This window comes from Seriola aureovittata, chromosome 14, assembly GCF_021018895.1.
Source record: "Seriola aureovittata isolate HTS-2021-v1 ecotype China chromosome 14, ASM2101889v1, whole genome shotgun sequence".
Lineage (NCBI taxonomy): Eukaryota > Metazoa > Chordata > Actinopteri > Carangiformes > Carangidae > Seriola > Seriola aureovittata.
In genome coordinates this window covers 18,279,887-18,380,826 of record NC_079377.1, presented here as the reverse complement: position 1 = coordinate 18,380,826, position 100,940 = coordinate 18,279,887, and the positions used below count along the sequence as shown (strand labels likewise).

The following is a 100,940-nucleotide window of genomic DNA, read 5'->3' as shown; positions in this document are numbered from 1 at the left end:
AAAAAAACGTCATAGTATAGTAAGGCTTAAAATGTCATAAAAACGTCATAGTATAGTAAGACATAAATTCATAAAAACTTCATGGTATAGTAAAGCATTAAAAGTCATAAAAATGTCATAGTATTATAAGTCATAAAAAAGGTCATAGTATAGTAAGGCATAAAAAGTCAAAAAAATGGCATAGTATAGTAAGGCATAACAAGTCATACTAAAGTAAGGCATAAAAAGTCATAAAAATGTGCATTGTATAGTAAGGTATAAATTCATAAAAACTTCATGGTATAGAAAAACATTAAAAGTCATACTAAAGTAAGGCATAAAAAGTCATAAAAATGTCATAGTATAATAAGGCATAAATGGTCATAGTAAAGTAAGGCATAAAATGTCATGAAAAACGTCATAGTATAGTAATGCATAAAAAGTCATAAAAACGTCATAGTATAGTAAGGCATATAAAGTCATACTAAAGTAAGGCATAAAAAGTCAAAAAAATGGCATTCTATAATAAGGCATAAATTCATAAAAACTTCATGGTATAGTAAGGCATATAAAGTCATACTAATATAAGGCATAAAAAGTCATAAAAAATGTCATAGTATAATAAGGCATAAATGGTCATAATAAAGAAAGGCATAAAAATGTCATAGTATAGTAAGGCATAAAAAGTCATAAAAACGTCATATTCTAATAAGGCATAAAAAGTCATAAAAATGTCATAGTATATTAAGGCATATAAAGTCATACTAAAGTAAGGCATAAAAAGTCAAAAAAACGTCATAGTATAGTAAGGCATAAAAAGTCATAAAAACGTCATAGTATAGTAAGACATAAATTCATAAAAACTTCATGGTATAGTAAAGCATTAAAAGTCATAAAAAATGTCATAGTATTGAATGGTCATAGTAAAGAAAGGAATAAAAAGGCATAAAAACATCATAGTATAGTAAGGCATAAAAAGTCATAATAATGTAAGGCATAAAAAGGCATAAAAAACGTCATAGTATAGTAAGGCATAAAAAGTCATAATAATGTAAGGCATAAAAAGGCATAAAAAACGTCATAGTATAGTAAGGCATAAAAAGTCATAAAAATGTCATAGTATAGTAAGGCATAAAAAGTCAAAAAAATGGCATAGTATAGTAAGGCATAAAAAGTCATACTAAAGTAAGGCATAAAAAGTCATAAAAATGTGCATTGTATAGTAAGGTATAAATTCATAAAAACTTCATGGTATAGTAAGACATAAAAAGTCATAAAAACGTCATAGTATAGTAAGACATAAATTCATAAAAACTTCATGGTATAGTAAAGCATTAAAAGTCATAAAAAATGTCATAGTATTATTAGGCATAAATGGTCATAGTAAAGAAAGGAATAAAAAGGCATAAAAACATCATAGTATAGTAAGGCATAAAAAGTCATAATAATGTAAGGCATAAAAAGGCATAAAAATGTCATAGTATAGTAAGGCATAAAAAGTCAAAAAAACGTCATAGTATAGTAAGGCTTAAAATGTCATAAAAACGTCATAGTATAGTAAGACATAAATTCATAAAAACTTCATGGTATAGTAAAGCATTAAAAGTCATAAAAAATGTCATAGTATTATAAGTCATAAAAAGGTCATAGTATAGTAAGGCATAAAAAGTCAAAAAAATGGCATAGTATAGTAAGGCATAACAAGTCATACTAAAGTAAGGCATAAAAAGTCATAAAAATGTGCATTGTATAGTAAGGTATAAATTCATGAAAACTTCATGGTATAGAAAAACATTAAAAGTCATACTAAAGTAAGGCATAAAAAGTCATAAAAATGTCATAGTATAATAAGGCATAAATGGTCATAGTAAAGAAAGGCATAAAAATGTCATGGTATAGTAAGGCATAAAAAGTCATAAAAACGTCATAGTATAGTAAGGCATATAAAGTCATACTAAAGTAAGGCATAAAAAGTCATAAAAATGTCATAGTATAGTAAGGCATAAAAAGTCATACTAAAGTAAGGCATAAAAAGTCATGAAAATGTCATAGTATAGTAATGCATAAAATGTCATAAAAACGTCATAGTATAGTAAGGCATAAAAAGGCATAAAAACGTCATAGTATAGTAAGGCATAAAATGTCATAAAAACGTCATAGCATAGTAATACATAAAAAGTCATAAAAACATCATAGTATATATCGTAAGGCATAAATAGTCCAAAAAATGGCATAGGCCTAATGCATAAAAAGGCATAAAAATGTCATAGTATAGTAAGGCATAAAATGTAATGAAAATGCATAATAAAGTAATGCGTAAAAAGGCATAAAAATGTCATAGTATAGTAAGGTATAAAAAGTCATACTAAAGTAAGGAATAAAAAGTCATAAAAATGTCATAGTATAGTAATGCATCAGGTGTCATAAAAACGTCATCGTATAGTAAGGCATAAAAAGGCATAATAACTTCATGGTATAGTAAGGCATAAAATGTCATAAAAACGTTATAGTATAGCAATGCATAAAAAGTCAAAAAAATGGCATCGTATAGTAAGGCATAAAAAGTCATAAAAACGTCATAGTATAGTAAGGCATATAAAGTCATACTAAAGTAAGGCATAAAAAGTCATCAAAATGTCATAGTATAGTAATACATAAAAAGTCATAAAAACGTCATAGTATAGTAAGGCATATAAAGTAATACTAAAGTAAGGCATAAAAAGGCATAAAAACCTCATCGTATAGTAAGGCATAAAAAGGCATAAAAACATCATAGTATAGTAAGGCATAAAAAGTCATAATAATGTAAGGCATAAAAATGTCATAGTATAGATGGGCATAAAATGTCATGAAAACATCATAGTATTGTAAGGCATAAAAAGTCATAAAAACGTCATAGTATAGAAAGGCATATAAAGTCATACTAAAGTAAGGCATAAAAAGTAAAAAAAATGGCATAGTCTAGTAAGGCATAAAAAGTCATAAAAACGTCATAGTATAGTGAGACATAAAAAGCCAAAAAACGGCATAGGTCTAATGCATGAAAAGGCATAAAAATGTCATAGTAAAGTAACGCATAAAAAGTCATAAAAACGTCATAGTATAGTAAGGCATAAAAAGTCATGAAAATGTCATAGTATAGTAAGGCATATAAAGTCATACTAAAATAAGGTATAAAAAGCCAAAAAAATGGCATAGTATAGTAAGGCATAAAATGTAATACTAAAGTAAGGCATAAAAAGTCATAGAAATGGCATAGTATAGTAATGCATAAAATGTCATAAAAAACGTCATAGTATAATAAGGCATCAAATGTCATAAAAACCTCATCGTATAGTAAGGCATAAAAAGGCATAAAAATGTCATAGTATAGTAAGGCATAAAAAGTCATAAAAAGTCATAAAAACGTCATAGTATAGTAAGGCATAAAAAGTCATAAAAATGTCATAGTATAGTAAGGCATATAAAGTCATACTAAAGTAAGGCATAAAAAGTCAAAAAAATGGCATAGTATAGTAAGGCATAAAAAGTCATACTAAAGTAAGGCATAAAAAGTCATAGAAATGGCATAGTATAGTAATGCATAAAATGTTATAGAAAACGTCATAGTATAATAAGGCATATAAAGTCATACTAAAGTAAGGCATAAAAAGTCACAAAAATGGCATCGTATAGTAAGGCATAAAAAGTCATTAAAATGTCATAGTATAGTAAGGCATATAAAGTCATACTAAAGTAAGGCATAAAAAGTCATAAAAATGTCATAGTATAGTAATGCATAAAATTTCATAAAAAACGTCATAGTATAGTAAGGCATAAAATGTCATAAAAAACGTCATCGTATAGTCAGGCATAAAAAGGCATAAAAATGTCATAGTATAGTAATGCATAAAATGTCATAAAAACGTCATAGTATAATAAGGCATAAAAAGTCATAAAAACGTCATAGTATAGTAAGGCATAAAAAGGCATAAAAAGTCATAAAAAAGTCATACTAAAGTAATGCATAAAAATGTCATAAAAACGTCATAGTATAGTAAGGCATAAAAAGTCATAAAAATGTCATAGTATAGTAAGTCATAAAAATGTCATAGTATAGTAAGGCATAAAAAGTCATAAAAACGTCATAATATAGTAAGGCATAAAAAGTCATAAAAATGTCATAGTATAGTAAGGCATATAAGGTCATACTAAAGTAAGGCATAAAAAGTAAAAAAAATGGCATTGTATAGTAAGGCATAAAAAGTCATAAAAACGTCATAGTATAGTAAGGCATAAAAAGTCATAAAAATGTCATAGTATAGTAATGCATATAAAGTCATACTTAAGTAAGGCATTAAAAGTCAAAAAAATGGCATAGTATAGTAATGCATAAAAAGGCATAAAAATGTCATAGTATAGTAAGACATAAATTCATAAAAACTTCATGGTATAGTAAAGCATTAAAAGTCATAAAAAATGTCATAGTATAATAAGGCATAAATGGTCATAGTAAAGAAAGGCCTAAAAAGGCATAAAAATGTCACAGTATAGTAAGGCATAAAAAGTCATAAAAAGTCATAGTATAGTAAGGCATAAAAAGTCATAAAAATGTCATAGTATAGTACGGCATATAAAGTCATACTAAAGTAAGGCATAAAAAGTCAAAAAAATGGCATCGTATAGTAAGGCATAAAAAGTCATTAAAATGTCATAGTATAGTAAGGCATATAAAGTCATACTAAAGTAAGGCATAAAAAGTGATAAAAATGTCGTAGTATAGTAATGCATAAAATTTCATAAAAAACGTCATAGTATAGTAAGGCATCAAATGTCATAAAAACGTCATCGTATAGTGAGGCATAAAAAGGCATAAAAATGTCATAGTATAGTAAGGCATAAAATGTCATAAAAACGTCATTGTATAATAAGGCATAAAAAGTCATAAAAACGTCATAGTATAGTAAGGCATAAAAAGGCATAAAAATGTCATAGTATAGTAATGCATAAAATGTCATAAAAACGTCATAGTATAGTAAGGCATAAAAAGTCATAAAAATGTCATAGTATAGTAAGGCATATAAAGTCATACTAAGGTAAGGCATAAAAAGCCAAAAAAATGGCATAGTATAGTAAGGCATAAAATGTCATACTAAAGAAAGGCATAAAAAGTCATAGAAATGGCATAGTATAGTAATGCATAAAATGTCATAAAAAACGTCATAGTATAATAAGGCATCAAATGTCATAAAAACCTCATCGTATAGTAAGGCATAAAAAGGCATAAAAATGTCATAGTATAGTAAGGCATAAAAAGTCATAAAAACATCATGGTATAGTAAGGCATAAAAAGTCATAAAAATGTCATAGTATAGTAAGGCATATAAAGTCATACTAAAGTAAGGCATAAAAAGGCATAAAAATATCATAGTATAGTAAGGCATAAAAAGTCATATTAATGTAAGGCATAAAAAGGCATAAAAATGTCATAGCATAGTAATGCACAAAATGTCATAAAAACGTCATAGTATAGTAAGGCATAAAAAGTCATAAAAACGTCATAATATAGTAAGGCATAAAAAGTCATAAAAATGTCATAGTATAGTAAGGCATATAAGGTCATACTAAAGTAAGGCATAAAAAGTAAAAAAAATGGCATTGTATAGTAAGGCATAAAAAGTCATAAAAACGTCATAGTATAGTAAGGCATAAAAAGTCATAAAAATGTCATAGTATAGTAATGCATATAAAGTCATACTTAAGTAAGGCATTAAAAGTCAAAAAAATGGCATAGTATAGTAATGCATAAAAAGGCATAAAAATGTCATAGTATAGTAAGACATAAATTCATAAAAACTTCATGGTATAGTAAAGCATTAAAAGTCATAAAAATGTCATAGTATAGTAAGGCATAAAAATGTCATAGTATAGTAAGGCATAAAAAGGCATAAAAATGTCATAGTATAGTAAGGCATAAAAAGTCATAAAAACGTCATAGTATAGTAAGGCATAAAAAGTCATAAAAATGTCATAGTATAGTACGGCATATAAAGTCATACTAAAGTAAGGCATAAAAAGTCAAAAAAATGGCATCGTATAGTAAGGCATAAAAAGTCATTAAAATGTCATAGTATAGTAAGGCATATAAAGTCATACTAAAGTAAGGCATAAAAAGTGATAAAAATGTCGTAGTATAGTAATGCATAAAATTTCATAAAAAACGTCATAGTATAGTAAGGCATCAAATGTCATAAAAACGTCATCGTATAGTGAGGCATAAAAAGGCATAAAAATGTCATAGTATAGTAAGGCATAAAATGTCATAAAAACGTCATTGTATAATAAGGCATAAAAAGTCATAAAAACGTCATAGTATAGTAAGGCATAAAAAGGCATAAAAATGTCATAGTATAGTAATGCATAAAATGTCATAAAAACGTCATAGTATAGTAAGGCATAAAAAGTCATAAAAATGTCATAGTATAGTAAGGCATATAAAGTCATACTAAAGTAAGGCATAAAAAGTCAAAAAAATGTCATAGTATAGTAAGGCATAAAAAGTCATAAAAATGTCATAGTATAGTAAGGCATATAAAGTCATACTAAAGTAAGGCATAAAAAGTCATAAAAATGGCATAGTATAGTAATGCATAAAATGTCATATAAAACATCATAGTATAGTAAGGCATCAAATGTCATAAAAACATCATCGTATAGTAAGGCATAAAAAGTCATAAAAACGTCATAATATAGTAAGGCATAAAAAGTCATAAAAATGTCATAGTATAGTAAGGCATATAAAGTCATACTAAGGTAAGGCATAAAAAGCCAAAAAAATGGCATAGTATAGTAAGGCATAAAATGTCATACTAAAGAAAGGCATAAAAAGTCATAGAAATGGCATAGTATAGTAATGCATAAAATGTCATAAAAAACGTCATAGTATAATAAGGCATCAAATGTCATAAAAACCTCATCGTATAGTAAGGCATAAAAAGGCATAAAAATGTCATAGTATAGTAAGGCATAAAAAGTCATAAAAACATCATGGTATAGTAAGGCATAAAAAGTCATAAAAATGTCATAGTATAGTAAGGCATATAAAGTCATACTAAAGTAAGGCATAAAAAGGCATAAAAATATCATAGTATAGTAAGGCATAAAAAGTCATATTAATGTAAGGCATAAAAAGGCATAAAAATGTCATAGCATAGTAATGCACAAAATGTCATAAAAACGTCATAGTATAGTAAGGCATAAAAAGTCATAAAAACGTCATAATATAGTAAGGCATAAAAAGTCATAAAAATGTCATAGTATAGTAAGGCATATAAGGTCATACTAAAGTAAGGCATAAAAAGTAAAAAAAATGGCATTGTATAGTAAGGCATAAAAAGTCATAAAAACGTCATAGTATAGTAAGGCATAAAAAGTCATAAAAATGTCATAGTATAGTAATGCATATAAAGTCATACTTAAGTAAGGCATTAAAAGTCAAAAAAATGGCATAGTATAGTAATGCATAAAAAGGCATAAAAATGTCATAGTATAGTAAGACATAAATTCATAAAAACTTCATGGTATAGTAAAGCATTAAAAGTCATAAAAAATGTCATAGTATAATAAGGCATAAATGGTCATAGTAAAGAAAGGCCTAAAAAGGCATAAAAATGTCACAGTATATTAAGGCATAAAAAGTCATAAAAAGTCATAGTATAGTAAGGCATAAAAAGTCATAAAAATGTCATAGTATAGTACGGCATATAAAGTCATACTAAAGTAAGGCATAAAAAGTCAAAAAAATGGCATCGTATAGTAAGGCATAAAAAGTCATTAAAATGTCATAGTATAGTAAGGCATATAAAGTCATACTAAAGTAAGGCATAAAAAGTGATAAAAATGTCGTAGTATAGTAATGCATAAAATTTCATAAAAAACGTCATAGTATAGTAAGGCATCAAATGTCATAAAAACGTCATCGTATAGTGAGGCATAAAAAGGCATAAAAATGTCATAGTATAGTAAGGCATAAAATGTCATAAAAACGTCATTGTATAATAAGGCATAAAAAGTCATAAAAACGTCATAGTATAGTAAGGCATAAAAAGGCATAAAAATGTCATAGTATAGTAATGCATAAAATGTCATAAAAACGTCATAGTATAGTAAGGCATAAAAAGTCATAAAAATGTCATAGTATAGTAAGGCATATAAAGTCATACTAAAGTAATGCATAAAAAGTCAAAAAAATGTCATAGTATAGTAAGGCATAAAAAGTCATAAAAATGTCATAGTATAGTAAGGCATAAAAAGTCATACTAAAGTAAGGCATAAAAAGTCATAAAAATGGCATAGTATAGTAATGCATAAAATGTCATATAAAACATCATAGTATAGTAAGGCATCAAATGTCATAAAAACCTCATCGTATAGTTAGGCATAAAAAGGCATAAAAACATCATAGTATAGTAAGGCATAAAAAGTCATAATAATGTAAGGCATAAAAATGTCATAGTATAGATGGGCATAAAAGGGCATAAAAACATCATAGTATAGTAAGGCATAAAAAGTCATAATAATGTAAGGCATAAAAATGTCATAGTATAGATGGGCATAAAATGTCATAAAAACATCATAGTATTGTAAGGTATAAAAAGTCATAAAAACGTCATAGTATAGTAAGGCATAAAAAGTCATAAAAATGTCATAGTATAGTAAGGCATATAAAGTCATACTAAAGTAAGGCATAAAAAGTCAAAAAAATGTCATAGTATAGTAAGGCATAAAAAGTCATAAAAATGTCATAGTATAGTAAGGCATAAAAAGTCATAATAATGTAAGGCATAAAAATGTCATAGTATAGATGGGCATAAAAAGGCATAAAAACATCATAGTATAGTAAGGCATAAAAAGTCATAATAATGTAAGGCATAAAAATGTCATAGTATAGATGGGCATAAAATGTCATAAAAACATCATAGTATTGTAAGGTATAAAAAGTCATAAAAACGTCATAGTATAGTAAGGCATAAAAAGTCATAAAAATGTCATAGTATAGTAAGGCATAAAAAGTCATACTAAAATAAGTAATAAAAAGGCATAAAAACGTCATAGTATAGTAAGGCATAAAATGTCATAAAAACGTCCTAGCATAGTAATGCATAAAGAATCATAAAAACGTCATAGTATATATAGTAAGGCATAAATAGTCATAAAAAACGTCATAGTATAATAAGGCATAAATGGTCATAGTAAAGAAAGGCATAAAAATGTCATTCTAAAGTATGACATTAAAAGTCATAAAAAATGTCATAGTATAATAAGGCATAAATGGTCACAGTAAAAGTGTAATCTGGCATAAAAAGTCATACAAAACTCTTATTTTAGTCGGGTATTAAAAATCATAAAAATGTCATCGTATCGTGAAGCATAAAAAGTCATGAAAAGGTCATAGTATATTAAGGCATAAAAAGGCATGAAAAGGTATACAAACAACACAATGACAAATGACACAGTATCAAATCAAATCAAATTTATTTATAAAGGACATTCAAAAACAGTAAACAACTATCCAAAATGTCTTACAACATCTGCAACAACACAAACAACACAGAGAAACAAAGTCAACACACAATAAAAACAGCACAACAAAACAAACAAGCACACTGAAATGAGGGAGACAACCTATCTTGGCTTGAAACGCAGTTGTGTATATAAATGTTTTGAGCTGTGATTTGAAGGAGTCAATGGATGGGGCAGATCCGATGGATGTGGGCAGGCTATTACAGACTGAGAAAGCCCAGTCACCTATGCGTTTCAAATGAGTGCAAGGGATGGTCAAGAGGCCAATGTCGGATGATCTGAAGGGCCTGGCTGTAGTGTAGGGGGTTAAAACATTTGTGATGTATGAAAGAGCTGCTCCATTTAGGACTTTAAAAACAAATCGCTATCCTGTAGCGAATTGGGAGCCAAAGCAGAAAGGCCATGATGGGGGCAATGTAATCCCTTCCTCTGGAACCAGTAAAAAGCCGAGCTGCAGTGTTCTTGAACAGTAAGGCATAAAAAGTCATAAAAATTGTCATATTATAATGAGTCAAAAAAAGTCCTAGTGTAATAGGCATAAAAAATCATAAAAAGTCGTAAAAACGACATAGTAAATTAAGCCAAAAAAAGTCGTACAAAAGTCATAGTTTAGTAAGATATAAAAAGTCATAAAAATGTCATGGTATACTAAGACATAAAAAGTCATAAAAAGTCATAACAACGACACAGTATAGTAAGGCATAAAAAGTCATGCAAAAGTCATAGTTTAGTAAGATGTAAAAATTCATAAAAAGGTCATAGTTTAGGAAGGCATGAAAAGTGATAAAGACATTATAGTATAATAAGGCAAAAAAGTAAAAAAAAAACAACACAGTACAGTAAGGCACCAAAAGTTGTGAAAAGGTCATAGTATATTAAGGCATGAAAAGTCATAAAAATGTCAGTATAGTAAGGCATAAAAAGGCATACATGTAATACAGTAGTGTAATGTCACAGAATAGTAAGGCATAAAAACCTCATGGTATAATAAGGCATTGAAATTCCAAAAAACGTCATAGTATAGTAAGGAATAAAAGTCATTAAAAAATCATAGTATATTAAGGCATGAAAAGGCATAAAAACGACATAGTATAGTAAGCCATTAAAACTCATAGGATAGTAAGGTTTAAAAATGTCATAATGTAGTAATGTATAAAAAAGTCATAGTATAGTAAGACCTAAAAAGTGATAAAAACGTCATGGTATAGTAAGGCCTAAAAAGTTATAGTATTCATGATGACATTTCAATGGGATTTTTTGACAGAAATGAAACCAGCATTTTAGATTCACTCCTGCTAGCAACCTGACTGCTAGACTACAGAACACAGAAGCCAGGATTAGTTTGCTAGTTAACGCTAGCTAACATAGTAAAATAACAGTTGACATTTTCCTGGTGATGTTAGGTACCACCGTGGTATTCTCACATGGACATGAGCGTTCAGATAGCCCCACCCCTTCAGTCAATCAAATGCTACCATGCTAGATCAGTTGTCTTGGAGACCTAGCCTCTTGGAGGGCATATTGGAATGATCTAATATGTCTTCACTCCAAACATAGTGGGAACAAGTTCATTCAAATATTGGTCTGGACAATTCTTTCCTCCCAAAATATTGGTAGGAACATTTCCCTACCGTCCATATGCAAACCTATGCCCTTGATTTCAGCAAGTTTTTCATTACTTTTAGGTAACTGTTTAAATTTCTCTGCTTGCTTTTCCCTCACTCAATCGCAAGTGCTATAGCTGACTCAATTTGATATATTTTTTAAATCAAATCAGTTGAGCTACTCCTCAATCTTATGTACCCCCATTGCAACAGCAGAAATTACCCACAGGGGAACAGCAGTCACCAAAGTTGTATTAATTCTTTCGCACAATGATGCTAAAGTTGCCACATCTTGTGTCACAATCTTGTATTGAATTAACATTGGAATTAACATTATAGATAAGAATAGAAATAAGATTTTTGTCAAAAGTTTTGATTAAAAACTATTGCATGGTTGATAAAGTGCAGTCCCAATGTAATGATGTAACATATGAATTTTCATTTGCACAGTCAAACACATAGTTTAATGTTCTGCAGGACATAACAATAAGAATATAATCTCCACAGCTACTGAAAATTTTCATGAACCCGTCAATGACATAATTAATAATCATCATTACACAGAAACATGAAGCACTCCTTCTTTTTCCCTTAAAGAGTTAGTTGTTGCACTGTCATTGAGTATTATGTGACACATTTCCTGTAAACTGTTGTTTAAGCTGATATTTCCAGTAAACTGTTTGAACAGCAGATAATTATCACTTGTTCCGGTAACAATACTTGTGATAATGTCAACCTGAAGCTGGACAGGACAGTAATTCTTCTAACCTGTTTAGGGGAATACATCCTCACTGAACTGAACTAATTAGAAGAATGTTTCACAGAATACATTTTGACATTTCACAACAGGAGACTAGAGACTAGACTAGACTATTGTAGACTAGAATGGCACTCAGGAGAGCAAAAACATCCGTCAAGGCTCAACAATCCTACATTTTCTTCCATGAGATCCGGATTAATATCTGCACCTAATTGTATGAACTCGTAGATGTCATCACCATAATGCATATGCATACTTGTTCACTGTCAGACTGTCATGCCTCACCAGGACACTTGAATAGAATGGAGCCATCATTAATGTTATTAGTAACACATGCACTTTTTCTGCTATGACCAAAGTCAAACTGTCTGCTGTGAAAACGGGGATATTCATACTGACTGTGGCCTGTGTGTTCAGAAATGAAAAACAGGTGATGTTCCTGAAGCAAACACATCAGTCAAATCCAAATTAAGGATGAATTAAATGATTTTGGTTTCAGGTTAGCTTTGTGTTTTTTGTGTGTTTAAATAAAGTCTTTTTTCCAATTCCAACACAGAAACGCATTAGAAACATGCATGAAAAGAAAAAATGCAGTTTGTGCTCTAGATAATGTTATATTAGTGGAATTAAACTTGACTTTTGAACTAGATAGTAATAGTTCATAAAAATTTATTTAGTTAATGTGTTGATGAGAGGGGTGGGATTGCATTTCTCTCAGCTTTCAAAGGGGGGGATGACTGAAAAACTTTCAAAAAATCACTTTGTTGGGCAATGAATAGTCACATTTTTGACTCACAGCCTGTAATGTATTTACACCATGACACCTGCCAGAAGCTACTATGAATAAAGACTCAGTCATTTCCAAGACTTCTAAAGACTTTTCTGCCAGAAAAAGTTGAAACTGATCCAAGCAGGTCGAGTCTTCATTGTTACTGTTCAGTCAGTGAATGAGTCATCAGGTGTTTGACATTTGACGCCAACCTGGTCCCGAGTCTGAAGTTGTACATAGACAAAGGTAAAATGATCCACGTGTGTTTTGTAATGAAACCTGTCACATGTAAGCTGCACAAAGTATACTTCTGTAAAGAAAAAGAGTGTCAAGTCATGTAACGTTCCCTCAGTGACAAAGATGTCATAAATTGGTCCCATGCATCATGGAATCAAAAAGAGGAAGTCGAAAACATGTTAAAGGCAGCACTGTTGCTTCCAGCATCAGTCCAGTGTGGCTCTGCGTGTGTGCGTTTGACTCTCGTCCACCAACAGCATCAACGCCATGACCCCTCTGCTGCTTGGAGCCGTGCTCCTGGGAAAACTGGCCATCTGTGTCACAGCACAAGGTAAGCTTTGATATATTTGTATTTATGTTTTAAGACAGATGGATTAGTGTTATTATTGTCTGACGGATCACTCTAAATCCTCAAGTTTATTTTCAGATCATGTTTTGAAAATCCCTGTGATGAGTTTAAAACATCGACATTGAGCTGACAGGACATTGAGAGATGTATGGGTGCTAAATCAAAACAATTAATACCAGATCTTACAAATACTAGATTCTGCCTTATCTGAACAGCTTGCGTTATTTACTTAAGCATTGTGTCATGATATATTACATTTAATTTCAGGGTACAATACAATAAAAACAAACCAGTCTTAACATCAATATATAATAAAACTAAATATTGTTTGCCGAGTGTAAAATTGACATTTCTTTGTCTCTTAAATTATTTCAAGACATAAGTACGAATGGCAGTCACCAACAAAACAGTTAATACATTTGCTAAGAACAGAGTAGAAATGTTACTCACTTAAGGCCAAGAAAATGACATGTGGTCAGGAATCAAAATAAAGAGCGTAATATGAGAGTGTATGTGCTCTGAGATTTCAAGGAACAAACTTCCATGGCAGGTTTGAAAAAAGTAGCCGTGTGTTTTCAGGTGCAGTGGTGCACATTCATGAGTTTTTCTAAGGACAAAAAGTTCTGGTTCTGAGTTGACCTTCACTGATCCTAGAGGCAAAATATGATACACCAAAGAAACTTTAGTTGAATTAATGAGGCCAAAACAGTAAAACAGATTTATTTTATATTTATTTCATATTTATTTTTAAATATAATGTCAGAGCCCATATAGAAGCTGAGATTGACCATTACTATGCTGTTGTTATTCTGCTGTATAATGAACACTATTATTACTTTTCTTTCATTTCTTATGAATTTAATTGATGCTTTTATCTCCTCATGAACCACTAAAGTACAAAATCAATAACTTCCTCAGTGCTGGCGATGCTCACTCCACCTGCCCAGGTAAGGTTTGACTCCATGGACTATAAAAACATTCTGCACTGGACTCCACCCACCAACAATACCTCACTGCGGTACTACGTCCAGTGGAAGATGTGAGGCATTACACACACACACATAAACAAAATTGTGACATAAAGATGATGTCCTGATTTAAAACGCCTCCTCTCTGTCTTTGTGTCCGTCCCTCGTCTCCTCAGTTACGGGGAGCCTCAGTGGGTGGATGTGGACGGCTGTCAGGGGATCAAGAAGCAAGAGTGTGACCTAAGTGACGTGACCTCTGATCTCAGAGAGTGGTACTACGCCAGAGTGCACGCTTCCTCTCTTCCCTCCAGTAAATCAGCTTGGGCCCTTTCCCCCAGATTCAGCCCACGTTGGGACAGTGAGTGTTTACACACGTCCTCTTCCTCTTCCTCCTTCCCCCTTTTCCTCCTCCTCCTTGTTTGCATGTTCTAGGGACAATAAACACAAGATATCAGGTTTCAGATAAGAATAGCTAGTTTGTTTTGTTTTTTTTTGCAGTACAGGCACTTGATTACAAAAGAAAAGACAAAAAAAGATTTTAAGAAATCTGTTAAAAAATAATGAAGTCACCAAATTCCCTCCTTTAAATGAAAAACAAACATGACCTCTCCTTCCTGTCTCTTTTTTTTTGTTGTACTTTGTCACTCTTTAATTTTGTGTTTCATCATAGCATAAAAAAAACTAACAAGATCCTTCCATCTGCAGCCCAAATCAGCCCACCTGCACTGAGACTGAATGTCACAGAGCAAAAGGTTGTGGTCCGTGTGAAAGGCCCCCACCCGCTGGTCCGGAAGATGCACAGCAAACTGCACTACAAGATCTTCCTCATACACACCAGTGGAGAAGAGGTACACACACACTATTTTGTTTTTGATTAATTGATTAGCCGTTTACGCTATATGATGTCAGAATGTAACCAATTTAACCCGATGTAAAAAAAAAAAAGTCAAAAAAGTCAGAAAGGAAAAAAAAGCCCCACATGAGTGATTTAGGTTATTAAATATGAGAACAAGAAGTGGAGAGAATAAGTGGTGTTTTTACAAATAATAATATGATTTATGATTTATGTTTAAACCATTAAACAATCATAAAATTAAAATTACTAATGATTAATTTGTGGTGGTTTTTACCATTTGAAGAATCATCATCTCTATTACATACATAGATTTTTTTTCCCCCTGGAGCCTGGAACAAATAAAATGTAACACACACAATGTGCAGACTAGAAACTACATTTGAACTACAACTATTACTATTACGAAACAGAAGAGGAAGAAGAAGAAGAAGAAGACGGGGAGGGACGGAAGAGGAAGAACAGAAGAAGAACAAAAACAACAACACACAATTCTTTCATTTCTCCTATAAGGCTCAATTTGCCACAATATGTTATGTAAAGACGATTTCACATGTTCAAATGTGCAACAGAACATTTTCTGAGGGTGTAACTCACTGTCTCCTCTGCAGGAAGTGTTTAAGATGGACTGCTGCTCTAACAAGCTGACTCTGAAGGAGCTGGGCCACAAGGCAAAGTACTGCCTCCAGGCCCAGACTGTGATCACCTCCCAGGCCAAGAGCAGCGTTCGTAGCTCTCTGAAATGTGTCACTATGCTCTGATCACATGCAGGTGTGAACACACACGCACGCACGCTCACATCTACACCATGAATACTGAAATATGTCTCTTGAAGCTGTGTCTCCTCTGTGATTCTTTCTAGGAATGTCTGATAATTTTGTTTATACCAAACTCTATAAAACAAAGAACCCTGCTGCAGTAAAAAGAAATCCGTGAGAAAAAGTTACAAGGGGGCTGGTTTGTGTGACAGTGTCTGTGCTGGACAGTATCGTCAGTCAGTGAAAGGTAACCTCTCGGCTCTGACAAAAGGTTACCAAATGAGAAGTCACGTATCAGCTGTCGCACAACAATCACCTGATGCAGTCAGACAGAAAGAGGGAGGGAAAATGAAACTCCTGAAGGAGAAATCTTAGCAGGAGAGTTTGTCCACAATGACTATAATTACCTCTGCTCACCCCACCCTCTTCACTATTTTTAGATCTGCACATACACGATGTGTAGAGAAGCAACAACGCAACAGTTATTCCTTTTGTGCAGTTCATTAATCTTGTCCGTTCTTCTCTCCCTCTCCTCTTTACTGCAGACAAACATGATACTCTGAAGGAGTGGACCTGTCATCCATCAGTTTCACTTACCCATCGCTACCTCGACGGCTGCAGCCACAAATATCTGTGCCAATAAAAAAGAGTGATGCACTTTATTATTCATAGCATTAAGGATCAGATGCGTTGTTTGAAGTGTATTGGTTAAACTTTCACTTTGAACCAAACATTTGACTTGTATCATTTCAGCATTCAGGACACTGTAACTCCACTGTTCACTCAGGAGAAGCTTCTTTTTTTTTTTTTTTTTTTCACTCAAGGTCTTCTTACCAGCTTTTTTCCTCACTAGTGAGGGGACCTTGAGTTAAATATCCACCAGTTCAGCTTTCTTCAATGGTATTTTATTTGGTCTTTACATTTCTATTTGTTTCCCATGAATGGAGGAAACATTATACAATTCTGACGAGAGTCTCTGTGTCTTTCCTTTAAGTAGCTCTAAAGAATGCCATAGATAATCTACTCTTCATATTTGGTATAATATCTAACAGAAGTGGGAAGAGAGGGATGTGTGAACATTCTATTGGTTCGTTAACCATAAACAAGTGAACTTGATTTATGCATTCAGATCAACTATCAAGGACTCTTCAGAATGTGACATCATGCACATTTGCTTGCAGATGATTCCTCCGTTCTCCTTGGCCAAGCTCAATAAACATCTTCAGCATAAGACATCTAGGGCTCCAGTGGTCTTTCCTTCTCTGAAAACCTCACCCATCGATGATAACGTTTTCTCCCTAACAGTAATCACCACTTATTGTGCTAAAGCTGGTTTGTATCCAATCGACTCCCAAGGATCAGTGAATGTGAACTTAAGCTTTTAGCTGGGAGCTTTCTTTCAAAAACTGTGCTTAGATATCACAGGAGCTGACACTACTCACTGCGCTTGTTGCATGCATCACACTACAAAATAAAAGCTACAGTCACTGTTCACACTGTTGGTTAATTCTTTCTCATGGGGCTGGAATTTTCTTATTGTCAACAAAAACATGAAAAGGATGAAAGTTAAGAATATGTTTATACACTGTATCAGCACTTTCTTACTCCCCCGTTTGTCAGCCCCCAAGCCCATTGGTTCCTCCTGAAAACTCAGTATATACAGTATATAATATAATATAATATAATAAACACAGTCCTGCAATAATTCCTACTTTCATGAACCTTATCAACTGTTTTGTCATTTTGGAGAATGTATGTTGTGCTGCTGTTGAATGGTATTCCATTATACAAAGAGGTGTGTTTAACCAATCCTCACTGATGAGAATAGGGTGGAAATAACGGGAACACTCGTCATCATAAAGCAATGCCACTGGAAAGCACCACAGGGTGCAGTACAATTTTACATGTGCATTGATGCACCAGTGTTAATCACCTTATCATGTAATAAGATGCTGTAACATGTAGCTCTGAACACTTTGTGTACTTTCACTTATATAGGAATTTAAAAGCAGTAACTTGCAGTTTTAGTTTGTAGTGTTGCCACTTTTACTTAAGCAGGTTACTTCTTAGCTCCTCCAGCATTAAATCTGAGAAAACCGCATCAAATTACTGTATTAAATTTAGCCTGAAAAGAAAAACACAAAGGCAACATTAGTCTCGATTTGGACTTTATTCAAAATGTTGACAAACTTGATACTCTTGATCAATCAGGCATGAAATAGCCAATACTGTAATGATAACAAAAAATGGTTCACTGAAACGGATGTGCTGAAAGCTCAATCTGTGACACAGTCAGTGTGTGACAGAAGTGCTCAGTGGTTTAGAGGAAGTGTTGCGTTAAACAGGAAGTCTTGTTATTTGATCGGAAGGTGATGGGTCTTTCAGCAACAGCTCTGCACTGCGCCTCTGAGGTCGTTTGTGAAGTTTTTATACGGAGTACTTTTCTTTGCGAGGACTCCTCACTAGCAGCTAGTTCATTCATTTAGTGGTTTTGGTCCTGAAGACAAAGAGGCCTTAGTGCTGGTAGAGTTGAATTTGGTCCCATAGCCAGAAGCCTGAATGCACCATATTGATGACTGCTTTCACAGATATTATTGCTGCAGTTTGTCAAAAAGCAGTGGAATGTTTGTTTGGGTATGTCGAGTCATCTTTAACCGTAACAGACAAAACCCTTTGTTTACCACTGGCCAACAAAGTTTTGAGACTGGACGACAAACTGCAAACTTCAGCTTCAAACTGAAATACAATATTTTAAAAGGGGAATGTACAGCACCAGTGCATTGTGGTATTTACAGATACCCTCAATTCTTAAAATAATGGGTAAATCCAGTGATATTTTGACTTGTAAACTGCACCTTTAACAACTCGATGATTAGCAAGGCCTTTACAGTGTTGGACCTGGTTTGAAAGTCAGTGGTCACAAAGTACAGAACATGGGATACTTCATATTCTACATCATCATAAGATGCCACAGTGATACACACATCAGGAATCACAATTATATTTACACCATTTGGGAATTCATATCTTACTGTAAATGAGCCCTTGGTTTGTCCTTCAAAAGTCGGACACATTTTCCACTGATCTCTAAAAAACAGACTGAAGTAAGACAGCGATTAAAAAAACAGAGGGAATATAATCACCAGTTAACTTTCAAGAATGGGTGTTAAGTTAATTTGTTCATATTTTTGGAGAGAGAGCGCCCGGGAGTGACCGTGGAACTAGGTACAGTATATATCCTTCATAGTCAGACCTTCATACCATCAAATTCTTATAGGTCCGGAAAAAACATATCAGGATAATGAGCCTTTGTTAATCCTGAGGAAGCCAAATAATCTGGCTCTGAGTTTACAGTATGATAATGAAATGCAAACTGTGACTTCACTCTCTTTAGCCAAATTCTGAACTCAAATGTCTCCAGACTTTCATGAGAATGATGAGATAAGAAATTTGGCTACATGGGGAAACCATCTGCTTAGTGTTACATCAAAAGTGTGCAAAAAGAAATAAAACAAAACCAAAAAAGATGACTCAGCTAAATGTCAAACCAATTAAACGTTAACAGAGTAATTAGGTGTGTTAAAGGAATAATGGTAATGGGGATAAAGACATAGATGAAGTTGAGCTTGAAAAAAAAAAAGAAGAATAAATAACTTGTTTGCATAAATTAAAAAACTGTGTGCACACAGGACAATAAAACTGAAGAGATGAATCTGACTTAATGTGAAGTACTTGAAGACACAGGGTCATACTGCTTTACAGCACAGGTATTTTGTGCACTTAATGTTTTAAACAGTGTCTTAGAATAAAACTTCTCCTGTGTGGTCACTCCCGGGCTGTGCAGTAATTAATTCATAACTTAAATCTGATATCAAGCTGTGTCATTACAGGTGCAGCCAATCAGATGTCAACAGGGGGATTAGAGTATAAATTCAGTAATTTGGGGCACGTTTTCCTGACATGAAAATTCATGGCTTAAGCGCCCCGTCCCCCTCAGCTGCAGCGTGCCGAGTACATGAAATATTAACCACAGAAACCTTTCTATAAATACTCTGAGAAAAATCCATATTAGCAACACATGACCAAAACAGTCATTTAAAATTTAAATCCATCTTTTAAGTGAAAAGATTCCAAGTCTGCTTTGTGGGACCTCAAGTGTTTTTCTACCTGCACGTCTAAAATCTTCAGGGCATTCTAGGAGGAAACATACTTGCATCCCTGCTACGATCCAGTATGTAACCTGTCCCTCGTACAAACTGTACTGCAGCATCTCTGACTTTTAAAACAGTCATTAAACAGCATAGATGCAATACAAAACAACTGCCAGAATTAGGCTGATAAAAAGAAATATTTACAAACAAGGCATAATGATTTTTTTTGTTCAACATTTTAAGGGTACATGCATGCATGATTCTCAAGTCAAAAAAAAAATCTAAAAGCGTGATCACACAACTTTGAAACTGACATGGAATGTATCTCCTGTTGGTTGCTAAGGTAAGGTCAAGTCTTTTCATATTAAATTACCTATAAAAATATATATATAAATAAAAAGGTGAGGGTATTGTGTTGCGAAAGCTGCAGCAGCGGTCAACGTTTAGCTGCACCGACAGAAGGAGAAAGGAAGAGGGTGACAAAGTGAGAGAGAGGGGGGGAGGGGGAGAGAGAGAGAGAGAGAGAGAGAGAGAGAGAGAGAGGGAGAGAGAGAGAGAGAGATGAGCGGACAAAGGTGGCAGTGGAGCACCGAGGGATCAGAGGAAGAGCTGCTGATCCAGCTCTGGAACGTTCTGCTCACGTTTCAGAACTAGGTGTATGTGTGTTCCATAATGAGACACAGCAGTGTGTAAGGCTGCTCTCAAACTGAGATAAGGGTGCTCATTCTAGAACTCCTGTGACACAGATGTCCTATAGAAGTCTCAGACTTGGTTATGCTCTAGAACACTGACATCACTATGTTCTAGAACTAAGACAAAGCTGGGTTCTATGTTATAGAACTTTTTTAAAAAGGCAGCCTGGTTCTAAACCCTCCAGGAGTTCTAGGCCAAACAAATTCTGTCTGTATTTTCAGGAAAGCTCTAGATTGTATGGCATGAACTATGACCACAGCAGACCACTTCTCAAGGCGCCTAAGAGAGGAACTCATTCTCCAGCTCGAAAACGGAGGGCCGTGCCGGGGAGCTCTGAATGCGGCAGAGCGGCACGGTGCAGTCTCGTTTCTGGCCCTCTGTGTCCATGTCCAGCAGGGAGCAGCCTACCCCTACCTCTGATGACAGCACCATGTTCAGGTTTTTTGCTGTCTTCTCTCCGGAGTAGTGGCCCAGTGAGTAGCTCTTGTTGCGTCCTCGCAGAAGGGCCCAGGCGTGGTGTTTGGCCCGGAATGACACTGGCCGTGGTCTGGAGAAGGCCTCCCCGCCAGAGGTCTTCTCTGACACTCCGTCCTTCTCTTTCTCCTGCTTCTTCTGTGTGGCTGGAGGAGGCAGAGTAGGTGGGCCATTGGCTGGAAACAGACAGAACAGATACATTTTTGCGTGTAACTAACTTTTAAATTGTATACACATGCTTACTTCCTGTCCCCCTGCTGTGTATCACTCACTATTGTGGTTGGTAGTGTATTTCTTCCTGCGTAGTCGCGTCCCTGTGTTATGGTTGCTTTGCTCTGGTGGCTGGCTTTGGGTTTGCACTGGTGTCTGAGTTTTAGCTGCAGTCCTGTTACTCTGGCCTTCTGGGGATGCCGCTGGGCCGGGTCTGGAGGGCTCTGTGTGATGATTGACAACCACAAGCTCAACTTTTCCGGGGCTAGACTCGGACACCTCCGCCTCAGACTGTAAGAGGCACTTGGTGGAGTTGCATTCCATAATGGCTGACATGGAGATGAGATTGACAGGTTGGGTGGAGGTGTGGTTTGACGAGGCCTCGTCTTTGCGGGAGCGACCACTTGGCGGTGAGGTGCTGCGTCGGAACCGAGTCGCACGTTGAAACAGTCCCTCCTTCTTTTTTTTCTCTTTCTCCTCACGCTGGGGCTCGCAATCTTCAGCAGGGGCTGAGTTTTTGAGAGCCTCCCTAATGTCATAGCCGAGCACGACTGAAGCCAGCAGCGAGCCGCAGCCATACAGCACAGAGTCCGTCTTGCGGCGAGCTGACGTCCGCTTCAGGCTGTTGGTGGGGGTGAGCTGTGGGGTGGTGGAAGTGGACGAGGTGGATGTGGTGGTGTAGGGGTCGTCTGGGGTCTCTGGTGGGCCACTCTGACCTGCTGCCCCGACCCCGGTATCTCCCGGCCCACAATGCCCACCGGGGCTCTGAGGCTGCTGCTCGTCCCTCCACAGAGGTAGATCGATGTACACCTGGTTGGGGAACTTGAGCTGCTTTGGTTTGGAGCTGCTGTCAGGACATTCCTGGGTGAATGCCTCATCTTTACCGGCCCCCGCTAAAAACGCAGAAGTGGAAATTACAGACATATGACTGATTCCTTCCCTATACATGAATCACTGGTTATATAAAAGCACCTGCTGTTTGAGAACAAATGACTTCATTATGTTTGTATGAAACACCTGAAAGGTAATTAAAGGACATTAAACCTCATTTAAAAGTAACAAGCACTCAAAAAACTTTAAAAAAACTAAGATTTTAAAACCTATTCAGTCATAAGACTCTTTAAACAAAATGTCAACAAGAACTGCAGAGCAAAGTTCACAATAATTATTCAAATATCACACAAACACAAAAAAATTCTAATTTTAAAATGTATAGCATCACAGTGGATTTTCAGCTCACCTTGTTCGGCAAACAGGGCAGCGAGAGGCACAGACTTCTGGGACTTCACCAGGCTGGTGGACCAGGGATTACTGCCGTCTGACAGAGGACGCACTCTGAAGACGATGCACAGGTACAGAGGACACAGACGAGAGAACATGAAATAGACTGTTTCTCTGGATGGGGGGGCTTGTATAGCTATCTTTGTGAGGACCAATTTCAGTCTGAAACCAGTGTAGTGAGGACATTTCTGCATTGTGATGACATGTTCGCCAGTTTCTCACAACTTCAAAATACTGTTTTAAGATTAAGACTTCGGTTTAAAGTTAAAGTTATGGTTAAGGTTTAGGTTATGTATCTCATTGTGATGGTTAAGGTTTGAGCGGATGTTGTCAAAGTGTGAAGTCAGGTGGGTTTGCTGGTTTCAGCTGCAACATTGTCTTGTGGTTAGTTTTACCACAGGTGTGAAAGAAGAGAGATCGTCTGCTCTCTAGAACTGTTATGGTAGGACGGATGCGGCAACCAACTGTAACAGAAATTAACTAAATGAAATGAATCACAGTGTTTCCTCTACATTCATTTATCAGTGGCGGCCCGCCACTGCTAAATCATAGCCGCCACGCCTTCAAATTTCTTTTCTTTTTTTTTTTTTTTTTTAATTGTCGCAAATGCACCACCGCCACATCTCTCCACCTTCCCAGCACAGCCTGTGTGATGATGAGCGCAACAGCGGGAGGAGGGGAGGAGAGGGGAGGGAGGGAGGGAGTGGGGTGGTTGGGGGATCCTATTGGAGTTAATTACTCGCGAGAGCGCGGCATTGAAAGTGACATCACGTCAGGCACCAGGTCAGAGTCAGAGAAGTGTAGTAAGGAATAAGGCAGCGAATTACCGGAGAAAAGGTAGACTTATTAGCCAACTCAGTGACGCTAACTTGGGTAAACTAATTGATAGCATTAAGCTAATATCTACACGTCATTATGTATTAACTGCTGACTGCATTTTCAGATGAGCTTGTGCAGATACTTCTTCTAAGTATCTGCAACAGAAAGACAACAGATGAAGAAGACTCTAGTCAGGTAGCCTATCATAAGCCTTTTATTGACTCGTAAATGATGATGGTTAGGTAAAAAAATTGTATTTTAATGTTCACACTTGTAATCAGATGTGATGTGAGTGTAAACTATATAACGCTGTTAGCGTTACGTTACTCACACTTTTAATGTAATCTTATTAGACAAGTAACATTAGACAGGGAGGAGTTGTTAAACAAAGTGGAGGAGAGCAGAGCACAGCAGCGGGAGAGCTGGGTGAAGGTGTAAGAGAGAGAGATGAAAAATCCTAGAGGAAACACTGAATCAGCATTGAAATTATTTTCACTTGTCATAAATGATGATGTACTCTTTGTGGTATATTTCCATATTCCAGAGGTGAGTCAAAAATAACACCTAGACATGAGGATGTAGCCGTGTTGTTTGAGAACAGGAACCAAATGGTGGCCAGTTTCCAGACAGGTAGTGTCTGCTTTTTTTCTTTGTCTATCTATTTGTGTGTGTGTGTGTGTGTGTGTATATGTGTGTGTGTGTGTGTGTGTGTGTGTGTGTGTGTGTGTGTGTGTGTGTGTGTGTGTGTGTGTGTACACTCTACCTCTCAGCAGCAGCAGGCCTTTCTTTGCTCTGCACTGAACTGGGGCCCCAGGTTCTTCCTTTCTTCTTGATTCCCTTTTTCACATCATCAAACTCCTCTGGCCTGAAGAGGGTGCTGCGACCCCACGTACGGTTGCTCTCATCTTGAGTAACTGTTCACACAGACCAGAAGTGTTACCACACAGTCAAACAACTGCATTGAGCTGGTAGGGATTCTGCTGTAAACATGTTAGTAAGACTATTATATATATATCTGTAAAATCTCAATTAGTTAAAAAGTCTAAATTACCACATAAGAATGTTCTATCTGAAAAGGTGAGAGATTTTAAGGTCATTCTACACTGGATGGATATGAGCCTTTAAAATCAATAATCAATGATCATAATAACTCAGTTTGATTCAGGAAGATGACTATTTAACCTTTAACCCTTTCATACTAGAAAATATGATTATTAATTTCTGCACATGTAAAATCAAAAAGCCAAAAAGCAGAAGCCAAAACTCAAAAAGTTGTTATAAAAGTTTCTTATACGTGTGGGTTAGTGATTGTGAAGTTGTTATGAAGATGTGAAGGAAAGGCAGGACCAAACATGTCAGGCCAACAGACTGGGGCCAAAATTGCCATAACTAGAAAAATATTTATTAACAACATTAACAATATGTTTTTAAAAGTACCAATTATATAATTCAAGCCAAATAATATGAGATGATCAAAAAAATATAAAAATATGAATGACAGATTGGCCCTAGTCTGTGGCATAAACCTCATTGTCTCATGTCATTTGATTTTTAGGTTAAATAGAGGACCTGTGAAACAGTTTCAACCAGCAGCAAACACCAAAATCATGTTATAAACCACACATCAGGAAAACCCAATCAGCACGTACAATCCCCACTGATGGGAGGCTGTTAGGCATCAAACCCTTTCAATTGTCAAAGTCAGCAAAACACCACATTCAGGGCTCGGTACTGTTAGCCACAGAGTCCACACCCACGCTGCATGTGGGGAGCCAATAGCCTTGCCTGTGCTCCTGAGCCCAGAGTAGGCTGTGAACTCGCTGGTCAGATCAACATCCTGTTGGTAAACATACAAACTGTCCCTCCGCATATGAGATGTCACTGAGGAGGGAAACATACACGTTACCTCTAACCAAAATGAGCGTTACGACACAGGTATTGTGGTGCAGATGCTCCTAGCTTGTACCTGCTGTGAAACAGAACATTTAGTGCAGTTCTTCAAATGGAAGAAAAGCCTACTTGTGTTAAGAGTTGTGTTTCTTCTGCCACGACATAGATGCATATGTCTGTCAGCATTCATGCATATCTGTCCCAAATTTGCCCTTTCAAGACCAACCGCTTGCCAACAAAACCAGCGTCAGTAAGTAGACAGCACCTTAAAACAGTTTTTGGCTTCTGCTGATTCTGTAAATGTTAAGGTAGTTTTTGAATTTCTCCCTCCATCATCTCCGTTAGTGCTAAACATAACAAAAACAGTGATTCTGAGCGCCGGCTGCCTGAATGTCGCGATCTACCACCAATGCTCAAGAGGAATTTGTTCCAGTTATTGCAAGGGCGTTGGTGCGTGACTAACAACATTATCAATCTGTTCAAACAACTGGCTGACTGCTTGTGGCTCTGGGGCTTTTGTTCACACAGCTCTTGTCACTGTGAATGACACTGTTCCCAATGTTCCCTGTTCCCATGACATTCTCTGTGGGTTGATGTGATTTCTTCAGAATATTTTTAAAAATACACAGATTTAATAATCCAGGCCAAGACCAAGAGTTTTGATGCAGGGGATGGAGGAGAAAGACAGACCTCAAACTAAGGAAAACTTTAGTATGGAAAAAAAAAAAGACGAAGAACACCAAACTTACGCTGAATGGCTCGTAGCCGAGGGATGAGTGTGGGACTGCTGGGAGGAGAGGAGCTGGTGCTGTGAAGGCTCCGCCTCTTGTCCATAGAGGGCGACGCCTGCACGGTAATCTTATGCTGGAAGTCTGCAAAATGCAACATGGACATAAAGACAAGTGCAATACAGTCAGAGGGATTATACACCAACATGTATCCTTAAGTTTTTGACACAATTCAAATGTACGACACACACAAGCACACAAGCCCTGCACACATTTGTACATACTTAATGATTTGAGAGTGACAATTTTTCCTGAAATTACTTGACAAATCCCTGTGGAAAAATTCATTTGTCCAGTTTTGGGGTTAATATTGTCAGAAATGTTACAGGAGTGCTGTTAGAAAGTACCTCTATTCACTGTTTCATGCAGAATGGCTTTAATATTTTTTTTACTGCAGTATTAAAGTATTTACTTACAAATTCTTCCCTCTCAGGATTTAAACCGATTCGTGCACTGCAGCTCAGAGTACATACACTGTGTTGTAGCTGTAGTAATTCTGTCAGCTAGTTCGAGCACCATGAAAATGCTATTTGCTATGCTTTTGAAAATGCCCTAAACATCACTTTGTCAGCGAACAGCTCATTTTAAGTGCCTGTAAGTTCTATCTTGAGGTTGGACACAGTTACATCTTAGCTCTTTTCACCGCTCCCACTGGAGGACCACCATTTCAAATATGAACCCAAGTCAAGACACCGTTCAGTCTGCACGCTAACCTGAAGGCAGGCTGATGCGGTTTCCATCCTTCAGTTTAAGACGGGAACGTTTGAATTTGCCCTTCCTCTTCTTCACGTTGGGCTTGTCTTTGTTGAGCTGGAAAATGAGGATGTTGAGCTCTCTCTCCAGCACATTGATCTCCCGCTCTGCCAGCTGCTGCTCCCGACGCTTCAGCAGCTCCTCCTGAGACTTCTGCTGGAGGGCGGCCCGCGTCAGCTCCTCTTCCCTGGAACGTAGCTCCTGGAGAAACCAGAAATTAAGACACGAATATGGTTAAACTGACAGGCAGACTGGAAGACAATTGGAAGTGCACTGGCACCCAGATCTCCAACCAAACTGTTGCCAGCCAAGTTGCATTGTAGGTAATGTAGGCACCAGGTCAAAATGAATAACAGTACATGGAAAAAAAAAAAAAAAGATAGTCCTGGTTCTGTTGCATCAATTTTGATGTTTTTTTTTCAAATGTCCATCATAAAAATAAATCCAAATATTATTTCTTTCACCTTCTCTGGATTATGATTCAACTGTCATTTATTTTTACATTCACGATTCTGTTTCCAATTTGTGCTGGTTGTCAAAGTTGCCCTTTTAATGAACAGTATTCCTCCTGCTGTCTACACACGGACATACACACACATATTAGATGCTGTAACAAGTTGGTTTCAGGAGATTACTGCCTGCTGCTTCAGGCTGTGTTACATAGCTAAACAAGCAGTCTTGTCTCCTCCCATGGCTTACTTTTTCTTCATTCCCTCCATTTTCTCTTTAATTGCTCTCAGCTGAGTATTAATAATCCTTACTGGATGACTTCCATAAAGCAGCTTTACAGTCAAGCCCCTTCAGCCACCCACCTAGACACAGATTACTGTGGGAGGTTAACAGGAAATCTGCTGATGCACTGGCTAATTTTACAAGTAATCTTATGTAATTAGCAACGGGAAAAAACTTTTTTTTCTTCTATTGATTTATGAAAGCTTTACATATTAAGCAAACTTTGAAGTTTTGTTATAGTGTAGCGATGTAAATAATGTCAGTTGAGTTTTTAATTGATTAAAATGACTGTAAATAACATAACACAAAAGGTACAGGTTCAGATGGTTAGGTATAACTGGCAAACTAGAAAAAAGCAAAATACATATCTCTATAATACAAAAAATACAATAATTCATACAAAGGCACAAATTCAATCTCTTAAAACATCACCATCACCGGTACAGATTCCAGTACCCGTGTCATTCAGTTCACCATTCGTTGACCCAGGTCTGTGTGCTGATCCTGCTGTTTCTCCAAACACTAATTAACCCCCCTTTTTAACACAGCAACAGGAGACTTATACAGGAAGCAGATTAAGGTCTTAACAAGGGGAAGTACGCTAAAGCACCTCGGCACTGATGACTCATTTTCTTAAATGCGTGATTAGCTTGTCCACTGAAAGTAACCAATTAAACCTATTAGTCTGTAAAAGCTTTTCCCAAGTGATCCCAGCAGGGTTGGACCTGCTCTTAATAACGGATTAGTCAACATGTAGAGAGAAAAGTACAAGTTAGGTAGGAGGTGTGTTACATTCACTGTACAGCAGGTTTCCAACTTCTAACTTTGCGTGACACCTGCTAGCCCTCTTACTGTACATATGGATTCACGCATGGATGTTATAAGGATGTGTCTGTGAGTCTCATCACTTTGCTCTACCTTCTCTTTGGTCCTGAGCTCATCAAACATCTCCTGAATCTCCACACGCCAGTCATCCTGCATGCTGTGAAAGGAATCCTGGGGCATGGTGGCCATCACCGCCTCCTCGATGGCCGACAGCTGCTCCAGGATGCAGGAGAAGGAAGGACGCACGTGGGGGTCCTGGTCCCAACACTCTGGAAACATACATTGCAATGTATATAGATTGATACATTAACAAACACACTCAACCAGCATATAAATGTATTGTTTCATCTATGCAAGCAATGGTAGTCTACCACTGTAGAAAACTATTAGTGCTTGGCAAGAAGAAACTATTTAGTAATTGATATAATTAAAGCAGTGTTATTAAGGTAAAATTAAGATGTGTAAAATTATAATATCCACATTTAATCAGTATGAACAGCAAATACACAAGCCTGGAGGGAAATTTTGGTAATGAGTTACAAAGAGCCTAAATGTGTATCTTAACAATATCTGTAATGGAAAATCTGCATTACACCCACTGCTATATACTGTACATATCATCTAATGACAAACAACTACTGAGTAGAAATCCTTATGTGAATCCATTTTAAGTTTCATTATGAATTATATGGTTATTTAAGGGCTAATCCTTAATTTTAAAAATTCCTGAAATAACCATTTCAGGTCATGCTTTCCTACATCGTGCAGGTACTGCATGGCTGCCCCTGTTAATTTACCTTCCATGAGCTTGGCGAAGGGTTCAGGGCAGGTGGAGGGGATTGGTAGAGTTAACTTATTGACTGCCACTCCGTAAGCAACAGCCAGGCCATCTATCCCTCGGTAAGGCACCTCCCCTGTTAACAGCTCCCACAGCAAGACGCCATAGCTAGTGGATGAGGAAGAAATATTTAACAAAGGAATAAGGACTATTGTCAGACAAATGAGAAAAGTGGATGTTTTACTCTTAGGTCTGTGCGTGTGTGGGTGTTATCTGTCACACCTCCAGACATCACTGCCTTTGGAGAAGAGAGACGACTTGATGACCTCGGGGGCCATCCAGGAGTAGGTGCCTGCTGCTGACATTTTTGTGGTTTTGTGCCACTCCCTGGCCAGGCCAAAATCTGTGATCTTCAAGGTCTTCCTCCCGATGTCGTCATTCTCAATCTTTTCAAGTAATAAAACTGAAAAGAGAGAGGACAGGGAAGGGATACATTAGAGTGGGATCATGGAGGTGACTGGAAGTGGGATGAAGGCAAAAAAGGACAAGATACATGAGGGAAAGGGCATAACAAGTGATGAGTTATTGAGAGAAAGGGACAAGGGGAAAGACAGGATTGGGATGAGAGTGACAGATGTGAGGGGGTAGAGGAGAAGGAGAAAGACGAATGAAAGAGAAAGGGAGATACAAAGAGTGGGGGACAGAGAAAAAGACAACTGCACAGGTGAGGACATGATAGTCGATATTCAACAGGGCCAACAGCGGTATGCAGGTCATTTATTACTGTAGAAACAGAAGGTTGACAGCGCCACAAAGCACCTGTCCTCGGGTCCTAAAACTGTTTAACACATTAAAGACAGCCGGAACCCTCCAAACCTCTCCGTAACACTACACCTGGCCCGAGAGCCCTGCCACAGTGAAGACACAACCACCTGACGCGTGAAGCCAAGACCCTCTACACCAATCATGTGTTGAAAAAATAAAATGACACATTTTTCTGACTGGTTCTGGGTGAGGACAAAAATGTCCACATGCGATAACAACACTAAAATAGATTGGAGGAGGATGAAAAGGATTTGTAACTATCAAACTTCACTTTTGCTTTTCAGGTCAAAGTGGATTTGATGTTGAATTTGTTCAGGAACAAGAGTGTACACATTAAAACACATACTAGTATAAAATCCAAAATATCACAGCCTTGTAAAAAAACAACACAATGCAATCTTAGTGCTCATATTAATGTTTCTTATACCTATATTTTCTTATTTATACGGATGTAGAAAATTTTAGACCAGATTCATCTGCAGTTAGAGATACACCATTCCAATTCCAGTTAGCCAAGAAAAATTAAGAGTAAATTGTCTAACCACTAAAGAAATGATAAAATAAGAGTCTTATCCGTGTAAAATGTAGGGCTGTGGACAAATTGTTTCCTTATAAACTGACTATTTGTTCAATCGAAGGCCAAAAAACTGTGAAAAATGATGAATACAATTTCCTGAAGTCCAAGGTGATGACTAATCAGCAACTACTTTTATATTATGTTCATCACTCAATCAACTGTTTCAGCTGTAGTAAACTGTACACATTTCAATGAAAAATAAAGAAATGTAAGCTTGAGTAAAAGGTACATAAAAACCACAAAAAAACATGCATTTAGCAAAACAAAACCCAACAAACAAACAAAAAACCAAAACCTTATCCATGGCAGCAGAGAGTGAGAGTGAACACTTATCATTAATTCACACAGGAGTCAACAACAAGACATTGAGAACATTTAACCTTTTTGAACATGTGCCACCCACAATCACACTGAGGAGTTGTAACATTTTCCTACTGCCAAATGTTTCCTTTTCAGCAGGAGTAAACCTGATACACTAACTGGTAAATATTCTTCTTATCTCTTTACAAGAAACAGCCTTTTCCATGAAATGGTGAATCAAAAGCCAAAACAGACCCTTTGATCCTTTCATCCTCTTGGTATTATTTTCAACATTTGCTTTTGCCTTTGCCAAGATCTCCTCACATTACAAACTGTGCCATTTCATTATTTACATGCAGTCCTACCACTGCAGGTAAGTTTGAACATGTCCTATCAACTGTGGTGAGTCTACGAAATGTCAAATCTAGCAGAGAAAATAAAACTTGAGAGGCCCTTTAGGTGCTCTGGCAAGGCACTAAGGTGTAAAAGTTAAAGCAAACAGCTAGAATAAAAAAAAAACAAAAAAACATGCGAGTGTATTGTTGGCGTGTAGACTCTGATAGTATTCCCATGGGAAAAAAAGGATGTAATGATAAATATACATAGTGGAAGTCTTGAAAACACATCAAGGCATTTGTGTTTCTTCACCTACTGTATCACAAAGTAAATGACTATTTGTTAACAGCTTTCAGTCAAGGCTCTGTTATGTGTGTGTGTGCAAGTATTAAGTGGCTGAAGGAGCTGCAATTTGTGTGCTGTATTATCACACACTGACCTTGGACTTACTCCTCCACAGCAGCACCAAACTAAAACCTGCAAAAACGCACGCATACACACAAACCTGTTGTAGAATTCACACAGTAATGCACAAGCATGCACCTACATTACACTTATGTACTTATTTTTATAACCACCTGAGATACAATTGGCTTACTTATAAAAAGCATACTGATCTTTTATCCTATTTTAAAATACATTGTGACCAATTACACAGGACGTGTCAAGGCTGAACCACATCTACAGAAAGATGTAGGAGGGGTGGAAAGGAGGGATCATTCTTCTGCGTATAGTGAATAAAGCTTTCCTACACAAGTGAACATGATCATGCACGCACTCAATATTTGTGAGCTCTTATATCTATAGCTAGAATAATTATTGATTAATTGATTAGTCTACAGAGAGAAAAATAATCATCATATATTTTGATAATTGTTTAAATTGTTAAAGTCATTTTCAAGCAAAAATGCATTTGCTGGTTCCAACATCTGAATTATGAGTATATTGCGTTGTCTTGGTTTTTTTGTGATAGTAAAAGAAAATTTTTGTTTGTTTGTTCAGACAAAAACAAATTGATGACATCAACTTGGTAGGAACTTTTGACAGCCATTTTTTTTTTTTGTTTTACCCTTTTCTGTCATTTCGTAGACCAAAAAAATAATTGGTTAATTGAGAAAATATTCAATTCTTAATAATCTTCAAGAAATAACACAAATAGCACTACTGCATATAACTAATATTGTATGTTGCCTCACCATACTGTGCTGGATATTGACTAGTTTCTCATAATTCACATCCATTAAGTCACCGCACATGACCCCAAAAGTAGGCTTTATTTTGAAATCAATGAACACTGCTCTTGCTCCTCCTTTACTTGTATAACAATGAAATGACATCTTTCCAAAACAAGATGCTATATACAATATAAGTATACAACATGCCGAGCAGACTAGTTCCTACCAAAAACAAATTGTTTGGGTCATTTCCTCATCAGACTCATTGAAGTTACAGTTACAGGGTGATTTTAACTTAGTGTTTAATAAGCATTTTCAAGGTCCATCAAATGATTTCAAGCACCATTTTAACCATAGTGTGAGTCGTATGGGTCTCCATTAATAACAGGGGTATTGGTGCCATTACTAGCCTCGGGCACAGAGGGGATCCTCTACCCAAGCTGCAACAATGGGAATTCCATTACAAACAGGTTTCACTAGACCAATGATATACTCCTACTTCCTGTTGTCAAGTCCTCTCTCAGTGATTCCATAGATTCCTCCCAGCAGGCTCTGTAGGTTTATAATGACTTATGATGGCTTAGTTACACAACCAAGAAGAACAGTGGTTTTGGGATAAACCCGTCTATGTTGATTGGCCTATAGAATATCATGCCAAATTCTTTCTTTGTAGCTCCATGATACTTCAGTGTCAGCCCTCTAGAAATTTCTTATAAAAGACCTAGCTCCTGTCTACATGACTCCGTGCTGACGTTATGCTACAAAAACACCTTTAAACACCAGCCAGCCATTTTGTTTTGCTTCTGGGGTCTAGTAGCAGCCAAGCTAATAACACAAACACACAACGTAACCAGTGTTGGTTAACTTGTGATTCAATGTCATGTGACTGATAAAATGTTACATCATCAATTGCATGATCCAAGCATACAGTGCAGGCCATAAAGCTTCAGACAGATGCATTAATCAAAGAATGAACAGTGAAATAAATACATATCAAGCTAATTAAAGCCTCAAAAAATAAAAAAGACAATTGAAGCAACTGTTGCTGCAACTAACAAACTTCTGTCATTATCGATTAACCAGCTGATTATTGTTCGATTGGTCTGAAAGTTGTCTGTCACAGTTTCCTAAAGCCCAAGACCTTAAAGCCTTAGACTTCAAAGTCACTTTTTTGTGTGTTTTAGAGCTGAATTGTGCTACAGAAACAGAGCTTATTATATTATCATTATTATTATTATTATTATTATTATTATTATAATGCTTAAGTGACCCTCACAATCTCATCTAAGCCCCCCTTTAGTGAAGTTAAATTTAGCAACTAATGATTATGTGTAGTATTTGACCAAACACTCCAATTTAAAACCATCACATTTAAGAGGGTTGAAGCAGCAAATCTTTGTCATTCTTTCTTAAAATTGACAATGATTTGGTTATCAAAATGCTAGCAGGTTAACTTTCTCTCGATCGACAAATTGTTTAATTGACTAATGTTGCAGCTCTACTTTAACACATTCAACACCTAAACATTCTGCTGAGAAACTGCTGACTTCAGTTATTCACTTTAGCTGCTAAACAGCAGAATCACATTATGTTTCCAAACATGAATGAATTAATGTTCAAAATACATCATCTAAACCTCAGTATTAAATCTTAATAGCTTCACTTGAGCAGTGATCAAACAGACACTGAAACAAAGGTGCATTAAACGTGTATATTTCCTATAGGCATGTGTTTGTTAGTCTTAATTTTGTAAATGTAGAAAAATGGACATATCTTAGTAAGTAGTTCATGTTATAACAAAGTTTGTAAAGGGGAGACTAATTTGGAGAAGGAAGGAAGGAAGAAGCTAAGTAGAGACTCATCATGGTCTCTTCCTCACTGACTAATAGCTCACCTCCAGCATGTAATATTAACCTGAACGACAGGAAAACGCTGCATGTTAGAAGGAAGATTGTTATCATGTGTCTACTTGTTCGTCAGCAGGATAACACAAATAGTACTGAACCAATTTTTTCCAAACTTTGTGGAGAGATCGGCTCTGGGCCAGGGAAGAGTGTGGATGCAATCTCTCAGGAAACAATATATGGATCTTGATGTAAAAGAAATTCAAAATTAAAATGAAAAAAATTTTAAAAATCAGACACATGGTGTTAAGACTTCTTATTTTTACAAGTGTAGTGCTGATCCAGATAATAATCAAGATCTGGTGGAATAAAATGTTTGGTCTTGGCGGTGTTATGCCCTCTACTGAGTGGCATTCTGGTTTAAATTAAATTATTCTTTCAAACATCTCACTGCTTTCAGTCAATTTTTACATTTTGCTTCTGTAACCAGGGAATTATGCAGAAACACTGCACCTCTTTCTATATGTGCCAAAATTCATATTTAAATAGTAAAGTGCACTATCTCAAATGAAAAAGAAACAAAATAGCTGTATATTTTTGTGACAATACATAGAGTAGTTTCAAAATTACATTCAAAAAGCAGAGAGAGATGCTCAGGCTCTTGCTGACATCTATTTAGGGTCATCCTAAAAGTCAAGCCCCAGGCTAAACCCCACCCTGTACTGGAAAGATAAATCCAGTGCCTGCGTTCAGGCAAAGTGTAAAGTTAGCACAAGTAAAGCCTTCACAGCTGAGCTAATGCACAAAAATCAGGCAGGGGCTCGTCAATCGTAAGTATTGTTTTGCTCCTACAGACAAGCTAAAGCCCTGTTTGGAGGAATATGTTTAACATGGGAAGGTGGAGCAATGGTAACATAATTATTACTTACGCATCTCATGATTTTAATCCAGCATAAATAGGCCAAGTCAGTCAATTTTAAGAACTGCACACTGACACATTGTTACAGGCCAGTAAAATCAGCCCAAGGTTTTAGTAAATGCACGAAAACATCCATGAATCTGCTGTTATACTTGGGTCATTCTCTGGGCAAGAAACCTTACTTGTCTATTCTTGTTTTTTCAACTAAATTATTGGCGAGTACTAAATGTAAATATAGTAAGACAATGTTCTCAAATATCCAGAAGTGGGCCAATGCTTGTGTCAGCTATGAATACCCAGTTTACAGTAAACTACAGCTTACATTAATAAACGCAGCTGTGTGTAGCCTACAATTATCATATGATTACTGTTAGATTATTAGATTTCCCAGCTGTAAAAGTGATGCATGAAACCTGTTTGGTGTGATAAAAACTATCTAAATGGATGGTTTACTTTAACGCTAATTTACAATCTGTTTTTCCACTGTGAACTAGTCATCCACATCACAAATGTTCTGTGATACTATGCAATGACTGTCCTGAAAAACTAGAAAAGACCCTAACTTGTTTTCCATGCTGCTTCTTTTTCTCAGTCTATACCCTCTTAGTCTTTTGAAAAGAAAATGTTTTGAAGCGGACAACAGTGCAATGCAATTGGAGATGGATATGCCTCCAAGGCAGACCCCACCCTCAGTCCAACCCCCATTTAATTCCCCTTTCCAACAGTGGATCTTCAGGCAGACCCATCTTTCATGGTGGAACAGTGGGAAGATCAGAAGCAGAGCTGCTGTCTTCAAAGCAGGTCCCACGCTTCTTCCCATTGCTTTCTCCCCCTCAAGGTAAAAAGAAAAAATACACTTTTTGGGCAACACTGGGCACACACTCCTCTCTCTTCAATAAACTAAAATTATCTCAAGTTTTACACTGCAGCCACTGAAATTCCACAAAAAAGTGAGGAATTAAAATAAAAAGCAAATGTTGGAAAGTTTCAGCACAGATGCAGTCTTGTGTGTCAGACATTGAATAGTCCTAAACTGGATTTTTACTGACACAAGTAATCATCCATGTATTAAGTACTTTCACTTTATCATGAGCAATTTGGCTACATAACCACACCTACAGTATTTCATGCACATGATACAGGGAAGAAAAGCAAGTCTTGAAGCAGTACTGAACAGTGAATCTGCAAACAACCACAAAGCCAACTCATTTTTTTTTTTTTTTTTTTTTTTTTAAATATCTTTCTAGCGACAGTGCTGTGTGAAACGGTGCTCTTATGATTCTAACAATTTAATACAACTTTTTAAATCAAAATTTTAAAAGGTATATTAATGTATCACTACAGATTTTTTTTTTTTAATTAAAGCAGTTCATTTTTAGTACAATTGTGAGGCTTCTTTTATTTTTTTGGTGGCATAACAAAGTGTTGATGCAACATAGTTACTGTAAAAATTCTGAGCGTTGCCGCCTAACTTGACGTGGCAGTATTTTCGTAATTGTGCCAACAGACTAAGCATGAGAGCAAGAGGGCTTCCTGTAGTAAGCAGAAACAAGGCTGCTAAACATTCCCCGACTAGTCTGTCTCTCCCGGCTGAAACGAGAGTGCCCCCAGGCATTCTGGTTGATGGGAAAAGGATCAGGGCTAATGTCTGGCTAAATCCATCTATCATGGTCACATCTCTCTGGACCACTTGCTCCTTGTCTGTCCTCTTCCTCTCCCGGTTTGTGTCTACTAAAGCTTGAATTAACCCGTAACTAGGCTAATTAAAACATAACAAGTGTTAAAGGTGTACGGCTAGTACCTTTTGCCGCATTAGTATCTATCAATGTGCTGGGGAGCTAGCAGGGGATTGGTTGATTTGGAAGGCAGCTCTTCTCAGCTGTGGGCCCTTTTCCTTTTCACCCTGCCCTGCAACAATAGGTGCAGTCAGGGAGAGGTCATAAAAAACACAGTGAAAGCATCTCCACTCCTCCTCTCTCCCCTCTGCCCATTCTCTCGACAGAGAAAAGACAGGCAGTAACTGTCTGTGTGTCACCAGGGGTAATTGTGGGAAGCCAGAGAAAAAGTTGCCCTGCAACACCTAGTCAAGCTTTGGTAACTTTTCCTCTTACATTCCTCTTATTCCAGAAGTAGAGCAGGACAGCAGAAAAATGAGGAGGAGGAAAAAAACAGAATCCTCTTGCGGGGCACTTTCACTGAGGGACATCAAGCCCAACAGTTTTCTCTCCTGTGGTGAACTCGTTATGACCTAGTAATGAAAAGCAGGGTTTAAGAGGTGTTCTTTTGCAATGATGTTCCCACAGAAGTAGAGTGGTTCACAGGGAAACCCAAATCCCAAATCTACAGATAGATAGATAACTAGGTGTCCTTAGTATTTTCATACCTGATGGTGCAGCAGTGGGAGGATGGTAAAATGTAATGGAAGACGCATGCAAATTAACACTGGTATCAAACTGGTAGTCGGTGTCCGTCTGTAGTCTTTTAATTTGGATATCGGTACAGAAAATGTGCGATAGTTGCATCCCTCATTTTATTTTTTCAAATCTATTTTTAATTGCAATAGGAACAAAGTACTGGTTGTGTGGCTCTTTTAATTCAACTGAAGTGAGAAAAAAAAATTCTAATAAGAATAAAGAATTGAAGACTCCACTTTTATCAGCAATCACATATACAGGATTATTATGGGGATATATTTATTACATTATATTCATTCAGCAGACACTTATGTCCAAAGCTACTTATAGTCAGTGCATTAGTTACTTGCCACAACAATATTATTTTGCTACCTGAGTAAGCCAGTTTGGACTGTCCTCTCATTTGGTGAGCCATTTTAATCAGTCAAGTATGAGTGGGACTTGGGCTGCAACTTACTATAAAATGTCATTAAAAATGTCCATCTCAGTTTCTCAAAGTCCAAAGTAATGTGTTCAAATGTCTTATGTAGTCTGACCAACAGTTCAATTGGTACTGTTGTTTAAAAGCTATCAGACATGTGTGAGAGATTGACAAGACTATGACATCACACAAACCACCTGAACTTTAACTTACTTTTGTGCAGTGTGCTACACATATAGGGAAGTTAAATAACAGGTGCACAAGCCCTAGCATTTTTGCTCTGGTTGCTGCCACTACTGGGTCTTCACAGGGTCATTCAGGGGTGTGATGGTTGTCATTCTCAACTCGGAATTCAACACATTCCCTCCACTTATCATTTTTCTTCATCTGTACGAATATCAGTGTATGAACATGAAAGAATATCCTTTCTGTGCTTCTGTATCTTTTGTCACATCCTCACAGATCTGCAGAACGGTGGGTGTGTTGAGAAAGAGACAGGAAGAGGGAAGGGAATGCAGGGACAGCATGATGAAGTCTGACAAAAGCTTAAGATTGATGGGAGAATGCTGTTGCACACGTTCCAAACAGAACCCCATCAGTTTCAGTGGCGTTCAAGCACACATTCCTTGCATACTATCTCTCGCACCAAGATGTGAAACTCCAAAGTAAATGTGGGTTATGGGTGCTGGCCCAGGGCCAGGTTTCAGTGTGATTTCTTACTCTCATCTACTGCTCTATAATACTACCACCCATAGCTCTAGGGAGAAAGTTTAAATCAAAGTTGTGGGATGAGAAAGAGAGAAAGGTCAATGAAGGATGGAAGGAATACAACTGCAATGCAGAAAAGGAAGATCAAATACCTTTATCAACAAATCCCTCCAGGGTCCAAAATCAATTATAAATTTATAATTTAAGTTATCCAACAAGTATTGATTGTTTAGCCAAAATCTGATATGACTTAAGCATCCATACCATAAAACTGTCATTTAAATTAAGCAATTAAAACACATAAAAGCCATTCTATTGAATTTAAGTGACATTCATTACAATGAATATAGAAAATTGTTTATTCCTCTCAGCTTGTCCAATCTGCAATGTGTTGTAAACATGGAGGCAAAACTTCAAGCATGCAGTGACATCTGCCTGACATGTATTGCACATATTTATTTTAATCAATGAATATGTCTATACAACAATACAACTGTATTGAGAACAGTAGTTTTTGGATGACAATCAAGCTCTATGACACACAGACATATATACGCTATATCAGGCTGCAGCTACACAGACAATACTTGTTGCAGGATAAATTCTTTGTTGATTTTGATCTGCTCAAGGAGTTTGTCAATCTCAAGTATTATCCTTTAAAGTTTGAAAATTGTGTTGGCCAAAAAGTAGACATAAAAAATAATAAGGAGCAAGAGGGAGCAAAGACGAACAAGGGAGGGAAGGCAAGTAAGGAGAAAAATAACGAAGTAAGAAGAAAAACCCCCTCAGTTTGTGGCAATAAAAGAGTACCGCTGCTCTCTGGGAGATTAAATATGAACGGAACAAAACAAAACGAGGGCTTTGAGACCCTCCGAGTCCTAGCCATTCTTCTGGCCACAGTAGCCTAGCAACCACTGCTTGACCAGTCCATTGTGCAAACGTATGTTAAGCTTTTATCCCTCATTAGCAACATTCCTCCCTGCAGGCTGGGATTTTACAGATTAGGTTGAAAAACACAAAAGAGAGAGAACAAATCTTGCTGACTTCCAACATATTACTTTACAGGCTAATCATTGATCAAATAGCTGTATGTTTGTCTGTGTGGAGCATGTGTACACTGCAAGTTGATAAATGACAGGCTGAGTAGTTGAGTGAAGGTGGAGAAGTTTAGGTGTTTTTCTGCCTCTATATATATGTACCTGTCTATGTGCTGGTTTATCCTTAAAATAAAAACTGGAGTCAAACAACCTGACAATACATACTAGTAATAGAGACAAGATACAGCCACACCAACAGACATAGCCCTTATTAAATATTAAAAAAGGGACAGATTGCTGATTAACAATCACTTAATGCAATTTATCAATTTTATTTTTACCCCCTGTGAAGATAATTCTCACTCCTTTTATCCTTTTGGACTGACCAATGCACACACAACGCCAAGACACAGACAACAGGCCCACACTCGCAACAGATGCAACAGTTGCAGATGCAACAACTTGTCTAAGCTGCTCATTCTGGGTTTTTTCCTGGGAAAACAACCCAACACACCACAGGGTGCCATTTGTGTGTTTGTGGGTAGGAGAGAGTTGTTTGTGAACCCACTGCCCGGGTTCAAAGTAAACACATTCAGCTTCTTTCATTCTCGCTTTATTTAGATAAGACTGTATGTTGACTACAGATGTTCAGACTTCTGACCCTGGAACAATCAACTACCTGCAAGTAGCAGAAAAACTGAAATTTATTCCACTGGCCTAAAAGAACCCCCTGGTTTCATTACAGCCCAGAAAGGCAATAAGCACATTGTGAATGGTCTCTCCTGTGTTTTGTTTTAAAAGCTCCCTCCTTATTTAAAGCTTATACTGTCTCTTGGTCACAGTGAAGTGGCAGGACAAACACATCGATTTGTGTTAGCAGAACTGCGTCTGTTCGGGGGAGTTTGTTTGTGTATGTTCACCAAACATCCGATTAACTCGAACAATCCAAACAGCAGTTAAATCCTTTCTCTCCATCTGCCCTTTAATTAACACAAATCTTCATCTTAAATAAGACTACTTTTAGAGTTGGGCTCTTCTACACTGTTCACCACATGGTGTGATCATAGGCATTATACGCACATTAAATGCATTATTTCAAAGTTTTGTTCCAAATTGTTTTAAAAATCTACTTCTCCAGACACAATTACTGTCCACATTCCAAACTAGGTGATAATGTTATTTTAGAGTGAATCAGGTTTGTTCTTATCTTGGACAAACTACTCATCAAGTGCAAACAATTTTACTCAATGGATATACTGCACTGTATAACAATTACATTCTAAATTATTGGTATTTGGTCTGTATTCAGTTTTTAAGATTTACCATAATATATTTTACCAATTTTCCTGTGAATATAAGTGGGCTATGAAATTAGTCGTGAGGATTGACAAGGTGTGGACTTCTTGTCATATTTGCAGTATCCCTGGTGTTTATTATCTGAAACTATAACCATGTATAAAGGTCATGTTTGCAGCATAAAAATTTTATGATCACTGGCATATATGTGTTTGACTTGCATGCATAGATTTTTCAATGCTAGTCCACAGAGCACCCTCCAAATCTGTGCAACACTGGGAGATAAATTTTGTCTTAATCGGGTGATCATGGAGGATCTGGTCTGTGTACATTTCACATGTTTTGTCTCTACATTCACACCATAACTCTCACAGCTGGAGATAAACAGACTTCAATGTGCCAGAGCTGCTCTCCACATGGCCCCAGGTTGATAAGAAACTCTGGTCACAAAGGGAGAAATAGTATTTGGAGTCATATTACAGACATAAACACACCTGAGTTGAAGTAGGTAGCCTGTGTCAGTAGGTAGATGACCCAGACTCTTTTCTCAATGGGTTCTGGCCATTCATTATTCAGTCCTGGGAAATTAAGGTTAGACCGATGTCCATGTAGGACCTAACACAATTGTTGGCCTTCTGTACTGAACCAAGTTCAACCACATGACCCCGCTAAATTATCAAGAAACACAAAAGGGTAATTTGCAAATACAAAAGTCTATTTTATGTAATTTATTGCTGCAAACACGAACAATTGCAAGAACTATTAAACTGTGCAGACATTCCTTGGAGTCTTACATTACAGAAAACCCCTAAGTGCATATTTTTGTCAATTATTATATGTAGATAGGTTCTCTGTCTGACTTGTTTTTACACTATGACCTCTGGCATTAGCTCTGGTTGATCAGGCTGGCCTGACAGTGTAGACCAAGTGTGTCTGGTTATGTGTTTGGCAAATCACTGACTTTATTTGAACAACATTTCAGCTTGGGGTGGAGAGGGGGCAGGGGAGGTGTGTGTGTGTGTGTGTGTGTGTGTGTGTGTGTGTGTGTGTGTGTGTGTGTGTGTGTGTGTGTGTGTGTGTGTGTGTGTGTGTTAAAGGATGAGGCAGTGAGTGCAGGGGGGTGGGGGGGTAACCCAGCTGAACAAACCCTGACTTTATTTCACATCCTCTTGATGGTATCCCCCACCACTTCATACAACCACAGACCTTGTCAACATCTTTAAATCTATCCTGAGTAAAGGGCAGTGTTGTACCTGTGATGTTGTGATATACATAATTATTAGTTTTCAGCAACCTCAGTTCAGGCTGTAATGACAAAGCTGTGTTTTCCTGATAACCTATAAGAAAGAGGTGAGCATTTCCCATGCCCCCTGTCTTTAATACAATATTAAACAACCACTATCTGTGCCACAAGTTGAGTGCAGTTGCCAGATTGAACTGTGAGATTGTCTGGGTTGGATAATGCTTAAAGTAATTGCTTCAGAAGAGGCTATGGAGTTAGCTAACACTTACACAGTTAAACAGAACTGAACCAAATCGTGGCTATAAATAACTAAAGGAGGATGTACTGCATGTGCAACAGGTGGATGGTTCTCCCATAGACCCTGTGAGGACTTTTCTCCTAAAGTTAGGATGTTCATCTTCATGTAATAAGCACACAAACACGCACACACACACACACACACACACACAATCTTTGCTTACTGTTGCTAGACTTCAGGTCACGATGGATGATGGGTACCACGGCCTCCTCGTGTAGATAGTGCATCCCGCGTGCAATCTGCACGGCCCAGTTGACCAGGATGTGTGGAGGGATGCGCCTTCCGGTCAATACCCGGTTGAGTGTCCCGCCTCGGGCATACTCCATAACCAGACACAGGTTGGGCTCATCCAAACACACTCCCTCAAGTTTAATAATGTTTGGGTGCTGCAGCATGGAGAAAAGTTTAGCTTCTTGTTTAACACTGCCGGCGGTGGCTGTTATGTCCTCGTCTGGATCTTGCCGAGCCGCCTTCACTGCAACCTCTTGATCTTTCCATGTGCCTCGGTAAACTTTGCCAAATCCACCCACGCCTATGATCTCCTCTAGTACCAGTTCAGTGAAGGGAATCTGAACGGGCGAGCTCGGGACTTGCTCTCGTGTCCCCACTGACCCACTCGTAGCTGGTAGACGGTAAATAGCGGGCTGGTAGGTGACATAGTTGGAAGGGAAAATCCCGACCCGGTGGTTGATTTTACCCGTCCACCATCCCTCGTCCCCGGAGATTGCAGCGTCCTTGGACAGGACCTCCACCACGTCCCCTCGTCGGAGGCTGAGCTCGTCCTCGCCACTTGCCTCGTAGTCGTACGCGGCTGTCCATAAGGACCGAGTCGGGCAGAGCGGGGCTGAGTGAGCCCACGCCCGAACTGGTGGTGAATCTGTCCAGGCATGCTCCCCGGTCCCATCGCCGCCCGGCCGCCCTTCACCGTTTGGGAAAGCGGCCTGCGAGACATCCATTTCTCGGTGGCCGTAGCGGCACCATAGGGTGCAGAGCTTTTAGAACAAAATGAAAACTTTAAAACGTTAAGAGATAACTTTCTGAAATCCGCATGGTGTCACATCTACGAGGCTAGCTGATGAGAACAGAGGGGAAGTCCCAGCGCAGCCCACGGCAGGGTCAAACCGTGTCCAAAGTCCTGTGGGAGAGAGTGTCTACAACCCCGTATCCACGTCGCCACTCCGGTAAAAGTGTATGAGGGTCAACAACTAGCTAGCGAGGTTGCTGGCTAAGGTTAGCCGAAATACTTTTTAGCCAGTGTCACCACTTTATGGGCTGACGGAATATAGCAATATAACTTTGGAATTGAACAACTTAAGTGTCAAATCTCAAACAATCTCATCTACAAGAGAAAATTGTATCCCACAACATGGTCTCTGTTTCTATTTCATGCTAACACGAACAAGCTAAAGTTAGCTCTCTACCGATGGAGCTAAGTTACTGTTTTCGCAGGTGCCGCAAGAGGTGCACCTGCACCGGCCACTCCAACCCAAATAAAGTGAGCCTCCGAGGGGCAGGTTTCACTGTCAAAGTTACCAGACAATCTCATCTAGTCACCGAGTCCAGAAATGTAAAGTTCGTTTGATAGTTTTTTACTTTAACAGCAAATTCCAGACTTTTGGCTAGTGGGTTAGCTTAGCATAGGTCAGCCAGTTGACTACTACGGCAGTTGGAAAAGTTGCTCCTCTCAGCTTTAAGATCGGTTATTCCCAAGTTTATTTCTCCGTTGGTGACGTGAAGAACAGCCGAGGGTTGAACGCTTAGAAAGCGCATCAAACATCCAGAATTTCAACGAAACAATATGGGAATAAAAAACATGAAGAAAAAAAGTCCGTAAACCTTAATCAAAACAACCCCCCCAATCGCCGTTGTCGCCAAGCGGAGTCGGACCCAGCAGTGGCTGATCCACGGAACGCTGCCGCTGCTCTCGGTGCTGGCTGTGGTGCCCTCTGATTGGTATGTTTTGTGACACGTGACCATAGTGTCAGCGAGTAAGTGTGGGGTGGGGGGACGGGCTGGGGAGGAGCCACTGTAGGAATGTGTGAGGAGAGCGCGCCTTTAGGGAAATTATGGGAATAGTGAACCATATAATCACTCACACACACACACACACACACCACACACACACACACAACACACACACACACACACACAAACATCACACACACACACACACACACACACACTTTCTTAGTCCCCTCCAGCCATGTGGAGGTGTGAGGGAAAAAATTACTGTAGGTAAAGTAGTTTCATACACTACAAATATAAATACTCCTACTACAGCTACTGGTAGGTTATTATTAGAATGGGAATCAGCTTTATCTGCCACGTGCGCAAGTGTGTTGTGATTGCACGGACAATGCAATATATGAGAGACGAAACACAGACAACTACACAAAGACAATAAGGCTATACACTCACTTAGTTTATTAGGAAGACCTAGCAAAAACTAATGCAGTCAAATACAAGTCATGCAATCAACCCTCCTTCGTGTAGGTTACGATGATAAGTTATTCGCTTTAGAGAGGTATTATTATCTATCTATCCATCTATTTATTTATTTATTTTTTGGAGGAGGAGGGGGCTAAAGTGATCATAATGTTGAATCAACACCTCTCTAAAACAGTTTCAACACAATCTGCTTTACAAACATTATAACCGTTTTTTTGTACTAATATAATATAATATTATATTATATAATACGATATGATATGATATGATATGATATGATATGATATAATTAATGTCTGTTAACTGGCCTATTTAGAATATATTATATATCTACACATGGAAAATGAGTAGTCTACAGCCTGGATATTCACACATACATTACCTCTAAGCATACAGTATACTGTATAAACATATACATACGCAGGTCTTCACATAGTGAGATACGTACATGAACACTAGATTGATTGTTTATCAGATTTTTCCTGCAAACCGTTTGTGCGCAGATCACATAATAGGAAAGGATGGAGAGGGAGGGAAGGAGGGAGAGGGAGGGGGAGTGGGAGAGGAGGGGAGGCGGTCAGAGCTGCGCATCTGTGCAGGCAGCCCGAGAGGAGAGGGAGAAGGAGAGAGACGAACAGGACAAGATGAGGACCGCGGCAGCAGCAATGGACGAATCGACATTGGGATGGGAAAAGGCAGCCGAGAGGACAACATCGAGGAAGACGGATGAGGCATGAAAGAGAATGGCTCTGGAGACGTGCTGTAGCTATCACCCCAACATGGAGGCGTAGCGACTGTAGCATGCATTAGAGGAGATCATTTCATTGTAGCCTAGCAGCAGCAGCAGCATCATCATCATCATCATCGGTCCGTCCAACCTGAGCGGAGAGGAGGAGAGAGGAGGAGAGATGGGCTCCCAGGTTGTGCAGACCCTGCGTCAGGGAGTCTGGGCATCTCTGACCGGGGGCTGGTACCACGAACCGGACCAGAACAAATTCAACAACTCCTGCCACCTCTATCTGTGGATATTCCTCCTTATGTTGCCCCTGTCTCTCCATCTGGTGAGTTTTTTTTTTATTTTTATCAGGGAACATGATGTTAAAGGCCGTGAAGGGGGTGTGAGGTGAGGTTCACGGTAGCATATAGGTGATAATTTTTTTCATGCGGTCCTACATGTTTATCCTCCTTTGGATAAACATGTAGGAATCTAACATCCTTCATTGTCTGGTTGCTGCTGGGGGAAAAGAGGCTAGAAAAACGCCACTGTCGCAGTGTTTCTCCCTGCATGCGGTGACGGAACGCATGGCTGCTCCTGGATGAGGCAGGAAGCGTGAAACTGTGGTTCACTAATATTTTCATGTCATGGCCTTTGAAATAGGTGCAACACAGGCTGCCTTGCTCCCAGTGATAACCTCCTCAGTGAGAGTTTTGTTAGTAGTTTACCTTGTAGATTAGGAAAGAGTTGATTTCTTATTGTCCCACCTCAACAGAGTGATACATCAAATTAAACTCTTAATTTTAAGGGACATTCTTGGTGACCTTTGTGTTCCCTTAATACTGCATTATACAGCAGGATGGTGGCATGACTAAAGGGTTGCAGCTATAGGTCAAACACCTTGACCTTAGCTGCCTGCTAGCCAACAACTGCCATGTACATTATTGGATGCTGATCAATACAGACCCATAATGTTACCCTTTCTGTTATTGTATGTATCTCAGTAGGTTTTATCAGTACACCAAACCAAGATGAGATATAATTGACTGCTACGATTATGTGGCGTGATTGCTCCCCACATCTCTTCAATCTCTGGTTTTGATACAGCGAACCAGGGCCAATTTGTAGGTGCTAGACCTCTAGCTACTTTAAATGATCAAAAATGTGCACCTCATTGATGCGCTGCTCTATAACTTCAGGTCAAGACCACTACTGTGTTCAGGTAATCCCAAATGGGCCATCTATGAATGAAGGTTAGAAAGGCAAAGTAGTGACAGCCAGCTGTTTAAGAGCTTCCCCACTGAAGTTTGACCAAATGGTTGTCACTGGCAGTTTTCACAGTCTGTTTGAAAACAACCTCTGCTTCCCCTGCAAAAACAACACAAGCTGTCTGTGAGAGATGTTTCAAATTTCAGTTTTGTTAGCATTTTATCTGAAGGTCACGCACAACATACAGCACAACATAGATGATGGTTGAGGAGCAGTCAAATATAAGCACGAATTTAGATTGTAAAATTGTACCTGCAGGCATTAATAAGAGTCCATGTCCAACAAAGCAGGAACTCTCTCCAGACCAGTATGACTCATGTGTCAGCATGATGCAGATGCTTTGTCTTTAATCTTCCTGTTCTTTGCTATGGGCTATTCCTCCCCTGGGAATCAATAAAATTCATTAAGCCACCAATTAATCAAATGAGATCTTGTGGTTCACTGAGCCTATAATACACTTGGGGAACAGTGTGGTCGTGTGACTGAATAAGCTTTGCTTTTTGCAGAATTTCAATTCATACAAAAAGTAGAGAAGAGACAGGTGGTGCTTTTCCATCCGGGGACTGCTACAGCTTGAGGCATCAAATCAAACGCTGCTCTGGTGGAGTCGTGAGACTCTGGAGATATCGTATTCTCTCCTCTCCTCTCTTCTACGCAGGCCCTGCCCCCTACCACTGTGGCTTTGAGCATCTACTGCACCTCCATCACCGTCTTCTTCATCCTCATCAAGCTGGCCAACTACCGCCTGCACCTGATGTTTGATGAGGGCGAGGCGGTGGTCCGCAGCAGCCTCTCTGACCTTAGCAAGGCCCAGGAGAAGAAAAGCAATGCCTCGGACTCCTGCCTGCCCGCCAACATCAGGTGAAACCCTCACACACACACTGATAATCCTGAAACTTCACTCAGTGAGGTCGATCGGAAGTAGCTGAAGAATTAATACAGATGTGGTCTCACCTACATGGATGCATTAGAGGCCATTCAGAGAGACGTGCAGTAAATTCATGTTTAACAAACTGGTATTTTTGCTCCTTGCACCTCGAGCTGCTCCCCTGCCAGGTTAGTCATTACAAAATCTAGGCCAGAGGGCTAAATCCCTCATGATACAACTTAATTATTAACATGAAATTGCACATTTAGGCCTGAGACCTCCTTTCAGAATAATACCACTAATACTAAGTATAGTATAACCTGTCTTCACATGCTCAACAACCTCTTTTTGACATAGTCCCCCTTTTTTTTCCCTCTGCATGTGTCTATTTTTCTCAATCCTCTCTGTCTTTGAGATCAGATTGATCAAGTGTATCAGAGTAGGACGCAGGCACTTTCCACTTTATTTCAGAAACTCAGTAGAGCTTTGGTGAATGAGCAAGCTAGTGAGGGGAGGTCAGTGTTGGCCAAATCCATCACTTCCTGTCCCCTACATGACTGTATTTCTCTTAATTTCAGCTCTATAAATCAGAGTCTTTTAGTATTCCATACATGAGAGACTGAGAGTGAAGGTCGTATCTACTTCCACAGACACTCCCCATCCTTCTATCTCTTTCTCTTCATCATTTAATTTCTCCCCTGTCTCTTGTCTTTGTCTAAAAGGAAGAGCAGCACAGTCCCCGACAGCGTTGCCATGACGATGCTGGCTCGTAATAAGCGCCCTAGTCCGGTGATCCAGGTGACAGTGAAGCAGACCGAAACCAACCCGGGACTGATTGGGGTGGTGAGTGACACCTGCCAGTATGAACACACAGTACAGAAAAAACACTGTGTTGACCTGCATTATGCCCCGATTTTAATTGTGTGTTTCTGAACTCTCCTCCACACAGGACTGTTCAAAGTCAGATGAGGTGAAGACCTTGGAAGGTGATACTGATCTTTCTCTAGGTTTGAATAAGACTCAGATGGGTAACTATTAAAGGAAAAACCTGAATAAATGACCAGAGAAACATAACAAACACAGGGCACGAAGCGTGGCTGGCGCCTGCTGAGTGTGAATATGATGTGAATCATAAACTTTGGCCTTCACAGTCACCAGGGGCCAGTGTCACAAAGATAGACTATCTGACTATAGCTCACATCTGACCAATAGTCAGACTTTAGATTTTAAGTGGGAGTGCTTTGCAGTGAATTCTGGGGAAATAAGACTTTTTCGATGGCTAACCTCCAGCAGAAAACCTTCTGAGAAAAATTCAACAACTGCCGTCCAAGGACAATTCACTGGGAAAATTCAGTTTAACAAGTGTAACAATACAAAAAATGTACCTAAAGAGTCCATCTTTTTTTTGTGAAACAGTTTGCACTAGGCTAATCTAAGACTGTAAACACTACACATCAGTCTACAGTATCTTCATGAAACCAACCCCTGATCTCAGGGAGTTTCAGAGACTGGAGACTGAAGCTGTTCTGGCAGCTTGTAGTGGACCAAAACCTTACAAAGATACTTTATGTTGGTTTTTCCTATAATTTGTCACCCATCTGTACACGCTGCTACTCCCGATTACAAACAAGAGTGCATGCTCTTAAAATAATTCACGAACTATTCATGAATTTTTTTCTGTTGATTTTCCTTATGAAACAGCTGAGCTTTGGAAGTCAGCACGGCTTGTTATGTTGTATAGATATGTTATGTTATATATGTACATATATATATATATAAATAGTTATATACGTAATATGATTCATCGTCCACTCTCTTTGGAAATACAGAAGGTGAAAGTCAGTCTGAGTTTGTTTGGCTGAATGTTTGTTCCAGTTTGTGTCAGACGTCAGTTTAGCATCACAAAGTGCTTAAAATATCTTAGATAATCCCTCTATGTCACCCTAACCCACCTAATTTCCCTGTGTATCTTTCGCTCATATTTTTACAATACTGTTTTATTATTACAGTGAGAAAGAGAGAGATACAGGTGGTTCTTAATACATTTTATCTATATACCAAGCATTAATTGTCCCATTTTTGTTTGGCACGTTGTATGTATGTTACTGAGCTATAGTAAAGTTGCACCATTGATTCACATGAGCTGAGGTTGATTAATCAATGATCTGGTTGTAGATCAGAGGTAATGACCTCAGAAATAAAAAACAGGAATGCCAGACCAGAGGGGCTGAATTTTAAGAAACACATGAAAATGCAATGGCTTAAAGTGGCTTCTGACTGACTATGGGAGAAACATCTGGACAGATTTACAATAGTGGAGTCAACAGAAATCCATCGTTTGAGTTCTTCTCCCCATTTGTATTTCAAACACTGGTTTACATATTGTTGATGTCCTTTAAAACTTCAATCGTGTATTGGCATTGTTAAGTGAGTTTGACAGCTGAAAGTGTCTATAACCTGCAGAAACATTTCCATCAGGTGGGCAAATGAATGATTCATGGTTCATTCTATAAAGACAACTTCCTAGTGATTCTGTGGAATACTAAAAATGACACTGACATTATGACTGAACGATAAATATACACTTATAGAGTGAGGACAGGATGTAGAAAGACAAGCACATTTAACCACAGGGCATCATGAATTGATCTCTAGTTATTGTAGCTATCGAAGCCTGGTGTGTGATTTGGGGGGAACTGATGTTCCGTGTACTATATTGTCAGAATCAGCCAAAGTGGAACCCAGTTCCCCTTCCCTAATGCACTGATATAGATGGACAACTTCCTTTTCTGCAAACACATCATTGTGGTAAATTTGCTCAGACATGCACAAAACTAGCAGCCTGCCAGTTTGCCTGCCACAAAGACCAGCTGACTGCTTCCAGTAAATTTATGACCTAATGCACTGGTGATTATTCAGAGCCAAGTCAGCTGATCAGAAAAGGGGATATAATCACTGTGGTGCATTGCATCAAATCATTGCACAATTGTAACAAAATTTTGATATCTGTTTTTAATAGCAGCAGGATTGATCCCTTCTGCAGTTCATTTTATTGCATTGGGAAGATATTTATCCGCTACTGGCGAATGCTGCTCGACACAGCAGTGTGAATTTTGTTGGTTACCTCTCCAGCCAAATGGGAGATCACATTTCAATGGCAGGAATTTTAGGATTAAAGCATTTTTAATATTATTGCACTTTAAATCTACAACGAATTTGCCGTTCATTTCATTCCAGGACAGGGTGAGAGCGCTGCTGAGGAGAAGCCTGTGGAGGGAGGGCTGCACCCAAACCCAGAGCCTTCTCCAGATGACCTCTCCAGTCCCAATCCTGACCAAGCGGCCCCCCTGCTGCAGGCCCAGCAGAGGCCCCCATCCCGAGCTGAAAGAGAAGAGATGCGGCCTGGATCTGCTAGTGGGAAAATGGATGCAGACATAATTGAAACTGGAGCTGTGAAAGAAGGAATGGACATTCAGAGCTCTTTGACGGGGACTGACAGAGAGCAGTCAGAGCAGGAAAGAACAGCAGAGAAAGACTCGGAGCAGGACAGGATAGAGGAGAAAGACTGCGAAGACAAAGAGACTGCAGACAGGGAAACAGCTGATGAAGGTCTGCCTCCCTCCAAGGGAAGCGAAGATGAGAGCGAGGAGGAGAGTGAGGGGCAAAAAGAGCCCTCAGATCCCAACAATAACTCACTGGAGACTCCCAAGGACCGCCAGGATGATTTCATTGATGTCCCAGAACCTCCTGCACAGGTAGGCCTTTCAGATGCAGATCTAAGTAGTTATTTTTGCAAGATTTTAATTTGACGTACTGGATACATGTGACTGACCTCTCATGCTTATAAAAAAAGGTGACTATATCTTAATGAAAAGGAATTCCTTGGGTGGAACTATTCCCTTGTGTTGTTTGTCAGACTGAACCGCCGGAGGAGACGTACTGTTCTGATGAGATTGAAGTGGTTCTGGTGGACAACTCTGGCCCCGGGCCTGCGACGGTTCAACTGGACGACAGCGACACGGTTAAGATCATCATCACCATGAGCTGTGACCCTCAGACTGCTGCTCAGCTGGAGGAGAGCGTCAAGCAGAGCATTCTGGAGAATGCTCAGGTAAGAATCATTTTCGACCTCCGTTTTTATGTTCGCCATGAAACATGTTTGATCCCCCACCATCAAGTTTCCCCATGTATCTTTAAAGCTGTTAAAAACATCTTATTCCACTATCTGACAGTATTATATAATGTATTTATTTACTGATATTGAAATGATTCAAAAGTTTCCGTGCTTTTCTAGGTACATTATTTCATCAAATGGAAATATTCTAAACATCGAATTTCAGTCTGATGTGTTTGGTATCTTTAGAAATGTTGTGATCTCCACCACAATTTGAAATATGTTTCTGTGCATTTGATTGATGTCTGGCTGCACAGTACGATCCAATGGCATGTCAGTTCTCACTGAGGTGTTTAAGGGATGGTGTGTGTGACATGTCTGTGTGTGTGTCAGGCTCAGAAGGATGCGGGAGAATGTCACATCAAGATCCCCGTCATCACCTTCGACTCCCCTGAGGAGGAGAAGCAGGAGGTGGAAGAGGGAGAAGAAGCGGCTGGCTCAGAGGACGACCCCACCCCAACACAGCAAGAGACAACGGGCGAAGAGTTTCACCTTTGTAAAGAAACAACCAGCTCTGAGTCGACCACACTGGAGTGTCCAGATCCGGACCAGGAACATCTTGGTCTGCAAATGACTGCTGACAGCACACCGAGCCCACAGCTGACAAATGATAACAGCTCATCGGGGATTGATGTCCACTCCCACCATGATGACACAGACCCTCTGGATCCGAACGTGGATTCACAAGGGTTCCTGCGTCTGCCGCCAGCTTTGGGCCGCTACGGCCCCGGTGGAAGGACTCACATCCGAGGGCTGAGCATGGACAGTGGGAAAGATGCTGTCATGCTTTCAGACCGCTCACACAACACAGTATGTTGGCACTTTATCTCTGTTTCTATTTCTGTATCTTTCTTACAGTCATCTCCATCCATCTGTCCGTGCATACATACAAGCATTTGTCTCTCTGTTAGACCACCATGACCAGTTCCAAGTCAGATCTGGAAGCAAAGGAGGGCCAGATTCCCAACGAATCCAACTTCTTGGAGTTTGTTTCCTTGTTGGGGTCCCTCAGCATCAGAGGGGGTGGGGCCAGCACACAGGAAGAGGAGGGGCCGGAACGCAAACAGGAAGTGGGAGCTACGGAGAAAGGTGATTCTCAGCAAGATGGTTTGTTCCTTTACCTCCACCTCATTTATCTAGATGTTTTAAAGGCCCTGCGCACCCGTACAGGTTACAGGGTGCTGTCAGTCAACACCCACAGTTATGAGAACAGGTCGCTTCAGGCAACAGTGGGTGGACTATAGATGTACAGTGGCTTAAAAAGATTAGAGTTAATGCAAATGTTTAGACATTAAATGCATGGAAAAGTGAAATGTCACCACCGGTTTGTGAGCTGCAGTTGTTGCTCATGTTATGCCTCTGTGTGGTGGCTAATTATTACTATACTGTATATATTACTACTATGTTAGTATCATGTATTAAATTCAACAACATAACACATTGAAGTTGTGGGCCTTTAAAACCAAAACAATGAGCTGAATGATGCTAAAACTCTCCATAGGACTGAGGGAAACTGCAGAGTCAGAGTTCTCTGTGGTTTGTCAGTGTGAGCAACTCCTTCCTTCCTCCTAGATTTTAAATGAAAATTAACCAAAAAACTTATGAATATTTTTATCTGTTTGCAGAGAATCTGAGTATGACTTCCAGACCCGATGATACAGTAACAGAGACCAAGACAGAAAGCAAACCAGAGAGACCCAAACCGCCCACCAGCCTGCCTACCGACACACTGCAGGCTCTACCACCCACACATATCCCAATAGTCTCCCCTGACAGGTACGTATGCCTAAAGAATCACAAGCACCAGTAACATATGCAAACAGCTGAATTCACAGTACAAACCTTTTAGATTCGAGCATCAAGCGTTCCCGAGCTCCAGTTGATTGCGTTTTCTCTCTTCAGTCCACAGACTGACAGAGAGAAAGATCCGGACTATGATTCCCTGCCCTCGCAAACCTCACAGTCAGAGAGCTCCATGCTGCAGGTCATCTGCAGACCAGAGGCCACCAACAAAGAAGAGGCCTACACCTTCCATACTGTACACAGTAAGCAGTAATTCCCATTAGTTCCTGCATATGTAATGTTTTTTTTTTGTTTTTTTTTTTTTTTTTTTTGCTGGAGACAAACAGCGATGAGTCACATGTAGTCAGAAACAACAAGGAGGTGCTGCAGATACACCCAGTCAGTGTGCTGGGATGGTCTGATATTATTTGCACAAATATACAGCGTGTGTGGGAGGCAGTGCCAGCAGCTGATGGCTTCTCTTTTGAAACAGCTCAAAAAAGCTGGCAGATTAAATGACATTTTTTTGGAATGGCTCCAATATGTTCAGCTGTTCAGTTGTTCAGTCACAGTCCAGTCTCGGGTGTCTGTCTGTAAGGCTGAATAAAGCCCACATATTAGTTATCGCGCATTACTTATTCAAATAGGAATTTTTGGACAAGTTGTATGCTATCTGCTTGTTTCACCAGGAGACAGGCCTCGTAAGCTGTATGCAGAGAGAGCCCTCAACCTGCCACTAGGAGCCGAGCTCATCACTGGCAACATGTGGTACTGATGTCAACTCTTTATTTTACTCTCTTTTCCTCCTCCTCTTCATCATCTCTTCCTTTACCTGCATCAAGCCTCTTTTTATCCTGTTTTTCACTTCTTCCTCTTCCTTCATTTTCTTTACCTGCTAATTGTCTTCCTTTGCTTCATTGTGTTTCTTTTCATTCCCTCAAGTTCATCTCACCTCAGGTAATCAGGTTTGTTCGTTTATGGACGTCAGCCTGTAACCTTTGTGTTTGTGTGTGTCTTCAGTGACCTGCTGTCGACTTCCTCCAACTCGGAGTGTCAGGACGGCCTGGTGGGAGGTCACGCTGACTGTCCTTTCCAGCGACGCATCATCCCTGCGCACAGGCTTCGGCCACGAAGGACGCACCCGGAGATCTTCCAGGTCTCCATCTACCTTCATTTTTTCTCCACTGTTCTACATAACAATAGCTTCCTCTATTTACTAAACCTGATTTGCTAAGACTAGAAACAGTTACAGTATATGCATGGAAGTATGGTGTGTGAGGTCTTCCAACAAGCTCTTAGCAGCCTGTTAGAGGTGCCCCGTGGGTTTTTGACCACTAGTAATACTATGTTTTTTACAGTTTTGTTTGCATGCACCTGAGGACTCACATGCAAGCTCATGCATGGGAGATATAATATCTGGTTCTCCCCGATGGTTTCATGCTATTTTACATGCCGAAAAATGTAGCAATGTGCCAGTGAAGATGGTGAACAAGAAGACTGCTGGCAAGCAAACATGGATGTTAACAATGTATTGTAGGTTTCAGATTCTTCCAAAAATTGGTTTTGTAAATGTTTTATAAGGACATGTGTTAGGCCTCCAGGATACACACCATGTGTTTTGGTCAGAATCAGTGGAAGTGAAGTTTACATAACAAAATCTTCACCGGATACCTTTATCTAAATAGTTAAAACTCAGAGAAATAATTAATAAATGTATCCATTCGTCCAAAATTATTAATAAATAACAAAATGAAACAATTGCCAGTCAGCACACAATCAATAAATACATTAAATATTAAAATTATTAATTAATACATAAATAAGAAAATTCAACAATACCGTTTTTAAAGAAAAATAAATGGATGAATTTACAAATAAAAGTGACCCAGTGACATAAATGTTATGATATGATGAGTATTTTCTCTTTGTCAAACTGTGATTCACTGACTTGAGTCGTTGCTGCTGTTTGAAACAATAAGATCGGTCCTGACTGGGTCGGCTTCAGGGCTGGATGCAAACCAGCAGCGGTGACATAATGTGCCTGGATCTGTTGTTGAAGCTGAAGCAACACAGACTCGCTGCTGAATCATTAATGCACCACTTTGTGTGTGTGTGTGTGTGTGTGTTTGTGTGTGTGTGTGTGTGTGTGTGTGTGTGTGTGTGTATACTTCTGTTGTACAGCATGAAAAAGATGTTGCTCTGTGTACCTATTATGACCCTGACTGTGTTTTGAGTTATTGCAGACTGAAAATCATGTAGATATAAAGCATCAGATACTTTTTCTCTCCTGTGTCACTGCCGCTGAATTCATGTGGGTGTAAATTATTTGTGTTTTGTGCAGGAAGAGGACTCTTTGGATGAATCATCAGAGACTTCCACTCAGGAAAAACCGACCCGGAAGATTTACTACAAACTTGAACTGTTTCCCGGGAAGTGGATCAACATTTTATACGACCGACTCACCCTGCTCGCTCTTTTGGACAGGTAATACACAAAACTCTCTCCACTGTCTGTGTTTTTTAGATGTTTTTTCTCTGCTCTATGTTTGTTGTCCTGTCTCTTTAAATCTAAAACACTCTTGTTCTTGAAAAGCCTTCAGTACATCTTCTAGCCCCATCCTTTTCATCAATATCACATCAGTTCTGGCCAGTGTAGTCAATGTTTGTGTCATTTAATTCCAGGTTGATCAATCAGTCTAATTTCTTTTCAATTCAACCACACAGTTGAGCAACAGCTCAATAGCTAAATGTCTATCTTTCCCTTTAAACACAGCAGCAAATGAGCATCAGCTTTGTGCAGGAATGATGCTCTTCATTAACGAGGTGATACCTGTGTACCTAATGAGCTACTGATTGCACTATTATTAATCTGTTTTTGCCTTCTTGTATAGAAACCAGGATGTTCTGGAGAATCTGGTGGCAGTCTTCATGGCCTTCCTGGTTTCCTTCCTTGGTTTTGTGCTTCTCAACCACGGCTGCTTCAAAGACTTCTGGGTCTTCCAGTTTTGCCTGGTCATTGCCAGCTGCCAGTATTCCTTACTGAAGGTAAAAAAAAAATTAAAAAAATCTCTGTTGAAGCAGTCGATGCTGCCCCCACTAAATTCTATGAAGTAAGACATTTCAGCCATTATTATTATTATTATTACAGAGTGAACATTTACTGTCGAGAAAAACCAAATGAAAGAGTGAAAACATTTCACAACTGAAACTAGAGTGTATGGTATTTGAGGAATGTCTGCCATGCTGATGTTTTTCACAAGTAAAACTGACCTCAGTCTTGCCACTTCCTGTTTGCTCCTCCTCACCTTTTCTCTGATGAACTGGCTAGTGTCACTGCTGTTCTCAATTGTTCTCATGGTAATTTCCAAACAAAGATTCAGCACTGGTTTCTGTGGTTTTGTTTTCCAGAGTGTTCAACCAGATGCGGCTTCCCCAACACATGTGAGTGTAATGTCGCTTTGTTACTGAATCTCAGAAGTATATAATATAATAATTGCCAGTATTTCGGAAACTTCATTCATCCATTACATCCCTGTTGGTTAGTTTCAACTTGTGACCCGTGTTCCTCTTCAGTGACGCATGTTGTCAGTCTTTGGCCTATGATGTTATCAAAACAGTTCCCTTTTCATTATAATAATTTTACTGTGATTTGACTGATGCAATGTGCCCACAGAGGGTCTGTCCCTTTTTGGAGCTTAGTTTCATCAAGTTACTGTGAAAACAAGTCAAAGTGCAAGACACATGGGCACTCAACCTAATGTGACCCAAATTTGTAGCAGCGTTCATAGTATTATCTCGCTGTAGCTGTTATATCACTGTGTTGGAAATCAGGCTGAACCTCCTAACACCCTAACCTGTGTGTGTTCATGTGCGTCTGTGTCTCTCCAGGGTCACAACCAGCTGGTGGCCTACAGTCGAGCGGTCTACTTCTGTATTTTCTGCGCTCTGATCTGGCTGCTGGAGCAGCTGCTGAGGCGGAAGGACCTGCCCGTCTCCACCCTGTACGGGGTCACCATCGTCTGCCATGACGCACTGGGCTTCTTAAGAGACCTGTTAGTGGGTAGGGATAAATATACAGGAGATTTCTATTTCAGACAGTCCTATTACACAGCACCTAGTTTATTTGTTTCTGTATATCATTTATTTTCTTGTCCTTGACAGAAACGGCTTTTGTCTTATGCATTAAACAGGTTTTACCTACTGCTTCCCAATCACCTTCCTGGTGGGCCTTTTCCCTCAGATCAACACCTTCACCATTTACCTGCTGGAGCAGATTGACATGCATTTTTTTGGAGGGACAGGTTGGTAACACTGTTTCTAATCTTGTTCTTTAATCAAGATCCTAAAGGGATGTTAATTTTAATCTTCTGTTTATACTGGAGGCATCTGTGGGTTTGTGTCTCTGGTTTGATGCCTGTGTGTAGTGTGTATTCAGTGTTTAAAGCCCCTGAAAACTTGACTTTGAATCTCAGTTATTTGTCTATAACATTAAATACTCATGACTAAAAATGAGCAACCAAAATTTTAAATATATGTCTGTCTATCTTTCTGTGTTATTTACTAAGAATTTATCACTTAAATTCCGGTAACCTGCATCACCAGGACTGGGAATCAATCAGATTTGATTGACACTGACTGAACAACCAAACAGCTGTCATGACATTATTACCTGAGAAGTTATCTGGGCCTTTAAGTAAAGATAAATCTTAGTGATTTAAAACCCATAAGAGTACCACTACTACAGTACATGCTTGGCTTTGTTTCTCATTGTTTAATACCTCTGCACGTATTTTCACTCCAATTTGTGTGTCTCAGCTGCTACGAGTCTCATCTCTGCAGTCTACAGCATCCTACGCAGTCTGATCGCTCTGTCTCTGCTCTACGGTTTCTGCTTCGGAGCTCTCAAGGTAGAAATAAAAATAAATAAATAAAAAAAAACACACAGCAAAGGCCTTTTTCTCCTTTTTTTTCTATTTGTACTGAGTTTGTGTTCATGGTCATCCTCCTGGTTATAGGAATAGAAGAAGACAGGCAGTTATAAATAGCGTGCAGCCAGGGAGTTTCACTGATGGAACTAAGCAGAGCTGCAGCAAAATACAAAGTGCTGCAAGTCATCCTTCAAAAGTGACTACAAGATCGTAACTGGTGGGGGAAGAAGCTTTTAAACCGTGAAGATATAAAAGAAATAGTTTTAAAAAGGTACATGGCGGTGTGATTCACACTGTGTTTGTGTATGTGTGTGTGGTTACAGGAGCCGTGGGATGAGCAGCACACCCCAGCTCTGTTCTCTGGTTTCTGTGGCCTTTTGGTAGTTTTCTCCTACCACCTCAGCCGACAGAGCAGTGACCCCTCTGTACTACTGTGAGTATCTGTGTGTGTGTGTGTGTGTGTGTGTGTGTGTGTGTGTGTGTGTGTGTGTGTGTGTGTGTGTGTGTGTGTGTGTGTGTGAGATGTTAGCGTGCACAGACTGCGCCTGACTACCATCCACTTAATACTCTGTAATAGTTTTAAAATAAATGAAGCATTAGAGGAAATGTGGATGGATGGTTAATGCACTGCCTCTACTTTCCTACTTTATTAATTGTTAGTAATTTCCACACAAGCTGAGAGTTAATTGTGAGCAGAAAGGGAAAATAATATTTATAAACATTGTTTTTCACTTTTCCTCAAATACTTTTATTACAAACTGTTACAAGCCAAATAAAAACAATGTTAAAAATACAAGAGAAGAAGTGAAACTACAAAACATTCACATGTGAGTTTTGTTGTTTTTGTTGTAAGGAAAGAATTTAGTTTATTCAGATATTCAACTTTTTCCATTTCTTTTCTGCTTCTTTTTCAGTTTCGTAACAAAAAAAAAAAAAGCTCATGTTATTCAACAAATAAGATCCTTCTGTTCTTAAAGTCCCCATCATTCACGTGTGACATTTTTAATTACAGATCTCTGATCAAGTCAAAGATAATGCCTGCCTTGGGAGAGAGTGAGGAAGAGGAGGAGGAAACTACAGACATTAAAGACCCACTGCCGGAGAAACTGCAGAGCTCGATGGTAACTAAGGATTAACATAGAAATAAACTGGTGTAATGCAGTTTTGTTTCATCAGTAGATGATGAGTTCAGGTTATAATCAGACAATTGGATAATTCAGCTCTGAATACATTATCATTTTTCCTCTGAGGATTTATTGAACAGTTTCTATTGTTTTGAAATGCAGTAGCCCTCCAATAATTATCACAAAAAAATCAAAACTAGGTAACACTGTGCACCTGAGTTGTGGAATTCATGCATCCTGTATGTGAGTCGCCTTAAACACCAGACAATGAAACAGTGTTTGCTGTCGATCATTGTGTGCAATTACAGGGAATTATGCATCAGAGAAAACAAGCCTCCCGCCGCCTTTTACAGTATTAATGGGGATTGTGAAGCTCTTAACTCTTCTCAAGCTGCTGTGTCTTTGATCTGCAAAAACTAAAGGCTCAGAACAATTAGACAGGAGTATTCACACACCTAAATGAGTCTGACGAACAAATGTGTTTTCATTCGGTGTGGATTATGAATTATTGCAGCTTCCCCTCCCTCTTGTGCTCCACAGAAGGAGATTCTGCTGTCGGATGTGGTCGTGTGCTCTGTCGCCTACATCCTAACCTTCGCTATAACTGCGAGTACCGTGTTCCTGTCTCTCAAGGTGAGATACATTTTTTATATTTTATTGGTTGAAATATTCATCTTCATCATGTTTCTAACATTATACACCGCTCGTATCCAGCCCTTTGTGACCATCGTGCTGTACGCTCTGGCGGGAACAGTAGGCTTTGTCACCCACTACCTGATCCCCCAGCTGAGGAAGCACCACCCTTGGTTGTGGATCTCCCACCCGGTCCTCAAGACGAAGGAGTACCACCAGTTTGAACCTAGAGGTCAGCTTACCTACAAGTGTCTCTTAATTATTTACTGTTAAGTATGTGAACCCCCAGATCAACGAGCAGAAAACGGGCACCATCTTCACAAGCGCACAGGTCTCTAAATTTGTTTTGTACAAAATGTTTAACTCTTTATCTGTGCCTGGATCCATGTCTGCATACAGGACAAATCCACAGAGTGATGGACAGTAATGAGGATTTGACGGAGATGGCCTTGATTTTTAGACATGTTATCAGCCTGGCTGTAAGGGTGTCAGTCACTCCCCCACTTTGGACCAGACAGGAAATATTTCAATAACTAGTCAATGTATTGTTATGAAATTTGGTGCTCGAAGGATGAATCCTCTCTGACTTTGGTGACCCTGTCGCACTACCAGCAGGTCAAAGTCTCACTTGTCCAGTGAAATAACTTGACATCTGTGAGATGGATTGGCACATTATTTTGTACAGACATTCATGGTCCCCAGATGATGAATCCTAATGACATTGGTGACGACCTGACTTTTTGTGTAGTGGCACCATGAGGTTGGATTCACACCCAATAGCTATGAAGATATATAGGTTGCTATTGCACCACCGTTTGATGGAATGCCATCTCATTCCACCAAAATCTTTTAGATAGTTTTTGAGATAGCAACCTTGGCTGAGATAAATATGATGAGTATGATTATGACCTATCAGCATGATGTCTCTTACTGAATTACAAAAAGCACATACTCCCAGAAACATTGCACTGAGTCTCTGGAAATCTGTGATCCTGATCTGAGTTTATTCTTTATTTGTGCTTGTCTATCAGAGGACGCTGTGCTGATGTGGTTCGAGCGACTGTACGTGGGGCTCCTGTGCTTCGAGAAGTACGTGGTGTACCCCGCCATCGTGCTGAGCGCACTCACTAATGACGGATTCGCCCTCAGTCACCGCAAGAAGCTGGGAATCCAGTGAGTGGACAGACACAGCCACAAACACACAGCATCATCAGAGAGAGTGAGAGTGTGTGTGTGTGTGTGTGTGTGTGTGTGTGTGTGTGTGTGTGTGTGTGTGTGTGAGAGTGTGTGTGTGTGTGTGTGTGTGTGTGTGTGTGTGTGTGTGTGTGTGTGTGTGTGTGTGTGTGTGTGTGTGTGTGTGTGTGTGTGTGTGTGTGTGTGTGTGTGTGGTGACCCAGCTGTTGAATCTGTTGTCTGCCTCCGCCTCCAGCTGTGATGTTCTCCTGACGACAGTCGCTGGACTGAAACTCCTGCGTTCATCCTTCTGCAACCCCAGCTTCCAGTTCCTCACTCTGCTCTTCACACTCGTCTTTTTCCACTTCGACTGCCCGCGCGCCTCCGAGAGCTTCCTGCTGGACTTCTTCATCATGTCTATCATCTTCCACAAGGTGGGAGAAAGATACAGCAGATGCATCCAGATATAGTTTCTTCAAGCCTGAGGTTTTATTATCATTTGTAGTGATGTGGAAGAATGTAATAGATATAACATTATTTTCCTTTTGGACAAAGGTTAGTGAGTTAAACAACAGACGCTACCATCAAATGTTTCAAACGTGTCGCTCTCAGTATTCTGCTGAGCTCTTCTCACAGACTGTGTGTGTGTGTTTCTGTCCAGATGCGTGAGCTGTTGCTGAAGCTCCATTTCATCCTGGTTTACATCGCTCCCTGGCAGATCGCCTGGGGCAGCGCTTTCCACGCCTTCGCTCAGCCGTTTGCAGTGCCTCGTATCCTTTCTCTAAATCCTGTGTGTGTGTGTGTGTGTGTGTGTTAAAGTGTACCTGCTTTTCTTTCCTTCACCGGTGTGTGTCCAGACTCGGCTATGCTGCTGCTCCAGACGTTGCTCACCACCATCTTCTACACCCCGCTGGCCCCCTTCCTGGGCAGCGCCATATTCATTTCCTCCTATCCACGGCCCATCAAGTTCTGGGAGCGAAACTACAAGTAAGGCCCAGATAAAGTGTTTGAGTGGGTGTGGCGTGAGCTTCCCAAGCAGTCTGGAGGTGGCACTGAAAATCGTTTGCTCACATTGTGAATTTAGATTGAAGAAATGCTGAAAGCTGCCAGTTCAAGAAAAGGTTGAATTGTCAACAAATCCTGTGGAAAGACCAATAATGATTTAATCATACCAATTAAAAAGTGTTGTTAATCAGCCTGTTAGATCTTATTTCTCCATGACATAGTGTTGTCCAAAAACTATTAAAAACTCATCAATGTGTTCCTTCATTACTATGAACATGAGCACTGTAGCTTATTTTGTGTTAGTTGAGTCCCAGACTCTTGCTATAAATACTCACAATCCACAGCTAAAAATAGTCCCCAACCTGCACTATTTCCTCCTGTTTTTGTAACATTTACTAAACACTACAGTTCCCGCCTGTTTTAGGAAATTATTATTTTGAAAAAATGTTTTAATTAAACTATATTTTTTATATTTTGAAATATTTTTTTTTTTGTTTTGTTTTTAAAAATGTATGTCCCCAGTAGGAGCCATTGGACTTGGGTCACAGAGATGTTGAGCCTTATTCTTTTATTTTGGTGTTGCTGGGTAGATTTGAAAATTAATATTTGTCATCAAAATCAATGTTGAACACCTCAGAAGTGAAGTGACATCACTGATCACTGTATCCATGTGACACGTGTCATCACTGCCTCTACTGCTGCTGGGTGTACTTTTCACATCTGTCTGTTTTTTCCATCTCGAATCAGTCTCATCTTTTTGAGCGAAGCTAGGCGGATTAGCAGATAAACACTACGTCCCCTCCTCCCCCTCTCTCTGTCTCACTCACACTTGCACAACGTAACCCCTCTGTTCCCTCTCACTTATTGATGTAAGAGACCGTTTGTGCTCCAGCTCGCTGAAAGCACTCCAAAAATACTCCTGCAGCTTTGTTGTGCACACTGCAGTGATTTGACACGAGGTAGCCCGTGATTATATTTAGACTGTGTTGACAGTATTTGAACTGAAACTCGTGACATTAAAACCAATGACGGCTTCATCTCTGCTGGAGTCAGATCTCGGTGCACGGACGACAGGGAGGCACGTGTTTTATTCAGGTTCTTCATCTTGAAATATTTAGTTTCAAGTGTTGCTGCAGGGGTGTTCATTTACAACCAGTGTGATGCGTTTCGTTCCTCAGAAGGCACTGAAGGAGATTCACTATAAGAGGACTTGTTCTTCATCAGTGATTTCTTTTCTGAGAAACAACAGTGAAGCAGTCCTGAGAGGATTTTGAAGTGATATATATTATCTGTATCAGCTCCTCTCAGTCTGCTTTGGGGATTGTCATTTGAAAATAGCTGTAGACTTGAGTCAAAACTGATACTGTTGCGTTTCATTCACCCTATTTTACACGAGAAATACTTGTCACCGTAGCATGAGTGGTCGCTCTATATGTTTTGTTCAGTTTTTTTGTCTGCCTCCTGTTCCATGCAGCACGAAGCGCATTGACAACTCCAACAGCAGACTGGTGTCCCAAGTGGATAAGGAGACAGGTGAGTCCTTTCTTACAGTTACAATTTCCTGTGTCAATATTGTGAATTTAAGTTTTTATCCATATCCGCACAAAAGACACAAATTACCTTCTTGTAGATTAGAATCGTTATAGGAAGGAAGCAACTGAACTTTACCAACTTTTTTTCCACAATCTTTTCATTTGTGTCTTGACACTCGTACGTCCATCTGACCTTTCGCTTTCGCCCTGCCTCTCTCTTGCAGGCTGTGATGATAACAACCTAAATTCCATCTTTTACGAGTACCTGACTCGCTCGCTGCAGCATTCACTTTGTGGCGACCTCATGCTGGGCCGATGGGGCAACTACAGCGCCGGAGACTGTTTCATTCTGGCTTCTGACTACCTCAACGCCCTGGTCCATCTGATCGAGATCGGCAACGGGCTGGTCACTTTCCAGCTGAGGGGTCTGGAGTTCAGAGGTACAGTCTGACCATCCCTACCTCCTTCATAGTCAGAATGGACGGTTAAATAACTCGGTGTCTCACTGCTACACCTCCATCTCTCTCCATCTGCAGGTACATACTGCCAGCAGCGAGAGGTGGAGGCCATCACAGAGGGCGTGGAGGAAGACGACGCGTGCTGCTGCTGCGAGCCGGGCCACTTGCCTCACATGCTGTCATGCAACGCCGCTTTCAACCTGCGCTGGCTGGCCTGGGAGGTGATGGCCACCAAGTACCTGCTGGAGGGTTACAGCATCAGTGAGAACAACGCCGCCACCATGCTGCAGGTGTACGACCTCCGAAAGCTGCTCATCACCTACTACCTGAAGGTGCGGTTTCACGCCAAACTGAAACACCCAGGAGAGGAGAGGATGTGTTTATACTGCGGCAGTGTGTTGCAGAACTAGATGATTGTATGAGTGCTGGGAATATGAAACACAACAGATACCGACATATTCCCACTAAGGCTGTGCAACATATCAATATTTAGAATTTGCCTTTTTTTGACAATATACTATCTCAGACTTCATGAAATTCATTTTGGTGAAATTAACACTAAAAATCTTGTTTTTGTCTCTATCTTTTAAGTCATCTTTTTCTTTCATTTTGTTAAGCACTAAAAATGAAATGCTTCCATTCATCATGCTGTGCAATGTAAAAACAAAAACATTGACTTGACAAACTGACATCTAATTTTCTCTTAAAAGATACTGATTATTTATCCATATTGCTGAGCTGTACTACGTTCAACAAGCTGGATACCTGATAAACACGCTGAAGTAAAAAAAAAATTCACCACTTTCTTCAGCCTACATTAAAAAAAAAAAAAAAAAGATGGGGCTAGAGCTTCCAGAAATATTTTGGATGATTTGAAGGTGGAAAGATGTTGATGCGTCTGTAGAAACTCTTGTTCATGCCCCTCTCTATGCTAGCACCATCATAGCATTCACAGCAGCTGCTAGCATAGCTGCAGACCCTTAGTATTTTATAATAAACTTTATGTAGCATGTTAATTAACAAAGTTACAAAGTGCTTAACAGAATGAAAAATGGGAATTAAAAAACATGTCCTGTGCTGTAGATGCCAGGACATGTTTTCAAACTAAACAGCAGCAAGAGATCCCTCAGTCCAGAGTCGTTTCTTCTGGTTTGAAGCATCTGAGAACGTCCACATGTGCTATACCTGATCTGCTGTTGACGGTGTCAGAGCTCAGATTTGATTATTTTGACATCAGGAGTCGCTGGTATTGAAGGGAACCTAGTGCGGCGTTAATAATGCATCAGCTTTTGACATTCAATCAGCCTGTCTCCAGCGGCGGACAGAAAATTGAATATTCCTTTTGTTTAAACAGGCTGTTAAAGATTAGCCTGTCTAATAATTACAAATGGCAGCTTGCCAATAGCTGATTCCAGATGTGATCAACACACAACACTTCCTTCCCTTTTACTTTCCTTGCGATTAGCATTTTACTCTCGTCTTATCTTGTCTGAGTTTAAAAAAAAAAAAAAAAAAAGAAATCTTGTCTGAACCCCCCCCTCCCCCCCCTCACAGAGTATCATCTACTACCTGGTCCACTCGCCCAAACTGTCCACCTGGCTGAAGGACGCCGCCATCCAGGAGGCACTGCAGTCCTACACCAAGTGGCACCACATTGAGCGCGACCCTCAGGTGTTCAGTGTGAAGATCGATGAAGACTACGTGCACTGCCTGCAGGGGGTGACGCGAGCCAGCTTCTGCAACGTCTACCTGGAGTGGATCCAGTACTGCGCTGGGAAGATGGAGACGGTACATCACTTAAAGATTATTCTATTGGACTTCATTTTGGGGTTAGAGTAGCTGAGTGATTTTCTACTGCTGTTTCTCATGGCTGCAACTGTGAAATAATTTCATTGATTCATCTTTTTTTTTTCTTGCTTTGTCATTTCATCTTTAAAATGTCAGAAAATAGTGAACAATTTGTCTTACCAACAACACCAACCTATAATAACTACTCAGGCAAAGAAAATAAGCAAATATTCACATTTGAGAAGCTAGAACTGGGGGATTTCTGACTGACTGAATTAGTTAAATGTTTAATTAGTCATAGAAATTCAGCTCTGCTATTATATTTAATTCAGAAATGTCAGATGAGTAAAAGGGAAAAAGCAAAAGCTGCAAATTGTTCTTGGGGGGAAAACGGTTGCATGACAAAGCAACATTTTATAACCACAAATGCATCATGAGAGAAGGCAGAATCTTTTTTTCCCGTACACCAGCATCTCCATGTTTGTCTTGTGTCTCTTTGTATTTGTGTCCAGCCTGTGGAGAGCGATGAAGACTCTCCTCTGGTTACTCTGTCCTACGCTCTCTCCGTCCTGGGGAGGAGATCCCTCGGCACGGCGTCACACAACATGTCCAACAGGTAAACCTTAGAAAAGGACCTGTAATCACTCTCTGAACCGAGTTGTGTGGGAGGGTCGTGGGGATTCTTACAACAGGATTTTACTCGCGTGTTGTACTCTCAGTATGAGCTAATGAATTCTGGTAAGAGCCACAGGGTCCCACTGTGCAAGTACAGTCACTAAAAATATGTGTCCCACTTTGAGTTAAACTTATTAATGAGTAATTCATTGAGGACAGACAAAAGGTAGGCAGCAGCTGAGATAACTGGATGGTTCCTATTACTGTATGATCCTTGTAACATTTGCTGAACAGAGACCACAGTGGCCACGAGTGACATTTACAGGTGAATGGTAAAGTTCATGTTTTGGATTTCTTGTATTTTCAGCAACTTTTCGTTTCGTGCCTTGTATGTTTTTATGGAGCAAATTCAATACAAGACAGTTTCTTTTTCAGGAGACAAACTCAACAAACTCAAACTCAACCTCGACTTTAAGCTTGATATTGTTCAAATTTGTGATTTGGGGCTTCATAAAAAAATTATTCTTCTTTGGATTAATTGCTTAATCAAATACAAATAATTAATACCAATAAAATAAAAACTACCAGGAAAATACCAATATAACTTTGAAAATGTAATAAAGTTAATTAATGTAAAAATACATTAATATTAAACGTAGCATTGAGCGTGTTCTTCTGCATTCTGAAATTTTGTATTTCGTGTTATTTATAAAATACAAAAAACGACAGTTGTAGAATTTGACTGGATGTAAAGGTGCTGAAAGGTTATGTATTAGATGTAAAATCAGGATTAAGTTCAGCATTAGTAGATATTCACCTGCAGTTAGACATGTGCACCAGAAGGGGGCGCCAGCATCTAAATCTTCAAACATCCACATCAGTCAGACGGATAACTGTCACTGCACACTGCACTCAAATGACTTTTTGTCTAAAAATATTTCATAGTTTCATAACCTGTCTCTTTCTCTCTCTCTCCCTCCCCCTCTTCATCCCTCCACCACTTTCCTCCCACCACGAAGTCTGGAATCATTTCTGTATGGTTTCAACACCCTGTTTAAAGGCGACTTCCGCATCGCCACAAAAGACGAGTGGGTTTTCGCTGATCTGGACCTCCTGCAGAAAGTGGTGGCTCCTGCTGTCAGAATGAGCCTCAAACTGCACCAGGTAAAGAACACGGTGCTTTTAAATGGCTGCTGCTGTATCTTTATGGTGTAATTCAGGGACTGTAAACCTGCCTCCTGTCTACCTCTGTTTATTGTGTTGATTTTTCCTCTCTTGCAGTTCAATGCAGAGAAGGTTTTGACTAATTCTGCATTTCTGATAACACCTTTAGGGTGGTCATTTCTCCTCCCTGGAATAGACATCTTCCTAAAATCTGATTACATCCCCCAGTGCTCCATCATGCCTTTCCTGCCCTTTCAGGATCACTTCACCTGTCTGGAGGAGACCGAGGAAGCGTCCATCTTGTACGAAGCCATCACAAATTACCGCAGCAGCCTGGTCATCTGCCACGAGAGTGACCCTGCGTGGCGTAAGGCGGTGCTATCGAGCCGCGACACGCTGCTCACGCTGAGACACATGATCGATGACGGCACGGACGAGTATAAGATCATCATGCTTTACAAACGCCACCTCAGCTTCAAGGTTATAAAGGTAAAAGGTTGTCCGTGGTTCAATTTGCAGGCACAGTCAGGAAATGTAGGTACAGACAGTGAATGAATGTAAAAAAAATATATATATACCAACTTGGACAACTTGGCTGTGAAGTTCATCCTTGAGGTGCGTCACTAAACATCCAGCACAATCACGTTTCTGTCCGTATGGCGGCGCTCAGACGTGTACTTCATCATCACTAAGTCAAATCTGAACAGAAAAGGGAAAAGCATGACCACAAGTGCTCACCTGAGACCCAGCTCAGGTGCTTTCTGATGCCAAGTGTCGACTGCAGCTGAATATATCTGAATACAAAATAGTAGGTTTGAACAGCGGCTGAGCTGCAGCACAAGAACTGAACGACTATAGTAGTAACTTTATTTCAGACACAGCGACCCTTATCAGTTTAAAAGTAAAATAAATAAAACATCCTGCAGGACAATGACACAAAAAATAAAATTGTCGCAATTTACAAATCTAGTCACAAACATATGACTCGCACTTGTCCATCTTGGAAGCTTGAGCAAGACTCTGAATGCATCATTATATATGGCACCAGAAGCTTCTTTCATTTTTGCTTTACAATAACTGCACCACATGGACATCGGATCATCCCTGATGATGTGACCCAAGTGCCTTACTTCTTTCACTACAATTAGCACTTAAAGTTTCAATCGTTCATCATTATGGGATGATGTTAAAGGAGGAGTTTGACATTTTAGGAAATATGCTTATTTGCCTTATTACCAAGAATTAGATGAGATGATCAGACGGACAGGCTGCCTCTTCCCCCATGTTTCCGGTCGTGAGCAGATGACAATGGTTCTGTCTCGTTCCAGGATATACAGTATATTATTTCCTGGTATCATAAGCAGTGGCAGAGACCAGCCAATACCATTACAATTATGTTTTATGACAATGCAGGATAATAAAACATAAATTTAAAAAGTAATTTCACCATCATGTTCTCTGAGTCTTTCGTCTATGAACTCCTTTATTATCGCATCTCTCTCTGCAGATCAATAAGGAGTGTGTGCGAGGTCTGTGGGCGGGGCAGCAGCAAGAGCTGGTGTTTCTCCGGAACCGAAACCCGGAACGTGGCAGCATCCAGAACTCAAAGCAAGCGCTGAGGAACATGGTCAACTCGTCCTGCGACCAGCCGCTGGGATACCCCATGTATGTGTCATTCACAGCTACACACAGAGCTTAGGCATGAAAGTTTGCGTTGATGGAAATACTGCTGTGTTTGTTGATGCCTTCACCTTTGCAGCGTGCGTGGTTTTAAAAATCTCAAACTACATTGATTGGAGGTGTTTAACGCGTGACTGATAGTATGACATTTATTTCATAATATTTCCAGGTATGTGTCACCACTGACAACATCGTATGCAGGAACACACCGTACGCTCCGCAGCATTGGAGGAGGGGCTTTAAGTCTGGACTCCATTCGTTCCTGGCTCTGCACTAAATGGTTACGGTCAGTTCATTATTTCCTATCTCAGTCAATAGTGCAGTCTGTCTTTCTCTCCTTGCCTCCTCACACTCAACCTGCCTTCTTTTTGACTGAGCTCTTCAATTAACACTTCACATGATAAACGTGCTGTAGAAAAACAAATCCTCCCCTCATAATTTTTCTTTTTTATTTAGTTCAGTGTCGGGTAAAAAAGACAGCGCTGTAACTGAAAGGTCATGGGTTCAGTTCCCGGAAAAACCATCAGTCTCAGAGTCTTAGAATAAGACCCTCGGGGTAAGAGGGTAAGAGAAGGCATGGTTTGATTTATTTGGCTGTATTTAGAGTGCACACTTAAAGTAAAAACTGGGATGCTTCTTACAATCAACTAACTGACTGTCAGCTGAGGAGTATTGCTCAGATGTCCTCAGTCTTGAGCAGCTAAAATATGGTTTTATAGGTCATTCTCATAAGAGCAGGAAAAAGTATCAAGCTGATAAAAGAATCTTTTTCTGTGTTTTCTTTTGCGGGTATTTGGTGTAAATCACTCTGGATAATGTGCACACCGCAGCGTGATGCTCCGGCTGCTGCTGAGTGAGTGCTTCTCTGGATTTACAGATATTGACATAGTGGAAGTCAGTGCTTAATGTAGTTTTAAATACATGTAGAGGGACAGTGGGAGGGCAGAGTGGGAGGGCAGCCAAACGCTATGACTTTCTGCTGTAGCTGCAATGTTGCTTCTCACTTCCCTCCTTCTCTCTCGTCCTCTACATCCATCTCTCCCTTCATCTTCTCTCCCTTCTCAATCCCTCTTTCAGACATTACCTTCAGCATGATTACTGTATAGGCCCTGCATTAACCTCTGCGGGTCAGCTAATGGTTTATGTATATATATGTGTGTGTGTGTGTGTGTGGCTCTCTCTTAAGCTTCTTAGTAGCTGAGTTTTCCTTTCAGATTAGATTGTTAATCCTGTTTCATCGGCCTTCAGATAAAGGTGTTGTCTTAATTTCACTAAGTAGCTGAGGAACCAAGGAGACGAGCCGCGCCTCCTCAGCCAGAGCGCATTTAACTAATTTAAGAGGAAGACTGCACTAGTGTGTGTCACATATGCTAGCACAGTTACGCAACATCCCTCTCTGTCTGAGTGTAGGTTTGTGTGTGTGTGTGTGTGTGTGTGTGTGTGTGTGTGTGTGTGTGTGTGTGTGTGTGTTTAACCAGCTGGAATAGTCAAGGCTTGCTAAATTTTTGATGGCCCTTTGCCAGTTTGTGTCCTTTGCACTGATGTGGACATGAATAAGTAAATCATTGTTTTGCGCGCGTGTGTGTGTGTGTGTGTGTGTGTGTGTGTGTGTGTGTGTGTGTGTGTTCTGTAGGGTGCGTAAGGACAACCTGACCAGCTGTAACAGCGGCGTGAACATGGAGGATGTGGACTGCGGTGCCGGTGGTTCGTCCTCGCTGAGTCACAACCGCCCGTCCTCCGTCACTTCCAACAGCTTGAGCCTCTACCAGCAAAGAGCCAGGACCACACACAGCCACAGACACCACAACGCAGGTACACACCAGCACACACACACAAAAACCAGGTCTCATTATCCTTGTGGAAAATTTCTATTCACGGCATTGGTTCCCTTATTGTGACCTTAACAGGGACCTACCTGAAATTTTGCCAAATGAAACATCTTCAAACTCCGATTCGAGAGACTGAAATCAGAGAAATTCTGTTGCACTATTTGTGCTTGTTAAAGGCCTGAAACATTTAGCAGTTGCCAATTATTTTTCTGTGGCTCCACTAATCGATTCATCAATTAATTGTTTCAGCTACAATTGAATCATTAAAGTGTGTATTTCTGCGTGTGTATGTTTATGTGTCTGCAGCTAGGAGAGAGTACCGCAGTCGGTCAGTGCAGCCTCAGAGTCAGCGCCCCCCCGTCAGCAGCCAATCGGGGCCCATCCTGGACTCAGGCTCCACCCATGGGCTCGTCCAGCGTCTGTCCAACAGTCAACTGTCCTTCAACACGTCCATAGCCTCTATATTCTCCCAGGTAAACACACAGTTAAGTTTAGCGTGTGTGTGCTGAGGGAATGAAGTGACGAGAGGATCGTTGTCTCTCCTCAGGTCCCTCGTCTCTCAGGAGCAGGAGGGATCAGCTCGCAGCTCCAGGCAGCGCAGCATCAGCAGCGCTCCAGCCAGGTAAGAGCGTGTTATACTTCTATACGTACAAACTTTGTTGGCTAACACACTACAATACATGGTTAACAGACAGAGCTTTCAAAACTGACAACTTTTAAAATAAAAAAAAAAAATAAAAAAAAAATAAAGAAGTTGTACATGATCTCAGACTGAAATCAAATATATAGACTTCAGGAAGTATTTGCAAATGGTAATATTCTTATAAAATGAAGACTGTATGCAGCATACTCAAATTAAAAGTAGATTTAGAGAAACCCAGCCTCAATGACTATTTTTATCTTAAACCCCCTTATATTTCCAATCAGGAAAGACTCATTTGCTTAACAAATAAACTTTTATTGCCATGTGCAAAATGAGATAGGAAAAAGGAGAGATGTGAGAGTCTTTGGTGGTTAAACCACAACGTGATGTCATATGTGATTAGGGGGCGAGGCTGTGCAAAGTACAGGAAACCCCCTGGGGTCTAGACACTGGCGGTGATTTTGAAGATAGGAAGAGGAGAAGACGCAGACCTGGATGCGATGAGAGTGATGAGCTTGGCCTGACTGGATATGAAGACTGGAGGTGAAGGAGGGTCACAGCAACTGCACTGAAATGACAGCTGACGACAGGAGAGAGGAGAACAGATTTTAAAATATGACAGGGACAACTTGATTTGGCTGGTTGAGATCGTGGCACGAGCCGATTGGCTCCCGAGCACCTGAAATCAGCTGATTACAAGTAGGGTGAGAGGAGAATAGAGATGGACTTAAACTGTGGCAGGCAAATTCAATTTAGTATTAATTTAAATAAGTAACTACATTAATGGGGTAAACAAGTCAAATATTGTCTTGACATTTGCAAAGGCATGAGCAATCGGATATAGTTCTAATGGATCGTCGATCACCGATACCATCGTACATCTGCACAACCCTAGTGTGAATACACCCAAGAGGCATTGAGGATGCATTTGAGATCTGATCACTCAGACCACATCCAGTGGTGGTCTGGGCCACATTGAAGGGCCGCCTACGCTACCGACATCCTCTGACACAGTCTGATTAGTCCTGCCACACTTTCATAGGCCCTGTTCAGACCTGTATTAACATCCGTCCCGGGTGATCCGATCACTAAGTGGACAGCTCTCAGTTCGTCAGTTCACACCTGGCTTTAAAATGCATCTCCACATGCGTCTCGATTGACCACTTGTGATCGGATCTCATTTCTTGGTTTTATATGCAAATAAACAGGTATGCCTTTGTTGTTTTAAGCCAAATTGACAGACCGGTCCGTTGTTATTGTTCTTGTGTGCCAAGCTGCGACCTCCTGAGGCCGGCTCCAAAAAGCGAGTCAGTCCTCACAGATTCCCATGTTAAATGCCTCAACTTTACAGCAGAAATAAAGATGTTTGCAGCCTGGTACAAAAGAGTTTTGGTCTCTATCGCTAATTTCCTCCTTCATGACAACTGTGTGAGGGGGGGGTGAATCTTTATATAACTAATTTTAAAAATTGTATTGAAGCTTAAATTTCTGTATAATTGAGGGCTCAGCTCAATGCGCACCTCCTCTTTGCCCATTTTTGGATTAGTTCAGTACTGGCAAGATGGCAACGACAGAACAGCCCACTCTGAGCTTCAAAACCGCTCTTCAGAAAGGTATGGGTGACGTCACGGAGGCTACGTCTCTCTTTATTTAGAGTCTATGGTGTGTGTGTGTGTGAGCAGGGAAGTGAGACTCGATCACAAGTGGTCAATCAAGACGCATGTGGAGAAGCATTTTTAAGGTCAGGTGTGAACTGACGTACTGAGAACTGTCCACTTGTGATCGGATCACTGAAGGCCCAGGTTAATACTGGTGCTGAACGATTAAGCTCATTTTCATCGCCATATGAACATGTGCAATAAACACATCGCAAGAGACTGACTGAAATGCAGTGAATTAGAAAAAAATAATTCACACACACGTGTAGACCTGTTTGGAGTGAACCTTTTACTGGAACTACAGTCTTAGCTCTGAGTTCATCACAACCTTTGCAAGTAAATAAGCAAGAAGTGGCTGACTTCAGTGAGTAGCTACATGATGTCAATGTGAAAGAACTCCAAACTCTGATAGGGTTCATTTGATAATTACAAATATAAAATACTTAATTTCAAATATTGGATATATTATGTTTACTTAGGGTGAAGCGTCTGCTTGAAAACGAGCTTGATATGGGAGTAGCTTTGATGGCAGGATGGTTAACACAGAGTTAACCCGACAATAACTGATTAGCCGATTTTGAGCTTTCAAAGTTGTGCGCAGTAGTTACCCCCAAAATGAACATGTGATTGCAGCGTGAGCAATGATGCCTACCTAGGGAGGCCTGGGACATGAGGCCTGGGACATGAGGCCTGGGACTGCTGAGCAGCTTCCACAACATGAGTGTGATCGGGCTGCAGCACGGAGCCTGGGGGCGGCCGTGGTCACAGAAGATGAGGCGGAGATGTGGCGATCCCCGCGGATTGCGTGAAGTCGGGTCGGGAACAGGTGAAGTGTAGTCTGCAAGAGTGGCCTGCTCCGAGCGACGGACGGGATCACAGCTATCAACTGAACCGCAACTCGTGTGGCTGAGAAAGAGGCGAGAGGCTGGAGAGTTGAGACGCAGGAGTCCGCTCATCTGTTAGAGTTGCTGCATAGACCAAGAGGACTGCTCCTAGCTGCCGACCGCCGCCTGAGGAAAGTGGAAAATCTCCTGCAGCATGACGTGCTGAGATTCAAACCCTCTGGGAGACGACGATGATCAGCGCAAGACATCGGCCTCACGATAATGCAAACGCGACGCGGGATGAACGTGTACAAGCTCGCAGCAACTGCACTGAATTAACCACAGGAGAAAGGACAACAGGTTTTAAAGCATGACGGGGACAACTTAATTGGCTGGTTGAGCTCGTGGCGCGATCTGATTGGTTACCGAGCACCTGAAATCAGCTGATTAGAAGGAGCAGGGTGAGAGAGGGAGAATAGAGATAGTCTTCCTGATTGAACGTGCCCCTAAGCTTCATTTTAAAAAGTATCCAGAGGATATACGGTACCACTTACATGCCCAATGGCTTCATTTCCAATGAGCCGAATGTGTACTCAAAATAAATATTGGTTCAGTTCAGATGTTTATTGTCTCAAAAACATTAAACATAAACACAATAAGACGAATGAAGTCATTAAAAGTCTTCAAATTACAGGAACACTTTATTACAGCCACAGCTGATGATTATTTTCAGTGCTGGGAGTATGCGCGCATATTCTGTATTAAAAAGATGGTAAGGTGTGTGAGGAACTGAGACAGAATAAGATGTGTTAGAATTAAGTAGAAAAAGTGCTCATTGCACATTGGAAAAATTAAAACCTGTTGCACCTAATGTTTGGAAACCTATATGTTCCTGTAGTGTCCATCTGAGATAAGTAGTGACTGTATTGTTAGCATACAAACAGAGGGAGAAATAAAACAAGTGAAAATCAGCTTGTGGTTCAAGAGGAGGGGCTATAAGAGGAACATACAATATAGTCCTTTAGTTGAAGTGAAATGTGATATTTTCATGTCACAGCAGCAAGTTTGTACATTAACATAGTGCCATGTTTAGCAGGAAAACCCCTAAAGTACACTACATTTTGTTTGTGCAGACGCTAAGTGAGATGATGTTATTATCAGCACAAAGCTGAAGCCAAGGTTCTGGGATTAATATTTCTCATTATCATAAAAAAATCATCCAAACAGCTGATGGCCAAAGCATGTGACCACAGTGTATTATTGACTACAAGTTATTCTTAGACACAGCCCGCTGTCTCTGCTCCTATGCACCATCTTACAGTGCTACAGTATATGCAAGAACTGCATTTAGTCCCTGTGCTTTGCCTTTTCTCCAGGTCTCCTCGTCTTCGTCCACTCTCAGCCTGCTGTTTGGGAAGCGTAGTTTCTCCAGCGGCCTGGTAATCTCTGGGCTGTCTGCCGCTGAAGGGGGCAACACCACCGATACGCAGTCGTCGTCCAGCGTCAACATCGCCATCGGGCCCTCACACAGGTCCAGCAGCAGGGCCACACAGGTAGGGAACAAATCATACAGGTAGACATGCAAAGCCCCTGCCTCTTTATACACAGTGCCTCATACAGAACGTGGCCCTGTCGTTACCACGCGGCCTTCACTCAGGCTCAGGAGTAAGACATACAGAACAAGTGTACGTTTTACACTGATAAAACATTGTCTTATTTACTGCTCATTTACTCACAGATGTCTGGTTTTGGTGACATTTCTTCTCGCACTACCTTCATTTCAAAACCAACTCTTGACCACTGAACAGCTAATATCACGCTAAGATCACGAGTTTACAAGTTTCACATTTCAGAAAACATGCTCATTTGCTTTCCTTGGCAAGGGTTAGATGAGAGGATTGATATCACTCTCACATCTTCTTCCTGCCAAGAAATAGACCGGCACATAACCATCATAAAACCTCAACTACTTGTTTGATGTTTGTACGATTAATGAGCTGTAGAGGTGGTGGTAGGTTCTGTGAACATCAAAACATTACTGTATTGGGGGTTACTTGTTACATCCAACTTTAATCGTGAGGTGTAAGGAGTGCTGCAGCCTTTAGGGGCCGCTCATGAGGCTTAAAGAGAATTTAAAGTCTAAGTGTAAAGTCAATCTGAGAGGCGGTCACATGTTAACTGTGTCACTTTCATTGTATCGTCTGAAAATTTGAGCTGTAAAGAAGAGAAGTTAGCATTGATCGTTATTAAACCACTGTAGATAATAATCTCTCTCGCTGTTCATGAGTGCAATACAGACTATAAACAAAGATTATTGCTCTAATGTGTCCCTGCTATGTCTCCTCTCTCTTCCCGTCTCTCTCAGTGGACATCAGAGCCATATGAGAGTATAGACGCGACTTATTCCAACGCAGCCGTCACAGCGAAAGACGGCACACAGTCAGGTGACCGAGGCCAGGTCACCAGCCAGGGATTAGAGAAGACACAGGAAGAGTCAGAATCTTCCTCAACAGCTCCAGATGCAACGGATCAAAAGACTGTCTGAGAGAAGGAGAACACAAACACACACACACACACACACACACACACACACACACACAAGAGTGCCCATACTCATACCACGTACAGAGAGGACTGTATAAAAAGTTACACGTATACACAAACATACAGTGGATTGTATGAGAGAGCACCCATGCACACAAACCTGCCTCCTCTCCTGTCCTCAGCATGTGGTCTCACCCCGTTGTCTGAATGTAAACAAGTGTGAAAACATGGATCTTGGCTCCGGTTGATGAATTAAAGACGTTTTTAAATGAGGCTGCCTCTTTCTATGTTGCTCATGTCATCTGTGTCAAAGCACACAAAGCAAAATGTTTTCTGCTTTCCAGGAATTCATATTTTATTTGAAGTCAACATGTGATCCCTGAGAACTTCTGGTCTCCAGTCAGTGTCATGACCTCCTCACCTCCTATAAACACTACTCCCCAAGGCAAAGGAAACACTGTAGAGGACTATAGTACTTGACGGTATATAAAAAAAAATTTTTCACTGTGGCTGACTGAAACAGAAAAAGAGGAATTCAACACCCGAATCAACCTCAACAGGATGGACGATTTAGGATAAGACACTAAGATAAGGTGGGTATTTTATTCGAGTATCCAGTCCTTTTAGACACTGTTTGTTTAAATTCCTTTACTTTTAACCCAACAATAAAACAAATAAAGGTTTCAGCACTCCTCTCCACAAATTTATAATCTGGAGAAATCTTTGACATGCTTTCATTTATGGGAAATAAAATGTACATAAAGTATAATTGAACTAATTGAATATAATATCCAAATATCCACAAGATAATTCTTATAATTTATGGTCAAATTTTCCTGAGGGTGGTGAAATGTGCATTGGTGAACTCATGACCTTGTTTTTCCCTGAGCTGAATTAGCACTAAACACAGTACAAAGTTTAGCTGAGGCTGACGGGAAATGTTATTACAAATTTTCATGACAATGCATCCTATATTGGCCGAGACGTTTCATGAAAAACCCCATGTCAACCTCGTGGTGGTGCTACAGCATCAAATAGATATTGAGATGTTTTACTAAGTGAAATTTTCACCAACCAACATTGTCATTTTTCTTTTTAATCTTCCAAACCTCCAAAGAAAAGAAAGACACAGTCAACATTTGGCAAAAATCTATTAAGTATTTATTGTAAGTTGTTACATTTAGATTTCTTTCTCTAGCAGCACTATTTAAATTACAGATATTCAAGGGCAGTTACCATTGGAGTCTTCTCTTAATACAAGATGTCATTGTGTAAACAGAGACAGAGACTGAACCGTAGATCAAAATGTACCACAACTGAACACGCTGTTAACGTGATGGTAATTCATATGGAGTTAAAGGCTGATGAACAACAATTTTTTTGTCTTTTGAGATTTAAAAAAAAAAAAACTGACTGAAATAAACTTCCTGTTAAAATAAATTAAAACAGTACAAAACAAATTGAAAACTAGTGAACAGCTTCTTTTGTTACACAGTTACAATTTCAGATGGATCTGATATGGTTGCTCGTAGTCCACATCAGTCACACTCCAAAATGTTCAGTGTCTGTTTACAAAGTCTTCAGGTGTGTTGGTTACATGACGATGAAGTAGATTATATGCGGATGATTCAGAGAAATGACACAAACCTACAACAGCAACGCGAGAATACAAATAAAATGCGTTTCGTAAGGAACATTTTGAGTCCAATGGAATATGTGATTTTATATTCCAACAACTCCTTTGACCCCTTTACATTGAAACAAAAGGTAGATTATAATTTTGGCACATTATCCACCAAAGAAGCATTACTGGGACAGTTACATTGACCACTGTGTCAGACAAATTCAACCTGGTTTTTCCTTCTGTGTATTCAGATTTTACATGGCTCAATTATTACTTTTTTCAACTACATTTAGTCGCTTTACCTGCTGCAGTCTGTATGATAATTATGAAGCTGGAGCAGGCAGACAGTTAGCTTAGCTTAGCCAAACTAGCTCTTTAGTCGCCGTGGAATTGTCTGACACATTATCCCCCACAAAACCATACATTTTTATTTTTACACTTGGTTTAAAAAAAAAAAGAGAAACAATTGGTGACCTTTTATATGTGGACTGTGCCAGGATAGCAGTTAGACTTAGCGAGCTAGTCCTATCTAATCTAAGATAACCAGCTGCTGGTTCTAGCTTCATTGGTCACGTACATGTAAGTGAGTGGTATCGAACGTTTCCCAAAAAACTTTTTCTCCACACTCATCACAGTTTAACTACAGTTTCACACAACTAGTGTAAATTTATGAACCAAGACGAGTCCACATTTTTTCCACTAGACTTGGGTGTAAATATTTCTTAAATCTTGATTCTACTGTCCTCAGTGAAAAACTCAAGTCACATCTGTATTGTACTATCATGCAGAGAATCGCCAATACCAACATAGTTAAATGTCTCTCACAATGCACATATTCTCTAATGCTCAGTGCTGTTACCTGCAGTACCAGATCTGTGTTGAAGTACAGATTTACAGCCCTGTAAGACGAGGCTGGATGAGATGAGTCCTGCCTGTGCTATTCTACAGCAGAGGATGGTGTTTCATCAAGGTTGGACTAATAAGATAGAAAAGTCTTTTCAATGCTACAGTTATTGGATTACTGCATCTCAGGGCGACAGCGATGCTGATCAAGGATTGATGATCAGTTTCCTTTGATATAATTCAAAGTCATGATGAAAAGCAATCAGATCCTTGGGCAGCACGACATTGGAGGTTAGGGACACAGTGCTCCGAGATGTTCAATTTAAATCTGAAAACCAGAAGTCACAACTGCTTCGTATTTCAAGATGAGGCTCTGAAGGAGAAATAAATTTCACTCCACGCTACCTTGTTGAGGATAAAATTTCACCTGCCTTGATGTAAATAAAACAGTCAGGATCTCAGTCATCATCAAAAGTTGTCAAGCAGCCAGTGAAAAATAGTGAAAAGTTGAGCTTGACTTCTTGATTCAAAAGCCCGCTGCACCTAGCACTGTCCTGGTAAAGTTGCTCTGTGAGTCATGCATGTGGAAATAACCAACCATAGTCTATATTTGTTAATACAAAGAGGGTCCTTTAGTCATTCTGGTAATTCATGAGACACTCAAAACAAGAATTAAGTACCCATAACTTTCAATATTAGTGAAACATACTAGAAGAAAAATATGAACCTCTCAAAAGAGTTTCTGATATTTTTAATTGTCTGCATACTGCAGTACTTGAATACATACTCATACAGTATCGTTTATAGCAAATAACTGAATTATTTCATTTATTTAGCAAAAAGCATGCTGAATAGAAAAAATGTCACTTTTTTAGTCGCCTAAAGTGACAGTCAAATTCTTTTTATTTTCACCTGCAGATCATCTCTCGACGACTGTGATCTATCTACACAGGCATGACAAAAACCAAGAGGCTTAGGCATCTAAATCAATAAAGAGAAAAGTGATTGCCTAAAACGGTTAAAAACCAACTTCAACCAGTACCCGCACAAACATAATCTCTTTCCCAAAGTAGCACAAACACCTCTGGAAGAGGTTTGAAAGAGACGACATGAGGGTGTCGGTATTCATCGTAGGAGGAGCAGTGTGTTTTTTTTTGCTGTGAAACAGGGCCATCTCTGCTCTGACTGCTATTAACAGTGTTGCATGTGTGATGTTACAGAGAGAGGAAGTGAGAGCCCGAGAGAAAGTGAGACAGACAGCGAGACGGAAAGAGAGCTTGAGGTCTGTTGTGAAGCATAAAGAGGCACCAAATCCAAACGGAGGGAACACACAAAGCAGGTCGAGTTTCAAACCAACATCAGTCGAAAAACCTGTCTTTCCCTTAAGCCACGATGCACTGTGAGGAATTGTGGGAAAAATCTATACAACATCAACTCTCGGTTCAGGAGCTAAATTTACTGTACAAGTAAAGAAATATAAAAAACAAAAAATAAAAACATCATTAGCTCTAGATCAAACTTCAACTCAAAGCTGAAAGGGGCTCGAAAGAGCTGAGTGAATGGTCTTGTAAGTAACTTATATTATTAACTTTTCTTATATTTTGCATTAGTGGAATATTTTAAAAAAAAGAAAAGAAAAGAAAAGCCCACTTCTGCTGATGTGCTCCACATCAACGCTACTGTATTCACACAGTGATAGTCTGACTGGATGTGGCTACAAAAAGAACAGGAAGTTGAAGAATAGAAAAATAAGTTGCTGCTGTTTGCTGACGACATGGTGCTGCACTCATCCGGTTACAAAATTCACAACAGCTGTGCAGTGTCCACTGACAAACAACAGAAAAATCATCACGATAAAAATGTTAATTATTTCATGGCAAGTGGCATTTTTTTTTTCTTCAATTTTATTCATGAATTACTGGTTATAAAATGTGACTTGTGTATGGACAGTGCACATCTCAAAGGCAGATACCATTAATGACTCAGCTTGTTTCCAGGTTTGCTCTGACTCAGCCCTTCAAAGTGAGACTATGTAACTTTTGCATGAAGAAATAAAACAGTGCGACTCTTGCAAATGAATAGCTGAATTCATAGTCAGTAAAACGTACCTGTGCTCAATTCAATACTCTCAATGGTTTTGTTGTTGTAGCCTCACTCGGTCCGATGTGACCGCTTTATGATTTGACTTTTCTCTACTCGTGCTACTTTTACACAATATTTTATCATTTGCCTTCTCCCATAACTGTCATCTGTGGCAACAGTGGCCTTTGTTTAGCAAAAGTTACATAGTCTTGCTTTTAAAATGACCAAATATTACAGTGGAAAAATGACAAGAACAAGTCCTGGGTGACCCAAACACATAATTGAGCTCACAGGCTGGGGGCTGGGTAACAATATTTATCACACAAAGTCATGATGTGGTTGCTCCTTCAATAAATAAAGTTTTTTTCTCCTCCCCCTCAGTTAGGAAATACTGCACAGGGTCAGCTACTAGAGTTGTAGCCTGAGTAATGAGAGTTTTTCCTGACAGTCAGTCAGTCAGTCGCTTTAACTGTCAGTTGAATTCCAGTCGTCTATATCATCTTACCAAGACTCCAGCACACAGCCACATAATGTCAGACAACAACACATTTATTTGTTTTCAGCAAGGTTTCTTTTTTATCATCACGAAGGCATATACTATTTTCTCTGTATATTACTTGTTTTATATATATTTATATATATAATATTTATATAGAAACAAAAATAAGCGTACATTTTTGCTGAATAAGATTGAAGAATATCAGCAAAGGGCAATGTAAACCATGGTCTATCTAAAACAGGTGAAAGGTGCGGTTGCTCGCCCCTTTCCCATCTCACCCACAGTAACAGATTTGCATAGGCAAAAATGGGATTAGCCCTTAGACAGTGGATTCCTGAATTCTTTATAGAGATGCAAAATCTAGTTCAGCTCAACACAATTAAAAACAAACATACATACAAACAAAAAAAAAAATGTTGACTAGGCCAAGCTTTCTTTAACCCCTCTGGTCATATACATAGTCATTTTTCTGTGCACATTTTTGTTTACAGTGTTAGGCTTCAAGTAGATCTAAAAACAACTTGTACATTGACAACTAGATGTGAAATAAATTAACCAACATGAGAGGTAGTGAAAAGCCTACAGAGACGTTTGTTGTTGTTTTTTTTTTTTATACAAAGGAAAAAAAATAAAACGTGTCAGTAAGGCCAAAGCTTCGCAAACCTCCTCCATCCAATCAGGACACTTCAGCTCTCAACCTCTTTTTTTTTTGTTTTTTTTTTTAAGTCAACAAAACCACAGCCACGTTTCAAAAACCCACTCACTTGGAACCCATGGAAATGTAAAGACGAAAAAATCTAAACTCAGCGATGACACTTCATCACTTCACATCATCATCATTGCTTGTAAAATCCACATTTGAAATGCAGTTATTAAAAATAAACAACCGTGTACTTTTCCCCACTGTGTAAAAGTCACAATAAATTAAGAGAAAAGGACGTAAGCAGAAAACCTGGGCTTCTGCTGTGCCTGTCCTCCCTGTAAAACGCTCCCAGTTTTTAACTCATGACTGTCCGTGAGCACTGGGCAGAGACCGGCGCCAGCCTTAAACCTGCTGGCGTCTCTGCTCACACTGGGGACGCTCGGCTCCCCATTGTTCCGAGTATTTAATAAGGTACACACATCTCACAATTTATAAATGTAAACTTGGTTTAATTGCACCATAATTTCATTATCTGGTTCTTGGTGAAACATTCTCGTGTTAATTACTGTATAGACTCAGCAACAAGGAGACATAGCTGTACTGTGCAGAAGAGGGATTTGTCTGCAAGAGAGCTTCATGAGTGACAGGCATTCTTCTACTGATAGAGAAAAGTTACAGAGTTGTCTAAATACAAACATCTAAAATGCTTATGTTTCCTGTAGATGAAAACTTGCTCTGAGGAGTAAGTGTGAAAATTGATCCTTTAGTATCAGAATTAGTTATTAACTCTGTATTCCTCTGCTTCTGATCAACTGGGCGCATGCATGCACAGCTCTTCATTAAAGCAGCTAAGCAGTATCAATCAAGCCCTTATGGATATTAATGTAGTCTGCATGTGAGTACTGTATTGCCAACGGTTAAATATAGTATATTTTCAATAAGGAACATTGCAAAACTTATCGGTTCAGACTTGCCTTCTTGACTTTACAGTGTCAATTTTACTGATTTAAAACCAATAATTCACGACAGAAAATGTTTGTGAAAATATGTTAGCTTGGTTTTGAACTGGCAGGTTCATCTAGTTACTGCAAGACAAAATAGGTCTGGAGGAAAACTCAGACTCCCATGATTCCATGGGCTCTATGCCCTGGAAAAAGGACCTGCATTTCTTTGTTTTTTAAAGATAAATTCCTCCGGTAAAAATTGCAAATGTGAACTAGAGGGAGGTGGTTCCATTAAAACATTTGGAGTATCCTGAAAGGTGTCATGATAAGTAATTTATTAGATAACCTTCTGACAATTCAAAACCAATCTAACATAGTGGGACACAGCTTCAAATAGACTCCAATCTATTATCACTAACTACATCCAATTGCACTTCAATAGTCTTCTAGACATCCTGCGTTGTCTACTCTTAAATTGAATCTAAACCAAACTTGGCACGTGAACTTCAGGTAGTTAAAGGAGGTGGCAACATGGATGCCTACATTTATCAGTGAGGAGTGGCACTGTTTCATTGACACTTTAAGACTGCACTAACCACCGAACCAAGACTTGAGCTATCCACCATGTGACATGATGAACACACCTGGAGGCCCGGTTGATTAAAAAAATAGCATATACTGCACTCATGCACTTTCTACTGCACGTCCACAGGCCAGGAACAAATTCATGTTCAAATGTTCACATTATTAAAAAACAAAATGTTCTTTTATATAATAAAAATGTTAATGGGACATTTGGCAAGATCCCCTTAAAGTCTTTTTTTCAAATTTTTTTTTGTTAAGTGTGTAACTGTACCATACACACACATGACCATTATCATCGCATGCTGTCAAAGTCAGATTAGAAAAACAAACCAGAGTGCTTGAGGGCTGGCAGTGGGATGGATGATTAGCATGGCTAGCACAAGCATGCTAATTGCTTGCCTTCAGCATGCTGAAACTTAGGCTAGCATGTTAGCATTATTATACCAACCCTTTTCACTAGCTCTGGTAAAAAAGAAAAGGGAAATCGGTGTCTTAAATGGGCAGCAGCTGACTGAAGGACAACCACACACTCTCCCAACTTCATCTGCTGGAGAAACAGACATGCACCGGAAAGACCGAGACTCTACAACCTGGTGACAAGTCACATCTAATATCTCTTCACAGCATCTCTGACATCAATTTTGGCACCTGGTTCACGTATCTGCAGCGAGATACTGGACGTCCAACTCACACACTGTAGCTTCTAAAGTGAAAGCCTTACAGACAAAGGCCAGGGCTCAATAACCCTTTCAGTTACATCAGTGCCTGCTGCCTCTGCTTATGTTCTCCGAGCAGAACCAGCTTTCCATAATGCTCAATTCATGGTGAAACACTACAAAGTAAACCCTCTTTTTCTGCTCAAGAATTTCAAAATGTAGATGACTATTTGGAGTCAATGTAGTTTTTTTTTTTCAGTTGTTTTTTTCTCCAGTGGTGTGTTTTTTTTTTTCCCCCACATTGGGCACCTGTGCTTGTCAGGCTGTGATGGTCGGAGTTGGAGGGAGGATAAGGAGGGAGGAAGGGGGAGGGGAAAGAAAGGGAGGGTAGGGAGGTAGGGATCGTTGGACAAACTGTGGTTGCTTTCCAGAAAAACTCCAGCAGCGCTTGTGCTGCCTTTTCTTACATGTAAAGGCATTGTGATTTTTCTCAGGAGAGATTTTTTTGTCTGAAGTTCATGAGTAATAATAATAATAATACATGTAGCTGCCCAACCACAATTCTAGCCCTTACTTCTCCCGGTTAAAGAATCCTAAAGGAAAGTGCTTGGACGGACGGATGGACAGGTGGATGGATGGATGGATGGATGGATGGATGGGTAGGTGCTGCTGCTGCTGCTGCTGCTGCCTTTGCTGCAGAAGCCATCAAATCTCCTCAATAAAAAAACTGCAGTAAGCTTAAAATTGGCAGAAGTGTACTTTTTCCCTTCACTGAACATAGACAGCCAGACAGAGAGACAGGTCCCCTGTCTTAACACATCTCAATATTCAAAAAACGGTTGCAGTCCGCGGCTTACATCGTCAAGCTACTGTAGAGAGAGAGAGTTACATGCATAGCCAGTGCTTCTACTGGTTAAATGGGCAGAAACGCCCCAACTCCCACCAACAACTAGGTGTCATGTTTGGACAGTAGAGAAATGAAAAACAAATTAAACACATCTGAGGAATGGGACAGAGTTAGATTTACAAAATAATATGTGAGAGAATGAGTAAAGAGAGAGAACATTAAAGTGAGGGTAGAAAGCATGACGTCTAAATATTACAGTACAGGAACAGTTGGCTTGTCCTTTTAGTCTCTCTCTTTATCTATCTCTCTCTTTCTGTTCCCACTGCCTGAGGAGTCCTTGTCCACAGGTAACCAACAGCTGGCCATCTGATTGGCTGTCTCAACCAACAGCTGACACGTGGGTTGGCCAGTCAACCGCAACAAACAGCACAAATTGCTAGCAAAACAATCACTGGCCAGCATTAATGGTCTTAAATTGACCAATAACCAACCAGCAAAGGCCGACCTGGCTCCAGTGGAGTTATAAATTGCTTAAAAAATATAAATAAAAAAACAACCAGCTATCTTGGATGTCATTCAGTCTTTTCAATCAAAAAAGAGGGAGAGATTTTCCAAACCCGACTTCTGGCACCATAGTAGTATTTGAAGTTTAAGTAGTAGTCTCGTTGGTGTACGATGGCAATGAGGGAGGGTGGACGGGTCTAGGTGTCGAGGCAGGTGCGCCTCCTGTTGGCCAGGAGGTCTCTGTAAACGGAGGAGTTGAGGAAACGGGGGAAGGAGTCGCGGTGCATCAGGGTGTAGATCTGGAGCTGGGCCTCCTCGTACATCAGGTTGCTGGGCTCGGCCAGGTTCTGGTTTATTCCTTCTCTGACCCGTGAGTCCAGACTCACCTGGGGTAAAGAAAACAAATTCAGCTTATGAACCACGGTGGCTTTTTCCAGTAGCCTGCATAGTGCCAGTGGCTTTATTAAGCAAAGAGATTACAATTCATCCTGATGGCGATGTGAATGTCTCAAACATCTTAACAAGCCAAGCTTATGATGCGACGATGAGTGATTAGCATCCATCCATTAGGATCCAGAGTCACTTCTCAAGCAGTTAAAATTACTTTCGAGGATCTATGGGAGGAAACTTTTGATTTCACAAGCTATTTTTAAGCTAAAAGGCATGTTTCTGTCTGTTTCAGTGCTGACTCACTTGTGATGAATTGAAAACAAATACAGTCGATACCTCTTTGGGTGACAATATGGACACGTAGTCTTCGTATATAATCCTGGCCTTTTCATCCACCACGGAGGGGTTCGTCTCCTTCTTCAGCTCTTCACATGCCAGCCAGAAAAGCAGGTTGTCCTCGCTGTACTCGGAGCGCAGGAACTCGCGGAAGATCTCCCGGCCCTCCAGCGAGCGCAGCATCATCTCAAAGCTCCGTGCCCACGACAGCACCTCATCCAGACTGGGGTGTCTACAGTCGGACATGGAAGAAAACATTGAAGATGTGCATGTGCGTGGGACTGACAGAATCACGCAAACACACGATCACACCGACACAAACATCCAAGACTGGACTTACTGTTCTTCTGCAGTTTCAATACTGTCCATCTTGGTGCAGGTCTGCCGTTCACTCCTCTCCATCCTGTCTTCGTTCCTGGAGACGGGAAATAATTTTGTTTGCCAAAATAAAAGACTGGTCGTCAAAATGGATACATTTAACTTATCATTAGATTAACTAGACGGAGAGTTCTAGTCTTTTATTTACGTATTTGGTATTAAGGCTGTGTTCTACATTTACGCTGGCTTAAGCTTGCAACAAGTCATTGATTGTGACCAATACATGACTTTTCAATGCAAATAATCATTAACCATCCTTTTTTAAACATCCCAAAGAAAAATGCATTTCTCTAGGAACTAGGAATGTCCAGAGCCAATCTGAAATTATAATGGTATAATAATCCTTATAAAGATAAATTTGCACTATTGTTGGAAAATTAGTCAGCAATTATTTGGACAACCACAAACATGATCTAGTGAATATCTTCTGACTTTGGAGGATTTATTGTTTTTATTTGTCTTATGTTGCTGTAATCTGGATGTTTAGATTCTGGACTGTCGGTCAGACAGAACAAGACATATAAAGACGTTGAACGTTGGGAAATCATGATGGTACCTTTTTGCAATTTTCTGACATTTTGTAGCCCAAACTTTTTTTTTTTAAATTACCTGCTAAAGAAAATAATGGATAGATAAATCAATAATGAAATCGACCGTTAGCAGCAGCTCTCCTCTAGTTGAGTTTATCGCACTGAGGAGCATCAGCATGAGCTTCAACTGACAAAAATAATCTCCAGTAAATGTTGCCACATATTCAAAGTCAATAAAACAATAACACTTCAGTGAAAGCCTTTCTGTAAACACTCGAAACACACACGGTAGCCTCTCTGTCTATCGCAGCTCAGTCACACTTGCTGAGTCCACAATGCAACACACACTGAGCCGTCTATTTTTGTCCCACCATGGAGGATCTTTCCTTCCTCTTGCTGTCTCTTGTCAAAGTCCCCATTGTGCGGCAGTAATGGGCTAAGCTAGCCACAGCCCCCGGGCGCCCTCACAATACAGCTAAATATACAGGCTGTTCTTCACAGCTGTTTTGCATGTGATGTGTGGATGGAAATAGAAGGCACCCCAACCAGATAAGGGCCTTGTGTAAGGGCGGGTGAGGAGGGGTTGGAGGGTATGGGGGTGGAGGGTGGGTAACACTTTTGTACACATTCACCCTCAGTCTCTAAAACTTCACCGCAGCGGCAGACGAGATCTCCTGTAATTCACACACTCCCACAGATATCTACCACTTGACTTGGGTCCCAGCTGTGTAACACAAACTTGCACTGAAAAGGCTCATTATCCCCCACACAGCCTTCACACTTAAATAAATAAACTTATAGGCTACTGAAGACAATTTTCCAGACTCGTTCTGGAGATGCCGAAACCGGCATTTGATTGAAAACACACCGCGGAGTCACAGAGCACTCACTACAGGCCCAGTCCACAAGCTGCCACCACTTCAGATGAAGTGGTGTGAAAGAAGCAGCACATTCACCATTCACTGCCTGCAAACAATGATTCTTTCACTCCTCTCTCCGGGCAAGAGTGCAGCCACAGTGAGGCAACTGTAGGAGCTGCACAGCAGTTACTGGTTTTGGTGCCTTGCTCAGGGGCAACATGATGCTGTAAGTCTTTGTGCAAGTTTCTGACCTACAGTGCAATCTCAAAGTATAAGACAGTGACACATCTCACTGTGTCGGTTGTGTGCTAGGTAGGATTAGATTAGATAGGTATTAAAATTCATTTCATTATGAATTATTATTCTCATTATTTTCTCATCTAATCAACAAATTAGTTCAGTTTATAAAATGTTACAAAAATCCACAATTTCCTAAAGCCCAAGCTGACATATTTAAGTCTCCTTCCTTTCCTTCATAGCTACAAGTCAACAGTTTAACATAACAGCTAACTTCAGATCCACTGGGCTCAAGCTAAACATGATGAAAAGCATGTCACTGTCATACTATTCACACACTGAACTGTAGTAATTAAAATACAGCGATGTGACATAAAACAGGGAAAAACCTGCCTTGCCTTTTTCCAACAGTATTCACTTTTAAAATAACAACTGTCTCTAGTCAAGTCGACTATCCTGCCTTGCTAACAAGATTTAAACTTTAATGGTTTCAAAGTCCTGGCCTTTACTGTAAACTATCCCACCTATCCCGTCTGCTCTGAACCAGCCGCACGGTGTTGTAGTAAGGAGACCGGCTAAACTTGATCTAAAGCCACACTGAAGACTCTGTTTACAAGAGCCTGAGCCAACGCATCACACCTTATCAAATACATTACGCCAAAACACTTGTCACTTATAATGAACGTCACAGGGAATGTGCTTCAGTACTGTTGATATACGGTAAAGAAAAACCCCAACTGGCATCGCTCTTTAAACCCGCTGGTCCTGGATCCAAATCCAAATCAGTTTATATTACTAAACACTGCATGACCAAGGTGAGATAAAAATAAAAACCAAAACATAACAAAGATTGCAGCAACAACACTCTCAGATGATCTCTGTAAGTTTCAACCACAGAATAAATTTGTATTATTTGTGTAAATATTATTAGAACTTCAAACAAATGACATGATCCAGCACAGAGTGTGCTGTGTTTTTGTTCAGGGAACTCCCAGTTTTCCTTATCTGAGCTGCGGACAGTGGTTTAAGGACAGAGGAAGCCCCTTGAGGCAAAGGCCGGATCAGACACCAGCCCTGTGTCAGTGTAAAGTCTGAATTGAATTTCTAGGGAGTTCAGCATCAGTGTAGCATCATAGATTTAGCAACAGGATTAAGGGCAGGACCAGCTGTTTGCTGTTTCAGGTATTAACCCTAACCCTTTTTTGTCTGGTGATACAACTAACATTGTTGAAGTAACAAGTTGTAAAGTGAACTGCTATCCCTTTTGTTTTTAGCAAAATAAAAGTACAAAAAAGATCTATGTGTCAACTGAATGTCCAATAATATAACGTTTAAAGGTGCTGTGTACCGGGAATCTCTCTGTATCCTTTTATGACCAAATATTATTGAATCGAGATATTGCTTTGAACAGACTTATTTCTTTTTTTTAAGGCAACTTTAGACCAACTCCAGCCAGTGCATCATGAGCAATGTTTCCAATTAATGCACTATTAGTGGCTGCTAAAAACGCCACGCCACATAGCTGCTACAGCCTTTAGGCCCTTGCTTTTGTAAAGCCCTTCACAAAGTGGCTAGAATGTAGTTATGGTACGGTACAGTATAGTACAGTATAGAATAGTATAGTATAGTATAGTACAGTATAGAATAGCATAGTATAGTATAGTACAGTATAGTATAGTACAGTATAGAATAGTATAGTATAGTATAGTACAGAATAGTATAGTATAGTACAGTATAGAATAGTATAGTATAGTACAGTATAGTATAGTACAGTATAGAATAGTATAGTATAGTATAGTACAGTATAGAATAGTATAGTATAGTATAGTACAGTATAGTATAGTATAGTACAGTATAGAATAGTATAGTATAGTATAGTACAGTATAGAATAGTATAGTATAGTATAGTACAGTATAGTATAGTATAGTATAGTACAGTATAGAATAGTATAGTATAGTATAGTACAGTATAGAATAGTATAGTATAGTATAGTACAGTATAGTATAGTATTTTCTTACCAGAGACACTTGCAGCAGCCGCACCAGCAGAGGCAGCAGGTGTTGGGTCGGGGCTGTCCAGGGGCCTGGGGTGGGGCCTCGATGTGTGCCGCCTGCCTTTTTCTCATCTCCACTCCACTCACACTCCGGGGCTTTACAAAGGATATACGTGGAAAATAAACACAGTTAAATACACTCCAACTGAATAATAATATAACTGTGAGCGCAGTTACAAATTTGGTCCCCATGTTTTACTTGTGGCTCACCAGCAATATTTCTTATTAGAGGGGGTAAAAATAAAAAAGAACCGTGTATGTGTGTTTGTGTGTGTGTGTGTGTTTGTGTGTGTGTGTGTGTGTGTGTGTAAGAGAGATGAAGTAAGAGAGAGAGCACTCAAGCAGGACAGAGAGGATTCCCTTCCTTGTACGGTACAAGGGTTTCTGGCTTTAAGCCCAGTCTTTCACTCGGCTTTGACGGACACTACACATACATTTCAATGGGCACAGACACAAACAGACAAGAAAAACAGAGTTTACACATCATGTTCATGGACTGACAAACATGTTATAAATACACAAATTGATGTACACATGCACACTCATATTTACCCAGCCAGCTCTTTCTACATTCATCCTCTGTCTGGCCTGAGAATGTGCAACATCCTCTGCACTGGCAGGAGATGAGATTTAAACAGTGATAGGTCACAAAAAGTGAAATATTGTAGTGTCTCTTTTATACAGTGTGGTCACATGAATGTGCTGCTGTTGGCTGATGGTGCGTCATTCCACCGTAGATACATGTATCTCACATCAAAGCAGCAGCAGAAACCACTGTACTATTTCTGCAAATGCTTTGATGTGGCTTTGTGAAGTCTGCTCTTTAATGTATGAGACATGTGATGAAAACATATAGTATGTGGTAACACTTCAGTTAGCATGGCTGCGACGCTGCACTCGCACAGCGCTTTGGACCAAATGCTAACATCAGCATGCTAATATGCTCACAATAACAATGCTGATGTATTCACCACCTTGGTGTGGCACACTTCACTTAAACATTTGTTACTTCAACACACAGACAAAGCTGCAGCTGAGGCTGATGGGAAAGCCATTAGTTTTGCAGGTAGTTGACCATAAACCAAAGTAGTGGATCTGTTGACAGGGTTTCATGAAGAGGTAAGGCATCGCCAAGATTATTTCAATTCATCTGCTCCTGATTGCTGGACAATCCATCCAATAATTGAAATTTCAAATAAAATCACTCAGTGATGTCACTGGATTAAAGGTGAGTGGATCACCGGAGACTAGAATTCATCCTCTGGGGTCCCTGACATGTCCACATGACCAAATTTCATGCCATCCAAATAATTATCCAAATAATAATCTACAGTTTAATTGATGTTTTAATGAAAATAAATATTTGCCGCAGTACTAACGTGCCAGCTTGCTCCAGCTCTAATGCACAGTAAAGACAGTGAGTTGCAGAAACCTATGAGAGAACATACCGACTGAAATGACTGAATTCCATTAGTAAAGTAGTTGCTAATGGAATTCAATTTTCAATTAGATGACTAAGCGTTTAATCAATGAATCACTGCAGTTCAAAATCTCACTGTCACCATTTTTAATGGGACCATTTTGAATCAAAGAATTTTCAGCTCATCACTTTAGGTATTTTGGAGTGGAGGTGTTTAACAAAGAGTTCCTACAAAAACGTCTTTTAATGTTGCTGAGTGCAGGCCTCCGAGAAGAGAGCCAATGTTGTTCTTCAGAGCTAAAATAAACGCAGAGAGAAACTATTTGTTATAATTTTATACAATATCACTTTCAGCTGCTGCAAACTTGGGTATGGACTGTGTAAAACTTTTCAAAACAGTTTAGTGAGTCAGTTGTTTCTCTGCCGCTGCAGCTACCTAAATCAGGTTTACTGTACTTAAACATGGTTTGACCTGGACAACTAACTCTGTTCTGCCTTAAAGTCTCTGCGGACAACGCTGTGCTGGCCATCGCCTGCGGTAATCCTCGGCCTTTACAGAGACTTTGAAGGTCAGCGTGCCAGTAGCCTCAGCCTTCCAGGTGGGAGGGATGTGAGGAGCCACTTTAACATCACACAAAGAGCTTTTATATGCAAACATAGCGCTTTTCAACCTTAAATTAAAAAACACTTTTCTCTGATAACTCATTCTAGTGATGATATACAGTGTAGTCTAGTAATGCTATTTTTCATCACCCTCCATGCAGAAGGAAGCAACTCTTGGTGGGCCGGGAAAACCCTTGTCCCACTGTGTGATGAGTATAACAGCTCTCTCCCAAATAGTCCAACAGCCAACATTTACAACAGGAAATGAAGATTGGCTAAGAGGAGGATGCCATGTCAGAACTAACTCTTCTTCTGTCACCAAATAATGAACAAAAAAACCCCACTTCACAGTTTGGGGCATTTCAGCTCAATTTCATCAAGCTGATCCAGTGGAAAAAAATGCACTAATTAACTGCAGTCTTGGCTAATTTAAGAAACAGAACTCTTACCTGTAACGTCATGGTTCAAATTAAACTCCTCATTAAAAACACTTAAAAATCCAAATAAATATAACTGTGCTCCAGTACCAACAGACGGGCCTTTGCTCTTTCTCCTTCTCTTTACTCTGCACACAGACATGCAATTTACTTCAACGACCATACGTGGTAGGTAAGGCTGAGACGACCTGCCTGATATGCAAATGTCGTCACCTGACCAGTGGAGTGGCCATCAGTTTTTCAGCGGCCAGGCATCATCCGTGGAAAAACAGGCCGCTGGATGCAAAACGACAGCGAGGCTACGGCTTTGTTCTAAAGCCGGAGAAGGAGGCGGCATTGACAGGACATGCAAATATGGAGTGGAAATACAAATACAATGAGATGAACGAAAAGCGATGATGAAAAAGGGAGCTATGAGATCCGTCATATATGCAGTGCTGTCAAAGTATTCCGGTGACCACTCTCACTGTTTCCTCATTCTCTTAATTCAGACATTACATGGAATAATTGTTTGAGGAAACTATCGAAATACAGGAAATCACATCAGCCAAAACACTATTCAGTGCTCTCTCTCATCAGTTTCATCAGTCAGAAAGCATGAGCTGTAAATAATATTAAGAGTCTGTTAAGGAGTAACTACCCGATTAATAACCCAGTCGAAGCTTGGAACCCAATCATCGTGTAATTATCCAAATTTTTTACATTTATTATTTTCATTTAAGAGAGGTTGGTTTATATAGAGTTGGATATGAGAATGTAATGAAATGATTTTTAAATGTTTTTTTCCTGAGTAATGTTGCGTTAAATGTTAAGTCTTCCGTTATATGAAGAGATATACACTTCTTTTCTTCTTTTTTTTACTGAGGCAAAACCAAATACTAATTCGAATAGGAAAAAGGGTTCCACCTGGTTATAATACTGCAGTAACATTTGGTTTTGACCAGTTTGATCAGTCACTGAATGTCAAGCTGAACACAGCGCCCCATCAGTCTTAATCAAACTAGTTAGAGAGGAGGAACCAGCTTATTGGAATATAACTTGACTTTTCATGGAACAAAAAGAAGCCTGTGCCATTTCTACCCAGCCCATTAAATAAAAAGTTGCCCAACTGGGCGGAAAACCACTCAATCTGGCAACACATGCTACTAGTCACAAACTGTGGTCTTTCACATTAGAAAGCTGGGTGGAACAGTCATTCCTAACTCCCACTTGTAGACAAGTCATTCATGTTACAGGTTAAGCCAATGAGAGCTCTAGCTGAGCAGGACTCCTGGTCAATGAGTAATACAGGCCTGGGAAAGAGAGGAGCTTCTGGGTGGATCAGGCTTTTGTGGAAGTCGTAATATTTCTTTGTTGCCTTCGTTCCCAAACTTTCCTCGGCTCATATTTTACCAGAAAAACACGCCAATAAAAACACTGTTTGTGTCTTGGTGTCACTCCCTCAAAAGAAAATATAGGACCTGGAAGACTTTTATTTTCTTCTTTTTATAAGCGCAGTACTTTTTCTTTACTCTAACACTCCAGACTACAGGACTGAGTATCTCAATGATAGAGAAATTATCATTTTTAAGTATCACCACACAGTATTTCAGCCAACTTATTTTGTTTATCAGCAATAGTTCATATCAAGTTGATCAGAAGAAATGGCTTAGCCTAACATTATAAGCAGCAGCATTGTAGAAATGTTCTTGAATTTTATTCATATACTCCCAAAATCACAAGTTTGCCTCAGAGGGCTTTACAATCTGGACCTAATCTCAGTGTTAGCGGAGTCAGGTCGGAGGTGAATGTTCAGTATCAAAGCTTTTCTTTTTCTTTAATATTTTTACTCCGTGACCTAAAACATCCTCCTGATAGAATCAAATAAAAGAAACATTAATAGCGTTTTTCAATTTAAGAATAATAATTTTTTATTAGTCACAGAAAATGTAAAACAAGGAGCCTATTTCACTTTGGTTCTCTTGTTTGAGCAAACATATTCCTAAAAGTGTCCTAAACTACTGAATATGTTACATAAATATTACCCATAATTTATGATTTTTGCTTGTTGTGCAGCACAAATAATTAATGAGAGGTCCACTGTGACACGCAACAGTTTTGTTCTTATTTTATAAACTTCCAGCAGATACAAAGTTCCCAGTTAATGGCTTGGATTTTGCTCTGATACAGGATCTTTGTGAACTGTGAGGCTTCACATACTGAAGACTAATTATGGCCGATCAACGGAATCTGATGCAGATCGACTTCAACTAAGCGCTAGGATGGGTTTAGCAAACAGGATGCATCCATATGTTAAATAAGGAATTTAGAAGATTTTATATATGCATTTTCATTTAGTCATTATAAGCTATTGTTTATACACTGATGGTGAAGAACCTGATCAAATTTATAGAAGAAATAAGATTTTCTTTCTCGTTAGCAACAGCAAAACTGTAGACCAACCGATGCAAGACGTGACACATGAGGTCAGTTCTTTAGGATGAACAAAACTTAACTCAAGGTCCCCTTACAAGCACTTTCCAGTGCCTCCTCAGCAGATGGGAGTTTGCTCAGTTGTCATGAAGATGTTATGAAGTTGTCGTAGAGACAATAATCTCCTTGACACCTAAGCAAACTCCTACCACTGAGAAAGATGGCGGGATGCGGCTGAAAGCTCTGGAAAAGGTTGGTCAGTTGGACCTTGTTTGACATTTTTGTCAAACTACTGTTTCTCAGCTCAAGCATCAATGTTTACACTCAACAGACATATTGAAGAGACAATTTACAGAGCGTTGCTGTGATGTTAAACAGAAAATAACCAAGTCTGTCCTTCTTCGTTTCTCTTTTTTCTACTTCGAAAGTCATAAAGTGGAAAAGAACAAAAAATAAAACCCATAACAAAATCCCTTCTCCATCAGTGTCTCCTCGCATTACAGTCAACAACCACTTTGTTATTTAATCATACTTTTTTTTTAACAGATTTTTGCTCATTTTAAAGGTAAACAATGTGAAGTAAATGTGAGAACAATAAGCAACAGAGTTGTAAAAAGAGGGGGCTGGGGGGAAACTTACCATGAATTAATGAGTTCCTAAAAACAGGTCAGACAGAGCAGTCATGGCATGAGGTAATAGGTTGCTGGACGATAGCAGGCTGGTTGACAGAGTGACTGACTTGTGGACTGTCTGAGCGTCTGTTTGGCTAATGGACTGACTGTTTGGCTTGATGGAGGCAAGGCAAGGAGGTTCTTTTCACCACAGAGAAGAGAAGTTACTGGTCTCACCATCCCTGACCGACTGGCACGGAAAGGGACACGAGAGCCGAGGTGAAGAGTAACTACTTCCTCTCCTTGTCTCCTTATTTCACTCGCTCACTCCTTTTGTTTCTCTCGCCGTCGCCTCCTCGGCTTCCTTGGATCATTTATGGACTTGAGAGTGCAGGGAGCAGTTAAAGTACAGCATCTGAAAAACACACAGGGCAACCAAAACCAGGTTTTACAGTCAAAATCACTTATCGATTTATCTTTAGTGGCAACAGTGCGAAGATATGTCGGGTCTTACTGCTCTCACTGTGAAGACACAACACAACCTGATGTTCAATGCGCTACATCCTCCTTACTTTGAGGTCAATATCAGACTTTATACATCCAATGACGATGTGCTGTATCAGCCAGTATTCATTTTCAACATTAGCATTTTTGCTAATGCTAACAAATCCCTTAAATTTGCTGTGTGACTAGAATTGTGACTAACATACGTACTGAGCGTACTGAAAAATAAACTCTGCTGTCTGGTGGACACACTACGTAACGGCCACACTGTTGAAGTGCTGAAACGATTAGCTGCGTGAACAAGTAGTCGACTCTCAATCATTTTGGTCGACGTTAAAGATTAAAACTATTTTTCTAAATTGTTTCCCAGTTAACATAAAGTCAGGATTTGGTGCTTTTTTGTTTTATATCATTGAAAAACTGAGCATCTTTATATTTTGGTGAAATTACTGAAAGACGTTTCAATGTTCTGGAAAACGGTAACTGGACGTTTTTCACAGTTAACTGGCATTTCTTAGACTAAACATATAATCATTAACTGGAAAAATAATTGATAGATTAATCAATAATGAAACAATCATTTGTTACTTATCAGCAAACATACACTTTGATGCTCATATATCAATGACAAGTTAAAGGATGTGGTCGAAATAAGATGAAATGAACCAAATCAGGAAATGAAGCAGGAAATGAAGCAGAGGCAGTAAATGACTGATGATACACTTAGTTTAAACAATCAAGCCACTGGTGATACAGACCATCACAGTCAGATGGCATTTACTGGATTTCACATGGAGCTACCCCCCCACCCCCACCCCCCACCCATATGACACAACATGCTTTCTCAATACTGTTCTACAGTAAAACCGTTCCCTCAGTGAGGGAAGCATCGATGCTCATGCCAGTTTAAACTGGTTTGAAAACAAAAGTTTCCCTTGTATGTTAAAAGTCTCTGAAGAATGATTTTGCATAGCTGTGTGCAAAGATAAGGCTTTTGTGTTGTACTTGTGAGATTTTCAATTGCCTGTTCCCAGGAGGAAGACAGCAACACAGTAACTTTAAAAACAAGCTTCCCAAAAAAAGATTAGACTTACAAAACTGTTGAGGCCAGCATCCTTATAATGGCTGTCTGTACTATGTCTGAACTAGAGCTGAAATAATTAGTCAATTCATCGATTGGTCAATTGACAGAGAAATAATCTGGACCCATTTTGAAAATCGATTAATCATTCAAGAAATTTTTCAACGAAAATTACCAAAAAAAAAAATTAATTAAAACATACAAAAAAACATGATCTTTCTGCTTAATATCACTGTAAACTGAACATCTATTGGATATGGGCAGTTGGTCAGAAAAAACAAGACATCTGAAGACATTTTTCACTAATGACTGACATTCTACGGACTAAACCACTCTTCAAGGAATCAACGCAACAATCAGCTGATTACTCGATATTGAAAGCAGTCATTATTTGCAGCCACAGACTGAACCAGAAAACAGTTGGGACAGTTTTTGACTAAGAAAAAGATCGAATTGTTACATGAATTTGCTGATGATTATAACAAATATAAATGCAGCTGAGATTTCACATCACATCACAACTATCTACCAAAGAAATAAGCACTCTAGCCATGTTAACTCTGCAGCTTCAATGAGAACAAACAGGATATCACTCTTTATGTCTTTAGGGATGATTTTGGTGTTGGTTAACTCTGCCTCTGCTGACAATAGTACTGTACAGTTTCAGTGTTTTAAGTCTACAGTACCGTGCAAATGTTTCAGGCAATTTAGATGTTTCGATTCTCATCCATCACACAATACCAAATTCATTCTGCAGCTTGACAGCGACCCCAAACATACAGCCAGAGACATAAAGAACTATTTTCAGCAATAAGAAGAACAAGGAGTCCTGCAACAGATGGTGTGACCCCCACAGAGCCCTGATCACAACCTCATGGAGTCAGTCTGGGATCACATGAACAGACAGAAGACACTGAAACAGCCTAAATCCACAGAGGATCTGTGTTATCTGCAAGTTCTGCTGCAAGATGCTTGGAACAACGTTCCTGACAAGTACCTTAAAACAAACAGTGCACAGGTATACAGAGAGGAACTGGTGCTGTCTAAAAGCGAAAGCATTTGGTTTAGGTTTTCCTCTGTTTACTGCACTTAGTGTTTAATTAATTGGTTAGAAAAATGATTCATGATATTGTTTTTTAAAGCATCCTCACTTTACTTTTAGTGCCTAAGACGTTTGCACAGTACTTCAAGTTAAATTACTCTATCCTACCAGCAAATAACATCAGTCACAGGTATGCTGATAAGACAGCTGGTATTCTATCAAGCCTCTGAATGAAGAGTAAAAGCTGAATGAGATGAATCATGAAGTCATCCAGGATGTAGTGGCAACATAACCTGGGCTCCTCTGACTCAACACACCCATGGGAAACTGTAGTGTGGGTGCTCCCTTAGCTGTGCACGACATGATATCGTTTCAGTGCATGACATTAGGTGAAAAGGGCTTAAATAACTATGCGGTGGCAAAATGAAGTCGCAAGTGAGGAAGTTGACAAAACAGTTTATGGTGGAGTGTGCTGTCGCAGCACTAGATCTGTTGCATCTGCCCGAAGGCCCGTGCATATCTTCAGATAAGAAGTAGGCAGGCTCATCGGACCCTGCTCTCTCCCTCTGTGCACTAGCTCTACTGGCTAGCTGCTGGGCTGGGTGTTTTACATGGTTTCTTCTGCAGCTGCCCGAACCATCTGAGCCCGGCGAGCCGCTGCAGGTCTGAGCAGCCGGGCGAGGAGATCCCCTCCGAGGCGACAGCACGGAGCTATAACCGTTAGAGAGGGGAGAGCACGGCGCTAACTGTCGCACCGAAATTTTTCAGAAATCAAACACCACCCACTTTCTTCTTGCTAGCTTTAGCCGAAAGCCTGAGATCCGCTATCTCTCGCAGCGAGAGGAGGCGGTGGCAGCTGAGCACCAGCTAGCGCCGTGCTAACGTCAGCTAGCCATTCCGTGTGGAGCATTAGCTCAGATAAATCAGCATCTTACCCCTTTATGTTGGGCTGTCAGTGTCCTAGGGTGATAGGTGTGAAAAAGCGATGTCCCGATGCTTAATTAACGACATCGTAAATGGGAATCCTGCGGTGTTATGTCCATCGCCGCTGTTTTTCTGCCATCCGCCCCACTTCAGCACCGAACGCCGCCGAGCCCCTGGATGCACTGCGCAGGCGCGCTGCCACCGCTGCTCTGTGGCTGCAGTCGGCGAGAAGATGCACTGCTGAGGCTCCACATACAGACTAATGCACACGGGGGGGTCACATTACATCCCTGTTGTGCAACAACTACACCGCCACCCTCCAAAATATTCTTCCGGAAAAACTGCCGCATTGACTTAATTCCACATCATACATTTCATACAAAATCCACTGAAGATCTTCACATTTCGTCTGCCTT

The 100,940-nt window shown here is 39.8% G+C and overlaps 4 protein-coding genes across 4 annotated transcripts; 2 read left to right on the top strand and 2 right to left on the bottom strand.

The window, feature by feature from the left end:
- The first annotated feature begins 13,118 nt into the window (after positions 1–13,118).
- Positions 13,119–17,550, top strand: il22ra2 (interleukin 22 receptor, alpha 2). The gene is made up of 6 exons (XM_056394747.1): positions 13,119–13,241; positions 14,178–14,298; positions 14,404–14,585; positions 14,933–15,075; positions 15,692–15,851; positions 16,384–17,550. Exons 1-5 carry the CDS (start codon positions 13,178–13,180, stop codon positions 15,839–15,841), a joined length of 660 nt encoding a protein of 219 aa, XP_056250722.1. The 5' UTR covers positions 13,119–13,177; the 3' UTR covers positions 15,842–15,851; positions 16,384–17,550.
- A 443-nt stretch (positions 17,551–17,993) lies between these two features.
- map3k21 (mitogen-activated protein kinase kinase kinase 21) lies at positions 17,994–44,552 on the bottom strand. The gene is made up of 10 exons (XM_056395776.1): positions 42,789–44,552; positions 29,515–29,695; positions 29,252–29,400; positions 28,548–28,723; positions 26,858–27,098; positions 26,106–26,228; positions 24,230–24,380; positions 22,607–22,701; positions 21,429–22,259; positions 17,994–21,332 (listed from the first exon to the last, which is right to left on the bottom strand). Exons 1-10 carry the CDS (start codon positions 43,579–43,581, stop codon positions 20,962–20,964), a joined length of 3,111 nt encoding a protein of 1,036 aa, XP_056251751.1. The 5' UTR covers positions 43,582–44,552; the 3' UTR covers positions 17,994–20,961.
- Positions 44,553–45,641: 1,089 nt separating this feature from the next.
- Positions 45,642–77,751, top strand: pcnx2 (pecanex 2). Its single transcript, XM_056396153.1, has 40 exons — positions 45,642–46,134; positions 47,716–47,918; positions 48,648–48,768; positions 48,875–48,911; positions 51,163–51,680; positions 51,842–52,036; positions 52,433–52,909; positions 53,011–53,188; positions 53,725–53,875; positions 54,002–54,144; positions 54,571–54,649; positions 54,902–55,037; positions 56,223–56,365; positions 56,772–56,925; positions 57,289–57,321; positions 57,769–57,940; positions 58,071–58,181; positions 58,696–58,787; positions 59,132–59,241; positions 59,821–59,929; positions 60,473–60,565; positions 60,647–60,797; positions 61,597–61,738; positions 61,995–62,172; positions 62,400–62,508; positions 62,596–62,725; positions 64,218–64,276; positions 64,500–64,715; positions 64,812–65,065; positions 66,288–66,521; positions 67,034–67,137; positions 68,156–68,300; positions 68,559–68,789; positions 69,808–69,965; positions 70,150–70,266; positions 71,614–71,792; positions 72,116–72,282; positions 72,357–72,431; positions 76,311–76,487; positions 77,300–77,751. The coding sequence occupies exons 1-40, from the start codon at positions 45,982–45,984 to the stop codon at positions 77,477–77,479; spliced, it is 6,414 nt and encodes a 2,137-aa protein (XP_056252128.1). The 5' UTR covers positions 45,642–45,981; the 3' UTR covers positions 77,480–77,751.
- Positions 77,752–78,616: 865 nt separating this feature from the next.
- Positions 78,617–100,690, bottom strand: rgs17 (regulator of G protein signaling 17). Its single transcript, XM_056395473.1, has 6 exons — positions 100,536–100,690; positions 97,002–97,388; positions 91,456–91,586; positions 87,772–87,846; positions 87,432–87,663; positions 78,617–87,091 (listed from the first exon to the last, which is right to left on the bottom strand). The coding sequence occupies exons 2-6, from the start codon at positions 97,002–97,004 to the stop codon at positions 86,903–86,905; spliced, it is 630 nt and encodes a 209-aa protein (XP_056251448.1). The 5' UTR covers positions 97,005–97,388; positions 100,536–100,690; the 3' UTR covers positions 78,617–86,902.
- Between the last annotated feature and the right edge of the window lie 250 nt (positions 100,691–100,940).

Bases quoted from the DNA above. Each gene is read 5' to 3' on its own strand.
- il22ra2 (XM_056394747.1), top strand. From the start codon at position 13,178: ATGACCCCTCTGCTGCTTGGAGCCGTGCTCCTGGGAAAACTGGCCATC. The intron at 13,242-14,177 runs GTAAGCTTTGAT...TAACTTCCTCAG, and splicing joins CATCTGTGTCACAGCACAAG to TGCTGGCGATGCTCACTCCA. The intron at 14,299-14,403 runs GTGAGGCATTAC...TCGTCTCCTCAG, and splicing joins TACTACGTCCAGTGGAAGAT to TTACGGGGAGCCTCAGTGGG.
- rgs17 (XM_056395473.1), bottom strand. The intron at 87,664-87,771 runs GTAAGTCCAGTC...GTCCGACTGTAG, and splicing joins ATTGAAACTGCAGAAGAACA to ACACCCCAGTCTGGATGAGG. The intron at 87,092-87,431 runs GTATCGACTGTA...TCTTTACCCCAG, and splicing joins CCATATTGTCACCCAAAGAG to GTGAGTCTGGACTCACGGGT.
- pcnx2 (XM_056396153.1), top strand. From the start codon at position 45,982: ATGGGCTCCCAGGTTGTGCAGACCCTGCGTCAGGGAGTCTGGGCATCT. The intron at 51,681-51,841 runs GTAGGCCTTTCA...GTTGTTTGTCAG, and splicing joins TCCCAGAACCTCCTGCACAG to ACTGAACCGCCGGAGGAGAC. The intron at 59,242-59,820 runs GTGAGTATCTGT...TTTTAATTACAG, and splicing joins AGTGACCCCTCTGTACTACT to ATCTCTGATCAAGTCAAAGA.
- map3k21 (XM_056395776.1), bottom strand. From the start codon at position 43,581: ATGGATGTCTCGCAGGCCGCTTTCCCAAACGGTGAAGGGCGGCCGGGC. The intron at 24,381-26,105 runs GTAAGTTTGGTG...CTGTGTGAACAG, and splicing joins TCGGCTACGAGCCATTCAGC to TTACTCAAGATGAGAGCAAC. The intron at 22,702-24,229 runs GTAGAGTGTACA...CATCGTCTTCAG, and splicing joins AGGCCTGCTGCTGCTGAGAG to AGTGCGTCCTCTGTCAGACG.